Genomic DNA, 121,896 nt, shown 5'->3' with positions numbered 1-121,896 from the left:
GTTCTACAGTCAGCTTGTTCAAACTCTTGGACACAGGCCCCATTGTCAGCAGTATTTGAGGTATATCCAACAACATTCGAGCTGTAGGATCCCAGTCATACCGTCAGCATGATCCATCTGTAGAACCCAAGTTCTACCAAAGATCTCCAGTCGGCCTGATCTACGTATATGATCCATACGACTCCACAGCATCCAGCTACTTCGTAATACTAGTTTCCTTCCTACACTGGTTCAACATCTTGGTCTATCTCAACATAAATCTAAGGTGGCTTCACATTCAACACCTGAGCCTGTCCCAACATAGTGTTGTGTGGCATCACATTCAACACCTGAGCCTGTCCCAGCATAGCATTGTGTGGCATCACATTCAACACCTGAGCCTGTCCCAACATAGGGTTGTGCTGCATCAGTTCAACACCAAAGCCAGTCTTAACATAGTTCTTGGGTGGCACTTTCCTGTGTCTTTAAGAACATCCATCAACGGTTACAACAGCACCTGTAACATGACGTTACCTCTAGAATGAGTGCATGTGTCGATTCCCACCATACATGAGTCACTGAACAGAACAGGTGGCCTGCTTCAGGTCTAATGCCATGGTGCAGCCTGCTGTAGTCATGTCCGAGTGACAGTGCCAACTACGACATTCAACTGGTCGATCTCAGTCTTTGTGACACATGAATCTTTTAAATGAAGCACAAACATCAAAATGCACTATATGCATTGAGCATGAAAACACAACACAAGAAGATGGTTAAGAGTAACTTTATGTTGTTAACTATTACAAGTAACAATAAATGTAAATACCGAGTGAGGCAGCAAAATGCACATTTATCATAGTAATAACAATATTAAAAACTACAGTGTTAGCTGATCCCTAAGAGTAATACAAACTAAAACCTATATAAAACTAAGAGTGACATTCAATAATAAAATTCATCAAATAAGGGATGTGACAAGCTTGTCAACTAGTCCCTATCTTTTCCCTGTTGAAACCTGAAACAACTGCCCGTGCACACCCTGAAGTAGTAACATGAGGTAGACTCCGAAAGAATTACTACACGTCAGCTGAATACAGACAACAGTTTTATCTTTCTTAATGTATCCACACATAAGGATGCATACCTTGAATTTAGTATATATACAATCACTCTAATCAACATTATTTGTACTTAAAGGGCACCAACATTGAAAGCACATACAGTGATTACATGATGGTGCACATTGTTAAAGCATATCAATGTGTGAGAGAGTTAACTTCCTCCACTGGATGAAACAGCAGTACAGTTAACAACCTTCACCATAAGCTTGGTACAAGTTGAATGCCCTTTAGGTGCAGAATGTTAAATATGTCAAAAACACGAAGTTCTGATTAAATTTTCCGATTAAATCCTAATTTTCTTTTGAGCTCAACAATATAGCATAAAACATTCATTTCTGCCAACACAATTAATACCAGATCCAGTTTTTATGCCTTACAATTATAATTTCTTCACTTCAAATATTTCTTATCCTAATGTTCCTTGCAAAGCATATGTAGAACCTCATGTTTTTGAGGACAAAATAATAGTGAAGCACACAAAACTACAAGGTGTACAAGATAAGCTTGATTTGCTGTCAATATCTGCAAAAACAATAAATACCAAAATAAAAACACTGACCAAACACTGGTGACTTCAAGTCAATCATATCATCCCTGAATTGTTTCATAAATATAGAATTAAAGTCAGCAGTGTTAAGACATAGGAGAGCTTTCAATGAGGCCAAATTTCTATAGAAGCCAAACATGGTCCCCATCACAAGGTGAGACGTAAAGACAGCAAATCAAGCAGTCACAAATATAGTAAATAAGAAGAAACAACAAATCATAAGGAGAGGCAGAAATGCTGCATAAGCTGCCTAACATCTATGGCACCCGTTTCATAATACGTCAAATAATAAACAAGAGATCAGGCTGGTTCTCTCCCCTTGATTCTATGCTGCCACTTAGTTGGATGAATGATGTTGCACTTAACATTAAAATAAAAAGTCACTAACGGGTATAAATTATATTATTTGGAGCAAAACAATGACAGTGTAACCTGTATTCTTTGCATGATAGTTCTTGCAAGACACTTAATCTGATTCCAGAAACATGCAATAAACTTGAAATCATTACACTGGTATGGTGTGGAGATGTGCTCATCACTTCAACCAGGTGGCAGCACTAGGATCAAACAGAACCTCCCCCGAGTGAATGGACTCACTTCACTATATGAACACTACTACAAAAGGAAGGATGGAAGCTGACTGCACAGCATCAGAGTGATGTGGGCAAGACCAGGATAGGACACTGAAGTAGGAGCTGTAGCTGAAGCGTTGCCTACACAGGATCTTTTTTATTGAAGGGCAGGTCGAGGATTTGATACTCGACTAGCACCTCTAACTGAAGGGTTGCCTACACAGAAACTTTACAGGGTATGAAGGGGTAGGTCGAGGATTTGATACTGGACCTGCAGCTCCAGCTGAAGTGTTGCCTACACAGGATCTTTATAGGGTTGGGGGTGGGGACCTGGGAGTGTGCTGGTGGGCAGGGCAGGGCAAAATGAAGTGCTGGAGAACATGTAAATCGGTAACATGGAGGCACTGCTGGAATGAGGCAGCCATCAGGCAAAGGGTGTAGGCAGGGTAGATGGATGGATGGCAACTAGAGATGATGGGGTCAAAGTAAAAATGAGGTGCAGGGTTTTGATTTACACTGCTGAGTGGTAGGACAGGGTGAGAGATGACTTGGCGATATTGTCTTGAAAGACATGGCATGCACAATTGTTGGTATGGGAGAATGCTGGTTTACATTGATGAATGACATTTGTATTGAGTGTCAACTCCTTCAGCTCTGGCCCTGACTTGTCACAACTAGTCTGATGCTGGCTTAATGCATCCATCAATACGAGAAATTGAAAGTAAAAACATCCGAGCTGAAACGCCACACGACCAGTTGGTGCATGATACTTATTCACATAAACAACCCTCCAATATAGTCATACAAGCTATGGAAGATGGCCAACAGCACCCGTATGGGTTCCAGCTCGTCAGAAAGTTCAAGACCACAAAATCAAATAAATGACTTAATGCCAAGTACCCGTTTTAAATTGAACATTGAACATGACATGACAATGTGAGTTGCTTTTCAACTGAATCTGATGGAAAAAAATCTTTTTTCAAGAGAAGCTAGGAATGGAGGGAGGGAAGTTGGCGGGTATGGAGGCTTTCAAACCGACAGTTCGATTTATTTGATTTTATGGTTTATGAGTGTATTATGTAGCCAAAATGGTACTCCTGAGATGCAACATTGAACACGCACATACATGGAGAAATCCACAGAAAAACAAGATTCAAAACCAGATTTCCTCAAGCATTCCTTTAAATGCAATCTTGAATGGTAAGTTGCTGCTGAGCATGAACGTGAGCAAGGTCAGATTTCTGAACAAGTAACCAAACGATAGCGCTCACAAAAAGTAATCAAAAGTGAAAGGCATATATTATGAAGGAAAATAAGGTTTCCAGACATTCATATTGCAATATTTTCAATAAACATTCTGATACTAAAAAGACTTCAGTAGGCTTTTCTTAGCACTTAATAATTGTGGCTATTTGCTTGAGGAAAACAGTTCTTGTATGGATTTGAAATAAAAGAGAAATATTGTTGACATTTTAAACATGGAAAAGGCTTAACAAGGAACAATTAAACAATGCAATTTTTCAAAAGAGTTGAAAATACATTGAATCGCAACAAGAAACGTAGTATACTGAGCAAATGTTGTGCGATATCATAGGCAAGAGAATCTGTAAGACAAACACACTTACACAACTACATTTGTAAATGTACCAATATCTAGCATATACATGTACTCAAATATGGCAACGACAGTGTCAACTCCCAAACACCCACAAATCCAAATGGACTCTTCCTCATTAGTGCATAGTCCTAACATAATGGGAGAATTCACTGGTACATTCAGGGGTGAGGTTATTACTGTACAAGCTATATATACTATATATAGTACCAGTATGCATGTATACCACTACAATACACGGATTCAAGTCAAGAGTTCTGATTAAACAAAGCATGTTGTCCCTTCTTCTTCCCGACACTGGTCACAGGTCACAGGTCATATTCAGGCACCAATCCTTCGCCAATAGTGGTGGTCTTTCACCGGTCAATGGTTATGTTTTCATAAAATTCAAATTCCACCCTTGAAAAACACCCATGACACCAAGATATTTTCATAAGTCACCGGGTCCAACTGACCATTTAGAAAATACTTCACTATTCAAAAGCCAATAGCAGTACAAATCAAAGCCTGTGGTTATAGCAGTCTTGTCATCCAACCAGGCAGAACTCGGAAACAATGACCGCTGTCTTCACTGATGGGACAATATGCTGAATGAGCTATACAAACATTATGTGAACACAGAAAGCACTACTGGATTGCACAGGCATGACAGCCTACAGAAGCCTCTATATAGAAAGCATGACAATTCACGATCTACATCTACAACTGATATCTAATGAAGCAGACAGGCTTGGCTAACATCACTCACAAGCATGTTATCATTCATGACTCTTACAAACATAACTAGCTTCAAGTCTTAATTTGTTTTCAGAAAATTCAAAAATGTACAATTTTAGTTCTGAATCTCTTATGAACAGTTAAGTTTTGGAGTAACTATTTTTCTGAATGCCTCTTGCTATTCAGAGATCAACATTAACTCTCCACATTTAGAGTCCTAGTGATACTAGACTTAAAAGGATTTCTGTTTTTTTAGAACCTCTAACAGGAATATGACACATGGTAGAATAAATAGAGACAGGCATATCTGGTCATCCAGCCTGGATAAGATTGATAACACTTGTCAAATTAATCCCTTAACAAAAATCAGCCCCATAATAAATTTCAATTTTGATATATTGAAAAATTGTTAATGTCTGAAAATAAACAATAACTGAGTATTGAACATTAAAAAAACACCCACCAATCATTCTTCTTCAACTCCACCAGCCCAATGAAAGTCGAAACTCCAAAAGCTTGCAAGAAATTATCAACTTAAGACAAAAATAATACTGATGTTAACAAAAAAAACAAAGCAACTTCAAATTTGAAGATGACATGAATATGATTAACTTTCACAAATAATAGATCTTTTCCCCCCATTATATTGTACAGATCATGTGATATTGAGCTGATAACATCTTTAAAGATTTCTGTTTTTATATATCTCTTCAAGACCTGCAGGCAGGGCTCCTCTAATAGCCAGTTTGGCTTCAAGAGATGGTAATAAGGTCTTTTGTCAGTCATCACTGTCTAAATATGCAAGAAGGAAAAATTCAGACTTGAAATCATCTTATCACTCAAATGAAACTGAATCACAATCGCGGACTAGGTTCCCTGTTAAATGGGCTACTGGTTTTGTTTTTTATCAGGGCTTCCGTCATATTTGGCTTTTGCAAGTGGTTGATCTATAAAACAAGAACTAAAAATCAATTGGCCACATTACAAAATGAGTCTGGTTCAGTTGAAGAGACACATTCACCCAGTCACCCTCACTCACTCAAAATCAATCAAACAAAAAAAACACAAAATAAACAGGTCAAGAGACTTCTTCAAATTACCTGGGGTAATCATAAAGTAATATTTTAAAAAACAGTAAAATATCTTGATTAACAAATCTGCTGTTTCACAAACACCAAAACAAACTCAATGGAACCAACATCAAGCTATGTTCCCAAATAGCAAATTTGCCTTTTCTTAAAACCTTGTTGTACCCCAATTATCAAATAACAAAAAAATATAACCACAGGTGCTATAATACAACCTAAATCACCTTGAAACGGAAAGGATCATTCTATTTATTTGAATGAGCATGTTTCCTAAGCCATCAACTGGGATTATCAGGTCGGTCAAAATGAACACAAAGTAAACAAGTTGAACAAAAGTATGTTTTTTAACTCAAGTTCTGTAACAAATTAACTGAAGAGGGCCTGCCCTATAAATGACCTCTCATTCACCGGTTTTCATTCACAAACATTTGGCCATGCTCCAATCACGCCCTGAATTCATTAGACAGCGAGAATAGCCACTGTTCCACATAACGCGTTCTGAGAACACAAACTGTGAGTTGAGTGACTCCGAGGCTGGTTACAATGTGATTATGGATGACATATACACAATGGTCATGAATGATCTTGTTATCATAGATACAGACTTCTTCTGTTAAACAACACACCTGTATGTCCAGTTGTTCTTTATCTACTTCCCATTCTGTACTATCACCATTTCAGTCAAAAAATTGCTTCAAGTATGCAGGATAAAATTAAAAACATAAATTAACTTCACATATACCATTATAAAAGTATATTGATTCAGGTACCCTGGGCTAAGCAAATATTCCTTCAGGCCTAAATATATAATCAACTTGCTGTGACGACGTATTCTAGTGAACAGTCTCCATTTAAAGAAGGCTTGCTGATTGCTCTATTGTCACGTAAAAACGACATGAGACTCTTGACATTCTGTTGAAAGCGCTACTTTGGAAAAAAGTTTGATTTCGAAAGAAAAAACATTAAATCCAAATTGACTGGGAACGAAGTTCAATAGATTTTAAATCTAATTCATTACTCGTGAGTAATTGAGTTTAAAGGGTGATGAATACATGGTGATTCTGCTGAACAGTATCATATCCAACTGAACATTGGTGCACTTTGTTCCCCAGAACAAGCCTGATCATGTAGCACTATTGATGCCCTAGGGATGTATAACACAAACAATGTTCCTACAACTATGACACATGATAATAATTTGGAAAATGTGATGAAGCGAACTAGACAATACAAAAACAAATAGCTGTACAAATGCATATTTTTCAAGACTTGAACCGCTGAGCTACTTGAAGTATCACATATGTAAATGCACAAGCTCTCCTCTGTGATACAAACATAGTTATCTCCCCTGGTAAGACAAGGATAACCTCCCCTTCCTTCAAGTCTCTGTACACCAGACATTGTCCCTTTCCTAACAGTGTTTGTCTCACAGGGAACAGAAATAGGTAATATCTAGTAAAAGCCATAAATATCCATAAACTTTGCCTTCTAGGAAGCAGAAAGGGTTAAACACATAGCCTTGCTATTAGATCAATGTACACAGTTGAAATATCATTGTAAATACAGGTAAGGTAAAATACATGAACATCTATAATATGGAACACACAGTACCATGTACAAGAGAGGTATTTCTATATAGTTATATGTGTAAATCAATCCTGATTTTTGTTAACCTGAGAGATGCCCCCATGGGCTATACATTTGATTTGATTATAGATCTACACTCATGCAAAAATTATACTTTTCAAAATTCAAAAAAAGAAAATCAAATGGTTTTTAAGTCCAGAAAATTATTATCCAGTTCAAGAACTAAATTTTTTAAATCCAATTTACTTGACAGTAAGTTTTATTTGATAAACTTTAGAGGAGATAATTGCATTAAAGTGTAGTCTATGTGAGCAGAGGACAGTCTGTCCCTGGCAGAGCATAGAAGCACGCTGTATTTAACCCCTATTGGAACAATGGGATCGTAAACAACAGACTTGGCTAATAAAATATATCTACTAGGACAAGGGCCTACATACCCACTGTCGCCATAACAACATCATCAGAACAATGTAGGCCTAGTCTTTGGTATACATGCAATATAGACCTTAGGACTCATATGCATAAGGCGTTAAACGTCAAAGAGAAGCAAATATTAAAGAAAATCGTTGTTAATTCCAGTGAGGCTGATTAGAAACTTGGATTTAATACCTACATCCACTGCATGTTGAGCAGTTTAACGAAATCAGTTACAATTGTAGTATGGCAATTAGGTAGATTTGACCGGCCTATGAACCTAACTTAACATTTCAGTAACAATGTGTACAACGAAGGAAATGGTCAAACAGTACAATGGTAAATAAAAATTGGAGAATCCTCCAAAATCTTATGCTATTTGCATCACGGTATCATTGAGCAAGATAGCACAAAATACAAAGTTTCAACCCTACAGCACAAAACAGTTCATGTATACACATTGAGATGGACACATGTGTTCAAATATTTTTTTGGGTGTTTCCACAAAATTCAAGTTGAAATGTCAAACAAAAGGTAAGGCAAAAGGCATATATTACAGCACTATGCATGATGTAAATACTAAAATGCTGGTCAATCAGTAGAGATGTTTCCATGGTAACCCCAGTTTATAGTGATAACTGTTTCTCCTTAACACTAGGGCAGGAAAGTGGCAGTAAATTAATCAAATGGGCATATTTTCAGATGGATTGAATTTGATAATAGTTTCTAAATTCAAAAACAAAAGACAGTGGTACTGATTAGTTAGAATTGCCTTCATTTTCCTTACTACGAATACACTCTACTATAAATAGTTACCATGGAGACATGCTATACTGAAATACAAACAAATAGCAAGTATTCACAGCATTTTTCTTCAATACTAAAAGCACATATGCTCTAGAACAAGATACAATATACTAGATTCATATACAGCCATAAACAAAGGAAAGAAAATACCTGAAATCCATTTGAAATTTACTGAGGTAGGTCAAGTTTCTTTCGTCCAAGTGTTGGAGAAAGGTTGGGATATGTACATACACCTTAATCTACATCCACAGAAAGATAGAACACCGAGGAACACGGATACACTGAGATCAAACAGTGCTACCACTTCCCACTCGGGGATAGTCCCAACTCAAGATATTGAAATATCTAATTGTCTACTATGCTTTTTTTTATTAATAGGACACACTTACAACATCCAACATGAAACGGGACATTGCTACTTTTCATGAAATTCATCAAAAGAAGTCAAACACCTTCCATGGTAATTGGTGTGGAAATTGAGGTAGTTAAGAACAAACTTCAAATCAATTGACAGATAAACTTACTCTAGTGTATAGTAAAGAATTTAAATAAAGAATTGTTTCTACACATGTGTATAACATCATGACATCAAAGTTTTAAAAGTTAACAATAAACATCAACATCAATTTAAAAGTAAGTCTACATACTCATTTGAAAAAATTCTTGATATTAATGTTTCTACTCTCTAATAGATCTGGAGTAAGTATGTCAGAAGATTAGCTTGTCTTCCTTACAATAATAAAAAAAAAGCAGAAAATTTCACAAAATTTAAAAAAGTATTTCGTTTTCAGCAAATTTTTGATTAAAAAGCATTTGAAGACAAAACCACATAATACTCTTTAAGTTAAACACACTAAATTTCCTATTATTGTAGACAATCATAATGTCATTATGAAATCATCTCAATTAATGTTGTTGAAAATATGATACAAAATACTCTCATAAAGCTATGTTGTGATTCTCCCTGAATTGCTGGCAGCCCTGCACCTTTGTAGGAATAACGGTTCATGATCCTGAGCTCAATAATGAATGTCATGTTCCTGAGAACTTCTCAAATAAGAAAAGGAAAAAAAAGAAGACATTAAAAATAAGTTATATTAATATATTACCTATAAATTTGAGGTATCATAGTTTTCGTAACAATCCAATACACTTATCATGTTTAAAGTACTGCAGCTCACATGCAACTTCATGGTCCAAATGAAGAAATCTGAAGCAATTCATAATTTAGGTGACACAACTTTCAAATGTGATGTTGATTTCGGTCAAATTGTGACATATTCTCCAAAACATGGAAACAAAATTATAGGTTCCATTTAAAATTCAAATAGACATTTGAAGTAATAAAAGATAGTATATCCTTAGTTCCCTCTAGATGTCAGGCAAAGTGCAGTCAGTGTAACTGTTTTATGAAGAAAATAATATTTGTATATTCAAAAAAGTGCCATTAGTCTCATTTTTTAAAATCTTCTAATAACATTATTCATCAAACCTGTATGAAGTTTTTAGCACATGTCATAAAAGTTCTAACACACCATGAAGAAGAGCAGTGCTTTGTGGGTAATGACGAGAGATGCCTGCACATGCTCACTCGATCACATCAGGTGAGCCAAGTACCCTCGACAACATGTTAGACTGACGGCAGGTTGTTCTACACAATTCTTGATGTTAAAAGAAACTTATTTTACACAGATATTCTATAATTTTAGTTTACTTTTCATTACATCCTTTCACAGAATGAAAATATTTGATGTTTCTCGACTTAAGAAATTTTGAATGGTTTATAAATAAAATATGTCTCTTGCTGTTTACTTAAAACATGCGCTATTTTTTTGACTGGACTGTTAATTGAAGTAAATACTTTCATTATATTTTGCAGTTTCTTTTTGGAATTTAACAGTAGAAGAATCAGTAAATCAAGTTAAACAAACTGCCTGGCCTTTTATAATTTCGGGGTCAAATTCCTGTAACTACCATTTCCTGCCTTTTATAATGACATATGCCTGTACCTAGACTCCCTGCCTGACACTCGTCTGTCTGTCTGTCAGGGATTGCCTTGTATGACAAGTACGTGTATTATTAGTCAGCAGAAATTCAAGAGATCATGAGGAAATATACTTAGATATGATAAGTAGTTTTCAGAATAGCTGTTCTTCATCCACACAAACACAGATGTAGCCTGAATTCCATACACTGAGATTGTGTTATGCATGCATGGAAACGTCCCTGATCTGTATGGGCTAGTAATCCCTGTCCAGAGAGGGAAATTTGTATAGCATGATGAGTAGGATCATCAGCTTAGAGAAATAATGGAACGGTAAGGAATTATCAACAATTGAGAACATTTAGTTCAGACTGAATGACAATATTCAGAAAATTGTTTCTTCAGATGGATCATCTGTTGATATATTAGCACCAAATTGGGATTCATTTTATGAAATACTTTGCAATTTAGCAATGTTTAAAATTTATAATAATTTTTAATAAAATGAAACCTCTATATTCATCAACATAGCTCTTTTAAAGTAAATGTACATATTTCTATGTAAATCTATTAAACAGATTAAGATTGTTGAACCATCCGAAAAAACATTTTCTTCCATACCGTTCCAACTTAAAAAGTCTCAATGATTTTTCTTAACATATTCATACAAATTTACCACATGATTAATCTTGCTTATGACATAGCATTCAGTTGACAATCTGAAACATGGCTGCATAAGACACAGGCGAAATTGTCAACTGTGACATTTCAGATAGTTTACATTTTTTTTAATGTAATGAATGTACAACCATACCATATAAGAACATATTTTGTAAACAGAAACAAAATAATACAGAATAATTGTGAAAAAATTGGAATTTGAAAGTTTCTGCAGTTCATATAAAATATTCAATTTGTTGAATAACAAGATGCAATAAACGAAAGAAAATATGTGGTGTTTATATTTTTAACAAACTAAAACAGCTGACTTATTAAAAGCTTTGTAGCTTTGTACAGAGGTAGAACACTTCAACCTGGATCCCCTAAAGAATGAGCATATCAACTTCTGGTAGAGTAATGAGTACCCGTACTTCATTCATGATTCAATTTTTTAAATAACAAACTTCCTTAAACATCTTTGAGGTAGCTTCAAATGCAGGAAAATCGTTACCACTGAGGTACTGACTGTTGATGACAGGGTCAAGGAATATTGGGAATATCTTAGTAATGTACGTCCCTGGCATAAAGGCAGAGAATGTAAACCAAAGCACAAAACAAAAAGGATTTGTCCTTAAAACAAAAAACTGACAAGACACATGAAAGAAGGGGAACGCGAAAACTTCCATCATTTACGAATCTCAACCCAAAAGCTCTGTGTCATGTATTCTGTCACCGGTAGTTGCTAGTACAACTAACTTTAAAGACAACCGTCCGAGATATTTCTTACTTCTCTGTAAACAAGACACCGGAACCACAAAATTCATGAAATCTCACTCCATAGTCAACACAAATTTCTAATGGCACACCAAAACATGTACAAAAGGGTCACCTCCCCTGCATTTTATCACTGTAATCTTGCAACCAAACACCTATGTTTTGCATTTTTGGTCACAACTCCTTATCAATACAAGTTCAACCAATACATGATTGTCTCCCTTGAACAAGGAACTCTTCAATGAATAGAATTCAAAGTAATTAGACATGGCAAGTTTTTGTTACTATGACTAGCATAACAAAACGGACAGAAGGAATAAATCTAATATGAAAGTTTGAAGAAAATTTTGTATAATAAATGCACCATATTTTCCTTTCCATCCTGCAAACAAAATTATGCCTGTCATAGGTTACTAGCCGTGCTCTGTGATTTAGCTCCCTTGCACGCTCAAAGTAAGACTTTCCTGCTTTTATGTCCCGTCTTGCAAGACCAACCTGTGAAAGTAACAAAATAACAAAATCAATAATACCCCTGAAGTCTTTCAATGGGATTACAAGACAGCAATGGCAGACATTTTGAAAACAACAATCATGTAATTTGTTTAAAGATGTTGCAGAATTAGTATAGGTAAATTAAAAGTTGTGAGCACCAGGGATGCAACAATTCAATGAACATTTAATGCACACCAGGTGAGCTGAAATGGGGTAAAACATCTCGTTCAAGATTATTGCACTTTTATTGTGTGTGTGTCGGGGGTGGGTGTCCTCATTGCATCACAATTCTTTGTGCCACTAAATGTGCGCAACCACATGGGTGCCATAATGTCCGCTATGCACGAAATCATGAAAGTTATACATTTATTAATAATGCCATATGAATTGAAAAGGAACTGAAAAATAAAAATTCTGAAAGGACTCGCTGTGAGTGAGTGAGTGAGTGAGTGAGTGAGTGAGTGAGTGGTTTTACGCTGCTTTTAGCAATAGTCCAGCAATATCTCAACAGGGGACACCGGAAGTAGGCTTCATGCACTGTGCCCATTTGGGGAACAGAACCTGTGTCTTTAGCGTAACGGGCAAATGCTTCAACCACTAGGCTACCCCAAATGATGTTCATCTATATATATTACCTAATTCATAATACATTACAGTGGGTGTGACGGGTTAACACTGCTTCCAGCAATATCACCACGATATGGGCATGACGAGCGAACACCTTAACCACTAGGCTACCCCAAGTGATGTTCATCTATATATATTACCTAATTCATAATACATTACAGTGGGTGTGACGGATTAAAACTGCTTCAAGCAATATCACCACGATATGGGCATCACACATTGTGGCCATATGGGGAATTGGTTCAATATCTTTGAGTTTCTGACTGATGGGCTACCTAACCATAACAAGTACCTGGGCAGGATCGTGTCAATAGAGCATAATCCTTCCTGTAGCTGACAATCAGCTCAAGTTTCCAAGTATTTTATTGGTGATAATCCCAATGAATACTTCATCATCTCTCGTCATCATGAAGACATCAATAGAGTGAATGTGTAGGTTACATTGATCAGCAGCTGCTGTCAGTGTCAAATGGCAGTGGCATGAAAAAATTTAATGTAAACTTTCTACAAGGAGTATCAAGCTTACGTATCCAGAAAGGTCAATGCTCATATTAACATTTCACAATTTTCACCTACACAAAAGATTTGCAAAATAGCAAATGATGTTATCGAAGAAACATGGAATGATACACATAGGGATTAATTTGATCACTCCCAGTTTCATCCCTTGTGATCAATTTTGAAAAAAACCATGGCTGATTCAGTTATCGTTTTGCATTAAAGTTCAAGCTTGTAAAACAACAGTTTTGTCGGCAGTATGACCCCAAACCAGAGAAGGAAATCAAACAGTTTTTTTTTGGCCAACCATTAAATAATTATGGTTGGACAGATATGTCGATTTGGGAGGCTACTAAAATAAAGCCGTAAAAAATATTTTTTTCAGTCAGCTATTTTAGGAAGGTTGCAGGTTTAACAAGGCCTTGACCATATTCTACAAATCCTCATTTATCCCTATGATGATCTGCATCAAATTTCAATTCCCTACAGTCAATTCTTTTTTGACTTATCCTGTTAGTTTCAATCGCATTAACCAGCACTAATACTACTAATTTCTTTCTTCAAGGAGACATCTTACCTTCTTATTGTCTTGATGTCATGTAATTCATAACGAAATCCTCCAAGGAGTGTTAATGACTACACCCTGTTCCTTCATATGTGAGGCTCTCACAAGGAAGTAATTAATGCAAATGGCAGATAATTTAGTAATTTTATCTTGATCCAGCTTAAAGGAATAACATACACAAAAGCTTCCTCATATTCTTGTTTAACATCTTAAGCGATAGTTTGGTTTTTGGTTTTATTCATACTTGAATGCAATATAGTATCAAAATAAAATCTTCAGGACAGTGAAAAATACCATTTTTATAGGAGTTAGTATTACAAACTATTTATTCCAAAACGTGGCCTGTATGACTGTGTCCTTGTCTGGTCCATTATTACAGGTGAGGGTTTTGAGTGAGTGAGTGTGTTTTGTTTTATGCCGCTTTGAACAGTATTTCAGTTGCATCACAGTGAGTCAGGTTAATGTTTGGAGGAAAACATAATGCATATTTTTAGATGCTTAACCATTAACACAGGTATGGTGCTGACAAACAAAGAATGTAACTCAGGATTCTCCTATGTCTAGGGGATGCAACTCTGAAGAAAATTGTGGCAACTTTGATGACCAGACTGTTCTCAGGCCGCCTTGACATTGTTACAGCTTTTCCAGAACATTCATTCATTCACTTGTGCACTCACTCAGTCACTACTTTATGTCTATGATAGCGATGAATGACAGTAAAAGAACTATCATTTTATCCTGAAGACACCTGGTGTCGTCCCCGCTTTGATAACACCTTTAGAAACCTGGAATATTGCTAAAAGCAGCATGTAACTACACTGACTCACCATGGTAACGGCTTGTTGACAAAGAATCAAAAACATATTGAGAAATGAAGAAAGAAGTGTCATCCAACGACACTCAGCCCAAGGGTGAGGAGACTTCCAAAGTTTAAGTACTTACCCCATTTTGCAGAGGGCTTCTCACGAGGTGAGGTAACTCTCCTTGAAGGGCTGATAGTTGGGGATGGTGTTTGGGTACTTGACGTGCCACACGATGTGGAACATGAACTCAATCCGGTCCTGGCAACGCTTCTGGCAGGACGGGCAGCAGAAGGGATGCTCTTCATAAGGGGAGTGCAGACTCTGATGTAGATGGTACATTGTGAAGTCGTAGAAGAATATGTTGCAGTGCTCACAGTGGTGGATCCCTGAGTCGGCCATCGGACTCGCTGAGGTAGTTGTCACATCCCGCTTCCCGTCACTTTCCGACTCCACACTGGGAGTCTTTGGTGGTGGCATGTGTTCTCCGTTACTGGCCTTGAACTCTGCATCATCCAGATCCGATTCGTGGGTCTCGCTGCTGTTCTTGCTCCCCATGCTGAGGTCCATTACCTTGTCACAGGAAGACGTCTTGTCTTCCTGTGACTGACTGCTCTCGGAGGTTGTGATGTGGCCATGGGCTTGAGGTAGATTGTGTTGGTTAGCCACATAGCCATGAGGTGACAGGTTGCCGTTTCCATAGTGGTAGGGAGAATAACCATTTTCGCTTGCTCTGCGAGCTTGCAGAACCGAGGGAGAATAGCAATTCTTACTGTATTCCTCTTTCCCGTATGTCATTGGAGGCGCAGACGAAGCCATAAGTAGGGGAGGCGACTGTATCATACCTGCAGAGCCAGCAGACAGAGGCGTGTAGCTGGATGGTAGGGGGCTTTGAAGGCTGTCCGAGGTGTGAGGGGAGGTTGTGGACAGGGAGCGCTTCTCCAGGCCATTCCGTGTTTCCGGATCTGTCTCGCTTGGAGTCGAGGGAGGTGTTACTTGCTCCAACTTGATTGGGCTCACAGAGGTAGTTTCCTTGGGGTTGTGATTAGGGACTGAGGTAGACATTGTTTCATGCGGTTTCTGTATCATCGCTTGTGGATGAGGGTGAGGATGGAAGGAGTTTACATGAGATGCAGCAGCCGCATTCTGCATGAAGCTCTCGTATGTCAGTGCTTGCTGTAAAAGCGCCCTCTGTTGGAGAGCAAAAGCTTGGTAGGCAGCAAGGTTAACATGACTGTTTGGTCTGCCAGCGCTTTTATACCCGTAAAGCTTGCCACGCATGTGGACATTGCGCTCATGGCGACGCAAATCATTTGACTGTGTGAAGCAACGATGGCAGATTTTGCATTTGTATGGCCGTTCACCCGTATGAACTCGTTCATGCACCTTGAGATTGGAGGACCACAGAAAGGACTTGCCGCATGTGGAACACACGTAGGGTCTGTCAGCTCGGTGAAGTTGTTCGTGTTTCCTCAAGGTGGCGATCTCTCGGAAAGAACGCTGACAGACTTCACACCGATGTGGCCTTGGGCCGGAACTAGGAGGTAGTTTGATAGGAGTGAAGCCATTCCTTTCAGTGGTCTCTTCCATGGCTGCAAAGAGAAAAAAATAATCTTAAACTAAATTGTACACTCAGAAATGTTCATTGCTTGCTTTTCATCCACAGCTCAAATCAATATTTGACTGGGGCCACTTGCACGAATGGGGACAAGACACCTGTATCAACCAGTTAATAACATGGACACAACTTATAACTCCTCTGCGCATCTGAAGAATACTGGTTTGTACAATCAAACATCTATTCAACATTCTCAAGTCTCAGATTCATCCCTTTATGCAAATTTGTCGAAGATGAGTGAGTGAGTGAGTGAGTTTGGTTTTACGCTGCTTTTAGAAATATTCCAGCAATATCACGGCGGGGGACACAAGAAATGGGCTTAACACACTGTACCCATGTCGGGAATCGAACCCGGGTCTTCGGTGTGACGAGCAAACGCTTTAACCACTAGGCTACCCGACCGCCCCTGTCGAAGATGACAGTTTATGGGCGGAAAACAAAAGGATAAAGTCATGGACGACCCAGGCTATGAGCTCACATGAACCGTCAGTCCTGGAGAGACCACTAATCTACAAGCAAACATTCACCATGGCTGAAGTGTTCCATCATCATGATTAATGATGGGATGGACAGAACCTGTTCCATATCCTACTCCCAAGGCATCCAGGACCTAACTGAACAACAGCGACATCCTGACACAAGCTTAAACAACAAATCAAATAAAGTTGTCTCCCCACTGCTTATACGAAGATCTGACATTCAGCGGGCCATGACGAAGAGATGGGGAGATGCAGACCCCAGTGCACTGACAAACCTTCAAACTTGGTTGTAAGAACTAAACAACCATAGCTGAACTAAACACTTGTATGGCCAACATGCCTTTGTGTCAGGTACATTTTAGGTCGTGTGGGTTCATACATGTGTTTCAAGCATCAAGGAACATACAAACACACCAAGGATCCTCTGTCGTCTCTCGCTCATACTCCCTCCCTGCATGAATCAAGTTCGGTCATGCATTGGGCTAAGCAAACTTTATTATAAAATGCAGCTTTTTGGGGTGGAGGGCTCAATCTAATACAAGCATTCATGGATATGCATTACAGCTCAGTTAATGTTGGTTTCTTATTAGCCATCCCACTACTGTGAATAAAAGAATGATACACTTGAGAGCTGCCCCCTTTTCTGCAGTGATTTACCGAGTTTCAGTTCTCAGTGATACTTTGTGGCACATAATGACTATCTTGTTGTGAGGTTATGTTTCATACAAAACGGTTCATGTAAAGGATGGGGTAGGATAAAGGCCCTTTCTGGCCCACAGGATCTGCATTATTTAAGAAATATGCAAAACATTTGGGAACTGGAACACATCAGATGTGTTCAGACGAATGAGAACATGACTTCATTTCAACACATGCATGTTTGGGGCTCACAACAATGCACATGTTAAGCTAAGATGTGTAGATAGGCCTTAGAGGCTTCCATAGACTAACATCTAGTCTCTGAAATGAATATATCTTACAGAAAAAAAACCAGATGTGAAATTATCATAATAGAATTATAAAAAAAAGGAGACCAGAGACTATCTTCATTTCCTGATACTGCAGTAATCTAGACTTGCCAAACATTATAGACTTGCATGGGCTGTATTGGATATATTTGTATCAGAGTCTGTATGACAGACTAAGGTTTTCAGGGTTTATTGACATTTGAACATGGAGTCGTTGACCCAAAATGATTTTCTGAACAGATGCATATTTTAGCCATTATTATGTACTTGAATAAGCCAGAATTCAAACCCTTTTGAGAATAAGAAAACATATGGTTTGATGTCAACCATTTGATGTCGACCATTTGGCTTGATGTCAACCTTAGTTCGCGCTACCGCTAAACAAAGATCTTGAGAACATCCCATAATGGGTCACGTCCGACCCACCTTGCGCGAACTTTGACCGACCAATGGAATGACTGACAAGAAGTGGACAATTGCCAATCAGAAGGCAGCTTTCTAGTGCTTTACGTCACTAATTTCTAATTGGCGACTATGCTTTAAAACATATTTTGACAAATTCTCGATTAAAAATTTGAAACCTGAACAAAAGAACATTCTGGAATGGCTAATATATGGTCTAGATTATATGGATTCAGTCATTAAGCCCGTAACTATCCTTCGGACCACCCCGTGTTAAAGTTTCCGAGGTTGCATGAAATGAAATCACATACTGACTGTCACTTTCATGATCTGGTAAGCAACGCTCTGATCAGTCAGACCATCGTCAGATGACGTCGTTCTGACGTGACCCCTAAATGGACGTCCACAGAAATTTGTTTAGCGGTAGCGAGAACTAATTTTAATGAGATTGATGCATAATTTTTATTCCATTATAACAAAAAAAACAGTACTGTAACAAATGACAATTCTAGTGGGCCATAAATATACTTATCATACCACTTCTTTAAACATGTTCATGGCTTCAGAGAACGAACATGTCAGAATGTATTATTGTGACGTTTTGCATAATACGAAACTCAAGGGTATTTTTAAGAACATGGTACAAAACTGATTTGTCACATGAACAGGGAAAAAATAAACCCACGTACAACAGCTGTATTCACACGTGTGTCTATTCCACAATAAATGTTATCCAAATGGTACATTGCAAGTTAATTTAGCTACACCTGTCTACATGTTTCTCGCAATGAGAGCTCAAGAAAATATCTTCGATCTATAATTTAATTACAGCTGAAACCAGCTGGAAAAAAAGGAAAGCAAATTTCCTCCATTAGCACAGGAGAAACATGACCATGCGCTGGTATACAAAATGTTCCCAATCCATATCATGAATATTTAACACTACTGCTTTGTGCTTGTCATCAGAAAGTGTGAAAATCCACGGCAACTGCTGTTGTTAAAGGTCAAAACAGTAAACTCCAAAGTAGGGGTGAAAACTGGCCACAATCACTTGTTTAATGTACGTTTCATTCACTGTTATACTGAGTGAGTGAGTGAGTGAGTACAGGCCTCAAAGTTAAAATTTTTAACAAGTAGCCATACGGCTACAAGTAGTTTTTTCCAGGTAGCCAGTGGTAAAATCAAGAAGTCAAGCCAATATTGTAGGTAGCCAAAAGCATTTGAAATTGTCTTTTATCAAATAACTATTACATGTACAAGTCATAGCACTAGTCTTGGAATTGCATATCAGTGGAGACTGTACTTGAGTTTTGTTATTTGTGACTCGAACAATGATGCAATTTATGTTACTGGATAACATAGGTATATCCTTGCTTATCCAAAAATACTAATTGCCATAATAATTAATTAATCAATTGCATTGTTGACTTTAGGAGGAATGATTTGCGAGTGCAATTAGTAGCAGACATGTTTATTTTTGTGTCTACATATGTGTAGCAAGTAGTAGTCTGTCTTACAGACCCTGATACATATATATCAACTATAGCCCATGCAAGTCTATAATGTTTGGCAAGTCTAGATTACTGCAGTATCTGAAAATGAAGAGAATCACTGGGCTCCCTTTTTATTAGATTTTTATTAAGATAACTGAACAACTGTTTTTTTCTGTATGATATGTTCATTTCAGAGACTATATGTTAGTCAAAGCAAGTAGAAGTAAGTTGCCACAAGATATTTTTCAAGGTGGTCATTTGGCTACCTCTGAATTTTAGACAGTAGACAAATTGAAATTTCCGTCGCATTGGCGACCATTTTAGCCATAACTTGTGGCCTGGAGTATGGTTTAACACCCCTTCAGCATTATTCCAACAACATCACGGCAGGGAACACACCCACTGTTATAAAAAGTGTTAGGGAAAAATCCACTAACAGTATTGTGATGATGATAAGATCCCATCTGGAATATCCACATAAGAAGTGTTTGTAAACCATACTGCTTGTCTGTAGGGAAACTGTATATGTGTAGAGCTATTAACGTATTCAAGCATTATGCATTGTTACAGCATGCATAATGTATTTAGGCATGTATTGACAAAAACACTGCATCAATGACAAAACACAATTGACTACATATATAGTGTGAATGTAGTTATGAAAACAATTTCCTACACTATAGTCAATTAGTCATCGGCTCAATCAACTCAATTTTACATATTTCTGGAGTCATTAATTAGTGAGGGATTTATCTAAGGTCCTAAACCAAGTGCCCTTGGGCCCTTGGCAAGCAAATCATTATTTGGTTCCAAATTGGGACTTCTGGAAAGTTCTTACTTTTATAAATTTACCAATTTTAACATTCTATATTTACATGAATTGGGATAGTTTTCATTCCAATTTGGGAACTTTTACTGACATCTGCTCCAGGCTTGAGGACAAATATTGGTCTTTGAGCTGTTTTAGGTAAACCCATTAGCATGTAGGATGCTAAGAATTCTGTTCAATGACTAGCTTAATGCAGTAATCAGTAAATACTGAACTGAATTTAAGTGGCAATGCAGGTTTTACCAATTTACATAATATCTATATATCTACACATTTGTGAAAAAAGTTCGTAGTACAAAGCAAGAACAAAATGGTTTAGGCTACATCATTTCTCCTGATTTTCGCATCTCTCCATCATTGTTCATTCATGTTATTTTTAATTGTAGCATTTCATACCGTAAACATGATAATGTGAAAAGTCTTTAGAGCTTGTCTTCGGATTTAAGACCTGTACCCTATCCACACTGAATTCAATATTTTTAAGTAAACACTATCATAAGTGTTGTGCCTCTCTCCTCTGAATCGTTTCCAATGAAACCTTGTTGGTACCATTGACATGATGGACACAAATCACAGATGTGTACACAGATGTGTTTCTTTCGTAGGAATCAAGTGGTTAAAGCTAAAAGATATTTGATAGTGGGTTTGTTTTTGAAAACTTCTTTTTCCAATTACCTGTCAGTGATGCATTTAATTACCACCAAAGTCAAATGTCGATCTTGTACCAGGTTTATAGAGGAAACTGATCTGGTTGATATGATGAGGTGCTATTTTCAAGTTAGTTATACAAATGTACATACTTCAAAGATTGACTTAGTATGAAGCAAGGCTAATGTTAACCCCCTACAGCCTCAGCTGTACATCCTGATAATACTGTCAGTGGGAATAGAAACTTTCAGATGTAAATGAAGTCATTACAAAGATTAAGGGATTCAACTGTGATTTTAGACTTCTATATTCGCCATATTAAGCAGTATGCTCCAATAAGCACCCCCAACCAAACTTCTAGACCAGTCAGAAAGCAATTTACCGTATATCGCTGTGTATAAGGCGACCCCACGTATAAGACGACCCCCCTGTACACGCCTTAAAAATCAACCCAAAATCCTATACTCCGTGTATAAGACGACCTGTAATGAAACACATGACAAGTCTGACTGATATACCGGTAGAAGATTTAACGTGCTCTTGCCGACTGTAGCGTATTTCGCACACGGACATCACAAATTAGTTAGTTACTTTGGAGATTTAATGTGCGCTTTCCGACTGATGCGTATTTCGCACACATCACAAGTGCGCACACAAACCTTATATATGCAATAAAAATATGTTTATCTTGCGTTGTTTTTTTTCTACAATGATAGGTCGCGTGTGTAACTCCGGCACACGTCGCCATTTTGTGTTTACACGGTACGACACCAAATTGGTGCCCGTAAAATAAAATTCATTTATGAAGTAATAACATATAAGAGACAATGGTGAGTAATTTAATCGCCAATTAACTATGTTGTAACTAACTAGGCTTATGTTTGCTTCACATTCAGCGTGTTTATTCCACAATCACTTGTACACACCGTCTCCAACACTTGTTAATACAACTGTAAAAACAGCGGGAATTGATTTCAGCTTCACCGGTTATCACATGTTAGGTCACATGTGCAATATGCAAATGATTACCGGTACTTCCGGCTCTCTACTCACGGATGTTGATTGTTTTACCGCGTCAGCTGGTTTGACAATCTGCATCGAGGAGAGGGTCATTTCAACTTTATTTGAAGAAATTATTAAACTTTATTCAAGGAAAAGAGATACAAATCATGTTTATGTATGGAAATAGTTATTTGAACAGTTATTTAGGACGAAATGCGAAGTTTTATTGTCAAATGCTGGGCTGGCTATCGGACGCCAGTTGACATCGCCAGTGGAAAAAAATGTGAGATCTTCGACTCCGTGTATAAGACGACCCCCCTTCTTAGCCCCCTCATTTTAGGTACGAAAAACTCGCCTTATACACAGCGATATACGGTAAATCAGCGCCACCTCCTGAGATTGAACATTTACATGACCATTTGTATTTTCTTGTGTGTGACACAGTTGTTTTCAGAAAACAGCTACATGTAATGGCCTTATAGCCAATAATTAAACTGAAATAAAATATAAAATGTCAATGCCAGAAAATAACCAGTTTCGATTATCTATCAAAACAGATTCCATTAGCTGTTAAAGGTAAAATAGCAGTGAAAATTATATGTATGGATCACTGAAAATCAGTGATGACAGCAGGTGTTTCTGCACTTCCGCTCAAGCCTTCATTGTGTATGGTTTAATTAGCAAGTGCCCAGGGAACTTAATACAGTAAAACAGCCATTTTATTATTATTGACTGTGTGTGGAGCTTATAGGTACACGTAAGTGATTCATAATGGAAGTGAAATTACAAAGTCAGCACAACTGCAAGAGAGGACGAAAATACCCCTGACCATCCCCTTGGCAACAAACCACTTGCCTTAAGGAAAGAAATGAAATTAAGTAAGAGAAAGAAGTCAATTTAGCAAGAAGACCATTCTTAAAAAACTTTTATTAACACTTTATCTTTCTTGACAACGACAACATATGACATTGGAATAAACAAAACTATTAATCTATTCCATGTTTTGTCATAAGTCGACCAAGCAGTCATTCATACAATAAAAACAAAACTTCATATTCTCTATATTCTTTAGGATTATCTTTTTTACACCTGTTTACCATGTAGAAAACATAAAAATGTTGAAAAATATTTCAGAACTTAAAGCTATACTGTCCTTTTTTTTACTTCTTTGTTTATTGACAAACCACAAAATGAATTTGGAAACATCTGCAACTTAGGGTCATTGGAACCCATCCAATCTCACACGTTGAAACTAATACTCCTCAGTCTCCTGGAAGAGAAACAAGGTTTATTCACAAGAAGCAAGCTAAACATTTTTCTATCATGGCTCTACTGGTGTTAGCCCACACACTGGTGTATCCTATAAATCAAACAGACTATCTACCAAACAACTGCTCCTAGCCCTCACCAATAATCCCAGACAAGGAAAAGTGAGTAGAGGCAAAATGACCTTGAGATAGGTCATGACCTGAGCTGACCCGACACTGCCTGACCTGTCTGGCCATACCAGGACTGGCCAACAGGGTATCATTATAAATAGTCTGGAGAGTAGACAATACAGTCAGGCCAACATCGGAAGGCATGTAGCTGGTGGCTTGGATAGGCCGTGAGGTCATGCCCTCTAGGTCCAGCTGTAAGCATAATGCTACCACTGAGCTGTATGGAGGAAGGTACATGTAGGCCAGTGGTGCATGGGGGACCCTATCAATTATTCACTGTCCAGCTGTCTCACTGGGGAGAATATTGTCCCCGCTCTGATGAACACAGCTAGATATACAATCTACAGAATGAGGTCAAGTATATAATGAGTCAAGCAGGGCAAGTATTCCTGCCTGCAGCATGTGGTGGAAAGCGGTCAGGGAATAAAGAAGCGTGGCTGGGCAGGTGTGAGGAGCCAGTGTCCGGGACAGAGTGTCACGCCCCGAAACAAAAGCTGGTCACCGTGGTCTGCCCTGTGCTGCCATATCTTTGTCTTTTGAGGACTAAGGTTACCTAGCCCTAGGGAGACGCTGATGTTTATAGGATATTTTTTCGCACTTACAGGCGTCCTCCATTTCTTTGTTGGGCAATGATATTATTGACACTATTGTAGCTGGGGCTGTTCCCAGATCAAAATGTCACAAAGCCTCACTTACAAACATGGTGGTGTTTATACTAGGTCAAGTCAACATCGCATCCCCACTAATCTAATACATGGTGAAAACTGGGGCACTCAAGATTTGACTTTCATTTTCAAAGAAAAAACCCACTACATTTGTAATTCCTTAAAATCACAGGATCAATGATAATTTATTGAAACACCATTCCCACAATACATTGAAAAGTAGAATCTTCAAAATGGATTCAAATCAGTCTGCATCAAATCCCCAAATTTCAGGTTTTAACAAATATATTTCCCAGTAGCCAATAAGACAAGTGCTACAAAAAATCCTCATCCCACCAAAATTTGCTAAACAGTTACAAACATGTTTTCACACTCTTATTATCAAGGATAGAATTAAAGGGCACTCACAAAGGTGTGTAGGTGTAACCATTTTGATTTAAGTATTCCAACAAAGATTCTGATGGTAGTAATTTTACAATAAGCTTGACAAAAAGTAATTCAGAATTTCACACCATTCTTTTCATTGAGATTGACAATACCCCCATTCTGTGAATCATGCAGTGTATTTAGTAAGTTCATGTATTCATTTTCCACGTGCTTGTCGATTTCTAGTGTTTTTTTGTTTCTTATTTAACGCCCCACTCAGCAATATTCAAGCTTTATAACGGCAGTCTGTAAATAATCGATTCTGGACCAAACAATCCAGTGATTGACATCATGAGCATCGATCCATGAGATTCGATGAGATGCATCAACCAAGTCAGCGAGGCTGACCACCCGATCCCTTTAGTCGCCTCTTACTACAAGCATAGTCGCCTTTTATGGCAAGCATGGGTTGCTGATGACCTATTCTACCCCGGGTCAGATTATTTGTGCATGAGTGCACTGATCACGGACTTAAAATCATAATCATCTTCACAAATCATTTCTTTCAAAAGATTATTTCTATGTGTGTTCTTTAGGCTCTGGCAACTCATTCTAACCCTTCCTTTACAGTTTTAACAATACCATTCACACTCTTATACAAGATATTTCAACCCCACACATCACGTATCTATTTGTGATTTTATTCATTCCAAAAGCATGTCTGACCTCAATGGATTACCTGTGTGGATCAATGGTTACTGACATTTCCCTAGTGAACCAGCACTCAACCACTGCATGTGGCTTTAGCTAGCTCTTTCTGCACTCGTCTCATCAAAATACATTCTCTATTTCAAAAGATTATTTACAATAAAAATTAAACACATTTTACGTTATCAATGCATATACTACTTCAAAGAAGTTGAGGACTTTCATATTACCATAGTTAATCTGTCATAACATGACAGATTACTATCATAAAATGAAACTATCGGGCAGTAGTACTTAACATCTTTTGAGTACCATTGATTCTATACAGTAAGCATGGTCTCTATCTTTGAATATATACCACTCAAAAGAAGTTAAGGACCACCCGCTTCCTCACATTACGATAGTTAATCTGTAATGGCATGACAGATTAACTAACATAATACTGAAGAATCCTTAACTTCTTTTGAGCAGGGGTCAATTTAATTGCTGGCCTATCGGCCCATGGCCAGTTAAAATTGCAAAGGGCTTACTGAAACGTAAAGTTGATGGCCTGTCTGGTTAGTCAAAATTTCACCCCTTCTCCATGTATATTTAATATTTTTAATTGGATCATCTCGGTAGAATGACATCTGGCCGCCATTTAGTAATGTTGCATACAACAACTTCTTTATTTGCTCCTATAACGGCACGAAATGAGGCAAATGGAAGCCAAGATTTAATCTCAGAGTGCAGAAAAAAATGTTAAGGAGTGAGGAGTTCTAAAAGGCTACGTGACCTTAGGTTCGGCCCCTTTGCAGCCTCCGCCATTTAGTAGCAGGCCAGTCAGTTTGGAGAAGGGATCATAACTTTTCATAAACATTTCATGTCTTGACAATGTTATCTTAATCTGCCTGTGCACGTGTTGAGGGAGGACAATTCCCATCAGAACTGAATGTGTGCATAATATATGAGGTGCACATCCAAATGCATCCCTGCAGTCACTACATGCATGACATGCAGGTGATACAGGACTGCCACCTCTGACTGAGTTCATTGTACAGTGTGACTACAGATTCGAACAGAGACTCGGAGCAAGTAAATACATAACATCAACAATGCCAGAGAGTCTTGGTCATCCGCCGAAACAGATTCCACTGCCACTGGGCTCAAAAGGCAAAACAGAGATGAAAACTATATGAATGGATCACTGAAACCCAGTGATGACATCCGGTGTTCACGATAAGGGCAAGTGTGTCCTGGAAGAAGCACTCACCACCCCCACAATTCACAAAATATGCAATATATTCGCCATTTCTCGTACATAAGGGTTCTCAATTCTGTTAGTTGCATGTTCAAGATGAATTAATATCTTGTATCACTTATAAACACACAAACATGCTTCATTTTCAAGAAAACTTTCGGAAAAGAAAAGACCACTTGCCCTTTGAAAGGTCCAACGAACAACATCATTCCTAAATAAACCCATCCAATTCACAAAGCCTATCTCAGAAACATTGAAAAACACCTTACCTCAAAATAGGTGTTAAACCAACCTAACAATATAAATCCATAAACACTAACTCGATTAACTGTCAGAAAAAGCTGCTGTTTTTCCTTAATTATCATATCACTGTTAACTTCTGTTGTGTACCGCTTGAACAGCCTATCCACTGACATGACAGCACTACTTCAGAGATAAACCACTATACACCAAATGATAAATGGTTTCACAGTAACTGTCATACCAACATACCATTCTACTGCACATTACACCAAACAGTATCTGTCAATATCCACCGAGAGCTATCAAACACTGCGTGAATATATAACGTATACACCGCCTGTAACAAGGAACGACACTCACAGGCTGTATTCCATGTCTACTGACCCATGATGTTTCCCTCAGCACTCATTTTACAAATTTCATCCTAAAATCTCAAAAACAAACATTATCCACAAATTCTCACCTTAAACGATTTCAAAGCTTCATCTGTGTGGACAAACAAAGATGCTCAGTTGAGAGGGAGGCATAGTACATACGAACATGGATTGTAATGTGCCCTCATAACCTTCTCGGTCACAGCCTCAACATAAAAACCGGAATCTTTTTGTTTGTCAGCATGTTGCAAGCACGTAATAACAATGCATGATTGCTCTTGCATGGGCCCAGATTAAAACATCCATTTTGCTGTGGACGGCTGTACAGCTAAGCTGGGGCTGCCTTCAGAATCAGCTGAAAGCAACTAAGCTTGGTTGGATAGATTGAAATGCTTTTACCAAAAAAAAAAGAAAGGATTTAGCAAGTCACTTGCTGATTGGTTGCGAATGTTACATAAAACGTATTGTCGTTTTGAAGAATCATCCCTTATCTGTAAAGAGTGTTACAAAAAACAATGGTGACAGATGTGTTGAAAGAGCCACTGGAGATCACTGGACTTCACTTCAAGCAGCACTGTATTTCATAAGAACCAATTCTTCGGGAATGAATTAAACATGAGAAGACACTGGATGTGTAATGGAAAGGCGGTAACCCAAACACAACTTGTTGAAATTTTCATAAAGTCATTTGAAACCAATCTGGTACATCCATTTGACACTTTAAAAGAACATGATTGAATATCACAGCTATGATTCATATGGCATGTCATTAATCATATCATGTAAATCTATGTCTTCCTGGACCAATCAATGTTTGCGCATCCTGTTCAATTTTAAAAGTGGAAATCTGGATGCCATTTATAAAAGTCATACACTGAAATTTGGTGTGAGCGATTTTAAGCCCTGTTCAAATTAAAAAACAACAACCCAGAATCAGAAAAAAATACCAGTCATGTCAGCATCTTAAAGCAACCATAAGTTGGGGCAAATATGATTCCTCTTGGGAACGGTTAGATTCCTTAATTCATCACTGGACACAAATGGTTTCTTACAACTCATCAATCATCAAAAATACTTTGTGTATTTTCTTGAGTGAGTAACACAGTGTTCCAACTCACAGAGTGTCAGCTTCATGTGGGAGGGAAGCTTGGAGTAATGTTGAAGTATGGGAGTTATGATCGCCTTAGCGATCATTTTTTGGAACAAGGCTCTAGGCCCTGGGCCCCATTCCACAAAGCCATCTTGGCGCTAAGGTGATCATAACTATCATACTTTAACACTGGCCAACGATAATCGTTTCACTAAGATCGCTTGTTAAAAACCTGAAAACTTCATGGCTTGGCCTACAAAATTTTGCCCAAACTGGGATTCAAACTGACAACAAACAAGCCCAACAATCTCAAAGGAACCAACTCTATTGTGACGTTTCTCAAACACTGCGAGAGGTTGTGAATATCAATGCAAATTCAAACATACAAAACTGATATTGCCATCGTACAAGGCCGTAACTGTGAAGGTTCCACCATGATGCTATTGGGATATTGCGTCGTATCATTACCATTACTGTGTATTATCTCTAGTACAATGTACAATGTGTCTATTTTGTGTTCTATGCCTGGACCATAGTGGGAGGACAAGAACATTAAATTTATCTTAATTAATTTTAAAAAAATCTTTATGAAGCTGCAAGAGTCAAACCATAGACATGATTAATATGTGCATACTTGTCATACACAACACTAAACAATTATGAAACTACCTTAAGCTGTCTTATACACAGCAATTTCATGGTCTAAACCTATTACAAAAATTTAGATCTCAACGAAGACTTTTTTAATTAAATGTTTGACTGTAGCTTGCCATGCGGAGATGCCAATCAAGTTTTTATCAGTAGATGAACAGTGTACCACGTTTGCCTAGCATGTTAACCCAGCCACAGCTGTGGGACTTGATGAATGTGCCGCAAAGGCACATCACTCCTCGGAACTAAAAAAATGTTTAATCTTCCCATCCACAGATGTGCTAACAAGCTAAGAAACCAGCTCTCAAGTTGACAAAGACCCTATATTAAATTAAACAGAGTTTCACACCTTACATTTCTTTCTCTAGTAACAAAACACTTTTCATGTCTACTGAACGATTGATTTTGTCCAAGAGTAAAGTCTATCACAAAGTACCGTAGTAACAAATCGTAAGAAAAGGGTCCACAACTATCAAAGTTCAGTCAAAGCTTGGGAGAAGCCTACTGTTGCAAACAACATACAGTAAAAGGTTTTGCGAACTTGTGTATGATATTGATAGTTGTATGGAAACAATACAAAATCAATAGAGCCCACGGCAGTTGCAGCATATGCTGCTAAGACCACTTCCATGTTCTCTCGTCAGCATGGAGCCATGACACATTATGAATGACTGGTCAATATGTGCGCTCTGAAAGTCCTACTTTCTCATTGGACTTCGCTTGACAGCAAGACACAAAATGAAACCATTTTCTCTGCTTTTCTGCAGATTAATAAACGATTTTTTCCCCACCCTTAGCAAGCCTGTCATATTACAAGCAAAATTCACTGAAGAGATTTTCTGCGACACTGATCATATTTACACGCCAGATACAGTTTTAGCGATTCTGTCATATTACACGCAAAATTTACAGAAGAGTTTTTCTGTGGCACTGATCATGATATTTAGACCACTGATAGTTTTAGCGATTTTGTCATATTACCATGATTACACATAAACTTCAAGAGATTTTCCCTGACACTGATAATGATATTTAGTAGGCCTTGGACGATACACCAACTGTGATATCCAATACATATTATGATACATTGCTCCTGATCCGATACATCACGATACTTGCATGTGCACTTATCTATGGTTTGAAAGCCATCTTTTTCATAGACAGGATGGCCAAATACCTGGCACACTGACGATTTACAGATGGCAGTGTCAAGAATTGTGAAATGAATGAAAATATGTACATTTTCACTACTAATTAGTGCTTGTTGTAGCAGTTATTAAAGCATCTGGGTATCGTCCCACTACTAATATTTAGAGGCCTGTTTTAGCGATTCTGTCATATTACACGTAAAATTGAGAAGAGATTTTCTGTGAAACAAATCATAATCTAGATGCCAGATACAGGAAAACTGGTCTGTAATTTTATTTATGCCAACCTGACTTTCATTATGAGGAAAGATATGACTGGGTAATGAGGGAATTTGAACTGAATAAAGTTTGCCATCCTGTGAATAACAACACATTTGCTTGAAATATCCTATTACCATAAAGTAAAAAGTAGAAAATTCTGTGAATATAAAAAACCACCTTTGATGCCAAAAATGGACAGTATCATCTTTCAAAGTGTTTGTTATAAGCAGTTGGATCAGCCATTCATCTCATTTACTATCTCCTCTTCGTGACAATACAACCAGTACAACAGCACACACAATTACCACATATCTACAGATTTACACCTCAGTCATGAAACACTACAAAACTTCAAAATACAACGTTCAAATGAAAAACATTAAACCAACAACCTATCAAATACATTCATGAAGCATTGACCTTTACAGGTAAGACGTTATGTAAATGTGTGTTGAACAAATACGTCATGATGAGTGAGATAAGACTATCTACCTTGTCAATGGGCCACTGTAACTAACTGTCGTCAGAGAACCATTCTACCCACACATGCCCAGGCTGTCCGGCCTCCTTCCTACATTCGACCTCCTTCCTATATTCACCCCGTAACCGAGATATTCCTGATTGTTCATAGATCACCACTGTATCACCGGTCACATGACATGCCCAAGCTGTTCAACATGTTGGTGTTCCGGTGCTATCTGTTTGAGTCAATAAACCTGCAGTCAATGTATTCTTCCTCGCATGACAACGCAACATGCAGCATTATTGATATTTTACCCGTTGCCTCGCAGTTCAGTGGCCTCACTGCGGCTGGAAATCTCAACAAATGATGGAAATATTAATCTTTAGGATAGACGTTTAATTTGTTCTCGTTTCTAAACAAAGAGGATATGATATTCTGTTTAACGTCATTCACTCAAACTTGAACAACCGCTTTCTGACAAGGTCATAGCCGGATATTGATATATATTCTATTTCCAATACGGATTAGGATATCGTGTATTGAAATTGTTTAATACAAGATAAAAATTGTCAATGTGTGTATCAGTCTGCGGCATGTTCATTTCAACAAGTTTGCAAAGACTGCACACACAACATCTACTGCCCGGCTAGGGTAATGTGAGAATTACAAATAATCACTCACACAGTGACATTTTATATTCAGCGCACGTTGAATATGCAGGTACGTTTTATTATGTCAATAATTCACCTGGCTATTGATAAACATGGCCGTGAAAGTAGGTCATCATGTATGAAGCATGATCAGGTTAGCTTGGCGTGACATGCCTATTGCCTTCATCTACCGACAGGGCCAGTTGTGTGTCAATGAAAGAGATATAAGACTGTACATGTCGCTGAGGACAACACTGGAAACATCTGAATACAGCCGATATAAGTCTTTTTTTAAACTTAAGTCATTAAATCATTCTTGTGATATTCTTACTGTTCATAAAAATATAACATAAATTAATTTTTTCCCCTCAGATGAAATGAAAAGAAAAAATTATCCCAACACAAAACATTTCCCCATACTGTTTTGCATCAGTGGACACCGATGAAATAAAACTGATTTTCTACATCTGTAGATAAAAGGGAACTATATTCAAGAACTAATAACATATTTAAATGTTTTTAGTTTACTGGTAATTAATTAAACTGAAATAAGTCCTCAGTGAATAGGTCATAATATCCTACCATTTGTGCACTCTCTATTCCACACATTCCATTGAGAGCATACAGGTGACACAGCTCCGAAGCGCTTGAATGATGCTTCAACAATAACCTGGAACTCCTCCTCCCCGTCACGTGTGCCGACTCTGCATGGCCATCCCAACAGCGTAAACTCAGTATAAACGTCACAAAAGCTGGAACGCATCAAATCTCACAAAACCTTCTCTCTGTCTGTATGCAACAAACACCTCTTGTTCACATGTTCTCGGTCAACTTGCTCATTATCAATCATTAGCATTCACACTGTCGGTCGATATTCCATTTTGTAAACAATACCCTTTTCCAAAACTACCAAGCCCATTATGCATTATTTGAAATCGATATGAGTTAGATGTCAGTGGCTTGGTGTTGTACCTAAAAGGCTGAACGATATGCTAGAATGGACAATAAGGCTACAGCATTTGATTCTCATTTTCAAGCTCTGGCTTAATTTCTGGAACAAGCATTGTCAACACGATTCCACATTTGCTACAGCTAGTGTTTATTTTGGTTAACGAGATAACTGGCTTGAAATACACCGCATTTTGTAAAGAAAAACAAATCCAGGTCAATACGAAAACCGCTCATCTGTGAAACTGTATATTTCGAAGCAGGAGGTCAGACATGAATAGTTTTAAAATGTATCTTCAGTGAATTAATAATTCATGTTTTTCATGTTATTTTCCTTACAGCAAACACACCTTAGGTTTCCACCTAATATGGTCACGACACAACGGTAATTGTGTGACGCTGCAAGACGCTGAGCACACATGAAGCGGCTGTCATGTGCATTCATGAATGTGCCTGACGTAGGCCAGCAATGGTACCTGGATCCCTACATTTCAGTCTGTTAGTCCAATTGGTTTTCCCCAGTGCATAGTGTAGAGAAGATTAAACATTAGTATGAAATGTTGAAACAGAGAGGGTATTTGTTTTTTCTACCTCAATGTGTGCCATGACATGCATAATTCATTGTGTTCAATACAAGTTTCTACATGACTGCTTTACAACAGCTGTTACAGCAACATAGGGGATGGATTTTTTAATGAGTTCGCACTGTATTGAATACATACCTAATGCATTTCCCACAATCATTACCTGATAAAACGAATATCTGATAACGAATGGGGGCATGGACTACAGATAACATACATGTGTGCCAGCTTCAGTCCATCTGTCGTCCATCCTTGTCAGTATTGCCTACCCTGTCCTACACAGGTCACAGACAAGGAACATTCTGGTGAAATCCACAATTATCGTTGATAAAACCAAGGACCACAATCAGGTTAAATTTAGGATTAAAACCCAAAATAATTTCATACGACAATTGAATAAAAACTGAATAAGCCTGCTTTCTAACAATGACTGCCAAGCCTTAAGGCTTCTACATTAGGCAAATATCACATGTTTCTGGTGATAGTGAAAACGTGGATCAGCAATTAGATGAATTATGATCATAACAGTTAGCCTCTCCGTCCTTTAGTGCATGCTCCTGTTTATCCTTCCACCCTTCAAATCACCCATGGTTTGTCTTTCCATCTGTGACCATCCATATTTACCCACAAAAGTGAGTGAAATGTCTGTGTTCTCGTGTATCTAACCCTTCATCCACCAGTTCATTTGCCCGACTTCTTGTCTCTTCAAATTGTCTGTGGCATCGGTCTGTCCAGCCCCCAGTCCACGTGACTGGCCGGCCGTCCATGTGTGAGGGTGTCCACCTTACCGTGTACCTACCATGCCTACAGTCAGTGTTACTTGACACAAGGATGAAGACATTCCACATATCAACACACATGTCCAGGTCAAAAGGTGTACTGTCTACCTCATATGGTTCCCAACTAACATATGTTTGTTTCTTGTTCAACACCCCACTCAACAATATTCCAGCGGTATGTAAACAATTGAGTCAGGACCAGACAATCTCGTGTTTGATGTCATGAGCATCGATCTCGCCATTGGAACATGATACGTGCATCAACCAAGTCAGAGAGCCAGACCACCCGATCTTACAACAAGCATGGGTTGTTAAAGATCAATTCTAACCCGGATCTTCACGGGTTACATAAAAAAATAGGGAAGATCTACAACGTAAGAATGTACCATTGAAATATACAACAATGCAATATTCTGACATAATTTCATATGAATTGTATCAAAACAGTTTCATTTCTGTTTCCACTCATAGACCTACAGGATCTCTAAAAGACCAAATTTGGAACATGCCTCCAGCAACTGAAATCACAAAACATCAGAACGATATATTCTGATGTGAAATACTTCAACCACTGGCACCCAATCGCCAATATATCGGTCATGCTGGTGATGAGTGGTCAGGTGATTAGTATTCTGTTAATCACTGACCTTATTTCTGTGCAAGGCGGGCAACTGACCTGATTTCCACAGACAGATCAGTTCAAAGACAGCATCCCGGAGGGAGACAAATCAATAGCACAAATTGATATACAAACTGACCACTGGCGCATGTAGCGGTTGCCACAGCAACGGCCAGGTTGGACGTCTGACCCAACTGAGTACGCAGACTGACCAATGTCGGTCACTGTTCGCACCATGCAATGATCAGCAAATTTTCATGCCAAATGTTTCACAAAAACTAGGTCCATCTCATCCGTTTTCAATATTTGTTAAACACGAAACAACTTGTTGAATCGATTACTAGTACCTAAAGGATTAATCAATTACTGTGATCCAAATGCAACATCATGGTGATCATAATAACTATACTGTAGTGCCAGTACTCCTATTTCCACAAGGGGTGGCCGGGTAGCCTAGTGGTTAAAGCGTTCGCTCGTCACACGAACACCCAGGTTTCGATTCCCGACATGGGTACAATGTGTGAAGCCCATTTCTGGTGTCCCCCGCCGTGATATTGCTGGAATATTGCTAAAAGCGGCGTAAAAGCAAACTCACTCACTCACTATTTTCCCCATCGTCATATTTCACCTTGAATCAGGTCATAGATATCCTGCTGCGTCCAACCAGTATGCCATCCAGTGTACCAACAAGTCTGACAACCAATACACAAACTGATACGTCAACCGATAGCTCAACCGACATTTCAACCGATGACAGGATACTAGCACAAGAAACCTGAACTAGTAAACTCATGGTCATTAATTGGGCTCTCTTCAACACAAAGATTATGTCTGGAACAACAGGTCTCCCTACAACACAATACACAACATTGTCTTAGGTATAACATACCTCCCTACAACACAACAAACAACACTGTCTTTGGTTCCACCAAACCATGCGTGTTGGTGCAAGAGAATCAAAGCAGATCGAACATTCATGTATGATGACAAAAACAGATCTTAGAAGTCAAACAGCCATCTTGCTTGTCTCATTCTGTCCTGTTAGAGAATCTACCACTTTCAAGTGTTAAGTAACTAATGTAAGGATTCGTAAAAAGGGTCTTCCAACTGCAGTTTTTAAATGACCTCTGTCCCACTGCGTAACCATAAACAAGAATTGGGGGCACAAGGGAGCCTTTCTATCACCTTGCTTTTAACCATCTGGATCAGCATCATTCATGATATTTGAAAGTATGACCAAGCACCTGTTTATCTTGCCGTGACAGTGCTTCCACCACCACCTTACCTCCTCCATCATTATCGGACACAGGTCACGGTTCATTTCCTCCTCGCAGATTTCTATCCAGAATAGAGCCCTGACTGAATATTTATATTGAGATTAATACTGAATGCTTTCTTTCAACATTGTGATGTCAGAAGAATAAAACCCTCAACTCCTCAAACATGGAAACATCCATGCTTTTCTCATCGGCTTCATAAAGAACTGAAACTAAATTTTCATTTTCTTATTTACTAAACTGAACTGACTTTTCTCAAAGACAGGCAAATTGTTTTTGACTGAAAGTTTTTAAGAAATTTGAAGAAGTATTGAAAATTTGGACTTTGATATGAAAAATATCTGCAAAATATGCATGAAGGCATATAAAAGATAAATAACAGTCACAAAACGCGAAAGGATCTATTAAACCCTGAACTCATAATGTTCACTCTCCATACAGTTTGACATCAAATAATATAAAAAGAGTCCAAATAAATACAAAGTTGTGTTTCCAATTACACTCAATTTCAAATAAACTGGGTTTTATGTGATGCACAAATGTGTGTTCAGTACACACTAATGTAGAGAATTGACACAGAAAAATAATGCCGAGGGATACACAATAATACATAATGTAGCTACAGTATATCGACCAACAATGGTCATCTGTCATGACATCCATTAGTCATGACCACTGTCCACCTGATCATTGATTAATTTCCGACTCTAAAATTATTATCAAAACATGCAGTATACTACATCATTTCATGACTTCACAGGACACTCCTACTGCCTGCAGGGACCCTTACAAGTAATTATTGGGGGTCACCTGGACCCCTACTTCTGTAAGTCATGGTAAAACCCTGAAATAGGGTAGGAATGAAAGATCATTTTGGATCACATCTTATATATGCTAAAATAACAACGCTTGAGTAAATTCCATTTAAAAACAAATGAACTTTACCAAAAAAAAATATTTCATTAATATCAAAAACAAAAACTTCATCAAATCAAAATAAAAAGGTACAGAGAGCATTGTGGCAGGAAGTGGCCAACAGAAAGTGACAGGTCTCAAAGCAATATGGTCAAAAATGATTTTATCAGCACACAAGTGAAAACTAAAACTTCTCCGTGAGTTATAAGCAAGGGAACAACCTTCAATCAATGTAATTCCCAGTGTGACAGCCAGAAAACAGATGAAATGCTCAATCAAACAAACACCCAAACTTATGCAACCTTCATCTGAAGTCAAACAACTCACGGGAATTCAGTGTAAATCGAGACACGCTGCTTTTTTTATAAAAAGCGAGGAGTAGAGTGTACTTTACCAACTGCAAATCAACTACATAGAAATCAATGTTTGCTCCAATCATAATTGCTTCATTACCGCAATGCTTCATCTCGGTCAATACATGCAGCAATGCTGTCAGGAGGCAGGAGAAAAGAATTGCCAACTAGCCCGGAGAATTGAACGAAGGGCCATTTTTGTTAATCATTTATCTTAGTGAAATTTCACTTTGACTGACTCTAATCATTCCCGGAACGGAATTTTAAGTGTCACCTTAAGGGCATTGAATGCAACAAGTTTACGAAGTCACAGAAGAAACAGAGAAAGTAATAAACTGCTTGCCTTCATTCCAAAATGATTTTTTAAACTACAATTTCAGGATTTCATCATTTTAGACACTGTAAATTTGAAACTGGAACATTAATTGAATGAGTAGCTGATTTTTTCCCTTATAATCCTGAACAAATTTAGACAAGTGACATCTGCTGTTTACTGGATGAAGGCTGAGAAACATTTCCTGAAATGACTACCATTTACTTCCAACAATAATAATATACAAACCCATCATATTTTTAGAAGCAACATCACCCTAAATCATAAGAAAAAGAAAGAACAGGATTTGAATTATCAGAACTGTCACAGATTCATTAGTCAACAAACTTAAAAAAAACAATTCCAGCAGCATTAGAGAAAAGCCCGCCCAACCTGTCACAGAGCCAAATCAAGATGTGATTTGGTTGAAAACAAGCTTATTTTCCAAATGCAACATAAAATGTAGCTTCTTTTCAGTCAACATGTACCGTATTTTCTTGAGTATAGTGCGCACTTTTTTTCATAGAAATTCATTCTTACATTATTAATCTGATATAGAGTTAGTTTTTATGTAATTACATCTTAACCCATTATCATGTTCTTGCTTTCTGACTCTTGACATATAAGCCTAGAAAATCTGAGAAAGAAAACAAATAACCTTATTCTTTAGAAAACAATGAAAATAAATTGAGAAGTGTTCTATAATGATACCTCGGGAAGATTTTATGCCTGCGATACCAACTCTATTCATATGACTGTTTTTTTGCAGAACGTGAAGCTAAAATCCCTTTGACATGCCTAAGATGCTATCATAGTAATGTTATCATAAAGACATTGAGTCACTACAGTTTGAAATTACCTCCTGAAATATGTTAACATCGATTTCAAACATATCAGAAGAAAAATACACAAATCATGTAACAAATCTTACTAATTACTCAACAAAAGAAATAGATCAATAAACTCACCAACGGTCTTGAAGTTGTCCTAATCACACAAAAACTGGACACAAGACTGAAGCGAAGTGGGGACTTCCTCCAACCAAAGATATCCAACGTGACGCCAATATGACAACACGACCAGAAAGCCAGAACCTTCCAATGACAATGATTCCATATACAATCATCAATGCCAATAATCCTATATTTGACACCACCCCAAAACTATCCGAAAATTACACATACCCACGATAGGTTACTCCAGAACCAATTTTTATTTCAACACGAGCTCAAGTCCACACGTCAAATTACAGAGCAGGCCTATTTATCCAATAGCGTTGTTCGTTGAGGACACCCTGCAACACCCTAAGACCCGGGTGAGAACTAGAAGGTTTAAGGAGTTCGAGGGCTGATAATACCCTGACCAAGGGGACTTATACCCACCTGTCGGAGCCAAAACAATTTGAAAATTGATACCTCTTTCGATGCGTAAATCATACGACATCAATGAATAAAGAGTTGTTTTCGCATGACATCTGACCTGTGGCTTTGTCCACCACTCACCCTACTATCTTCTAAGAGATGACCACTTAACCTCTTTTTCCTCCAAACCAATAAAAAGTTGTCAAAACACCTTTATGAAAATTTCAAACTGAATATGGAATTTTGGAAATCCATCAACCATGGAAACCACATTCCCTTTGTCCATTGATATAGAGAATCTCACCCAAGTGTCTTTTGATATCAAATATATCAACACAAGTTGATAAAAGTGTTGATATATTTAATATCAAAAGACATGGAGCTGAGATTTTAATTATCATCCAACATAATTCTTCCAACTTTTTCAGTTTCTGGACAGTAATAAGCAGTGTCTTAGTGTAAAAAGTACTGCTGACAGCTTTAGTAGCGAGCCATTAGTGATGTCATTTGATTGTGACGTCATGGTAACCAATGACTTCACAATGGCCTGCAAAGCATTGTGATGCAATTTTATTGCAGAGATATCTACAATGTAGATATTGCTCCTGTGGGAGCAAATTTTGGATGACAAACAGAGCTCCAGATAAGCTGCGTATCTGCGTGAAATACGCATCAGAAATGCAGAAATACGCAGTAAAATATAATCCAAGCGTATCAAATACGCAACGAACATTACAGATACGCTACAAAAATAAAACTTGTGCGTATCATCAAAATATTGTGAAGTAACCCTGCGTATTCGATTAGCAAATCAGCAACTTATTTTGAATTATAAACGGGCATTCCGTCAACCTTGCCAAACTCCATGATGACAGTTACATCATGATCATTTGCCATCACACTTTCTTGTGGAAGTATCGTGGTATTTTTGAGCCCTATAAAGCTCTCGAACCCACACGACACCAGTTTGCAGGGACTAGATGAACAGTGTTTTTAAATATTTAACTTAAATACCCACATCTGTAAAAACTAGTGGGTAACAGAAATTTGAATACGCAGATTGAATTACTGATACCCAATGATTTTAAAATGCATGGGTAAAATACCCACAACACCAAAAGCTTATCTGGAGCTCTGACAAATCAGCTTGTACACCAACATGTGCAAATGAGAAGGGAACTCAGCAGAACATATTTCTACAGATGATGTAATAAGGCCCCTTCCTTCCCATTTCCTCTAAATCACTACATTTGGTCCAGAGCTTATTTCTTCTGATAATTCTAATGCTAGAATGCTAGAATCACTCTGAATTAGCCATAAATTGTTCTGAATCAATATTATCAAGGTACAGATACACTTTATCAATCTGCCATTTCAGGAAAATTAAACATTTAAAATTCAGCCACGGCTCTTCTTGAAAAAAATGGTAGAAAAAAAGGTAATCAAAATATCTGAGTGCAATAAACACTATGAAAAAAAATCCAGTTTCAATTTATCTTTCAACAATAACATTTTTAAAAATGACTCAATCCAATTTAGAAGCAGGCCTGCCTTGTTTCACAAACATCTATTCAAAAACATGTTTCGATAGAATTGACAAACAAATCAATAATGTCTGGAGAATTTGTGAACTTGGAGAAAAAAATTAGCGAAGATTTATTACAAGGAAAAAATACATTTATGAATATTTCAAAGTCGACAGACTCCAATTCTCTCCAAATGCCTTTCCCATTGCTTTGATCAACAGTGTTCTAAAGCACATCTAAAACCTCAAACAAGATTGATTCAATAATTTTGGTACTAAATGTGTAATCTATCAAAAAAAACATTAATGGATCAATATTTTTATCATAATCTACGATGATGAATGCCAGGGGCTCCATGCCAGTTGAAGCCACAGGCAAAAAAAATATGATCTCTAGAAACTTTGAAACCATGTGTGACATTTGTTTTTCCTTTTTTATTGCCAGTCTCTGGGCAGTTTCAACTACCAAGATAGCGACATAGTACTTCTGTCTCATCTTCAAAGATCTTGTTTTATGTCACCCTGTTTAAAAATATTTCTTGTGTTACAAGTGTTAAACATATCATATTCCTTTGGTAATAGTAAGCCAGAGAAAATAACACATGAGAGCTATAAAGAATAAAAAAACATCATATATGATGTATAGATACAAAAGAAATGAACTTTCGATTGGATGTTGAAAAACAGCAAATTTTTAAGCCAATGTAGTCTACAGAGATTCTGAGGCCATTATATGAATATTATTTTTCATCATCAAACAAAAACTGCAGGGTGACTGGTGTATACATCAAAATACTGATCTGCTGCTTACGAGTTAACAAAGGATTCCACATAGGGAAAATACTCAGAAACCACATAAAGGTTGCACGGAGGCAATGATTGGAAATAACGCTGGGATAAAAACTGTGCTGTAAAAACGCTCACGTCAATGACAGTAGAAATGGCATTCTATCAACTGTTTTTTTAATGCTTGGTTGAAATATATCTAAAAATAAAACAAATGGTTACCATGGTTATTAGCACACATATACCACTCAAAAGAAGTTAAAGAACACCCAAGTTTTCCTATATGACTATAGGCAATCTGTCATGGCTGATGGGTATTGCAACACAGCCTTCCAAATTTTGAGTTTTCCTAACTCGTTTTGAGTAGTATACATCCCAATTCACTCCCCAAAAAACAACACAAAATAAATTGTGATCATATTCCCCACTCCCCAGTGTTTTATCCGTGGTACACAACCTTACAAAAAGGATTCCACATGAGATTCTCCTTCCAAATGAGTGTTAATTACGTAAAGTAGGTGGCACCAATTCTTTCTTTGCAATTACATGCGAACAATAGTTTTTAAGCATTGCCTCCACCAGAGGTCTGTTGGCTGCTTCTTAATTGTACTAACTCAAGCAGCATCAAATCAACACCAGTGGGTCAGTCAACGCCACAGTAATGATTAGCATCCCTGAGTGGAACTTGCCGTCACCTATTGATTTGATAATATCTCTACAAATAACGAATTCCAAAGATATAAATCAAACCTCTATTGGACTCCTGTCAAAGAAACTCGAAAACTCTGTAGCCACTGAATGGTGTTTATTTTTGGGTAATGAAGAATTTATTCATCCAAAGTTGTGTTAATGAATTCTAGCCAATGAGTCCCCAAAGGAAACTTGCATGATGAAGTGGGCACTGGAACTGACCTGGATTCAAATTTGTTCTAGGGATTGCTTCAAATAAATCAAAACTGAAATGAAAGCATTGCTCAAGGAATTTGATATGGCACACACGTTCCCAATTGTTTTTTCTTTAAATTAAGTTTAGTTACTGGACTGAGTATTTACACAAACATCGATCAAAAAGATCCTGAGCACATCATTGTATGATTTCTTTGCATAACGAAAGGTTTGCCTTTATCAGCCTTGGAACAGTATATCATCATATCAGCTTAAGGTTATACTGGGAAACAGTTAGCATATAGTCTTCTTCAACAGCTAGAACTTCCTTTCCGCTTTGATTAGTGTCACCAGCGACTATAATCACTTGACAATGCATCCTGCTAAGCATCCAATCCTGTTGAACATTCTCATCCTGACATCACTCACGCTCAGCCCATGGAGGCTGTTGAGATCAGTTGATCAAAAACACTTTCTGAAATGAACTCCCCCTGCATGTAAAACAATATGCACAGGTGAACAGGAAATACAGTGTAAAGGTAAATCACCTTGTCCTCTGATGTTTGGTTGGAAATATTACAATTTTGACCAAGTTTTCTATAACTAAAATACTGAGAGGAGGGTGTGTGTGCACTCTACTGAAGAAAAATATGTACGGTAAACAATTTGTCATCACAAATCTTGGAAGTAACTGGTTGGGTAGACTAACATTTAGTCTCTGAAATCTTATATTACACAATATCCTTCTTGACTCTAAAAATAAAAAAATTCCCTATGCTGATTTGTGGAATAGAGCTAGCTTGAGCTGGCTAGACTTGCTTTTGTATGCATTTCTAGATTATTATTTTTTCATTAAATAAATATATTCCACGGTCATGGTGCAGGACTACTGGTTGGGTTAACCATGACACTGATATATTTTTGAAATTTTATCTACTTCACTCTCAAAACAGCTAACAGTAAACCTAAGTGTCATCATTGCCTGGTTATGACAACCCTTGGAAGATCTACATATTTGGGTAGTTTCCTGTAACGTGTAATCAATTCAAAGCATGCTCATCTAGAATTTCCCTTTCCTGACCTCCTGACATCAAAGAAGCCTTTCAGTGATGATATGGCTATGCTAAATGGAACCCACCTCACCTCACCTATAAACCATGGCCAATACATGCAAACCACTTCATAAACATCACAGGCAGTACTTGAGAATACTTATGAGAAAAAATAAGGTCGCGTCCAACATACATTCCCTGTTCATTTACCTTGCATGAGGAACTATTTACTGTGTTGGGGGCAAAGTTCCAACTATCAGTATCAACTGATCAACTGGAACTGAAGCTATAAAACCTATTGACAGGAGCAGCATGGATTGCAAGAAAGAAGTAGTATTTCTTATAGAGATGTTCCGTATCTATTGACTTTCACGACAACTCCTGAAATCTTTCATCCAAAGAACAAAACCTTCTTCCAGCAACGGCTTAGTTTTTCCCACGTTGATAAATCCTTCAATCTAATTAAACCAGGCAGATGGGATTTTTTCCTTTTAATCACAGAAACATTTTTCAACAAACTGAAATTAAACAAACCATTAAGCAGTGAATTATTTCAGTGTAAAGTAAACGAAGCTGAAATACTGACACATTCATCTGACTTAACAACGCAATTACCACATGACATTCATACAGAGACTGCCTTGAATGAATTATTAATGTGCCTGTAGGCAAAGCATAATATGCCAGTGATCATTGTGCTATGACCAGAATATCGTTGAACTAAATTTAGAATCACCTTGAGAGAGAAGGGGCAGTGAGCAAGTGAAAAAACACAAGGTCTCAGCTGACCTACATTGCTCTCTCGCTTGAAAAAGCCAGTTTGTATTATGCTGTGTATCCAGCCACAGAATCGACAGAATAGACGCTACTGAATATACCAGCACATGTAAAGCTGTTGTCAGGCATGGCATTAGCCACCTTTAAGCTCAACTGGGCTGTGTGTGTATGAAGGGTTAGGAATCTCAACAGCAAATATTTTATCTTATCTGGGCGCAAGGCAGTTTGCCCTGGCAGGGCAGATTACCAGTACATGATGTTGCCTTATGTAGCTAAATGGGGGTTGCATGTTGCTGGCGAGAGTTAGCCTGACATGTAGGTCATGCCTGTAGCTACTACAAAACCTCCCTGGGTCACAGATATAGTCTATTCCACATTCCTCGGACATCCTGCATGGGGGAAAAAAAATGTGGCCGACTTTCTGTCATTTATCAGCTAAGGAAATGTGAAGCTTTTTTCAGGGTTCACTCAAAAATGTTGTTATTTTTCGCGAAAGGTAATGGATTCAAGCAGGGGGCAAGTTTGAATGAATCTGTCAGGTGAAGTGGAAAGTTGGTGCGGAAACTGATCAACTTGAACATGGATGCACTAGGCAAGGGTGGTGTCACAAAAATGTCTCAAATATTCATGTGAGCAGGTGACTCACAGTGTTACCATCTAGCACAACATTTCTAGATTTCTATTTTTTCGGATTTTAAAATCTACTAGCTGTAACATGATACAGTGGGCATGAATTATTAGCACAAGAAAGGAACCCCCACACAGAACCCTAAGTGGTTTGTGCAAACAACTCACAGATCCTTTCACCATACAAGGCTTCATCTTCCCAAAAAAGATATATACTACTCAAAAGAAGTTAAAGAACAGCCATTTTTTTTATATGACTATAGTTAATCTGTCATGGCTGGTTGGTTTGCAACACACAGCCTTCCAATTGTGGGTTTTCCTTAACTTGTTTTGAGTAGTATACTTACAAACCAAAAAATTGAAATGTACAGAGAGAAATCGTTAATTATATTTAACATGAAACACAAGCAATATATGGAAATACAATAATATATGCAAAACCCTAAAACCCTAATATAAACTACTAAAAAGACCATAGTTAATCTGTCATTCTTGTGAACAAATCTAGAGTTCTTTATTCTTTTGAGTAGTATATATACTGTTGCCCAAAAACATCCGATGGTAATTTGATACTAGGAACAGGTAAATAAAAGCTACATTTATTTCAAAACCTTCTTGTTAGTAACGCTGTTATAATAACACCTTAATTCCCGAACCTTTTGAGTAAAACTACTTTCTATCGTGGTATCAAACTTACATCCTGATTTGGTTGCCATTTACTTTCAGTCTGAATCCATTGTAAAAATATACAGCAAAAAAGCATAGAGGCATATAAATATTGATAAATAAATAAATATACTTGCTCTCCCCTACACTGTACAATAACTGTCAATAGTATCAATACCTCAGTGAGTCACTGACAGATATATATGTTACATCCCTCCAGGGTGTGAACTATCTCATCATATAGAAATAAATTACAGCAACAGCTTTTTAACAAGTCCTGACAAACACAGAAAACAGGAGTCCTCTTATCAATAACAATTTGCTTGTTCATCCTTAGAACCTTCTCTAAGCTTGGTTGACTATGTAGGTTAGGTAGAGTTTTTATGCCTAGTGAGCCTGGGGCAGATGTATTTTTCTAGTTGGCCAATCACTGACAGCAGTGGATAAACACCAGGCCATAAATGTGTAAAATATGTCACTTTATCACAGATAACTGCTGCATCAAGCTGAAATTAATTGCTCTTTGTCACAGTCTCAATTGATAAAACATAAAAACGATTTTAACAAACAGATGTTGCTTCTGATTACAATGTTTCTTGTGCCAAGTTTGAAATATCTCAATTACATAAATGATATTATTTTCCTTATAAGCTCTACACAGATAAGACATTCTTTAATAAAGTCTGCACTGTCAAGCCTACATAATAAGACAACAAAGTTTCCAATTTGAAAATTTAATAATCTTTCCGTTTCACAGACGGTTGTGAATATTACATTAATATAGGTTATACCTCACTTATTATAATACACAGAAGCAATTCGATATGATATGTCAAAGCTCCAGATCAACTGTGACCATCACAGTGCCTATATTATCACCACAGTAACCTTGCTATATTTACTAGTTGAAACCAGATAAACATTTAATAAATAATTCAATAAAAGTTCAGACAAGATATGGCAAATTTTAATTCTAAAAGTGCATGCCCACAATTAATAATCCACACACGTATATTTGTACATGAAATGAAAATTGATTTTAAGTCACCATGCACCATTAATACCTACCAGATAGAGTGACTGGAAATCTACCCTGACTCTTATAAACCCTGTATTCTGAATGGTTGCCAGTAGTAAGTCTGCATTGAATCTACGTCAGATAATGATTTTGCTGTTGATCACATCGCTACAAAAGAAACTATTAATATAAAAGTTGTAAATAAGCAAAATATTATTTTCATAAGCAATGATCCACACAATCTAGAGATCGATGTCATAAGCAATGATCCACACAATCTAGAGATCGATGTCATAAGCAACGATGCACACAATCTAGAGATCGATGTCATAAGCAATGATGCACACAATCTAGAGATCGATGTCATAAGCAATGATGCACACAATCTAGAGATCGATGTCATAAGCAATGATGCACACAATCTAGAGATCGATGTCATAAGCAATGATCCACACAATCTAGAGATCGATGTCATAAGCAACGATGCACACAATCTAGAGATTGATGTCATAAGCAACGATGCACACAATCTAGAGATCGATGTCATAAGCAACGATGCACACAATCTAGAGATTGATGTCATAAGCAACAATCCACACAATCTAGAGATCGATGTCATAAGCAATGATGCACACAATCTAGAGATCGATGTCATAAGCAATGATGCACACAATCTAGAGATCGATGTCATAAGCAACGATGCACACAATCTAGAGATTGATGTCATAAGCAATGATCTACACAATCTAGAGATCGATGTCATAAGCAACGATCCACACAATCCGGGTGTGACACATGCAGGGTACGATTTCATTGTTTTACCACCTGCCCCAGCTGCAACCAAGTAAATTAATCAGGTTGCACCACCAAAATTTGGCTGCACCAGTTTATCATAAAATGAAAACAACTGTACTTTCAGTTAGTTTGTATTTCAATAAATTCAAAGAGAAAATAAACTTGAAAATGTGCTCCAGTATATAATTTTGGGGTAATCTGTATATGGCTTATCACATCATGACATACAGTAAACAAGCTTAAAAAGAAGTTTCAATCTGTCTGATTGTAATCTCATGAGTGACTGTTCTAGTGGTAATTGTGAAAAATTAGTTCTGCAAGTTCATTGCATTCAGATCTGTGTATTTCACTAGGGTGTACAGGGGTATACAGATTCTGAAAGATTTGCAGCCAGTTCTACAAGAATACAGTTTTCCAGAGAGGAGGAAAAGGGGGGGGGGGGGGACTCGGGTTTTCCATGTTAGACGATAAATGTTTTAGTCAGTGTATCAAGGCATACAAATAAAGCAAAAACAAATCATTAATAATTCTAAGACATCTCTACTAGTGTCAATGATTCCAACTACGTGATAAGCATCTGTTTATGAATAACTAGCAAATACAGGGCTCCATTTAGCTATATTAAAAAAAACATCAGTGCAACCTATTATTGGAAAATGCAATCTAATATTTATGTCAACATGCACAAAGAAAAAATCAAATTTGTGTCTGGCTAAACCCTACTTATACACTAAACAACAATCTTTGAAGACACTCATACCTCTAAGGTATATTTAACATACTTCATCACTTATCTCCGTATTATGTGTGATTTGTCACGCTTTCGTGGTTTTCACATCAATCTGTGTTTACTTCATGTCTATGTGTGCATGTTACTATCATGTTTCACAGCAATATCAACTGCCTCCGTGGTCTAGTGGTGGAGCCTCTGCCCGGAGAGTGAAAGGTCCGGGGTTCGATCCCCGGCCACGTCATATCTAAAGACGTTAAAAGATGGTAGTTGTTGTTACCCTGCCTGGGGCTCGGCATTAAGGGACTAAAAAAAGGACTGGTCCGCTAGGAGTTAGTATACTGTGTCTGAGTGGGATATTCATGTTAAACTGCGGCATGGTATCTCAGTGGGATAGCACTAGAAAATCGGGCAGAGGAGTACAAGCAGCCACACACACACACACATGCATGTCGCTATATAAGTGCAATAATCTTGAACACGACATTAAACCCCATTCCACCTCACATCACAGCAATATGTCATTAATTAGTGTGACACAGGCAGCAGACCAGCCTATGTTTCAACTTTGATAAATAAATGGGACCAGGGTGCAACCTGGTTTTGTTTGGTGCAACTGGGTTTTCATGTCAACATGCACCTTGTGCAAGTTAAATCAACTTCCTTCGATGGAGCCCTCAAATGGTGATACCAGATGTTCACGAAAAGGTGAACATATCTTGACCCATTGAATTGCATCGGACATTATTTAGTTCACTGATGTGCCAAATATGGCAATGTCCTCCTTTGGTCTACTATAAAACATTTTGAAGACTTTACCGAGGCCTTGAACGTGGTAACCATGATAAACAACTCCTAAGCAAGAGTCACATGATGCTCTTTGAAATTTTCATAGAAAGTGCATGCTCAATTGTACTCTCAAAACAAAACCTTTTCAGAACACCCAGCGAACAATATTTTATTTTTTTAAATCCTGAACACACACTTATTTTTCCAGCACTTCAGTAACAGGTTATTTAGACATGTATGCATCCCAGCAGAAGCCAAGCACACGGTGGCTGATGAAAAAGCCTATTTCTTGCTGTTTTCCCCAACAAAAACATCCATTGCTATCTGACAATCTGTGCACTGAGCCCACACACCCAATCAATGTGCCTTGTCAATGTGCAATCAGGTAACAGATGTCACAGGTGACAGCAACAGGGCAGGTACAACCAGGTTAACACTGACAGTTTTCCAGGATGTATGCAGGTGACCTACCCTGATTGTGCAAGGCACTCCCTACTTCACAGCCAAGGACCTCTCACTGTGACAGCAAAACACCTACAGTATGACACTTCTGTACCAGGCTGGCTAATGTACATATACCATCCCTGGTTTACTAAGACTGTAATAATATACTTCGAAGATGCGATACATATCTCGACAGTAAGGTTGTGATGTTCTACATCATACAATAAATAAAAATTTGACTGTCCATATGTTGTTGGTTGTTTAACGTCGCACTCAGCAATATTCCAGCTATATGACAGCGGTCTGTAAATAATCTTGTCTGGACCAGACAATCCAGTGATTGATATCATGAGCATCGATCCACGTAATTGGGATCGATGACTTGCATCATGCATCTACCAAGTCAGTGAGCCTGACCGTCTGATTCCATTAGTCGCCTCTTACGACAAGCATAGTCGCCTTTTTCGGTAAGCATGGTTTGCTGAAGACCAATTCTACCCCGGATCTTAACGTGTGGAGAATACATAGAGGATACTGGCATAAACCAGAGACCATATAATAGATAAAATCTCTGCATGTACAAAGTGTATCGATGATCTTTCGTCTCGCAAGGACGGCTTCCATGGTCTACTGGTAGAGCGTCTTCCCGGACAGTAGAAGGTCGGAGGTTCGATACCCACGAGTCCTGTCCATATGTGCCAAGTCCAAATATTATTAAAACATATTCCAAAGTTTCTTTTTACCCAGAAAGGCCCATATTGCTTCAAAATAAAAGTTAACCCCAACCAACTATACACTGACAAAATTTTATTACATTTTGAAAAGAAAAAATGTTTCATTACGGCTTCTAAGAAAAATTGGCATGTCACCATTGGTGAGAACAAACAAGATAAGATTCAGTTTCATCAGTCCAGATGTTTATGATGGGCGATGCACGCCAGATGCTGACAAACAAGATACGTTCAATCAACTTTCAGTTGAGGTAATAATAACAATGAACATTATTCTCAAACCACATCAGCTCATAAAATTCAATGTATGATCTGCCTGTACATATTGCGGTGATACAGGAGGGCCGGTTGTTTCAACTGAATTGATTGGCAGGGATAGAGCAAGGGATTGGTTGCCACTGTATGGTATACAATGACATACGAAGCGCTCTGGGAAATTAACTACACTTAAAAAACAAGTCCCAGGAGCGCCTAGCAACTGAAACTGCAGGTCTGGATGAATAGCCCATTTTTTTTCCCACAAAAAAAACAGGTCCTTAATGATGTGATTAACTCTGGTGGTAGCACTATGACAGGTCATCTTCAAGAAATTCAGCAACGGCTTTTTTTGTTTTTGTTCTTCTTTCCAAACACCTTCAAGGGATATCGCGTGGTCTTCATTACAGTCAATATTAACTTTTCCACTCTAACAACTGAGGATAAAAAATGTATTCTTAATACCTGGCAACTAAAACTAACTATGCCATCGTTGAGTTATTAGAATCTGCAGTCTGGTATTAGCCAAATCTACTTTCTTCATCAAAATGCTGGTTGAAAATAAGGGCAGAATGACAAACACATAATAATAAAAAAATCGCTTTCCTATACATAATGAAAACACACCCCAAAAGCAGTACTAATGACGATGTTGCAGTTTGTTGATGGTGGTGGTGTTGATGTTGTGACCAGTCTTTCCATCAGGCTTATTAGCGGGTAACAGCAAGAAGCAAGAAAGAGGATCTTGAAATGTTGCATGTACATGTGACCAAGTGAGTTTAATGCACTATGGAGGAAGCTGTTTGTTTTACAACCCCAAGCCTGGATATGGTGGTGACAGACCAAGCACAATAAATCTGGCAAGAGAAGGATACAAACCCACGATCATGGGATTCCGGATTCCGGCAAAATAGTCGTCTTTTGTCAAATGTGTGGTCTTTAGTAAATTTTGAGTAGCCATGCTACTGTATATATACTTTCAGCTTGCAGACTAGTAGGTGGTATTGGCTGGCAATTTGATTGGTTGTTGATTTCAAGCTCAAGAGATTCTCAAGAGAACTTCTATGCCAAGATGGTGATAAGAGAGACTGGGACGGTGATGTCATTTCCAAAAGAAAGCTTTGGTGGTTAATGGGTCCTGGGAAGTGATCACATTAGAATGGAAATAAAATCGAAATGGATAATCGAAGATGCCTAGTTGTTCATTCCTTCCACACTCAGTAACAGTTTAATTCTTCACATAGAAATAGCAGTTTGTAGCCAGGGTGTCAGATTAATAGAAACAAACTTACTTTCATAATTCTTTGCCAATCGTAATGGCTCCTGGTACCGGAGTGAGTGAGTGGGGTTTTAACATCACTTTGAGCAGTATTCCAGTTATATCATGGAGTGTCAACTTGACGTGGGAGGAAAGCCCATAGGGATGCTGGTCTTAGACGTGAAACCCACGCTCCGCACAGAGCAAATTACAGTACCTTAAGACGCCCCCGCCAGAATTCACTCAGAAATCATATTTGTTTACCCACAAGGCCTCATGTTGTTCCTTGTGCCTTGTATGTGGAGGGATGACATATAAGGAACAAGTATAATCAGCAAACTTACAAGTGTCTTATAAATCTGTTTACAAGGAAGAAGGAAAACATCCTACATTACAATGGTTTCTTATCTAGCCCGGGTGAGATGACATTCACACTTCAGTGTCTGGGGGCACGCCTAAACACCTTGTTGAGTGCCCATGCTAAAGTATTACCTCTCTCAGTCTTTTGGTTTCTGAAGATAGAGCTTGTACATTTTCCACAACTGAAAAACACACTACGGTTTTCACTTGCATGATTGATTGTTTGTTGTTTAATGCCACACTCATCAATATTCCAGTTATATGACCGCGGTCTGTAAAATAATCGAGTCTGGACCAGACAATCAAGTGATTGACATCATGAGCATCGATCAACGCAATTGGGATCGATGACATGTATCAACCAAGTCAGCAAGCCTGACCACCCGATCCCGTTAGTCGCCATTTACGACAAGCATAGTCGCCTTTTACGGCAAGCATGGGTTGCTGAAGATCTATTCTACCCTGGCATCTTTCACGTGCTTGCCATGAACAAATGAAAGGCATATTACAATTCAACACATTCATTATGTTTCAGATCGCAGGGTCTTGCGGCTAAAAAATTCTCAAATGTTCATTGTGTGTATCATTTTCTGCTATCAAGAGTTGAGAATTACACTGTCAGTCTCATGTCAAAAGACTATTTAAGATGTCCACAACCCAAATGAAACGTCAGAACACAAAATCTTGATCACAGTCACCATAGATCCCCACAGGCCAGGCCATGAATAATGAAGGACAGACCACCACATATCTCTGCAGGTCAGGCCGAGAAGGTTCCAACATGAACAATGTTAGATCCCTGCAGGCCAGGCCGAGGTTTCATCATGAACAACGTTAGATCCCTGCAGGCCAGACCGAGAAGGTTCCAACATGGACAATGTTAGATCCCTGCAGGTCAGGCCGAGGTTCCATCATGAACAATGTTAGATCCCTGCAGGCCAGGCCGAGGTTTCATCATGAACAACGTTAGATCCCTGCAGGTCAGGCCGAGAAGGTTCCAACATGAACAATGTTAGATCCCTGCAGGCCAGGCCGAGGTTCCATCATGAACAATGTTAGATCCCTGCAGGCCAGACCGAGAAGGTTCCAACATGGACAATGTTAGTTCCCTGCAGGTCAGGTTGAGAAGGTTCCAACATGGACAATGTTAGATCCCTGCAGGTCAGGCCGAGAAGGTTCCAACATGGACAATGTTAGATCCCTGCAGGTCAGGCCGAGAAGGTTCCAACATGGACAATGTTAGATCCCTGCAGGTCAGGCAACATGGACCCACATACATCCCCTGAGGCCAGGCCAGGGCCCACTTGCACAAAGCAATCTTAGTGCTAAGATGATCGTAACTCCCATACTTTAACATAGGCTTACAATAGTCTTAGCGCTAAGGTCGCTTTGTGCAAGTGGGCCCAGGTCGTGAAGTTCCAGTGTGGATTGTCATGGCTTCAACATGAAGTGCTGCTTTTTGTCATAACACAGCAAAGTCATTCCGGCATGAGGATAAACCTGTTTCCCTGGCCTAACCAGTCTCCTATCACCGGACAACTACAGTACAGACCAGTTAGAAACATGGCTGCAGCAGTTGAAGACAGCTGGAGAAGAATGTTAACATGATCAATCTCAATCTTTGTTTCCTGGCTAAATTCTTGTTTGAAATGTCGATATTACTATTTATGAAAACTTAAAATCACTTTTTGTGTTAAGGGAAGTATGACAGTACTCTAGAGAGTTGACTGAAGTGGCATGAAGGATGTATGTGGATGACTCAAGATGAGATTAATAGAGGGTAAATACAACTGACATCCAGAGTGCTGTAGTCAGTGATACCATCCTGCTTGTTGCCCTCAATGCACCCACAGGTGGATGAGAGAGAGGATATACAATACCGAGACTTGTGTTCAACTACTTTGTAGCCGCAATGACTTGGCAGCTGACCAATGCTTTCAGGGCATTATGACACATTGTCAAGTCATGACAACTTTTTAATGGTTTCATGGAATGTGGCACATTTTCAGTTATCATGATCATGGCAACTGACCATTGTCTTCAGGGAATGGTGAAAACTGAGACATGTCATGACAACTGGGGTGTGGTGAACACAGAGTCATGACAACTGGGGTATGGTGAACACAGAGACATGTCATGACAACTGGGGTATGGTGAACACAGAGACATGTCATGACAACTGGGGTATGGTGAACACAGAGACATGTCATGACAACTGGGGTATGGTGAACAGATCCAAAGTTGAGTTTGTCAGCTGATCAGTGCTTTAATTGTCCACACCAAGTGGACACGTCATGACAGCTTATCAAGACTGCCAGGTCACAATGTCACAATGACATGGCCATCTCGTCCAGAATCCAAACATAATCACATTTTGTACACAAAATATTAAACCAGAGCACCATCAACAAACCGACACCCTTATTAACTTGTACAAAACTTGAGTGGCAAGAATCAAACTTTCAGCTCTTACCTTCAGTCACTTATATACTGTAAATCTTGAAATTAATGCATCTCCAAATTAATGCAGCTACTGACCCTTAGCAAAAAATGTGACTCAAAATCAATGCGACTCCCCCCACCCCATCCCCAGTGTTATAATACATATCCTTATCTTAATGCAATCAAACAGCACATAGCACTGAGTAAAGCACTTTCATAATAACAAGAGTGTTTTCCTAAAAACAACACATAGGATATATGTTTATTCTGTTGACTGGCATTAAGGCAGTTCATAGGCAAAAAAAATAATGGAACCAACAACAGTTCATTGATTGGAGTGGTCAATGATGCCTAGTTTGACACGAGTGGGTAGAACTCTTGACCCGAGCAGCGATAAATAACTCACCGGATGCCCATTGTGCAATTCCTATTCTTCAAATGACATTGTTATATATTTGTTACAACTGCTGCTCAATAAACTGTGTTTGTGTATATATTCAAGGTGGTATTTCCGCTATCCAAAGTGTGCAGGGGGGCCGTCTTATTGATGATATTCATTTTGGAGACATAAATGCGAACAAAGACCACTCACATTTTTCGCATTTAATTCACGCTCACGTTAATTTCAAGAATTAAAACTCTTATCAGTACAGTGAACATGTGGATGACAAAGTTGGATATTTGACTGATCATACAAACCCTACTTTAGTTAATTGCCATTGCAGCCCTTTTAGTTTTTCAAACTAAAAACCATACCTCAGTTTATGCCTTCAAGGTGTGGTAATGAAATAATCATATGTGATTTCAAGTGAGAAACACGAACATTTTTGTCAAAACAATCTTCTTCACCTACTTGATAGCAAAGTGATGAACTCATAATGAGGTTGGGAGATTGCCTCCCTTCCCTAGCTGTTCTCTGGCTTGTCATAACAATGTATTTCTTGGTCGACTATTTCCATCTTCCCGAGGCAAGAGAGTTAACTGACTTAAAAAGTCCAGTTTCCACCCTTGCCGAAATAGGCTGGAATTCCTTAGCTCATCCTAGCGCCACCAGTGGCTGTGGCGGGTTATGACCCTTCTAAGTGTCTCCTATGGACAAATCAGATTCCACCACTCGTATCACCTGCATTTGCTTCAAACAAAACAGCGCCAAGTCTAGACAATCTGATGGATAATCAAGATCTATTTTGTGATAAAACGGGTCTTACATCCCGAAGTGCATCAAATCATGTGAGCACCTTGATTAAAAACATGAAAAGATTTGGAAAATACCTGTTGACGAGTTGGTGGTGCACATGCTTTGCAAATCTTGCAATCGACCAAAATCTGCATGACAGTTTACAAACCGGATTTCGATTTTGAATGGACTATGTTTGGTTGGTTTGGTTTGTTGTTTTACGCCGCAATCAGCAATATTCCAGCAATATATCGGCGGTCTGTAAATAATCATGTCTGGACCAGACAATCCAGTGATTAATATCATGAGCATTGATCCCCATAATTGGGATTGATGACATGCACCAACCAAGTCAGCGAGCCTGACCACCCGACTTGTAAGTCCAGCCAAAATATAACTCCATAATACCAGCCTAGTTCGGCAAGGGTTGAATCTGGACTTTTACAGTCATTTAACTCTCTTGCCTCGGGAAGATGACTATTTCAAGAGCTACATAATCCTTAGTGATGGAAGTTGGTCTTTCCCTGGGGTATGTGTGAAGGCAGTAGTGGAACACCACACCTGGCAGACCTGGACAGGGAGAAAATAACTCATTCGGTAGCGTAGTGGTTAAGGCTTTCGCTCATCATGCTGAAGGCCCATGTTCTATTCCCTAGTTGGGTACAATGTGTGAAGCCCATTTCCTGTGTCCCCTGCTGTGATATTGCTGGAATATTGCAAAATATCGAGGAGGGGACACCAGAAATGGGAACCACACATTGTACCCATGTCGGGAATCGAACCCAGGTCCTAGGCGTGTCGAGCAAATGCTTTAACCACTAGGCTACCCCACCGCCCCTATTAGTGAGAAAGAGTTGGGTTTAACTCTGCTTTGAACAGTATTTCAGTTGTATCATGGTATTGTCAACTTAATGCGGGAAGAAAGCAAGAAGTGGTGCAGGCTTAGGCATTTAACTCTTTGATGAGAGCCACAAACACTAGTAAGATTCTGACAATGACAAGACGCTAATCCTATCAAAAATATTCTGGGATTCAGGAATATTTATAGAGCAACATCATTTCCGGAACTACACTAAACAAGTGGACTAATTTGGATCCATGGAGCAAATAAAAACACAGGAATCATGGTCATGAGTGAGCATCTTAAACTAGATGTTCAGGAGTACATAAGAAAAATCCAACTTTATAGATAACAAGTTCTGGTTTATGTATTGCATTAATAATGTTTCGAAGTAGGCTCTTACACTGTTCTCAAGAAGGAGTGACAATGAAATGTCACTAATGTATTTAACCAGTTCTCCATAAAGTTGTACATTTTCTCATCTTTATCAAGATAATAATTACCGTACCTCACCCAGACTTCTTGTACATCTAAAGTGGTTAACAAACCCTGCCTATCTCCATATTCGCTGCACCCAGACACTGTACACACAACATACAGATGAGCTGGGAAATTACCTGTGGTTGCTATAGTCACCAAATAGCTAAACTCCATAAAGTTAATGGCTGTACCATGTCCATTAATCACTCTAAAATGAAAATCCATAAATAGCCAGCAGGTTCTAGCTGTGCTCATTATAATGATTATAGGCTAATGATTTATTTCATTCACAATTTATATGTCATAAAAGCGAGTATCTACAAGGCTAAAAAAAACATAATAGTCTTGGTTCTAAGGCACCACCCACATCGTCATAAAGTCTGCTGCATGTTTTGTTTTTATTTCCATTTTCAAAAAAATATCAAAACCTAATACTTTAACACAATGCACACCAAAAATTTAATATGGAAACATAAACGAAACGTGAAATGAGCTTTATGATGATGTGGACAGTGCCTAAGAACCAAGACTATTATTTTTTCAGTGTAACAAATATTTTCAGAAAGCAGGTGTTATCTTTGAAGCTTTCAATGACATTGCTAAAAGAAATTAACCATTTTAAATAGCCCAACAATGTTAGTTAAGTATTTAAATATCAAATAATGTTCAAAACATGACCAGTTTTTCCCATTCATAACCAGTAGTAATACTAACATATTCCACACAATGTTAAACAATTGGTCATTCTGTATATATGAATGGAGAAGTAATATAAATGTAAAACAGTGTGTTTCAAAACATTCATTGTATGTTAATGTTGTTTATTACACATAAACAACTATGTAAGTCAAATTTGAATACAGAGCACTGTAATTTACAAAAACATTTTTGTGACATGTAGTTGAACAACTAATTCATGAGGAAAAGTTGGTCGTCCTTGTTCAAATTCATTTTATTCAGTTCCTTCTTGAACATTTGATGGGAGGGATATTTATATATTGTATTAGACATAAAAAGCGTAATAAATAAGTCGTCTGAACATTGATCAATCCGAAGGGTGCTAATTGGGACTGTTCACTAGCCAATATATTAGCAAATACTGCCATGGGTGCTTATTAGAGCAGGGCGCTTATTACATCGAATATGGTAGGCTCTGCCTGTCTATCGAATCCCCATTCACTGTACCAAGTTGAAATAAATATTGTTTAAAAAAACAACAAAAAGAACAGTTTGAGAGAAGTAATCTATCGATGAAACAGGCCTTGTTGATATGCTTTGAGATGAAACTTTTTCACACGATTGTCAGAAATATACTGACAAAGACTCATGGAACAAAGAACAATATAACAATCTTCATAACTGTCAAAATGTCAGGATTGTTTTTAACTGTTTATCCCAAACACACTGCACCTATCACTAAAGAGAGTAAACATCCGTCTCGGTTTAGAATAGAAAATCTCAAATAACGTTTGCACTTCAAAATTAAAATGTCAATAGATAGTATCACCACGTAATGCTCACAAATCACATTAATTACCATAATGGTTTTTTTAACTACGATAACCACATTTTACTTTTCATGCAAATCGCACCAGCTGTACGACCGCTTTCCGAAACCGACTATAACGAGTAAACAGTTCGGTGGATGAGCGCTCATTGCAATGGCCACATGCAAAGGGGAAGAGCCCAAAGAAAAAAACCGACCGAAATAAACAAAACCCTCTATGTCAGCTGTTTGACAAACCATAGCCTATGACAGCGGTATCTATCACCCCTGAATATGAATAACCAATTATACAACCTGTTCCAGTACCATGTGATATAAGAACTTAGTAACTGGATGTTTTGACAATGTAAGCTGGCCAGCCTAGTGGCCCACATGCTAGACCACCTGCCTTCAGCTTTCCCGGAAAATTTCGCATTGACATCGGTCGTGGAAAAAAGCCGACATTTCGGACACTATATACGAACTAATTGCTAAGTTTAAGCGAATGGGTGTTACTGTAACTTACCTTGGACGGCGCTTGTTCCCAACAAGATGCGAGCATCCGAAATTAAGACATTTGGTGTGCCAATGGAGACTTCATGCTTTCACACCTTCCTCAATCGAAGAGTTACAGTGACCTAGTTACGCGCACGAGCTCATGACCTAAATCCGTGCACAACCGATGAATATACCCAACTGCCTACATCAGCAAATATTCAAAGATTATTGGCTGGTTTGGGCTAAGATTCCGGGGTCTTGAGAAAATGGCTGGGATTGGTCGCTTGTGTGCGTTATGATAATTGAAGATATGAGAGCGGGGCGGTAGGTTTAGGCAACTGAGCATAATCTAAACAAGTGTATACGGTCACCGGCGATCGAAACACGAGCGCAATTTGCTCGTAAGATCAAAAGATAAGCCGATGCTCGGTCCGCGGGCGTTTGAGGGACATTATTAAAAGCAGCAATGGAGGGCTCTTAACAAGCGGTGATGTGTCCTCAGATACCCTGTTTAAAGGGATCCGCCTGGATAATTTTTATTGATCGAATTTGTAGTGAATTGTTGTTAATTCTATGAGGATTGAAAAGTTGGCTTTTTAAAAAGAAATCCTTAATTATATGTATTTTGCGTCATACATGTCAAGCATAACGTTCAAACTTCATGTCGATTTCAATTACTAAATGATGCTTATTAAGTCTCGTATTCAACAGAAAGCAACTAAGGCTACATCACATTGTTTATGCAAGCATGAATGTACATGCGTTAACTCGGAAAAATATGGTAATTAAGCGAGTTCAAACAAATACTTAACCTCACTGTTTTCGAAGAGCTAACGTCAATACTGGCATTAATAAAAGAATTAAAAACATTGTTAACACAATATGCAGCTTAATTTTGCACTGACAGAAAATTACACCTAACAACGAAAAACATGACATATACAAACTGAAAATATTAACATGCTTTTATCTTGATTCTTGATACCATTTGAACACACAGTTAAAACATGTATGGAAACGTATGCAAGTTTATGACAAGCCGATGATGTACGCACCCGTTGCCGTCGTCTGTATGTGTCGCTGCATGCCCTCACTGCTGCCGCGCATGTCTATAACATGATATACACAGGTTATAGATATATATGAGAACCAACCCCCTTCATCATCAACAGGTGTTACATGCAGACAACGGCGTGGTGTGGGGGCTCTGAACACGTGACTGCGTGTCACCTGCACGGGACACTTTGACTAACAGCATAAGTAATGGAACTACACATAGGGTCATATTATTACCATTACTTCTAAAATATATGTATGTACAATTCATTCTGAGGGCGTGTTTTGTAAATTTTCATTTTCAAATTGCAATTATATTTTCGGGACATTGAAAAATACATTCTATCTGATATTTCTGCTGCCAAATGATTTACTTATTTTATCATGTCTATGTCAAAAATGAGCCAGTTTCTAATAAACGGAAATTGGTAACCTGGTAGGACTCAAGGCAATCTTATATTAATACGCTGTTGTTGGAACGATATAGGTATCAGGAGCGTAGCTAAAATTAAATACAAGTGTAGGCAGCAAATTGAATACCGTGATATCCCCCCCCCCCCCCCCCCCCCCGAAACATTTTTAGATTGCAGGATATGAAATTTACTTCTATTTATCGACAAATCTTGTAACAAATTTAAATGTAAATTAAATATTAAATAAAACATAATTAATCATTATTGCAGTTAGAAAATAGTTTAATATAATTTAATAATTTTACAAACAACAATAGCTGTTTTCTGCATCTGTCTCATTCGTGATAATTCAGGTGGAATTCATAAGGAGTAACTTTTATGTATTATTATAGGTAAGTTTGGTGCCTAATTATTTGTCTCGATGGAAGATATGATGAGAGAGAGTCACAGACGAGTTTCCTGCTTGGGAAAGTCACGTCTTGACGAGTCTTCATTCGAGACTCATATCAAGGTCATTTCATGATATGACAATACTCCATTGTCTATCGTCATCTCAAATGAAGTCATCACTTTTTAAAACCCGTAAAGTCTCCGATGACTCTCAATGCTCCTAGGAATGTCTCTGTGCACACAAAGGGGCGAGCATTCTCATTGGTGCACTGATATCCACCCACAAAAACATATATTTAAAAAAAAAATGATTTTTTTTCTCGGAAAATGTAAGTGTATGCACGTACTTGTTGCACCTGTTTGCACCTGTAGGCAGCTGCACCCTGGGCTTAACCATTAGGGATGTCGGTTTTAATATATGTCAATTTTCTCTAAAATATACAATCATACTTTCCATCTATTCAGTCTTTAGCTATAAAGGATGGACTATTTTTCATTGAGTTTGGTTTCGGAACCTCCATACACACTTATCAAGGACCCGATTTATCTGAACTTATATTACTGCATAAATCTCGCCCTCTCAACGATAACACTATAAGCACAACGTACTTCACCATCATATAAACTGTCTCTACTGTTAGTACGCGCAGCAACCTATACGTTTTTATTTGTGACGGTATTTTATCAGGGGCCCAGTCTCATGGTAATGCTCGTGCTGTGTATTGTCCAGTTAAGGGCTTTGGGCTATGTTGCATTATGTAATGCAATGTATACGTGAAGATACCACAGGGAAACATCATCCCATAGACTTTGTGCGTCCTTTGTGTTCCGTGAGCTGTTGATCACTTCATTGCTAATCTATCTGCGACGCAGGGTTTACAAAGTTTTATATTGGGATTGTGAAAGTGTCAATACTTTGAAGGATCTTCCATTTATTCGATGGAGACTTCACAAGGGAATGTCCTTCCGCATTATGAGAACTTGGTCTGTCAATAACCTTCCTAATGCTACCTGTCGGCAGTCAGTGTGACCAGCCAACGAACTGTTAAGCACCAGCGTCATGTAAGTCTCCCCTGTCTGAAAGCAGAATGATATTGAATCGCATAAATCGCATAAAACTGAATTATAGACAGTCACATGGACCCTCTGTTTCCAGGAGGAGGGTGTGTGTGTGGGGGGGGGGGGGGGGGGGGGGGGGGGGGTGTTATAGAAAACATTTTATTTGAATCAAGTTGATAAGTTGGGGACAAGTGATACTTTTACAAATATTTGCACCCCCCTGTCAAAAAAGTTAACTACGGCCTTGGTCGACGCAGTCATTATACACACAAAGAGCAACATCTGGACATAATCTTTTGTTTTCAAAGAAGTACTGAAATTTGTTTGTGTGCTCTGATTACCCCAGTAACTAAGATATTCTAAACTACCTGCATGCACTTTATGCACGAATTGCACGTCACGAGAGATGGCAAGGGAGACAACAGCTGTGCAAGACAAGATATTGAACTTTCCACATCACTCGAACTTCTTACGTTAATCATGTTAATATAGTGTTAAAATAACAGTCACTCGTATGTTCCTTCCAGTCGACAAGTATTATGTTCCTTCCAGTCGGCAAGTATTTCATTTAGACTCAAGGTTTTTACCATTCTAATGTTCAATGAGTTTCAATAAATTCTATAAAAATGTTGTAAAATGTTATCTTTTACACGGTATGTATGGTACAAAAGCTATTATTGGGGCTATTACATGAACTTTTTCACATATAAAAAAAAACCGTGTATACAAACCCATAGCATTTTTGTATTTTTATTAATTCAATGGATATAATTTTTTATTATTTTTTCATCGATTTTTTCATTTTTCATTTAATTTAATAACATTAGTGGTAGTGCCGAGAGATAATTATAATCGTTTAGTGGAAACTTGAATTACATTGAGGCTACACTGACTTACGCACAAACGCGTTTCACGCGCTTCACTGAACTAGATATAATATATCAATAGCATTGTTCTTTAATGGGACTGACAAATTTAGAAAGGTAAGATTCAGAAACAGACTCTGCTTAACCCTATCCTGTTTTAAATATTGAAAACTATATCGTATCTGTTTTACCATGAAGTGTGCACATTCATGGCTTCTATTTCCCCAGATGTCTACAATTAAAACGACTATGGCGACAGATTCCTTTTTTGGACAGTATTAGACAAAACCTGTTTAAACAGACACATCAAACAGTTACTTGTTGTCCAGGGTTGAGTGTAGACCCAAGAAGCTGTAAGATGTAGTGTGCCTAGCTATTTACTGTATGGGTTATCGACGTGTGTTATGGCTGATCTCTGCATCTGTACGCATGGAAGTGTTCAATGGAGCATGCGGTACACGTTATGTACGGTGCCGCATGCTCAATGATAAAATACAATAGGATGGACTTTCATATTTAATAGGAAACAAACACTGTCGATTGTCGTGTAGTATTCCAGCTCTAGACACCTTCACGGCTTCTAAGTGCAAGCAGGGTCGGCTTTACCGTAGCAACCTATTATTGACCCACACTCGTTGTCTGTGATGGATACGTCATGGGGTGTATTTTCAAAGGCGGTCGTTGATTGATACTAAACATTTACCTAACCCCCAATTACCGGGCATCCCAGGCAAATAAACATAATGTTTGTATCTTGAAGCAGTTATATATCCCCGCCACACAAACCCAATCCCTAATTCACAATGCAGTTATATATCCCCACCACACAAACCCCGTGCCTATACCATAAGGCAGTTATATATCCCCGCCACACAAACCCCGTCCCTATATCATACAGCAGTTATATATCCCCGCCACACAAGCCCCGTGCCTATATCATAAAGCAGTTATATATCCCCGCCACACAAACACCGTGTCTATATCATAAAGCAGTTATACACCCCCAACACACTAACATCATGTCTATATAATAAAGCAGTTATAAACCTCAACACACAAACTCCATGCCTATATCATAAAGCAGTTATACACCCTCAACACACAAACTCCATGCCTATATAATAAAGCAGTTATAAACCCTCAACACAAACCCGTCCCTATATCACAAACAGTTATATATCCCCGTCTAACAAACACAATCCCTTTATCATAAAGCAGTTATATATCCCCGCCACACAAACCCCGTCCCTATATCACAAAGCAGTTATATATCCCCGCCAAACAAACCCGTCCCTATACCAAAAAAGCAGTTATATATCCCCACCACACAAACCCCGTCACTATATCATAAAGCAGTTATATATCCCCGCCACATAAACCCCGTCCCTATATCATAAAGCAGTTATATATCCCCGCCACAAAAACCCAATCCCTATATCATAAAGCAGTTATATATCCCCGCCACACAAACCCGTCTCTATATCATAAAGCAGTTATACACAACACACAAACTCCATGCCTATATCACAAAGCAATAATACACCTCAACATACAAAATCCGTGTCTATATCATAAAGCAGTTTATAAACCCTCAACACATAAACTCAATGTCCATATCATAAAGCAGTTATACATCCCCAACACACAAACTCCATGTCCATATCATAAAGCAGTTATAAACCCTCAACACACAAACTCCATGTCCATACCATAAAGCAGTTATAAACCCTCAACACACAAACTCCATGTCCATATCATAAAGCAGTTATACCTCCCCAACACACAAACTCCATGTCCATATCATAAAGCAGTTATAAACCCTCAACACACAAACTTCATGCCATATCACACGAACCCAGAACACAAACCTTCAGCCTACACCTGGCCTATTAGACCAAGTGGCAATCTCCAGCTAGCTAGCACATTAAGGGAGATAGGTACACCGGCTGATAGCAAGATGTATTTGGTACCATTGCTCAGCTGGGAATCTCTAGTTTTCCAAAACCACTTTCGCCCAACTTTAAAGTGTCAGGCAAGATGTCTTTTTGGGGCGTTTCCATGGTAACCATTCTATTTTACAAAGGACACTTCTCCTGCATACACATGTTTAGATCTTCACTATGAATATTTATTAAATTTAATATTATAAATGTCTGTGATGCTCCTAGTACTGCTCCTTCGATCCACATTAAAAAAAGGTCAAAATAAAAGGTCAAGGTCATAGCAATCGGATGTATTGCTATTCTTGATCGAAATTCCATGTTTTACCTTGTATCTTGTTTCGTAACTGCTGAGTACATTTTATGAATCACAAGAAACTTCAAAGAATGTAATTTCTGAAAACAAAAACATAATTTCAGGACGGCAAATGTTAGGAAACATGTCATTTGGGGCGTTTCCATGGTTACCACGCATTTTCAATTTTAGCACAGCCATCCATTACATCATGCCATTCTCTAATTAACTGTTGCTTTTCAAGGATGTTTATTAGAGTTCATGTTATCCTACGCAATCTTCAAAGTGACCGCCGCCGTGGTCTAGTGGTAGAGCGTCCGCGCGGAGACCCGAAGGTGCGGGGTTCGATCCCCGGCCGCGTCATACCAAAAGACGTTAAAAGATGGTACTTGTTGTTATCCTGCCTGGCGCTAGGCATTAAAGGGCTAAAACAAGGACTGGTCGGAGTCATTATTCTGTGTATGAGGGTGGTATTCATGATAAAACTGCGGCATGGTATCTCAGTGAGCTAGCACTAAAAATCGGCATCAGTCCGTACAAGCAGACACACACACACACGTTCATGCACGTCGCTATATAAGTGCAATAATCTTGGACGCGACGTTAAACCCCATTTCACCTCATCTCACGTCTTCAAAGTCAAAGGTCAAGGTAATGTTCATCAGTTTTGCAGCTAATCTGGACTGAATACGTTTCACACTAATTTTGGTACATCAACAGAAACATAAGACCAGCATCGTCGTTTTAGAGCCGAGAGTCTTCTACACAATTCAATGTTGCTCAGATGACAGGTGTCGTATGATATGATCTTGGAGGCGTTCCCACGGTAACCAGGACTGTCAAGGACTTTCAAATAGGTAAAAAAAATCGAAGATAACATTAAAGGTGTACTTTATTTATATGCTTTAGTTACTGACTGTATAACGTATTGTATAACATCTTGCTCCGTGGCCTAGTGGTAGGGGGTCAGGGGTTCGATCCCCAGCCGCGTCATACCAAAAGACGTCTTCTTGTTATCCTGCCTGGCGCTAGGCATCAAAGGGCTTAAACAAGGACTGGTCGGAGTCATTATTCTGTGTATGAGGGTGGTATTCATGATAAAACTGCGGCATCGTGTCTCAGTGAGCTAGCACTAAAAATCGGCAACCCCCCCCCCCCCCCCACACACACACACACACGTACATGCACGTCGCTATATAAATGCAATAATTCTTGGAGGCGACGTTAAACCCCATTTCACTTCATGCTAGATCTCCGATGGACCTGTTCTAAATAAGACATCAGATACCACTGCTCTATTGAGTCTCTACAGACTGCAATATATGCCTACACCGCATGTCCATATTGTCTATACAGACAACACCCGTGCCTAGTCTATAACCCTACACTATCTATATTCAGCATCTCTTTCCCCTCCATCCCCGCATCCCCTCTACCATCCTGCCATGGAACAAGACCTGCGTATCCATGTATTTTATCCAACACTGACTGTTATACCACCTCAATTACACATGTGCAACGACAAGATTCCCTCTGTTGTGTGAGACATCCGAATAAATCAAACTCCTATATAATTAATGAGTGAGTGAGTATGGTTTTACGCCGCTTTTAGCAATATTCCAGCGGGGGACACCCGGGTCTTCGGTGTGACGGGCGAACGCTTTAACCACTAGGCTATCCGACCGCCCCCTAGATAATTAAAACAGTTACCACCGGACACAATGGCAAATACTATAACCAATCATATGACATCTTATGATGCAAGAAGTGTTGGAGTTATGAAACTACAATAAACTACGGTTAAAACGAATCCAAAGGGACGGCTAATTTTAATTCGTTGTAACCGTAGTTTGTTATAAGCACATATACAGCATATATACAGCAAAAGGCCGTGACCAAAACAAAATTCGTTATATCCGTCAGTTCGTTATAAGCGTGTTCGTTATAACCGTAGTTTACGGTACAGCAATTATGGATCGTATATCGCATTTAATTTGTTCCAACGCGATTTTGTCTGACAGACGAGTGTCATATTTAATAAGGATATGCACATTTTATTTGACTTAAAGTATCAAGGTTTTGCTGAATTATTTAACGTTATGTAAAAAAAGAGAAAAAGAGAAAAGTCATTTACTTGACATAATATATTACAAGATCAGTTTCAGTCATCAGATATGCTGATGTTGTGATGAGTTGTGATCAGTAGTATACTGTGTACTGGGATGTGCAACAGCGGTATTCCTATGAGCTAGCCTTTTGGGCCAATCAACGCAATGTACATCGTTTGAAGTAAGGGTGCTCAAACACGAAACAATGATATATGTCTTAGGTCAGGATGAATGCCATTGATCATGGATGGTACGCGTGATTGTGTAAACCCTGAGCAAACGCACACTGATCCTCCGATATTAATTCTCTAGATATGACCTGTTTATTGGTATGTTGCACAACCCGTGTCAGTATTTGCAGATGGGTTGTATTTGTGGTTAATCCAGAGCGTTAAAGACCCCGTTTCACAAGCGATCTTAGTTGTAGCTTACGTTGAAGAACGAAAATGACGGAGCAAGAAGAAGCGCCCCCTTCCCGTCCGATCCAAGGTCTGATGACACAAACTGGATTGTCAGAACGGTTGTCATAACGCCCAAATCTCATTAAAATCAAATCTAACATCTCGTTACCGTTAAACAAACACATGAGGACATCTCATTACGAGTCACGCCAGACCGACTTTTCGCGAAGTTTGACTCACCCATGGAATGACTGACAAGAAGCCGACATTAGTGGAAACGTAAATGTGCTACACGGCACCAGTTTCAAACAGGCGACTACGCTTCGAAACATATTTTGACAAATTCCCGATTAAAAAAATTGAAAACTGAATAAAACAAAGAACATTCTGGAATGGCCGATATGGTATGGATTCAGTCGTAAAGCCCGTTACTTTCCTTCGGAATACTCCGTGCTAAATATTTCGAGGTTACATGTTAAGAAAACACATTCCGACTGTCACTTCTGGTAAGCAACGCTCTTATTGGTCGGATAAAAGGTCGTTCTACGAGACCAGTAATGCGATGTCCTCAGATCTTTGTTTAGAGGCTGAGAGAACTAAGATCATCTGATTTTAATGAGATTGCGTAACGTGTTTTCGTACCTCGACGATGTTGTTCACAATATCAATCATTGGCGTGCGGAGTTAACAACAAACTAAAAAATGCAAAGTAACCATTCAACAAAGTTTAGATATAATTCGACCGCTTATCAACATCAACTGAATTTATTTATGTTTATTTTATTTCTTCTCTGCCTCAAAGTGAGTACCCGAGTATCATGGGTACTATATGCGAAGCCCATTGCTGGTATGGCTCAAAGATGGCTGGAATATTGCTTCAATCAGCGCAAAACCTCACTCACTCGCGTTCGAAATTGTTTTGACCTCATTTTATGGATGCTTCATTTGTGTAATTAGGTTAAATCTCTTTATCCGATGTCACGTATTTAACAATAATTCTAAACAACATCTCTCATTGTACATATGTGAATAATTCGTGTACATCTGTATGTACTGCTACACTATGGTTACACTATGAAAACAAAGGACAGCTGCACAGAGTTAAAACTTCGTCACAAGATTCATGCATGCATGCATATTCTTTGTTTGATTGTTGTTTAACCCCGCATTCAGCAATATTCCAGATATATGACAGCGGTCTGTAAATAATCGAGTCAGTACCAGACAATCCAGTGATTGACATCATGAGCATCAATCCACGTAATTGCGATCGATGACATGCATGAACCAAGTCAGCAGGCTGACCACCCAACACCGTTAGTCGCCTCTTACTATAAGCAAGGGTTGCTGAAGACCTAATCTAGCCCAAATCTTAAGGACTTGACGTCCGGGTTATTAACATTGATTTCGACTGCAGGATTTACAGAGCAGCTGTACCGTCAACTGGGCGTGGACGGATATATTACAAATCTTTTTATGTTTTTAATCATGGTGCTCAAATGATTATACGCTTCGCAAGTTAAGACAATATAGATTTTGATTATCGATCAGATTGTCTTGACTGGTCGCCGCCATTTTGTTTGATATGATAGGTGGAATCAGATTGGTCAATAGGCACATAACTCGCAACAGACACTGGTGGCGCTACGGTCGAACCACGAAATTCCAGCCCAGGTCGGCAAGTGTGGAAATCGGACTTTTATAGGCCGTTTATCCCTCGACTCGACTCGACTGATGAATGTCATTGTAGTTTTGTTTTAATTTGTCAATATTGGTTGCTGATAACTGAAACTTACTCACTATGCTGTGAAAAACATGTCTAAACAATCATATCGACTCAAATAACAAAATGATAAATAAAAAAACATAGCCATTTGAGATGCTGCTTTGCATAGCTGTTTATACTGATTGTGAACTGGTTTTACAGATTGTTAGAATAAAATATATTTTAAGAAACAAACAATATTTAAATGTCCATGCCATCTATGAGGTACCCTGTGCAGACCTTGCGAAATCTTCATGTATAAAAATGTCATGCTTGTTTGACACAAGCTTTGCCAAGGCGTCTGCGACCTTGGCCTACACAGATTTCCCAGATACAGAGTTGATGTAACTACGTGAGACCCCTTTGTCACAGAGTTGATGTAACTACGTGAGACCCCTTTGTCACTGTCTCCACGATGGCAGATTTGTTTACTGGTTGTATGTGTAAACCAGCCATCACAGAAGCGCAGGTAGACTCATGCAATATAGGTACTACATAGCGCCAGTAGACACATGGGATATAGGTACTACACGGCGCCGGTAGACTCATGCAATATAGGTACTACATAGCGCCGGTAGACTCATGCAATATAGGTACTACATAGCGCCAGTAGACACATGGAATATAGGTACTACATAGCGCCGGTAGACTCATGCAATATAGGTACTACATAGCGCCAGTAGACACATGGAATATAGGTACTACATAGCGCCGGTAGACTCATGGAATATAGGTACTACACGGCGCCAGTAGACTCATGGAATATAGGTACTACACAGCGCCGGTAGACTCATGGAATATAGGTACTACATAGCGCAGGTAGACTCATGGAATATAGGTACTACACGGCGCCAGTAGACTCATGGAATATAGGTACTACACAGCGCCGGTAGACACATGGAATATAGGTACTACATAGCGCCGGTAGATACATGGAATATAGGTACTACACAGCGCCGGTAGACTCATGGAATATAGGTACTACACAGCGCCGGTAGACTCATGGAATATAGGTACTACACAGCGCCGGTAGACTCATGGAATATAGGTACTACACAGCGCCGGTAGACACATGGAATATAGGTACTACACAGCGCCGGTAGACTCATGGAATATAGGTACTATACATCGCCGATAGACTCATGGAATATAGGTACTACACGGCGCCGGTAGACACATGGAATATAGGTACTACACAGCGCCGGTAGACTCATGGAATATAGGTACTACACGGCGCCGGTAGACACATGGAATATAGGTACTACACAGCGCCGGTAGACTCATGGAATATAGGTACTACATAGCGCAGGTAGACTCATGGAATATAGGTACTACATAGCGCCGGTAGACTCATGGAATATAGGTACTACACAGCGCCAGTAGACACATGGAATATAGGTACTACACAGCGCCAATAGACCAATGAATGGCGGACTATAGGTAATAGAAAGGGCCAATAGACCAATGAATGGCGGAATATAGGTACTACACAGCGCCAATAGACCAATGAATGGCGGTATATAGGTAATAGAAAAGGCCAATAGACCAATGAATGGCGGAATATAGTTACTAGAAAGGGCCAATAGACCAATGAATGGCGGAATATAGGTACTAGAAAGGGCCAATAGACCAATGAATGGCGGACTATAGGTAATAGAAAGGGCCAATAGACCAATGAATGGCGGTATATAGGTAATAGAAAAGGCCAATAGACCAATGAATGGCGGAATATAGTTACTAGAAAGGGCCAATAGACCAATGAATGGCGGAATATAGGTACTAGAAAGGGCCAATAGACCAATGAATGGCGGACTATAGGTAATAGAAAGGGCCAATAGACCAATGAATGGCGGTATATAGGTAATAGAAAAGGCCAATAGACCAATGAATGGCGGAATATAGGTACTAGAAAGGGCCAATAGACCAATGAATGGCGGAATATAGGTACTAGAAAGGGCCAATAGACCAATGAATGGCGGAATATAGGTACTAGAAAGGGCCAATAGACCAATGAATGGCGGAATATAGGTACTAGGAAGGGCCAATAGACCAATGAATGACGGAATATAGGTACTAGAAAGGGCCAATAGACCAATGAATGACGGAATATAGGTACTAGAAAGGGCTAATAGACCAATGAATGGCGGAATATAGGTACTAGAAAGAGCCAATAGACCAATGAATGACGGAATATAGGTACTAGAAAGAGCCAATAGACCAATGAATGACGGAATATAGGTACTACACAGCGCTAATAAACCAATGAATGACGGAATATAGGTACTAGAGAGGGCCAATAGACCAATGAATGGCGGAATATAGGTACTAGGAAGGGCCAATAGACCAATGAATGACGGAATATAGGTACTAGAAAGGGCCAATAGACAAATGAATGGCGGAATATAGTTACTAGAAAGGGCCAATAGACCAATTAATGGCGGAATATGGGTACTAGGAAGCGCCAGTAGACCAACGAATGACGAAATATGGGATCACACAGCGTCAGTAGACCAATGAATGGCCGACTATTTATAATTGTTCCAGGAAAAATTTAAGAGCTAGTTTGTCCTCAGTTTTGTGTTTAAAGGTCAGTCGGTCAGTACATGTTAACCCGATCCGCGGCGAGCTCGAGTCATGCAAATACGTGATGTTTTACGTCGCGGTCAATAAGCTACCATTTCCATCGCGGCACCTGACACAACACAACAACAAAGTAGCTGAGGGCATGGTCGACGGTGTATGTCGTCGAGATAGACAGATAGACAGATACACAGCACCCGTAAACCATGAATGTCGGAATGACGGCATGGTCGACGGTGCATGTCGTCAAGATAGACAGATAGACAGATACACAACACCAGTAGACCATGAATGACGGAATGACGGCATGGTCGACGGTGCATGTCGTCCAGATAGGATGACACCCAACACGCCTGGTCATACAACACACACACCTGTTGACCTCCTGTTTGCTTACGTCAAACTCCTGCCACGGAGTACACGCAGGGTCCATGTTGACGACGTTGCGGAGACTGACCACTCTGATCCCGAAATGGAAAAGGAAGCTGAAGGAAAGCCCTAGAACTGACCACATCCATTGTACTGCTGTGTAAAACGGATGGCCGTATAATACTTCTTTCCTTTGACTGACCATCAACCACCATCCAAGAAGCCAGTACCTAAAACCATCTCAGCGCTAAGACGATCGTTACTTTGTACATGTGGGTGGCACGTGATCCAATGTCAGGTCACAAATCAGGCAATGGTGACCGCGTTCGGCCGCTTGACTGCTGGGAGTATCTAGGACATCGGTCCTGCTTCACACTAAAGCAGCTGTTCGCCGAGCAGTGAATGGGTACCCGGTAGGAGGAGTTGGGAATATGTGTGTTTAGCGCCTCATACGCAGCTTGGGTTGTATGGTCCCCGGGGAGCTGAGAATGATATTTGACTGAGCCGTGTCGATGCTGGTGACTCTTGGCGTACAAAGCATGACCATCTACACTTGATGCCGTCCACATGTGGTCCAGGACCATCCTCCAAACCTACAGCAGCTAGTCGGGTCACCAGGAGGCAACATGCAACCCTGCCATCTTCTGTCAATTTGCAATCATTTGATTACTTTGTGGTGCAACTGAACCGTGTGCAAATGTCATCGGTGGTATCGAGAACCAACATGGCACTCGAAATCTGCTTGGCGCGAGCTTTGTAAGTTTGGTAATCAACAGTGTCACAATCTGGTGTTCGGCAGTCTGTCAATCATTTGTCTTACAGGGACGCTCGCCACAACTCTCCGTGAGCAAGCAAAGGATGTATCTAAAGAAAGGTTCCATTTCCAAAATCGGTTTTCGTCTGTATTCGCTGTAGGAGATACAAGTTGTGAACGTAGTTCGTTATACCACGTGCAGTGAAGTATAATTTGCATATCGTAAAGGTATGAAGTCGGCGTGCTAGCCTCTCTGTTCCACGCTCTGTGGTCCACACTCAGTTGCCGTCCACGTTTAACCCCTCAACCCCCAATATTCACCTCTCAACCCTCCATGTTCACCTCTCAACCCTCCATATTCACCACTCAACCCTCCATATTCACCACTCAACCCTCCATGTTCACCTCTCAACCGTCCATGTTCACCTCTCAACCGTCCATGTTCACCTCTCAACCCTCCATGTTCACCTCTCAACCCCCAATATTCACCTCTCAACCCTCCATATTCACCACTCAACCCTCCATATTCACCACTCAACCCTCCATGTTCACCACTCAACTGTCCATGTTCACCACTCAACCCTCCATGTTCACCTCTCAACCCTCCATGTTCACCTCTCAACCCTCCATATTCACCACTCAACCCTCCATATTCACCACTCAACCCTCCATGTTCACCGCTCAACCCTCCATGTTCACCGCTCAACCCTCCATGTTCACCACTCGACCCTCCATGTTCACCGCTCAACCCTCCATGTTCACCGCTCAACCGTCCATGTTCACCCCTCAACCCTCCATATTCACTATTCAACCCTCCATGTTCACCACTCAACCCTCCATGTTCACCACTCGACACTCCATGTTCACCGCTCAACCGTCCATGTTCACCCCTCAACCCTCCATATTCACTATTCAACCCTCCTTGTTCACCACTCGACCCTCCATATTCACCACTCAACCCTCCATATTCACCGCTCAACCCTCCATGTTCACCACTCGACCCTCCATATTCACCACTCAACCTTCCATATTCAACACTCAACCCTCTATGGTCACCAATCAACCCTCCATATTCACCACTCAACCCTCCATATTCACCACTCACCTCTCTAACGTCACCATTCAACCCTTCATTTTCACCACTCAAACCTCCATGTTTACAACTCAACCCTCCATGTTCACCGCTCAACCCTACATGTTCACCTCTCAAAACTCTATATACACCACTCAACCCGCCATGTTCACCCCTCAACCCTCCATATTCACCTCTCAAAACTCCATATACACCACTCAACCCTCCATGTTCACCCCCCAACCCTCCATATTTACCACTCAACCCTCCATATACACCACTCAACCCTCCATGTTCACCCCTCAACCCTCCATATTCACCACTCAACCCTCCATGTTCACCACTCAACCCTCCATATTCACCGCTCAACCCTCCATGTTCACCACTCAACCCTCCATATTCACCACTCAACCCTCCATATTCACCACTCACCTCTCTAACGTCACCATTCAACCCTTCATTTTCACCACTCAAACCTCCATGTTTACAACTCAACCCTCCATGTTCACCGCTCAACCCTACATGTTCACCTCTCAAAACTCCATATACACCACTCAACCCGCCATGTTCACCCCTCAACCCTCCATATTCACCTCTCAAAACTCCATATACACCACTCAACCCTCCATGTTCACCTCTCAACCCTCCATATTCACCATTCAACCCTCCATATACACCACTCAACCCGCCATGTTCACCCCTCAACCCTCCATATTCACCTCTCAAAACTCCATATACACCACTCAACCCTCCATGTTCACCCCCCAACCCTCCATATTTACCACTCAACCCTCCATATACACCACTCAACCCTCCATGTTCACCCCTCAACCCTCCATATTCACCACTAAACCCTCCATGTTCACCACTCACCCCTCCATATTCACCGCAACCCTCCATGTTCACCACTCAACCCTCCATATTCACAATTCAATCCTCCATATTCACCACTCAACCCACTCAACCCACTCAACCCTCCACATTCACCGCTGGGGGCTTATCATCTGCCAAATGTAACGCTGCCTTTCAGAACTATTCAACACCGAAGTCGTCCACGACTTACTGGCTAGCACAACAGAACAATGTCATCCGATGATTGGAAGCAGGAGAATTTAATGTACCCCAGAGCATCATGTCAGACTTTGGTATCCGTACCAAGAGCATGTCATGTCTCATGGCCGACCCACTTCAGGCCGACCCCATGTTCCAACGGCTGCTTCATACGGATACATCTTACGTGTACACCAACATTCTCCACAACAACAGCAATTCCAAGATTCCAGGATATCCGACCAGAGAGTGTTGAACCGCCTTAGTGTGGTAGACTTAAGAGCCAGATTGTCTGTTTTGACAACATCATCATCGTCAGTGGGGCCAATCATGCAGTATATGGCCTGAAGAGATATGCTGTATCGAGCTGATTGAAGAACTGTCGCTGTCTCCACGCGGGAGGTCGACGTTTGGTGGCTGCAGCGTAATGATGTGGGCGGTAATCTCCCACACAGGTAGACTACACCTGTTGCAAGTGCAAGAAGCCTAACTGCCTAACGTTAGCATGATGAAATAAGACAGTATGCAGAGTTCTTATGACATTGACCTTTGACGTTTTCCGTTTAATGTCTTCATATTGGACACGTTTCCACAATAGTCCTATAATATCATCATTCACCAAGTGTTCAAATGAAAACTAAACCAAAATCGGGTTATGCATTTCCTTTTAGGTTCTACTACACCAAATCAGAACCAGTTTGGACAGTGCGGTTTTCGTAGGAAGCCTTCAGTGCAGATCGAGAGATATCTGCAGGCTGTGATTGGAGGACATTCTGTAAGAATTTTATGTCTTTCAAATGTACATCCATCCAGGAATTAAAACTGACCATGTTTTTCTATACTTAATACTGTCTTTTTCAACATGATGACTTATGCTGAATGTGATCACAGCTATTTTCAAGTAGGTGACATTTGGTGCGAAACTACGGGTGTTGTGTTTAGCTTCCTGTACTCGGAAAAGGAGCTGGCAAAGCTAGTCATTTTTTATGATTTTATTGCTGCTCTAAGGCCAAACTGTGCACACACATACAGTTAATAGCTGTTGAAAGCTTTGTAAATTTTTTTAAAAATACAACGTTACTATAGAAGTCTATGGGAAAACATTTGGTTGTGTGTAACCTTTAGGAGTATATTATTTCTGTTAGATATTGTTAGCCGCAAGGATTATGACTGAAAAAATGAGTAGTATCGTAATGAGATTTTCATTGCATTGCTCGTTTTTATAGAACGGGATTATTCTGGTTTCACGCGCTTTACATCCGGAATAAGTTCCATGTTTGCTTTGTTGGTGTTGATACACGATGGTCAGTAAACAGGTTAGATCCAGCGGATATCTGCGTGTATGGGACCAAAAGAAATGACGGCCTGAGATGCATTTAAACAGTTTATTAAATACTGTGAATCGAGTCCATTAGGAATGATCACTTTTTGGCGTAGTCGTTATTCAGGGGGATTTTCAGGAACGCAGCTACGCCCCTGTTAGACACAGATTTTCAGTTTTTAGAATATTATTTAATAATAATAACAATTATCCCAGAAATTTTATAAAATTCCCGATAGTATATTCTGGTCCGATAAACACTGAAAGTTGTTTGTTTGTTGTCTAACGCCGCACTCAGCAATATTCCAGCTATATGACGGCGGTCTATTAAATAATCACGCCCGGACCAGACAATCCAGTAATATACATCATGAGCATCGATGCATCGCAATTAGGATACGATGACATCCCGTTAGTCGGTTTTTACGGCAAGCATGGGTTGCTGAAGGCCTATTCTAACCCGGATCTTCACGGGTCTGCTGAAACGGAATTGTCCAGGAGCAGGGATTAGACGGAGAGGAAGAAGCTGAAAGATTATGCGGAAAAAGGTGCCCTCTTAACTAGAAGTTCAATTAATGTAGCTTGGAAAAGGATTTCAAACATATATATACATACTAAGTTCCAAAAGAAACGCAAATCTCATGTTGCAACTTCAGTAATATCAAATAACAGATATGTAATTGCACAATGAAAGACACGGAAGAAACGTACGAGTCGTTGTTTTTGGATTCAAACGGACATTGAACATCCAGACGCTCCATATCCATGACACATACTTTCCAGAACGCGTGTTTCTACGTACGTGCTGAGAACTTCATGCACGCTTTTAATGTGGAACATGGACTGTTGGTTGTTGAAGGTATCCATAAAAGCGAACAACAAACGTGCGTCAGTTCTTTGATTTACACGGGATGGACCATGTCCGGATTAGACATACTAATCGTCATCGAGTGTTGGGCATGATAGAAGCTGGTGTGACGGCAACACGAGTAGCGAGAGATCTACAGGTTTTCACCCCACTAAGATCTACCGCCTTATTGACAGTTGGTAGGATTGCCCAATGAGCGGACGCCCACGTGTAACGTCGCTACGTCAAGATAGGGTTATCGCCCCTTGCGTCAACGCCACCTACCAGCGTCATCTACTGCCAGACAGACAGTTGGAACCCACCACAGACCTGCACACATGATGCAGTGCCGACATTCATACTGTATGTTGGCGTTTCTTTTGGAATTGATATAAACATTGATATCAGATGTTAAATGAGGTGAGTTAACCAATGAGAAGTAATTGAAACAAATTCAAAAATATTAAAGTAGCTATGGGATAAATATGCAAGATTCCTCTTGTCGCTCTTAAAACGAGAATTTTGTCTATCAATTATACCCAAAAACAATCTGGATCGTTTCATCATCGGCCGATGGATTTCTGCGAAAGGCGAAAACATATTTTGTGCTATAAATATTAAATCGAACACTAACGTGTAAGCCCACATGGCAGTTTCGGCACAAAACAGTTGGAGCTAAACTGACGGGCAAAAGAAAATGTACCACTTTAGGGAGGAATTTGTGGACAGGAGAGAACACAGTCATCTAAGACGCCGCAATTCGCTGTGCAGAGTTGCGTCCCTTGGGCACGCCAGAAACCTATGATTGTGGGTTCGAATCCCGGTTCGCCCTGATTATGTTTCTAGGTTTGCCAGCACCATACCCGTGCTTGAAGGTTTCACCGAAGTGGTAAACGTCTGAGACCTGCATCACTTCGGACTTTGCTCCCACATTAAGCTGACACTCCGTGATATAACTGGAACACTGTTAAAAGCGGCATTATACCAAACTTTTGGGTAACATTTGGTACACACAAACCTGCTTTGAAATTTAACTTAGATTCAGAGTAAACCACATATAAATTGTAAACCTACCCATGCAGCGGTAACAAAGTAAATGAGCATGCAAGAAATATGGAGGAAAAAATGTGAGAGATGTGTAATCTAACTGATGAGCGATAATTAACACGGGTGCGTCAGAGCGTAATGGTACGGCGGACGCCATGTATTATGTTACGAGAGCCCGCATTTCCTTGATAGGGAAAAGTTAGCTCTCCTTACGCAGCATCCGCGTCGCATGAAGATAATACTATACTAGGAAAACACATTACTCAATTAGTTAGGTTGAACAACGTGGCAATAAATAGTCTCCACATGTCCGTTTAGTAAAATACCTGATCAAATGAGAATAAAGACTTTGTGCATTATGAGGGTAAATATGACACCCGGAGACGAGCTGCTCATGATCTGAGCCTAACGAGGTCTCATATAGTTTCACTTTGGGACTGCCTACTTGGTTTCTTCGTGTATTTATCCAGAAAGGAGTAGTATTTCATTCCGCTATTTTCGAACTATACCGTATTTTATGTTTGGCTGTCAGCTTTGAATTGATAGTATCCTGATGTCCATGGGTATATTACGCATAAGTGACGAGACTGTTGTAAAGGGTGATTACGTAATGACGAATATTTTCGCAGGGCCAACGCAGAGATGAGTGCGAAGTGACGAATATTTTCACAGCGCCAGCGCATAGATGAGTGCGTAGAGACGAATATTTTCACAGTGACACGCACAGATAAGTGCGTAGTGACGAGACTGCTGTAAGGGGTGACTACGTAATGACGAATATATTCGCAGGGCTAACGCAGAGATGAATGTGTAGTGACGAATATTTACACAGTGACACGCACAGATAAGTGCGTGGTGACAGATATTCTCACAGGGCCAGCGCAGAGATGATAGACTATCATCTAGTCTCTGAAATGAACATATCGTACATAAAAAAACAGTTGTTCAGTTATCTTAATAAAAATATAATAAAAAGGAGCCCAGTGACTCTCTTCATTTTCAGAAGATACTGCAGTGATCTAGACTTGCCAAACATTATAGACTTGCATGGGCTGTATTTGATATATATTTGTATCAGGGTCTGTAAGACTACAGAGATGAATGCGTAGTGACGAATAACTTAACAGGGTCAGCGCAGAGATAATTGCGTAGTGACAAATGTAACCAACGATGAGTGGATTATTGCTTATTAAGGAATTGCACCTCCAGCGATGATACGAGTGCAAGCAAAGTTGTGCTTTGAGATGTCTCTTTCCTGACGAATTACTTGGCAAGAAGATAAATGGAATTTATGGCTTAAACGACAACATGCTAACGACTGCATTTATTGTCAAATAGTTGAGCGGGAGGTGACAACTGTGTTTGCCGGTTCCTGGTATGGCCACAGGCTGACAACAGCCTCTGCTGGTCTGAAGAAATGGCGCTGAATGGATTAAACAGCGCCCATTTTAGTGCCTCGTTCTTGTGTTACGACCCCCGCCTCGCTGGAGTACACAAGACTCACGGCGTCGAGTAGCTTGTTTCACGACAGAGTGAGCTGCTCACGACGTCGAGGAGAACCCGACACCGCCACGACCTAGACAACGTGGTCTTCGAGACGTGGTGGCAAGTATCATACCATCAATAGAGCTGTCCATCACGGCAGAACAGTCAGACTGTGGGCAAACTTATTTATTACTCATTATCAAGAACGTCAACTCCTGGCATTTCCAGCACACGAAGATCCATCTTGGGTGATATGTCTTGTCATGGGATCCGCACCTGACATTTGGTGTCTGTGACACACGGGGTATAGGGTACAATGTCCAGATGCTGTGTGTAGACATGTCAGTCGGCCATACTAGTAGATGGTCAGGTTGTGGGTTGAAGACCGTCCAATTATTAGGGATAGCTTATCTCGGTGTGGCAGATGATATAGGTATGGACGATACATAACAGAGATGAAGCCTGCTAGAATCGCGAGATGGAGGTGGCCTATCCAGGTGTGGTTGGAAGATAATGTAGGCGTGGTAGGTACATAACACAGCTCTGACAGGTAGATAATGGAGATGTGTAAGTGGACAATCAAGGTGTGTAAATAGACAGTCCAGTTGGTTCTGGACAGTCACGGTGTGTAGGTAGACAATCAAGGTGTGTAAGTAGACAATCAAGATGTGTAAGTAGACAATCAAGATGTGTAAGTAGACAATCAAGATGTGTAAGTAGACAATCATGGTGTGTAAGTAGACAATAAAGGTGTGTAAGTAGACAATCCCGGTGTGTATGTAGACAATCAAGGAGTGTAAATAGACAATCCCGGTGTGTAAGTAGACTATCCAGGTGTGTATGTAGACAATCAAAGTGTGTAAGTTGACACTCACGATGTGTAAGTAGAAAATCAAGGTGTGCAAGTAGTCACGGTGTGTAAGTAGACAAAGAGACATGTAGACATGAGCGTTCGTACTGACAAGCCTATATATTCTGTTTCTGATGTACCCCGCCGTGATATTGCTGGACAAGTGATAAAGCACTATTTTGTCTATTTCCTGCAGGCATGATTATCCCACTTCAGATTTACCACAATTTGTCTGTTTTGAGAGAAATAGTATTTCAATTTGGGTAATGGTGAGCACGGATGGTGCTGATAAACCTAGAAACGAACTAGCACATATCTACAATGCCCACTTTCATACCTACATGGGAAGTATCTCTATACATCGGCGTGGGGCAAACCCTTTTGCCCTCTCATCGCTATTTCATGCTCGTCATATCGGAAAACAAATTCCGTACCATAAACCATCAATGCACTTTATCAGCCTCCACAGGCGATCACCACTGGCCGGCAATAACAAAATGCATTAACACAAAATGGAGAAAGTTATTGTTCATCTTAATCAAATGGTTTAGACAGAGAAGAATCACCGCGGCACTGAGTGTTAGTTATAATGACTGTTGTATTAGTGACTTATGTATAAACCATGAGGTGTTTATGGCAGTTATACACAAAGCCGATCTTCCACTAAACCCACACACATGAAGGACATAATGAAGGTGAGCCTCTGGAACCATGCTATAAACAAATATACCATCATGGGTGGTTCATAATAATTGCATTTCATTATCAGTTAAACAGACATCGAGATATATTTTCTGAACAACACCATGAACTCGTCTGTTTAAATCAAGGTATCTCGGATTTCATTAAGCGTTGTTGAGAAGCTAGACTCTCAGATCCGCACACCATTTATCTGGATTTCCCTTCAGTTCTAAACATTGACAAGGTTCTGAATTATTTATCTTATTCTCAATTCCACCTTGCCCACAGTGTCCACTGTTTACCATTAATTCTTCTTCCTCCCATTCTGGCATAACTCGTCTCCAGTGGAACCAAAGACAGCCTAATGTCCAACCATCACGCGCCCCCGATATGCGTGTATGCTAATTCCTGTCGCTGTCTTCCAATCATGCAAACTAAATATTGATTGGTCAAGCAAATTCAATCAGTGACCAGCGGCTACATCTGTAAAAGCCGGAATCAATACCAAATAAGTATGTGTCCAGCTCATGAATATTAATGAGGTTGGAGTGAGCCTTCATAGCGGTCAGTCGTCATGGAGAATTACAAATGTCCAGACAAAGTCGATCGAAGTGTGGCTATTTGTGGCCGTAATATTTCAAGTCTTGTCTTGGACATGGACTTCATTACTATCGTACGTTAGAAAAACCTTCTCAGACTTTCGGCGGTAAATAACGATAGCCGTTGTAAAATAAGCCAGATCTGAGGGAATTCGAGACAGTTCTACTCTTTGAAGCTTTTGAGCAAGAAGATATTAGTATTAATGACCAGACGACCAACGACAAGGTTTCCTGCCTTGGCTTTGTCCGTCAATTTGACCACTGCGTCGGGAGAATTCCATGACCAGTGCGCCGTTGTCCTCCTAGTTCTTCCCTGAATACTTATAATGGTGGTTTTAATGAAAGGGAAATAAAACAGCGAGCGATGGGAGTTAGACAGCCTTGTCACATAATGTTGTGTTCAGCTGATGGCTCGTTTTCATAAAGCTCTATATCAAACAGTAGGTATCGTTTGTGATCTTCGCTCGATGAACTGTACCTTTTGACGACGGCAGTTTATTCAGTAATGCTTGTGCTCAACCACGAGACATACATTAATCACATGGCCATTGTGCACAACGTCATCAACAACGTCTTCCCGTCCGCTCTGTTAGCGGTGGACGGAATGTCATTGACTATTGGCATATGTTGAGGGGCTAAATGAATATTGTTTGAAGGGCAGAACCTATCGGAATTTAATATTGAGAGACGTTTCAGTGATAGTGTCCTTTTTAATGGTAGTCTTGTTTGCGTCACTGACCACACGTATTGATTGGATATTGAGGAGAGGTTTGGTTTTGTGAGGGATAAGTTGTAAAGTTGTCTGATCCTGTTAGGTAACGAAAGGTCAAAATAATTCGTAAGCATGCTTACAGCGCGAACATAACTACCGCGATCAACAGGACGGCGGTTTTTGTTTTCATTCTCAGCTCCCTGGGGAGTAGGAAAAGGGTTGTGTGAAGGTGCCAGAGAGTGATAGAAGAGGTGTAAACGACTGTTCAAACCACGTGATAAGTTAAATATTATTCTTTGACATCGCTACTTCATTTTATCGATAGTGAAAAACATTTATCTAGTAAATACTAGATCGGCCTTAATACAGTCAGAACAGGATAACTTTACATGGATATCAGGCGATATTCAGAGTTGTTTCCCCTAACAACATTCCTGGCAAAACAGCAACATCTTCATTGCTGGCGGTATATGTAAAGGAAGCCAGTATGCCACTGCAATGTTTTTTTACAATAGGACGCTACCACTGCAAAAATCTGTGTAACTACTATCCCAATACCATTTCTCGAGTCACTCGTCTAGGGACGGACCATTTGACATTATTGGTATTCCTGGGATTTTATGGGGAAAATAATTGTCCACGAAAATTCTTGAAAAAAATAATAATTTGCTTCATACTGTTGAAACACAGAAAGAAATTGGCTTCCAAAAAAATACTTTGTTGCAAGGTGTCTTTCAAAAAATAATTCAGGCTCGTAGATTTAAATATCTAAAAAATGTCTGGTTTTGGAGCTGAAGCTGAAATAAGATCTAATCTCGATACAAAATCTTTTACGCGTTTTTTTCCTTACTTTTATTAAAAGGGGGGACGGGGGGGGGGGGGGGAGGGGGGGGGGGTATAAACATCTTCTCTGACATATATCATCTCAATGCCCGTGGGAGCTGTTGTTAACGTGATCCTATTAAAAGTCATGTGCTATAAGCTGTTCACTTCTACAAATATAACTAAACAACAAGCGTACAGGATATAAAGATTAAGAATACAGACTGCATATGCTAGCTGTTGCGGTCATGATATACACGAAGCCAATAACGTGCAAGGTAACACCAACAGCTTTGTAACTCGATAATGGTAGGCTTGTTCAGTTCCTACATAAACATTGATATCAACTGTCATCAATTAAGCATATTTGAGAAACATAACACGACTCTGCAAAAGAAACAAGATGGCTGATGGCTGATTGATTTGTATCCCGAGTTAGTAAGGGAGTGGCGTCCTCCTATGTGAGTGAGAGAGACGTGTGAGTGAGTGTGAGTGAGTGAGGGGTGTTCCCCTGTGTGAGTGAAGGAGAGATGCAAGTAAGGGGGGGGGGGGGGGGGGGGTTACCCGTGTGAATGAGGGGGAGGTGTGAGTGAGGGAAAGGTGTGAGTGAGGGGGGGAGTGTGAGTGAGGGAGAGGTGTGAGGGAGGGAGAGTTGTGAATGAGGGGGGGGGGGGGTGTTACCTGTGTGAGTGAGGGAGAGGTGTTACCCGTGTGAGTGAGGGAGAGGTGTTACCCGTGTGAGTGAGGGAGAGGTGTTACCCGTGTGAGGGAGAGGTGTTACCCGTGTGAGTGAGGGACAGGTGTGATTAAGGGAGAGGTGTTATCCGTGTGAGTGAGGGAGAGGTGTTACCCGTGTGAGTGAGGGAGAGGTGTTACCCGTGTGAGAGAGGGAAAGGTGTTACCCGCGCGCGTGAGGGAGGGAGAGGTGTGAGGGAGGGAGAGGTGTTGTTTCTAAGTCGACGCCCCTTCTCAAGGAGGCGAGGAATAGGCAAAATTCGACATTATCTCAACACGTTTATGTTGTTCATTGGCATTAATTTCGTCTTGCCCTGTTCGTAACAACGACGTAATGGGTTAATCTAGATGCAAATCATTTCGCATTTTGTCTATGATAAGTTTCCACCAGACTGATCAAAGACGGATAATGCAAAAATTCAAATTCGATTTATTTTGTCACCTCATCATTGCAAGACAATATGTGAAATCATATATCAGCCACAGACCACATCATCGCCCCGTCCGTGCATCGGGTAATAACGTGATTAACATGCAGAGCAAAAATAATTAGAAACAGTTATAGTTATAATAAATGGGTGAACTAACCGAACGTATGTTGACCCAATGTACTAGGTCACATCCTGACACAAATACACAAGCTTCTTTGTTTCTGTTGTATTCAACACTGTTATTCCCGAACTCGACTGGACTAATGTTCGACGTATCCAACATTCGACACAACCATCGGGGTGATGTTCCACAGTCCATCATCCAATTGAAAGGTGAATGAGTGAGTGAGTATGGTTTTACGCCGCTTTAAGCAATATTCCAGCAATATCACGGCGGGGGACACCAGAAATGGGCTTCACACATTGTACCCCTGTCGGGAATCGAACCCGGGTCCTCGGCATGACGGGTAAGGAGACTATAACAAACCTTGACCGTATTGGTGCCAGAGAATCGCCCATGTGAACGGATTTTCGAGTTATCGAGTCATAAATGAGACGTCTTGCTCACGATTTTAGCATTCTCCAAGCTATCGCACAGCGGACGTCACCAAGAATTGGTTTCACTCATTGTACCCATGTTGGGAATCGAACCTGGGTTAGGCAAACTTTAAGCAAACTGCCACTCATCATCCTCTACGACTGTGTGTGTGTGTTTGTTTGTTTGTATGGTCTGTGCATGGTGTGTGTGCTTGTATGGTGTGTGTGTATGTATGTGTGTGTGCGTGCGTACGTGCGTGCGTGCGTGCGTACACCACCAAACAATGTTACCTATCATGATAACATGTTGATGGGTTGTTAAAGTCAAGTTAACATATTTCGCGGGCATCAATTTTTTTTATAAGTTGGTATTGGCAAAATGAACCTCTACTGCCAAGTTCCGCTATTCCCCAAGACATAGTGAAGACACACTTTATAATAACCATAACTTCCGCTGAAATAGTTCTTTACAAACAACCTGTTTCTGGTCTGGTAATTCTAAACAAACATTCTCCTCTAATACAACTACCTGCCAAACCTGAATTAACTTCTCTTAAAATATATAGTTTCTAATCGGGGGAGTCGAACCCAAATACCGCATGGCATGCAATAGAATAAGTTGTTTTTTATATTTGTAAATTGATCATAAACTGAAATGTGGAATAGCATCTGAACGATTTCATAAAAAGTACTTATTGTATTTTATTTGATGAAAAAATACACGAACACTCATTGTTGTCATGAGAAACACCTGTTGCACGTGCGACATTGACTTAGTTCACATTCATGCAATGCAGCCAATATTTGTTTTTGCTTGATATCTGAAATATTTCCTCAACTTCTTCGGACGTATTTCACAGTAATTTGTCAGTATCTAAGCTAGATAAAACACTCCTCGATTTTCTTGGTATTGTAAGACCCTCGGAATGAAAGTTTCAGGAAATTAAGACCGAAGGCGAAGAATAGCCCCAGAGTCGTGTTTTTAATCTGTACATATAGTTTAGTTTCATGGTCGCAAGCCTCAAAGGGGGGAAGTGTTCTTGGTGGTATAAGTGGCCAATTACTGTCAACATGTAAAGATTAAATCCATCTAAGCGACGTTTTTGGAGTGCTCATCCACATACTTTTAAAAGAATGTAATAAGAGAGCTGCCTGTACACACTGGGCTCCAGTCATAGCCGTCCACGCTGTCTCGCCCACCATGCTGCTCCCGCGTAATGATCACGTGACCTACGTCCAGTATTACTTACAATGTAAGCAACAATACAACAAGCGTTCATACCAGGGACCCATCAACACGTGCCTATCACACCCCACCGATCTAGCCCAAATAAACAGTCCCCTCGTTAGCATGGGAAATCCTGCTTAAGGGACCGGTCATTTTAAACAGGTTGGTTGTGTCAGATGATTTTGATGTACTAATGCGCTAAAACATCATTACAAAACCCTCCCATAGCCACTAGAAATATATGTTGGGTGTTGTACATGGGTTATATCACTGTTGTATGAAGTATAAGGGTTGAATCGTTGTTGTATAAAGTATATGTGCTATATCACTGTTGTATGAAGTATATGGGTTATATCACTGTTGTGTGAAGTATATGGGTTATATCACTGTTGTATGAAGAACATGTGTTATATCATTGTTGTGTGAAGTATATGTGTTATATCACTGTTGTATGAAGTATATCGGTTACATCAATGCTGTGTGAAGTATATGGGTTATATCACTGTTGTATGAAGTACATGTGTTATATCACTGTTGTATGAAGTATATGTGTTATATCACTGTTGTGTGAAGTATATGTGTTATATCACTGATGTGTGAAGTATATGTGTTATATCACTGTTGTGTGAAGTATATGTGTTATATCACTGTTGTGTGAAGTATATGGGTTATATCACTGCTGTGTGAAGTATATGTGTTATATCACTGTTGTGTGAAGTATATGTGTTATATCACTGTTGTGTGAAGTATATGGGTTATATCAATGCTGTGTGAAGTATATGTGTTATATCACTGTTGTTTGAAGTATATGTGTTATATCACTGTTGTTTGAAGTATATGTGCTATATTACTGTTGTATGAAGTATATGGGTTATATCACTGTTGTGTGAAGTATATGGGTTATATCACTGTTGTATGAAGTACATGGGTTGTATCACTGTTGTATGAAGTACATGGGTTGTATCACTGTTGTATGAAGTACATGGGTTATATCACTGTTGTATGAAGTACATGGGTTATATCACTGTTGTGTGAAGTATATGGGTTATATCACTGTTGTATGAAGTATATGTGCTATATCACTGTTGTATGAAGTATATGTGTTATATCACTGTTGTATGAAGTACATGGGTTATATCACTGTTGTATGAAGTACATGGGTTATATCACTGTTGTGTGAAGTACATGGGTTGTATAACTGTTGTATGAAGTACATGGGTTATATCACTGTTGTATGAAGTATATGGGTTATATCACTGTTGTATGAAGTATATGGGTTATATCACTGTTGTATGAAGTATATGTGTTATATCACTGTTGTATGAAGTACATGGGTTGTATCACTGTTGTATGAAGTACATGGGTTATATCACTGTTGTATGAAGTACATGGGTTGTATCACTGTTGTATGAAGTACATGGGTTGTATCACTGTTGTATGAAGTATATGTGTTATATCACTGTTGTGTGAAGTACATGGGTTGTATCACTGTTGTATGAAGTACATGGGTTGTATCACTGTTGTATGAAGTACATGGGTTATATCACTGTTGTATGAAGTACATGGGTTGTATCACTGTTGTATGAAGTACATGGGTTATATCACTGCTGTGTGAAGTACATGGGTTGTATCACTGTTGTATGAAGTACATGGGTTGTATCACTGTTGTATGAAGTACATGGGTTATATCACTGTTGTATGAAGTACATGGGTTGTATCACTGTTGTATGAAGTACATGGGTTATATCACTGTTGTATGAAGTACATGGGTTATATCACTGTTGTATGAAGTACATGGGTTATATCACTGTTGTATGAAGTACATGGGTTATATCACTGTTGTATGAAGTACATGGGTTATATCACTGTTGTATGAAGTATATGGGTTATATCACTGTTGTATGAAGTACATGGGTTATATCACTGTTGTATGAAGAGCATGGGTTGTATCACTGTTGTATGAAGTATATGGGTTATATCACTGTTGTGTGAAGTACATGGGTTGTATCACTGTTGTATGAAGTACATGGGTTGTATCACTGTTGTATGAAGTACATGGGTTATATCACTGTTGTATGAAGTACATGGGTTGTATCACTGTTGTATGAAGTACATGGGTTATATCACTGCTGTGTGAAGTACATGGGTTGTATCACTGTTGTATGAAGTATATGGGTTATATCACTGTTGTGTGAAGTATATGGGTTATATCACTGTTGTATGAAGTACATGTGTTATATCACTGTTGTGTGAAGTATATGTGTTATATCACTGTTGTATGAAGTATATCGGTTACATCAATGCTGTGTGAAGTATATGGGTTATATCACTGTTGTATGAAGTACATGTGTTATATCACTGTTGTATGAAGTATATGTGTTATATCACTGTTGTGTGAAGTATATGTGTTATATCACTGATGTGTGAAGTATATGTGTTATATCACTGTTGTGTGAAGTATATGTGTTATATCACTGTTGTGTGAAGTATATGGGTTATATCACTGCTGTGTGAAGTACATGGGTTGTATCACTGTTGTATGAAGTATATGGGTTATATCACTGTTGTGTGAAGTATATGGGTTATATCACTGTTGTATGAAGTACATGGGTTGTATCACTGTTGTATGAAGTACATGGGTTGTATCACTGTTGTATGAAGTACATGGGTTATATCACTGTTGTATGAAGTACATGGGTTATATCACTGTTGTGTGAAGTATATGGGTTATATCACTGTTGTATGAAGTATATGTGCTATATCACTGTTGTATGAAGTATATGTGTTATATCACTGTTGTATGAAGTACATGGGTTATATCACTGTTGTATGAAGTACATGGGTTATATCACTGTTGTGTGAAGTACATGGGTTGTATCACTGTTGTATGAAGTACATGGGTTATATCACTGTTGTATGAAGTATATGGGTTATATCACTGTTGTATGAAGTATATGGGTTATATCACTGTTGTATGAAGTATATGTGTTATATCACTGTTGTATGAAGTACATGGGTTGTATCACTGTTGTATGAAGTACATGGGTTATATCACTGTTGTATGAAGTACATGGGTTGTATCACTGTTGTATGAAGTACATGGGTTGTATCACTGTTGTATGAAGTATATGGGTTATATCACTGTTGTGTGAAGTACATGGGTTGTATCACTGTTGTATGAAGTACATGGGTTGTATCACTGTTGTATGAAGTACATGGGTTATATCACTGTTGTATGAAGTACATGGGTTGTATCACTGTTGTATGAAGTACATGGGTTATATCACTGCTGTGTGAAGTACATGGGTTGTATCACTGTTGTATGAAGTACATGGGTTGTATCACTGTTGTATGAAGTACATGGGTTATATCACTGTTGTATGAAGTACATGGGTTGTATCACTGTTGTATGAAGTACATGGGTTATATCACTGTTGTATGAAGTACATGGGTTATATCACTGTTGTATGAAGTACATGGGTTATATCACTGTTGTATGAAGTACATGGGTTATATCACTGTTGTATGAAGTACATGGGTTATATCACTGTTGTATGAAGTATATGGGTTATATCACTGTTGTATGAAGTACATGGGTTATATCACTGTTGTATGAAGAGCATGGGTTGTATCACTGTTGTATGAAGTATATGGGTTATATCACTGTTGTGTGAAGTACATGGGTTGTATCACTGTTGTATGAAGTACATGGGTTGTATCACTGTTGTATGAAGTACATGGGTTATATCACTGTTGTATGAAGTACATGGGTTGTATCACTGTTGTATGAAGTACATGGGTTATATCACTGCTGTGTGAAGTACATGGGTTGTATCACTGTTGTATGAAGTACATGGGTTATATCACTGTTGTATGAAGTACATGGGTTATATCACTGTTGTATGAAGTACATGGGTTGTATCACTGTTGTATGAAGTATATGGGTTATATCACTGTTGTATGAAGTACATGGGTTGTATCACTGTTGTATGAAGTACATGGGTTGTATCACTGTTGTATGAAGTACATGGGTTATATCACTGTTGTATGAAGTACATGGGTTGTATCACTGTTGTATGAAGTACATGGGTTGTATCACTGTTGTATGAAGTACATGGGTTATATCACTGTTGTATGAAGTACATGGGTTATATCACTGTTGTATGAAGTACATGGGTTATATCACTGTTGTATGAAGTACATGGGTTATATCCCTTTTGTATGAAGTACATGGGTACACTGTTGTGTGAAGTATATGTGCAATATCACTGCTGTATGAAGTACATGGGTTGTATCACTGTTGTATGAAGTACATGGGTTGTATCACTGTTGTATGAAGTACATGGGTTATATCACTGTTGTATGAAGTACATGGGTTATATCACTGTTGTATGAAGTACATGGGTTGTATCACTGTTGTATGAAGTATATGGGTTATATCACTGTTGTGTGAAGTACATGGGTTGTATCACTGTTGTATGAAGTACATGGGTTGTATCACTGTTGTATGAAGTATATGTGTTATATCACTGTTGTATGAAGTACATGGGTTGTATCACTGTTGTATGAAGTATATGGGTTATATCACTGTTGTATGAAGTACATGGGTTGTATCACTGTTGTATGAAGTACATGGGTTGTATCACTGTTGTGTGAAGTACATGGGTTATATCACTGTTGTATGAAGTATATGTGCTATATCACTGTTGTATGAAGTATATGGGTTATATCACTGTTGTATGAAGTACATGGGTTATATCACTGTTGTGTGAAGTATATGTGTTATATCACTGTTGTGTGAAGTATATGTGCTATATCACTGCTGTATGAAGTATATGGGTTATATCACTGCTGTGTGAAGTATATGGGTTATATCACTGTTGTATGAAGTACATGGGTTGTATCACTGTTGTATGAAGTACATGGGTTATATCACTGTTGTATGAAGTATATGGGTTGTATCACTGTTGTATGAAGTACATGGGTTATATCACTGTTGTGTGAAGTACATGGGTTGTATCACTGTTGTATGAAGTACGTGGGTTGTATCACTGTTGTATGAAGTACATGGGTTATATCACTGTTGTATGAAGTACATGGGTTGTATCACTGTTGTATGAAGTACATGGGTTATATCACTGCTGTGTGAAGTACATGGGTTGTATCACTGTTGTATGAAGTACATGGGTTATATCACTGTTGTATGAAGTACATGGGTTGTATCACTGTTGTATGAAGTACATGGGTTATATCACTGTTGTATGAAGTACATGGGTTATATCACTGTTGTATGAAGTACATGGGTTGTATCACTGTTGTATGAAGTACATGGGTTATATCACTGTTGTGTGAAGTATATGTCTTGTATCATTGTTGTTTGCAGTATATGGGTTATATCACTGTTGTGTGAAGTATATGGGTTATATCACTGTTGTGTTAAGTATATGGGTTATATCACTGTTGTGTTAAGTATATGGGTTATATCCCTTTTGTATGAAGTACATGGGTTATATCACTGCTGTATGCAGTGTATGTGTTATATCACTATTGTATGAAGTATATGGGTTATATCACTGTTGTATGAACTATATGGGTTATATCATTGTTGTACGAACCACACCACACCACAACACAACACACCACACCACACCACACCACACCACAACACAACACAACACAACACAACACACCACACCAGAGACCTGACTCCCAAAACTCCGCACACCGCTCACTCTGACTGACGGCTGATGATTCTAGCTGATTACACCACACAACGTCCATACTATACAGCTCAATATAACATATTGTAAATGTATGGATGCCGATATGTAGAGTAACGCTCTTCACTTTGCAACATGCTGTGAACAGAAATATTTCTAGGCGGACAAAAATCAATTCTCAACATGTCGGATCTGGTTTTCCGGTCAATCAATTTCTGTATGCAGTAATACCTCCAAAAACGTCCAGGGAAATTGATTCTCTTTCATGTCTGCTTTTGTCTCTCTATCCGCTGAGAGTAGAAATGCGTCTTTGAAAAACAGTTCAAAGAGTAATAATAATCCGAAGCATGCATGGCAATCGACATGTTTTAGAGAGGCTACTATCTTATCAATTTCTGTGGGCTTTGACCAAAATTAGCATTCACAGTGAGCGTGTAGATTTCAATGGAACTGGCATGTTAGGTCTGACTCCATTTAGTAGGGCCCGAAAAGAGGGCAAGATAATTGGGGCAAAATGGGCCCTTGGAGTATTTTCTTGATATGATTCAGCTCGGTGGTCGTAAATGTAACGGTACCGTTGGGAATAACCGGTTCCTCCGCCCCAACATACGCGCCACTAACACATTCCTCGTAGTTGCTCTGGGCTCCAATAAAGTTTTAACTGAAGAAATTGGATTTGCCCCATTTAGCTAATATGTTCATAACGACGTGCACCAAGGGTTGTCCAGTTGCTCTGTCATCAGACATTTCAAAATTGCAAAATTCCAAGACTAAACTCAACAATTACTGTCCCTTGATGCAGGTCTAAGCCTTGTTGCCAAAATGTCTGCGAATAACTACAGGCTTCATCTCATGAAAGCATATTGCCCCCGTAAATGTACGACTTGACGCTGTGAGGGCTATGATAATATTTCTTCATTCACAAAACAAGTATTTTTCGTTTCAAGTGTAAATATTTTCCCTACGCCCAGGCGCTCCATGTTCCTCTGGGGTTGTCATTTAGAAAAAGGGAAAGATTTTACCTTATATGCCAGTTCTTAGATATATTACATTGGGTTTTGATTTCAGCAAGGAACTGGGTCAGTTTTACAACTGGATCACATGAAGGAGGGCATGTCATGCTAATTCTTTTATCTGGGGGTAATGCTCTTCCACCTGGGGACGTGACCTCTGGGTTGCTCGCTCTTCACTCCGTGTCATTGACGCGCTACACAAAGGGCTGTGAGGGACAGGGCAGGTGAAATGATTTCCCTTTATTGTGAATGTGGCAGCTTTGGATAATACACGTACCCTTTATTCGGCCATTCATGTCGTTGTTATAACCGGTCCTTCGGAAGCATTCATTGATAATGGAAAGCATAAATATTCTGAAGCTGACATTTCCTAATGACACCGGTACAAGAACGTTCTTCACCTTTTTGTTCACTGGAACTGGAAAAGGCAAGAACAAACAGCTGTTAGATGTAGGAACAATTTCATAAGCGACCCATCATTTATTCCACATATTTCTTTAGGTTTTAGACACAGGAACATTAAGCCAAGGAACCTTTCACGCCGAAGGACGTTTTGCGGAAAACAGTTTTCTTAAAAATAGGTGCAGAAGATCCATCTATTTGGTAAAAAAAATAATGCTGATAATTTTTATGAACGAAAACGGGAGTTCTAAAATATTGAAAAAGGATGTAAATCGTTAGGTTTTTTCCGTTTTAGCCTGTTTTTTCATACGTCGCCCTTTGTCAATAATTATCCGTTGTCATCAATATTAGAGAGTATACATCGCCCGTATGCGTCACGTACGACAACATCAGAGATTTGACACTATATGTACATATCAAATTCCATCGATTGTCAAAAAGAGGCTATATGTCATATGTATGTGTAAACATCCATCAACGCTATCACTCTACATACCATGCGTATATTTAAACATTCATCAGTTATCAGTAACAGAAGATTCTATATATAATACGTATATATGTAAGATCATGCTTAGTACACAGTAAATAATAATTGGTTTAGAGACGTTTAATTTGAAAGGCTCGTCTTGAATCCCGTAACGTCTGAGCATGATCAAAATGGCTTTTGTCCCTGTGATTCAACGTTGAACATAATAGTGCATGGGCGAAGTGTTCATCTTCCAACATGACTGACGGTGGCTTTATTTGACTGCTGATCAATACACCTAGAGCAAATTAGACGTACGTATGATAGCTGTATGATAGCACAGGTATGTGCTGATATTTCAGGAAGATCGTGTTAATTTAATATTTATTTGAATATTGTTCCTAACAGAACTAATATAACTTTATTGCCATAAATGATGAGATGCATTCACTCTAATTTCTGTATTAACGAGAAAATGGCAAGATTTCATTTGATCGTGATATTCTGATATCTTGCAAGGGACTTGTCTTAAGGACGGGGCTCTTGGTCTGTACATTCTTCATACCAAACATGGGTTGCTATGAAAGATGGATGAGAGTGTCTCAAAAATTATTTTATATATATATCTTCGGTTTGTCCATTTTATAAAAGAGAATATAACAAGCGCATGTTTTAGATTGATTTCTGAGGGACAAATATTGTCCTTTAATATGTTTGTTTTGCTGTAGACGAAATATAAAATCCAGATGAAGGACGTAGGAGTATGATGCCGAGAGAAAAAAAATTTCACTGTCCAGCTACCACCAACAACAAAATCACAACTTATTAAATTAAATTATGATTTATTACTTGATTAAATTATATAATGTTTGGTTTGATTTTGGGTTTGTTTGGATGTTTTTTAAAGTATTTATTTTCGACTCTCGACCTGTCATCATAAACAATGATATATAAATAGGTGATAAATGAAGGGGCTTATCTTATTGGGAATTATCCTTGTTGTGTTTTATACATTGTGGTTTTTACAAGTGGATGGAAGGGTAGACTGTTAAGGGTTTAAATGTCCGTGTTTTAGTAAACTAAACATAGACCTTTTTTGTTTTTATATGGGTAGATTACCCACCACCGTCCATACTGTGCGGAAAACAACGGTTCCTTCACGAGGGCGTCCACTAAGGTACTCACCACTGGGGCATTGGTATGTGTTAGAGACAGAATATTGTTTCTTCTTCTTCTTCTCCTACTTCTTCTTCTTCTAGGAGCGGTGGGGTAGCCTAGTGGTTAAAGTATTCGCTCGTCACGCCCAAGACCCGGGTTCGATTTCCGACATAGGTACAATGTGAGAAGCCCATTTTTAGTGTCCCCCGCCATGATATTGCTAAAAGCGGCGTCAAACCACACTCACTCACTCACTCACTCTTCTGCAAATATACTCTTCTTTTCTCTGGTAGTATTTTCTGGGACTGTTTTATGAATTCGGTCTCTGGTGCCCCAAGCTGTATGTATATTATTGAGGGACTATCTTCTGACACACGCACAGAGCCAGCAAAATGGGTATAAGTCACTCGGAACCTGTATTGTTCAAATTCCAATCCAAATATATCATGTATACACAGACGCCATCGAAGGGGATTACATGTACAATAAACAGGCTCGTCTCAAACGTAACTCAGTGTCACTTGGTTAACTGACTTCTCACGAATCAAAGGATTACCACCAGCGGAAGTGTATTGTCCGGATAAGTGAGACAATTTTGTGTGCATTTCAGTGTTTTGCGTATGAAAATGACCGTCCATATATACGGGTAAATTTATAAATTATTTCGTTTTGAATGAAAATCGTCCGGGAACCGAGATTTCCGGATATCTGAAGTCCGTATATACGAGGCACGACTGTATCTGTCAAACTGTTTTTTGAGCGTATGGAGTTTTAAACGTAAAAACCTATTTGCACAGTTTGCGTACATCCACTGCCCGGATGTACTAAGTGCGCACACTGGGTTTACCTTTATACTTCCTAAAACGCAAAAAAATACTGAAGTCAATTCTTGAAGCTATTTTTATATATAAACGCTACCGATGAGTTATAGTATTGCTGCCACCAGGTTATTGATAACGGCATACCAACAATGTGGAATGTAATAACTCCATGAAATTCATGATGTCTTCAGGGAGTTGCCGTTTTATCTTCTATAGGGCCTGTGAATTTTTTAATAAGAAAATCCGAATAAAAAGAATATTTTGCTCTCTTTAGGATAAAATGAATAGATTGCCAGATGAAAGCAAGGATGCCTAATGCATTATGGGTGCAAAAAGATGCTCGTCACTTTTGGCTGGTGAAATGAATTGCATGTGTTTGAAGTAATTCGCGAAAATCGACGATGTCCGATGGAGCCCCTCTTGGGTTGCACACACCACTTTCGCCCCTTTCGGAAAGTCGGAAAGCGCACGTTAAATCTCCAAAGTAAGTAAGTAAGTAGTGAGTGAGTTGGGTTTAACGCCGCTTTTAACAGTATTCCAGTTATATCACGGCGTGTCAGCTTAATGTGGGAGGAAAGCCCGAAGTGATGCAGGTCTCAGACGTTTACCACTTCGGTGAAACCCACGAGCACGGGTATGGTGCTGACAAACCTAGAAACATAATTGTGGCGAACCGGGATTCGAACCCACAATCATAGGTTTCTGGCGTGCCCAAGGGACGCAACTCTGCACAGCGAATCGCGGCGCCTTAGACGACTGGGCCACCCGTGCCCCCAAGTAAGTAAGTAAGTAAGTAAGTAAGTAAGTAAGTAGGTCAGTCAGTCAGTCAGTCAGTCAGTCAGTCAGTAAGTAAGTAAGTAAGTAAGTAAGTAAGTAAGTAAGTAAGTAAGTAAGTAAGTAAGTAAGTCAGTCAGTCAGTCAGTCAGTCAGTCAGTCAGTCAGTCAGTAAGTCAGTCAGTCAGTCAGTCAGTCAGTCAGTCAGTCAGTAAGTCAGTCAGTAAGTCAGTCAGTCAGTCAGTCAGTCAGTCAGTCAGTCAGTCAGTCAGTCAGTCAGTCAGTCAGTAAGTAAGTAAGTATCTGTCAAACTGTTAATGAGTGTCCAAGAACAGAGAGATCTTGATAACTGCGCACTAGAGTATATAAAGTCCCTTAGTCCAAATCAATAATCAAGAATATTCATTTCATATTAGTTACCAGTTTTCACACCATGGTATCTGGGACTCCCAGATGCCACCGTTATATTAGCATCAGCTGATGACTATATATCAGTTGTTGTGATGTATGAACAAATAAATAAGTTGTGGCATTCTGTGGCATTTGTTTGGCTAACCAAGCAATATTGTGTTCATGTCTGTGGAGTTATTATTGATGACGTATGTATTTACAAGAATTGAGTTCAATATGTTTTTTTGAGCGTATGGAGTTTTAAACGTAAAAACCTATTTGCACAGTTTGCGTACATCCACTGCCCGGATGTACTAAGTGCGCACACTGGGTTTACCTTTATACTTCCTAAAACGCAAAAAAATACTGAAGTCAATTCTTGAAGCTATTTTTATATATAAACGCTACCGATGAGTTATAGTATTGCTGCCACCAGGTTATTGATAACGGCATACCAACAATGTGGAATGTAATAACTCCATGAAATTCATGATGTCTTCAGGGAGTTGCCGTTTTATCTTCTATAGGGCCTGTGAATTTTTTAATAAGAAAATCCGAATAAAAAGAATATTTTGCTCTCTTTAGGATAAAATGAATAGATTGCCAGATGAAAGCAAGGATGCCTAATGCATTATGGGTGCAAAAAGATGCTCGTCACTTTTGGCTGGTGAAATGAATTGCATGTGTTTGAAGTAATTCGCGAAAATCGACGATGTCCGATGGAGCCCCTCTTGGGTTGCACACACCACTTTCGCCCCTTTCGGAAAGTCGGAAAGCGCACGTTAAATCTCCAAAGTAAGTAAGTAAGTAGTGAGTGAGTTGGGTTTAACGCCGCTTTTAACAGTATTCCAGTTATATCACGGCGTGTCAGCTTAATGTGGGAGGAAAGCCCGAAGTGATGCAGGTCTCAGACGTTTACCACTTCGGTGAAACCCACGAGCACGGGTATGGTGCTGACAAACCTAGAAACATAATTGTGGCGAACCGGGATTCGAACCCACAATCATAGGTTTCTGGCGTGCCCAAGGGACGCAACTCTGCACAGCGAATCGCGGCGCCTTAGACGACTGGGCCACCCGTGCCCCCAAGTAAGTAAGTAAGTAAGTAAGTAAGTAGGTCAGTCAGTCAGTAAGTAAGTAAGTAAGTAAGTAAGTAAGTAAGTAAGTCAGTCAGTCAGTCAGTCAGTCAGTCAGTCAGTCAGTCAGTCAGTCAGTCAGTCAGTCAGTCAGTCAGTAAGTCAGTCAGTCAGTCAGTCAGTCAGTCAGTCAGTCAGTCAGTCAGTCAGTCAGTCAGTCAGTCAGTCAGTCAGTCAGTAAGTCAGTCAGTCAGTCAGTCAGTCAGTCAGTCAGTCAGTCAGTCAGTCAGTCAGTCAGTCAGTCAGTCAGTCAGTCAGTCAGTCAGTCAGTCAGTAAGTAAGTAAGTAAGTATCTGTCAAACTGTTAATGAGTGTCCAAGAACAGAGAGATCTTGATAACTGCGCACTAGAGTATATAAAGTCCCTTAGTCCAAATCAATAATCAAGAATATTCATTTCATATTAGTTACCAGTTTTCACACCATGGTATCTGGGACTCCCAGATGCCACCGTTATATTAGCATCAGCTGATGACTATATATCAGTTGTTGTGATGTATGAACAAATAAATAAGTTGTGGCATTCTGTGGCATTTGTTTGGCTAACCAAGCAATATTGTGTTCATGTCTGTGGAGTTATTATTGATGACGTATGTATTTACAAGAATTGAGTTCAATATGTTTTTTTGAGCGTATGGAGTTTTAAACGTAAAAACCTATTTGCACAGTTTGCGTACATCCACTGCCCGGATGTACTAAGTGCGCACACTGGGTTTACCTTTATACTTCCTAAAACGCAAAAAAATACTGAAGTCAATTCTTGAAGCTATTTTTATATATAAACGCTACCGATGAGTTATAGTATTGCTGCCACCAGGTTATTGATAACGGCATACCAACAATGTGGAATGTAATAACTCCATGAAATTCATGATGTCTTCAGGGAGATGCCGTTATATCTTCTATAGGGCCTGTGAATTTTTTAATAAGAAAATCCGAATAAAAAGAATATTTTGCTCTCTTTAGGATAAAATGAATAGATTGCCAGATGAAAGCAAGGATGCCTAATGCATTATGGGTGCAAAAAGATGCTCGTCACTTTTGGCTGGTGAATTGAATTGCATGTGTTTGAGGTAATTCGCGAAAATCGACGATGTCCGATGGAGCCTTGTGATGTTCAATAGCCCAAGGGGCATAACTCCGCACAAACCGCCGCGCAATAAAATATAGCTTGATTTAGTTCATAACAAACTTAACCGTTTTGTTTTAGATTAAATTTAATCCTCTTATACCCTAAAAATCTTTAAAAAGAATAATATATCACAATAACTGAAATGAACATGTTGACATTATAAGGATTCTACTATTGTACATCTCCTATGCAAAAATGTATTGCTATATTCATACTGGTAACACCATACTCTCTAGGTAGCCACAGTTACAAAATAATCTGAATATATGTGTTCGTGTCAATGGAATAGGTCTAGCCTAAGTTCATATGATATTAAATGACTTTTCCGTTAAATAACATTTAACAATTATAAAAGAAGAACCGTCCACAAAACAATGGCCATACGATACAGACCATGGCGACTTAGGATATATACGACGCGTAAAGATCCGGGGTAGAATCGGTCATCAGCAACCCATTCTTGTCGTAAAAGGCGACTGTGCTTGTCGAAAGAGGCGACCAACGGGATCGAGTGGACAGGCTCGCTGACTTGGTTGACGCATGTCATCGTATCCTAATTGCGTTGATCGACCCTTATGATGTCAATCACTGGATTGTCTAGTGCAATTCAATTATTTACAGACCGCAGTCATATAGCTGGAATATTGCTGAGTGCGGCGTTAAACAACAAACAAACAAACAAACAAACAAACAAATAAACAAACAATAGGCTATATAGGAAACCATCATAACAAGGCGCAGCAGTTATAACATGACCACAGCACGCATTCCACGAATATGTTAAACTGTGGGCAAGAACTGAGGAACTGACGCATAATTGATCTTCTTTCAGATACAAAATTTACTTTTCTCCCCTGTCAATAACTCGATATTCTCCTGAACACGTTGTTTTTAAAATACTAGCCGAAGAAATGATTTCCCTAAAGAACCCTTTCACTCCAGTTTGAATTTCAACTTTTTCAGCCCAACTATTTGAAGTAAACAGCGGCGCTTTTAGAAAACAACATGACAGAAGTCCGTCCGGAAATGCTCTTTCACGTTACATTGACATAAAAGATGACGTCTGTTCACATACACAAACGTCCAATCATTGTATGGCATAGAAGCTGGACTCCTGCGCTGAAGAAGTGAGGACTGCTTCAGGTTGTCAGGGGAACGAGGGCTGCAGAAAGCCGTACATCAGTCATACACTTCGTCATTTGTAGTTGTTTTGTTATAAAGAAATAATGTTCAAAGTTTGAGTCCAAATATATTGTTTGTTTGAATCACAACGTTGCAAAACGCACAAAGACATAGAGAGAAATTGCTGTGTCCTTTTGCGTGTGGGAGACGCACAGGGTGTTGCGGTGTTATAGAGTGTTATAGAAAAAGATGTATTACTCAAACATATTCTTTGTATTCTTAACAGTATGTCGGTTGTTGATCCTAAATAAATAAAAGTGACAAAAACCTTTCCATATTCATAAGAAATCTCTTTAATAAGAGTCGATTTTACGATTCCGACTATATCATGTTTATGAATCACTATCAAATAGTGATGACACCAGGTGTTGGCATACACGAAGAGGTAAGTTGGCCGTCACGTGTTATAACATTACTCTGTAGCTAGCAATTCATGATTTAGGTTTATTCCTATGACGAGATTGCAATATAAATGTTTCTATTTTACAGTGTGTATCTAAGCCACACTCATTATGAAGCACTACACAGATTCAACGGGTTTGTGGAGCAGAAAATATTTTACGATCTGAATATATCAAATCACAATGATATGCTTCTGAGTGGACTGTTACTTTACAGTTGCATACTCCCCAGGAAGGTGAGAACTATTTAAGATGCGCACAAATTATTTTGAGCAGGTGCGTCTGGTTGGGAGAGGGGGTTGGGTACTTCGGCTTTAGAACTAGCATGTTGTTATCAACGGTAATGCTCTTATTTTACCGATCGTCTATATTTTGCTGGATTTGAAGAATGTAAAAAGGCAAATTGAAAAATCACAATGCCATAAACTCTGTTGTTTTGAAACAAATGAGTATGACGCATCAAAAAAGGAAGCCTTACTGATAGGTCAAAGTAGAGCTGTTGACATCGAATTGCCCCTCCAGACAAACAGTCACTCTAACCCACACCCACACCCACACATACACACACACACACACACACACACACGCACGCACACACACACGCACACACATACATACATACACACACACAGACGCAGGCACGCACAAGGAGCACCTATCTAGAAGGCATACAAGGTGCACATGGAGCACCTATCTAGAAGGCATACAAGGTTCACATGGAGCACCTATCTAGAAGGCATACAAGGTGCACGTGGAACACCTATCTGGAAGGCATACAAGGTTCACATGGAGCACCTGTCTAGAAGGCATACAAGGTGCACGTGGAACACCTATCTAGAAGGCATACAAGGTTCACATGGAGCACCTATCTAGAAGGCATACAAGGTGCACATGGAATACGTATCTAGAAGGCATACAAGGTGCACAAGGAGCACATATCTGGAAGACATACAAGGTGCACAAGGAGCACCTATTTAGAAGGCATACAAGGTGCACAAGGAGCACCTATATAGAAGACGTACAAGGTGCACGTGGATCACCTATCTGGAAGGCATACAAGGTTCACATGGAGCACCTATCTAGAAGGCATACAAGGTTCACATGGAGCACCTATCTAGAAGGCATACAAGGTTCACATGGAGCACCTATCTCGACAAGCATGTACGGATATGTTAGAGTAAGAAGGAAAACGGGGCATCATGTTTAGTTTTGGTGCAGACGTGATAAGATTGCGTTTTGGTATTTTCAAAAAGGTACGACCGTACCCTGAAAGAAATTAAGTAAGAAAAGGCGGCCTAAAACACAAATTTGTCATTTTAATTTGTGAAAATGTACAAAAAGGAGTTCTAGGTTGGGTATGGAAATATAAGTGACAAAACCTTTTCAGTGATCATAAGTATTCTCCATTGTACGATTCCGACTATATGATAAGCATGTAAAGCACCATTAAATAGTGGTGATAACAGACAGTCGTGAAACTGTTAGCGTATCCTGCCTCACAGATGGCACCCGACACAAACACATGCAAAGGTAAGTCAATTGTAAAACAGCAAAATAGATCACGGGAATTGCATCGGACGTTATATTGGAAATGCCCTCCACTTGTATACCATAACACGTTTTTAGCTCTTTGCTGAGGCCTGAATGCTGATTCCCTGATCGGAAAACTTTTGAGCAAGAGTCGTATGAAATCTTCGTACATAGAACGTGCTTGATTGTACCGCAATAGTAGACACCAAAGGCTGGGGTTGATTGAATACACGACCATAAAGGGACAGGTTCCTAGTTGACAGGTGAATAATAGATTACCCCATAATCTGAAGATTCCAACTCCATCATTAGCATACGTTTCTGAATCAGTATCAAATAGTGATGATACCAAGTTTTAGCGAAACAATCAGCGTATCCTGCCCCCACCGATAACACCCGTCATAAACACAGGTAACACCCGTCATAGACACAGGTAACACCCGTCATAAACACAGGTAACACCCGTCATATACACAGGTCACACCCGTCATACACACAGGCCACACCCGTCATACACACAGGTAACACCCGTCATAAACACAGGTAACACCCGTCATAAACACAGGTAACATCCGTCATAAACACAGGTAACATCCGTCATAAACACAGGTAACATCCGTCATAAACACAGGTCACACCCGTCATACACACAGGTCACACCCGTCATACACACAGGTAACACCCGTCATAAACACAGGTAACACCCGTCATAAACACAGGTAACATCCGTCATAGACACAGGTAACATCCGTCATACACACAGGTAACATCCGTCATACACACAGGTAACACGCGTCATAAACACAGGTAACATTCGTCATAAACACAGGTCACACCCGTCATAAACGCAGGTCACACCCGTCATACACACAGGTAACACCCGTCATACACACAGGTCACACCCGTCATACACACAGGTAACACCCGTCATACACACAGGTAACACCCGTCATAAACACAGGAAACATCCGTCATACACACAGGTAACACCCGTCATACACACAGGTAACATCCGTCATAAACACAGGTAACACCCGTCATAAACACAGGGAACACCCGTCATAAACACAGGTCACACACGTCATGAACAAAGGTAACACCCATCATAAACACAGGTAACACCCGTCATAAACACAGGTAACATCCGTCATACACACAGGTAACACCCGTCATAAACGCAGGTCACACTCGTCATACACACAGGTAACATCCGTCATAAACACAGGTAACACCCGTCATACACACAGGTAACATCCGTCATACACACAGGTCTCACCCGTCATAAACACAGGTAACACCCGTCATAAACACAGGTAACACCCGTCATAAACACAGGTAACATCCGTCATACACACAGGTAACACCCGTCATACACACAGGTAACATCCGTCATAAACACAGGTAACACCCGTCATAAACACAGGTAACACCCGTCATAAACACAGGTCACACACGTCATAAACACAGGTAACACCGTCATACCCACAGGTAACACCCATCATAAACACAGGTAACATCCGTCATAAACACAGGTCACACCCGTCATAAACACAGGTAACACCCGTCATAAACACAGGTCACACCCGTCATAAACACAGGTAACACCGTCATACCCACAGGTAACACCCATCATAAACACAGGTAACATCCGTCATAAACACAGGTCACACCCGTCATAAACACAGGTAACACCCGTCATAAACACAGGTAACACCCGTCATTAACACAGGTAACACCCGTCATAAACACAGGTAACACCCGTCATTAACACAGGTAACACCCGTCATTAACACAGGTAACACCCGTCATACACACAGGCAAAGGTTGTGACCTAACAATATCTCGGGAACATATTTTGGTTAATAAAATGTCAAAAAAGGGAATTGCAGCGGACATATTTTTTATTAGTGATGCGTCAAACTTTTAAACGTAATACAAATGTCCACCATCAACAGTTTACTGACAAAATGTCGCTGAATGTTGCAACCTTGATCAAACAAGCTCGACTACTTCTTGAGAGGGGAAAAACGTTTGTCTCAAAGTTCACCTCACTGGCGTATTAATCGATACCAGACAGGTTACAAGCTATTCCGGTCTTCTAGAAGATCACGTTACAGGTATGACATAGAATCATGGTAAAACTTCAACTTTTCTTGATGTTTAAGAAGCTCAAATCTATTAATTCTAAGATCAGCAAAAACCTCATGTGCACATTGAATACCTTTCTACTGCCGTACATCTGTCCTGTTTCTGCACCCCGTGCTGCTGCTGGCCGCCGACACGTCTTAGCCGCTCTGACAGACAGTCAACAGGCGTACAACAAAGGACAGACGAAGGGACAATGGCGTTGTAATTGAGTGAGTGAGTGAGTTGGGTTTTACGCCGCTTTTAACAGTATTCCCGTTATATCACGGCGTGTCAGCTTAATGTGGAAGGAAATCCCGAAGTGATGCAGGTCTCAGACGTTTACCACTTCGATGACACCCACGAGCACGGGTATTGTGCTGATAGCCTAGAAACATAATCGGGGAGAACCTGGATTCGAATCTACAATCATAGGGTTCTGACGTGCCAAAGGGACGCAACTCTGCACAGCGAATCGCGGCGCATTAGACGACTGGGCCACCCCTGCCCTCAATGTGTTGTTATCTATGGCAAGCCGTTTTCACATTTATTACGGAATTACAGATATCTTCAATTGTTTTAAAGATATCGGTATTTTATTTAAAGATATCAATAATGTTTTTTAAGATATAAAAATATAATTAAAGATATCTTAAATTCATTTCTAATATCCATAATACAATTACTGATATCTTAAAATGTTACGGTGATATCAACAAATTAGTTTGTGATATCTCTAAATGTAGTTAAGACATCATTAAACATTATCATCCTACAGTACATAAATATATTAGAAATAAATTCAAGATATCTTAAATTCTATTCAAGATGTCTTGAAATAAGTTATACATATCCACAAATGCATTACAGATATCTTAAATTCAATTAGAGATATCTTTAATTCAATTCAAGATATCATAAATTCTGACCTTTACTGATATCAAACATCCAATTAAAGATATCATTAATAATTTGATGATATCTTTATATCAATTATTGATATCAGTTATCTAATTCAAGTAACATTATTAATGTAACATCTTTAATAACGGCAACAATTAAAGATATCAATAGTTAATTATTGATATCTGTATTTAGTTTCAAGATATCAGGAATTGAACTATTGACATCATAACAAAACATGACATTTTGATATCTTTAAATCATATTTTGATATCAATGATCGAATTTAAGATATCAGCATTTTTTTTCAAGATATCAGTAATACGCTTCACCATATCCTTAATTCATTTCGTGATATCTTAAATTTTATTGCAGATATCTACAATTATCTGCATTAAAGATATCTTCAATTCCATTCAAGATATCTTCAATTCAATTCAAGATATCTTCAAAACAATTGAAGATATTTGTAATTCCGTACTAAATGTGAAAACGGCTTGCCATAGTAATCCTAGATTAGAGGCATGTGGATGTGATTACCGACCCGGTACCAAGGGAGATAATTCATAAGGGCACTACTAGTCGGGTGGTCAGGCTCGCTGACTTGGTTGATAAATGTCATTGATCCCAACTGCGTGGATCGATGCTGATGATGTAAATTGTCTGGTCAAGACACGATTATTTGCAGACTGCCGTCATACAGCTGGAATATTGCTGAGTGCGGCGTTAAACAACTGACAAACAAACAAAACCATATACTCAGGCCAACAGAAGGATATACTCATACCTACTGTTGTATATATTTCTGCTGGGATTGACAAAATCAGTACAAGGAAAACATAAGCTTCAATCGTTCAGTAACGGTCAGCGAGTTACCTCCACGTATTTACCCACCTGAGCTGGAAATATACGGGACCAGTGAGAACGCCTCGTCTGTTTCATATTATTTAGATGAATGCATAAAGATTCAGCGTGATAATAAACTCGCCACAAGATTGTATGACAAAATGGATGGCTTCAACTTTCCAATAATCCCTTCGTGTCGAGTAATATTCCAGCTCCAGCCTTTGGCGTCAAATGTTTTTAGATATAGTAGACATGTAGAGGACATTTCCATATTTGAAATCAGCGACAAAAATTATTTCTGCAATTCCCTATTTTGACTTGTATCATCATCATCATCATCATCATTGCATTTATTGTATTCAGGCCATAGGCCCATATACATACAATAATATTATATATATACAATTTTGTACATGTACAAGTATAAACATGCAGACTTATATGCACAGAGATGTGCACGTGTACAATGTTGTGAAAAATAAATCGCATCACAACACAACAAGAAGAGATTAAAGCATTTGATTAATAAAGGCAAATAACCTCAAGAATAATTAAACATCATTTGTACAAAGACGGTTGCGAAGTCGTTAACCATAATTAATGTAGATAGTATTCTTTTGTTGCTCGTTAGATATTTCATCAAAACGGAGGAGCTTGATTAGTGTATTGATGCTTTGGGGTAAACCTTGGAAATATTTTGTATCACATGTTCCCGATTTTTTCAGGTGAACAATTGACTTGCCTTTGCATGCGTTTGTGGTGGATGCCGGGTGTGGGTAAGATACGCTCACCTTTTTGGAACATCTGTATCATCACTATTTGATAGTGATTCATAAACACATGCTTATGAAAATAATCGTACTGCAATGTGACTGTACTTCTACCAAATGACTGCAATGCCTATTGCTATCGATTCACCTTTAAAAGCAGAAGGCAATTTTGATCTTATAATTTGGTAGGATTATAGTGGCGTTGTTTATGTGTAAACATGCCCATCGTGTAGACCAAATACCCTGATACCCGACAATCTGGGATTAAATGATTGAGCATAAACAGAAAAATGACAGATGTTAAAGTCGGTTTATAAAATAAATATCGCTATTTGGGCAAGTCCTTTTGCACTTAAACCACGTGCACTAATTTGGATCCGCCAAGCCAACCTACTTATAAAGTCTCGCCGCAAATAGCTGCTAGATTCCTGATGCGGCGTTATACAATATTCACTCAACCACTCGCTACAATGATAGATCAGTCCCCAGACTCAGTGTCATACTTCAAACTCAAGTGATAGATAGTCCCTTCTTTTCAATAGAATATATGAGATGCCATAAAATTCACCGTTTTGTTAAATCAGAATGTATGTGTGTTTATTTAGTCAGATATAATCCAATCAAGATCACCACTTTTAAAATCAGCACATTTATATAAACCAAAGCCATTACGTTGATTTTTTTCATCTTTAAATATCTGTCATCGATGAATGTCATAATGGTGTGATCTCTACAAGTGACATTTCGCAGACTGATTTCGTGGAAGAAAAACACTTGAAACTTTCTGGAAATGTTTGTTCGTGTTTATTGATTTTGCTATACGATGTCATTAACACAGCGAAGGTTGTCCTTCAACAATCAAAAATTAAAATGTAAAAAAAAATAGAAACACCATACAAAATAATTCTTTTGAATTGAAAACATCTGACAAATATAAAGAACAACATGGAAATGTCAAAAGTTTCTACCTGTAATTGTATTAAAAAGATTCCCAGTTCAATCGTCTTTAAAACATTAAATGCCCGTTGAAGGCTTCGTTACATTGGTTTGACGATCGATTGAAAAGTCAGCCTACAGTTAAAGAACAATGAGTCGATGACTATTAGTAGATCTGAACAGTAGTTATCTACTCTGTAATGATATTATCTATTGGAGTAGAAGTAATTAGACAGTCATTAAGGGACGAGCTTGTCATGCCCTGGCAACTGTTTACAAAGCGCGATGTTCTCAGGAAGCAATGGACACTAAGGGAGAAGATGTCTCACTTTTGCCCTTTACTCAACTGATGTGTGTTTAATCAATGTCAAACACGACATAATTTGGAGAAAAACATGTCTGAGTTTTAATTCAGTTGTTTTGTTTCGTTAATGTCCAGTCGTCCAGTCTCCGCATGTTCAGACTTCAAACCCCCGACCACCCCGAGAGCTGCCGAGCCTCCATGTTTGGCCATGTAATCTTTGGGGTGCGTGTATCAAGGTAGATGATGTATTCGCCCTAGGATAAAGTACACGCTGAAGGGTACAAACGTCTGGGTTCAGTACACGCTAAAGGGGATCATCACTGGGGTGAAACACATGCTGAAGGGTACTAACGACTGGGTTCAGTACACGCTAAAGGGTATCATCCTGGGGTGAAACACATGCTGAAGGGTACTAACGACTGGGTACAGTACACGCTAGAGGGGATCATCACTGGGGTGAAACACATGCTGAAGGGTACTAACGACTGGGTTCAGTACACGCTAAAGGGTATCATCCTGGGGTGAAACACATGCTGAAGGGTACTAACGACTGGGTTCAGTACACGCTAAAGGGTATCATCCTGGGGTGAAACACATGCTGAAGGGTACTAACGCCTGGGTAACACCAGTCATACACACAGGCATAGGTTGTGACCTAACAATATCTCGGGAACATATTTTGGTTAATAATACTAACGACTGGGTTCAGTACACGCTAAAGGGTATCATCCTGGGGTGAAACACATGCTGAAGGGTACTAACGTCTCGGTACAGTACACGCTAGAGGGGATCATCCTGGGGTGAAACACACGCTGAAGGGTACTAACGTCTGGGTACAGTACACGCTAAAGGGGATCATCACGGGGTGAAACACATGCTGAAGGGTACTAACGCCTGGATACAGTACACTCTAGAGGGGATCATCCTGGGGTGAAACACATGCTGAAGGGTACTAACGACTGGGTACAGTACACGCTAGAGGGGATCATCCTGGGGTGAAACACATGCTGAAGGGTACTAACGACTGGGTACAGTACACGCTAGAGGGGATCATCCTGGGGTGAAACACATGCTGAAGGGTACTAACGCCTGGATACAGTACACGCTAGAGGGGATCATCCTGGGGTTAAACAAATGCTGAAGGGTACTAACGTCTGGGTACAGTACACGCTAGAGGGGATCATCCTGGGGTGAAACACATGCTGAAGGGTACTAACGCCTGGATACAGTACACGCTAAAGGGGATCATCCTGGAGTGAAACATATGCTGAAGGGTACTAACGTCTGGGTATAGTACACTCTAGAGGGGATCATCCTGGGGTGAAACACATGCTGAAGGGTACAAACGACTGGGTTCAGTACACTCTAGAGGGGATCATCCTGGGGTGAAACACATGCTGAAGGGTACTAACGACTGGGTACAGTACACGCTAAAGAGGATCATCCTGGGGTGAAACACATGCTGAAGGGTACTAACGTCTGGGTACAGTACACGCTAAAGAGGATCATCCTGGGGTGAAACACATGCTGAATGGTACAAACGTCTGGGTACAGTACACTCCAGAGGGGATCATCCTGGGGTTAAACAAATGCTGAAGGGTACTAACGCCTGGATACAGTACACTCTAGAGGGGATCATCCTGGGGTGAAACACATGCTGAAGGGTACTGTTGGGTACTCTCCCCGGAATACAATACATGATGTAGGGTACTCTCCCCGGAATACAATATATGATGTTGGGTACTCGCGCCGGAATACAATATTTGATGTTGGTACATGCCCCGGAATAAAATACATGATGTTGGGTACTCTCCCCGGAATAAAATACATGATGTTGGGTACTTGCCTCGAGATACAATAAATGATGTAGGGTACTCTCCCCGGAATACAATACATGATGTAGGGTACTCTCCCCGGAATACAATACATGATGTAGGGTACTCTCCTCGGAATACAATACATGATGTTGGGTACATGCCTCGAAATACAATAGATGATGTAGGGTTCTCTCCCAGGAATACAATAAATGATCTTAGGTACTCGCCCCGGAATACAATAGATGATGTTGGGTACTCGCCCCGGAATACAATACATGATGTAGGATACTCGCCTCGAAATACAATACATGATGCTGGGTACTCGCCCTGGAATACAATAGATGATGATGGGTACTCGCCCTTGGGTACAACACACTTTGAAGCGTACCGCCCTGATGTACATTAAACGCCTCATGACGCTCGCCCCGGGATACTTTCTTGGTATGTTATATACACTGTGGGTCAGTCACTCCTGGGTACAATCGACACTGAGTGTGTGCTGAGTTTTAATTCAAAAATCGCCATAGCTAATCAGGGGTGAGAAAACAACAAACTATCTTAGAAATGCCATCAATACCGTTGTTATAGCTTGTTCATGTATCTTTCTGGTGCCGTTTTCCCTTTGAAAAAAGAACTAGTAGCGACTGAAGTGAGAAAACTGAGGATGTGTTTACTTTTCTGTGGTTGTAGATGTTACAACCGCACCAGAAGACGTAATGGATTATCTCTGTCCCCAGATAAACAACGCCAGGAAGTATACCCTAGTTAGTTGGCGTTGGATTCTAAAGTCGACCACCGGAGAAGAAAAACAACTGTTTTCTCTCAATCGTTCTCTGCCACAGTTACATTTAAGTAGGAGGACTTTCTAGGGGCCTTCCCTGCTTTCAGCGCACTGACGCAGGTTTGTGCCCCCTTCTAGAATGTTCAATCCTATCACTTCCATAGAGACCGATAGCAACTCCGTGGTTGTGTGACGGGGTCTCGCTCATCCGCACAACAGGGGCACACAGAAACAAACACGTCCAGACCCACTCACATACACCCCCATACATATATTATACTACTCAAAAGAAGTGCAGGCAATAGCATGACAGATTAACTATAGTAATATGAACGTCCTTAACTTCTTCTGAGTAGTATAGTATATGTAGAGAGAGATGTATGTTGATTATTGTATGGCTATAGTATAACTGTGAGTTTATCCCGGAGTCCATGACCTAATGTGGTGACGTGGTGTGTGTCTCATGACTTAATATAGTGTAGTGGCGTGTGTCTCATGACTTAATATAGTGTAGTGTGTGTCTCATGAATTAATATAGTGTAGTGTGTGTCTCATGACTTAATATAGTGTAGTGTGTGTCTCATGACTTAATATAGTGTTGTAGTGTGTCTCATGACTTATTATAGTGTTGTTGGGTGTGTCTCATGACCTACTATAGTGCTGTAGGGTGTGTGTCTTATATAGTGTTGTAGTGTGTTTCTCATGACCTAATATAGTGGAGTGTGTGTCTCATGACTTAATATAGTGTTGTAGTGTGTGTCTAGTGACCTAATATAGTGTTGTAGAGTGTGTGTCTCATGACCAAATATAGTGTTGTAGTGTGTGTCTCATGACCTAATATAGTGTTGTAGTGTGTGTCTCATGACCTAATATAGTGTTGTAGGGTGTGTGTCTCATGACCTACTATAGTGTTGTAGGCGTGTGTCTCATGACCTAATTTAGTGTTGTCGTGTGTCTCTCATGACCTAATATAGTGTTGAAGTGTGTGTCTCGTGACCTACTATAGTGTTGTAAAGTGTGTGTTTCATGACCTAATGTAGTGTTGTAGTGTGTGTCTCGTGACCTACTATAGTGTTGTAAAGTGTGTGTCTCATGACCTAATATAGTGTTTTCCGTTTGTTGTTCATCGACATGCAACATATACCTATAGCTAGTCAATTACATACCGCCGATATCTCGAAGAAAAACAAACCGAATATAACTGTCTAGCGAGGTAAGCCAATATTTTCTTAACAACTGACCAGCAGTGGGGAGTTTTGTTTTGCGACCAAAAAAAAGATTATTTGGTTGTGTTTTATATCGCTTTGGGAATAAATCGTCATCGTTTGCACTCGTTCGTTTAAATAATGTCATCTTTTTGTGTGATGTAAATATGAAGCAGGAGCTCTTGTCTTTTGTTAACGTTCTTGGGAGATAAATCGAAACGTTGCAATAACAGATTCCCACATTATTCGTATGTTTCATCATGCCATTAAGAATAGGGCTTTAGTTTTTCCCAAGCAATGATTTCCCTAGCGGAAAAGGAGCAATCTCATTAAACAAGAGTCTTGAGCGCTGGTTCAAATTCAGGTTTTGTTACAAAACTTTAATCAGCTTTAACGTGCCATACAGATCTTAAAATTGAATTTTATAGTTTTGGAATCAGTTTCTGTATGTTAAGCTACTGAAATACTGTACATAATTGTTTCTTTGACCTGTTACAAAGGTCATCAACCAAATACATTGCAGCGGCGAACAGAGGACGCATTGTCATACTGGGGATGGTGTACATCTTGTGTCAACTGGGACACGTTTGGATGACGATATCGCTGTATTGCTGTTATTGTTTCATTATATCACGGCCAGAGGAACAATAGAGTCAAAACACCAGTGCAATCCCTACTTGAACACAACACGAGAGAGAAACGATCTACTGGACTAAAGGAGTTAAAATGCCTGAAACAAGATATCCAAAGAAATGTTATAACATGTCATTACTCTCTTCTAATCAACGAGGACACACTAAAGGGCATCTCCTGTTAAGCATCAACTTTATTCATGTGGTTATGTTAATATATGGGCAGAATAGGACACGTATATACCACATCATTTCATAGATGCTTTTACTCAGACCCTGAAAGATATGTATATTCAAAATTGGCTTTTTTCCTTATCAGTATCCAAGAAACTATCAAGTTATTCCCTCTTTAAAAGCAGTTTCTGTCTGGAGCAATACTTATTAGATGTGACACTAAAACATTTCGAATTGCACCTGCAAGATTCAGATGTGCTTCATACGAACTCTTTATCGAGACGGGAAGGTATATGGGATCGTGAGAGAACACAGAATTTGTCAGTTTTGTGATTTAAACACTGTAGAAAGTCAATACCATATCTTACTATTTTGTCCGTTGTATGCTGAACTCAGCAAACAGTTCATTGATAAATATTATACCCGTTATCCGAGTTTACAGAAATTTGTTAGATATTCGTTAATGTCAAGTAAGAATTTTGTAATAACGAACAAACTGTCAATGTACATATTGGATGCTATGAACCTAAGAAGTTCCAAATATGTTACCTTATATATGTATATACACCCATTACAATATAGCATGTACTATAGGCCTATGGCCTCTCAGTATTATGAATAAACACGCAATATATACTGAATCGCAAAAGAAACGTCACCCCAAGTAACATTGCATGAAAAGTTATCATTTATATATCTGGGTAATTTTTGTGAAAGTTTCTCAAATTTAACATTACCTTGTCCGGAAAAATGAAATTTGATGATAAAAAAACAAAGCAGATGACAATAAAACCGATCGCCCAAACGCATCACGGCAACGGCCATAGTAACCCGATCACGTGAGTTCCGTGCAAATTGAAATGCACATGCGTTCCCCAATTTCTTGCCCTATAAAAATCCACCCAGATCGGATAACATTCATTCGTTATTGAATTGCTTTCACATGCCAAGATTGACAATAAATCAACGACACCAAGCCCTTGTACGATTGCAAGCTGGACAAACCGCCCGGCAAGTGCATTTCAATTCCACGTAAGGACCATATACAGGCTCCAGCAATGGTACCAGACTACTTACATTACAGATGACCGACCACGGCCACCACCCGACGTCAGAATCGTCAGATTGTGCGATAGCATCTTCAAGGTCGCTTTGTTCTGCTAAGGAAACTGCTCGACCATGGGGACACACCAGCGACACATTAGTGCGGACGCCGTGCGTCGACGATTGACGAGCAAACACCTCCACTGTCACGGGCCACACCGAGGATCCATTCTGACATCTGTCTTCAGTGGGCAACACAGCACCAGCATTGGCACCACCAGCAGTGGAGAAGAGTCCTCTTCTCAGACGAGAGCCGTTACTGTATCTCAACAGCAGATGACAGAGGGAGAGAGTCTGGCGACGCCGTTGGGAACGTTATTCGGATGCTTGTGTTGTAGAGAGAGCATCATGGTCGGCCCTGTGGTCATCCAGAACATCGGCTTTTTTTATTGGGGTGTGTGGGTTAATTAGGGGTTTGGTTTTGGGGTTGGTTTTTGTTGTTGTTTTTTTGTTCTTCTTTATGGTTTGGTTTCGGTTTTGGGGTTTGTTTGTTGTTGTTTTGTTGTTATTTGTTTGTTTTGTTTTGTTTTGTTGATGTTCCTATATGAACACCATTTCATCCATGTTGTTCAATAATAGGAAAGTGTTGCAGAACGTGGACTCACCATACTGCTACCAACCTGTTAGTCATATAATCACAGGTCGCGTCTCTATTATTGACAATAACAACCTTCGTCAGTTATTCAAATATGGTCCAAAATACCATGAGGAGCCTCCTACCAATTGGGATCACAACTTTAAAATCGGTATGGACGCTGTCGAAGCATATGCCAGTAAATTGGTCAAAGGAGAAGAAGAACGCCCTGAATGTCTTTCAGAGTTTGACGTTGTGATCGGTAGAATGAACTGAAAAAGAGGCTGCCCTGGTATAAGTGACATATCAACTAATGCCACGTATAAGGTCAGTATTTTAACTGAGACAAAAATCTGCTAAAACCATGCATCAGTTCTTTTGTCTTGACTCTAACACCTGAAGACATGTCTGTCCATTCCTCTTTTCTATTGGATTCCAAAGCTTAAAACACCCGTACAAAGAGACATATATTGCTGGGTCCAGCAAATGTACCAAATATAATCAAGTAAGACTTTCTTTATATTCACAGAACGCATTTGAGACAAGTGGAATTAATACCATGTGGATTGTAAAACACTCGGAGAATCTGCTCAGGTTCAATTCTGTCAGAACATTTCATTTTTCAACTTTGTACACCACGTGACAAGCTTAAGAAAATCTTCGTTCCTTGATCCGTGAGGCTTTGGTTACAAAATACGTGGTTACATAGATGTAGTTACATATCTATCTTCAGAGGTTCAGGTCGATTTGTCAAAAATGAAAGCAAATGCCATCTGAAAAACACTATGCGAGAAGTTTAGGGTAAGGCATTTAGGCAATAAGTAAGCATTCTATGGGCACCAATTGTGCTCCCCTTCTTGCTGATCTGTTTCATTTCATATATGAATCAGAATTTCTGCTCGGATAGGCAAAGTCAAAACAAGGTAATTTGGCCAAGAAGTTTAACAAAAGCTTCAGGTATATGGATGATCTGATATCGTTCAATAACCATCAAATAGCCCTTCAACAGAGTGACATAACGCTCTCTACAAGACGTTATAACAAGAGGGATGAGTACAGCTTTCCCTTTATGTTGATTAATATTCCTGCACCTCCAGCCCTTGGTGTTTACATTTCACAACTTTTGAGGTACCACCGAGCATGCTCTTTCTACCAAGATTTCAAAGTGTTTGATCAAGGTTACTTCATTCATATCATCAGTAAAGCTTCCAAAAGGTTTTACGGTAGATATGTGGAGGACATTTCCAAATTTGACGCATCGCTGACAATGTCCGATGCAAATCCCTATTAGCATTTGCACCCCTATCTTCCCGTGTTTTTTCAGGTGAAGAATTGACTTGCCTTTGCATGTGTTTGTGAGGGTGCCACCAGTGGGGCAGGATACGCTCACCTTTTCTCTAACACCTGGTATCACCACTACAATCTACTCTGCTTTTGGTAGAGATATCTTAGGAATATGGAAACGGTTAAACGCTTTTACCCTGATGGTTTGTTTTGATGTTTAATGTGTTGTTGTTGTTGTTGTTGTTGTTATTGTTGTTGTTGTTGATTCTTTGGTTTAGGGGGGGGTAGGGGTTTGATGGGTGTGTGGCGTGAATTGTTCATGAATATAAACTAGAAGGTAGATCTTTACCAGCCGTGGGTCTTAATGTAGGTTCATGTAGTTGGCATCGGTAAAATTCTCATTTTTAAATTCACATATTCAAAAATTCAGTTCTATGTAAAATTCATGTAAAAAATTAAGTTACCCTTATATGAAACAACCAATAGGCTTAGACAAGCTGCAAGATGGTTGATGCAGCAATATTTAATCCCCCACGAACTGTAGTTAAAAGACATTATAAAGTCAGTGAATAACTCTTTCATCGGCGAGGCTTGTTTGTGTGTGTACATTGGTTTTACGTATATGTTTGATTCGGTTACGAACGTTAGCTCTAATACACACCAAAAATAACGGTTTATAGGGAATACAAGGAGATAGCACTACACATCCAGAGGCAGCACCATGGAGCATCCATAAACGCGGTATAAGTTCAATGCTCAATACTGGACTATTTAGGAGATAAACATACTGTGTTTTAAATGTAGAGTTAAGTAATTGGGATACGATGACATGCATCAACCCAGTCAGCGAGCCTGACCACCCGATCTTGATAGTCGGCTCGTAAAGACGACAAGCATAGTCGCCTTTTACTGCAAGCATGGGTTGCTGAAGACCTATTCTAACCCGGATCCTCACGGGTGACATGTTTTATTGAGAAGCTAATAATTGGACGAAAACAAATAAGATAATATCATGGTGATGATATATCAAGGTGATATAGTAAACATGTATTAAACACACAAAGAATCACGCATATCGATGATGAACTCAATGGTGCCATTGTCAATATTGGTCAGGAGCATGGTGATGCTTCAAGAACACGAACTTGTCAAAGAACTCGGGGGAAAACAAATAATGAATTTTGATCAAAGTTTATGAAGAGTACAATTACAAGATAACATTTGAATCAAATTGTTTTTTGGAGTCAGGAATTATTTTGTCCCCAGGTGAATTTTAAAATGAAATAAAAACTTGTCACTAAAATAATTGCATATTTTGAAAGAATTACACAGAAGATAATCAGCAAAAATGCCATTCCCAGATCAAGTATTCGGCCCCTGGGGCCCTTAAGATGTGGAATTAGTGTAACATGCACGCCTTATAGTCCCCATGGGATAGCATTCCGATGATGTCATTTGCTTTTTATTCCGGACATGTTCTAGGTCGAAAAGCTTATTCGTTAAAAAACAATGGTTATGCATGTTGATGTGTACATAAACACAGTATGAGTATAATTACTCCTTACTAAGACAGCGCTACACTTAGTGCGGACAGTTTCAGCAACAAGTGATGATTTTCGGAACATTGAACATTTAACACTTTGGACATGAGGTGAGGTAAGGTGAGGTGAGGTGAGGTGAAATGGGGTGTAACGTTTAACGCTCGGCATTAAGGGGATAAATCAAAGCAAACCGGATCGAAGTCAGTATACTGTGTCTGAGTGAGGTATTCTTTCTACAATGCAGCATGGTGTCACAGTTGGGTAGCACAACAATGGGCTTTAGTCTGGACAAATACAAGTGTGTGCATATACACAACCCCGCGCGGAAGCGAGCGCACACACACGCACACACAAGACACTAATACACACACACGCGCACGCGCGCGCGCGCACACACACATACACGCACGCACGCACGCACACACACACACACACACACACACACACGTAGCTATTTAAATGCAATAACCTTTAACGCAACCTCACTTCACCTAAACCCGGCGCGTCTCCATATCAGCGTTTGAACTAGAACTGCACTTCTTGTTGCTCACAGAACTGTTCTTTCACAAAACCCAGGAAAGTAGCTGATATACGCTGACTGTGTGATATAATGATATATTATATAGATTATCTCAATATGTGATTAAATACGATATGAATATTTGAAAACGTATTCTTTAAAACCAGTTTCACCGGAAGTTGTTATAGGATTTGCTTCTTCATATCCCGCTTTTAGAATGATGAACCAGCAGCAAGGATGCTAAATATGCAAGTTTTGATTGATAAAGTCTTTAATAGGAATAGAAGTTGGAAGTACATGAAGACACGGAACCTTTTATGGAGAGCATGTTGGAGATGAAATAGCAAGACGTAGCCCTGAAATGTCTTCACAAACAATAAAGAAGTGAGTGAGTGAGTGAGTGAGTGAGTGAGTGAGTTGGGTTTAAACGCCGCTTTTAACAGTATTCCAGTTATATCGCGGCGTGACAGTTTAATGTGTGAGGAAAGCCCCAAGTGATGCAGGTCTCAGACGTTTATCACTTCGGTGAAACCCAAGGGCACGGGTATGGTGCTGACAAACCTAGAAACATAATCGGGGCGAACCGGGATTTGAACCCACAATCATCGGTTTCTGGCGTGCCCAAAGGACGCAACTCTGCACAGCGAGTCGCGGCGCCTTAGACGACTGGACCACCCGGGCCCCCAATAAGAAGGTGTTATCCATAAACGTTTCATCTCTTCGTGTGAGCAAAGGTAGATAAATTCGCAGTGTTGTAGTGTGCAGCACTTGACTTCTCTGCATTCAAATACTTGGTAGCACGTGGGAAACTTGGCCATGATTCTCTGGAAGTTCAGCCGTATAAGATTTAAGGAAATGTGTATTGAGTTTGATGCAGTCAAGGTTTAGTAATCTTGACAATTATTCAAAATTAAATTTTGTAGAAGTGTTAAATTTCATAGTTTTTAATTATCATAATTCACGTGTTAGTGTAAGCTTATATCGTGTTAGATTGTGGAAATGTTGTTGCTCAGATCATGGTGTAATGATTGAATTTGGTAGAAGGTTAAATAGTAAAAGATAAGCCGGTTTATGTCTGTCTAAATTGGATTCCGAATTCCGTTTTTGCCCAGAATGTTCTTTTTATGACGATTTAAGGAACAACCAAAGCATTATCATATCGTTCAATCCATCCGTTTACATCTCAGAATATGCATGTTATCAATGCTCTTGCCAAGCTTGTAATTTTAGCTTATAATAAGACGTTCATCTCATAAAAGCGACAAAACCCCTTACCATATTCATAGGAAATCTCTGCCAAAATCAGAGTCGATTGTGCGATTCAGATTGTAACATAAGCATGTGATTATAAATCACTATCAAATTACTACTCAGCGAGGGGGCACGGGTGGCCCAGTTGTCTAAGGCGCCGCGATTCGCTGTGCAGAGTTGCGTCCCTTGGAGACGCCAGAAACCTATGATTGTGTATTCGAACCCCGGTTCGCCCCGATTATGTTTCTAGGTTTGTCAGCACCATACCCGTGCTCGTGGGTTTCACCGACGTGGTAAACGTCTGAGACCTGCATCACTTCGGCCTTTCCTCCCACACCGTTGAATAATACAATCTACGTTGTAGAGCGGTACAGGTATTTGTCCAGCTACCAGAGTATTATCGCAGTAGTTGTAGCGACGTTGTAGAGCGACACAGGTATTTGTCCAGCTACCAGAGTATTGTCGCAGTAGTTGTAGCTACGTTGTAGAGCGACACAGGTATTTGTCCAGCTACCACGCGGTACAGGTATTTGTCCAGCTACCAGAATATTATCGCAGTAGTTGTAGCGACGTTGTAGAGCGACACAGGTATTTGTCCAGCTACCACGCGGTACAGGTATTTGTCCAGCTACCAGAATATTATCGCAGTAGTTGTAGCTACGTTGTAGAGCGGTACAGGTATTTGTCCAGCTACCAGAATATTATCGCAGTAGTTGTAGCGACGTTGTGGAGCGGTACAGGTATTTGTCCAGCTACCACGCGGTACAGGTATTTGTCCAGCTACCAGAGTATTATCGCAGTAGTTGTAGCGACGTTGTAGAGCGGTACAGGTATTTGTCCAGCTACCACGCGGTACAGGTATTTGTCCAGCTACCACGCGGTACAGGTATTTGTCCAGCTACCAGAGTATTGTCGCAGTAGTTGTAGCTACGTTGTAGAGCGGTACAGGTATTTGTCCAGCTACCACGCGGTACAGGTATTTGTCCAGCTACCAGAGTATTGTCGCAGTAGTTTTAGGTACGTTGTAGAGCGCTACAGGTATTTGTCCAGCTACCACGCGGTACAGGTATTTGTCCAGCTACCACGCGGTACAGGTATTTGTCCAGCTATAATTATACCAGAGTATTGTCGCAGTAGTTGTAGCTACGTTGTAGAGCGACACAGGTATTTGTCCAGCTACCAGAGTATTGTCGCAGTAGTTGTAGCTACGTTGTAGAGCGGTACAGGTATTTGTCCAGCTACCAGAGTATTGTCGCAGTAGTTGTAGCTACGTTGTAGAGCGGTACAGGTATTTGTCCAGCTACCACGCGGTACAGGTATTTATCCAGCTACCAGAGTATTGTCGCAGTAGTTGTAGCTACGTTGTAGAGCGGTACAGGTATTTGTCCAGCTACCACGCGGTACAGGTATTTGTCCAGCTACCAGAGTATTATCGCAGTAGTTGTAGCTACGTTGTAGAGCGGTACAGGTATTTGTCCAGCTACCACGCGGTACAGGTTTTTGTCCAGCTACCACGCGGTACAGGTATTTGTCCAGCTACCAGAGTATTATCGCAGTAGTTGTAGCGACGTTGTAGAGCGGTACAGGTATTTGTCCAGCTACCGGAGTATTGTCGCAGTAGTTTTAGGTACGTTGTAGAGCGCTACAGGTATTTGTCCAGCTACCACGCGGTACAGGTATTTGTCCAGCTATAATTATACCAGAGTATTGTCGCAGTAGTTGTAGCTACGTTGTAGAGCGGTACAGGTATTTGTCCAGCTACCAGAGTATTGTCGCAGTAGTTGTAGCTACGTTGTAGAGCGGGACAGGTATTTGTCCAGCTACCACGCGGTACAGGTATTTGTCCAGCTACCACGCGGTACAGGTATTTGTCCAGCTACCAGAGTATTATCGCAGTAGTTGTAGCTACGTTGTAGAGCGCTACAGGTATTTGTCCAGCTATAATTATACCAGAGTATTGTTGCAGTAGTTGTAGCGACGTTGTAGAGCGGGACAGGTATTCATGATAACCGTACAGTGTTTCGAACTATTGTATTACTAACAATCCCCGCGATATTCTTGGGCTACATTGAACATTAATGTTACTTCAGAAGCGTTGCGATATGATAATCTAATGTCTGATTAACGAGAATAGAAACAAATTATTGGTCACCAGAATAGGGGTTGAGACATGTTAAATACTACTTTACTGCTTGGTTTATTCCAGAACACTGTACCAGCATAGGAAGTGGAAAGTAATTTACATTGGATATTGGCTGTAATCGGGAACATCTGTTACTGAAGACGGAGGGAACCAATACTGTGTCACTAGAGAAGACGGCACCGCCTTCCTTTTTTTGCTTTAAAATAATATTCATTTGTTGGGTAGGGTCATTATAAAATGGTGATGTGATTTCTGAAGACTATAATGCCCTCGTTTGAGTATGAATATTATATGGGGTTGTCATAACTTTTTTTCATTTATCTTTGCACTCACTCAATAATGTGCCGATTATAATTACCGTTTTATATCTTATGTTGTGAATTATATGTATTGGAATATTCGCGTCATCTTTTTATTAACTAAAATGTATTTTATCAGCAGTATATTTATTTCTTACACTTTTTATTTGTATTTTCACGATTAGGTGTTCGTTACGTCATAGATTCAAATACATATTTATTTAATCACATTTATGGTGAAAAATTTCCAAAAAGAAAATCGTTTATATCCCTTTGACCGATTGACAATGAGAAATTTAAAAAAATGTTTGGGTGTCTTTCAGATTTCCTCAAGAAACACTTCTCTCGTTCTTTGCGATAAGCATTAACGTTCAATCTGAAAAATGTTACTTGACAGAAAGGTTCTTACTTGCCTCGATAGTTTTTTTATACTATACTATACTACTTTTTACTAAATTTTGAACAACAGGCCAAAGCATAAACAACCGAGTAAACATACTATATTAGGTTTTTGGACCTGTTATTGTGATCTTCGTTCAGATTTAATATATACAAAATGAAATCATATTTCCTTTCAAAATTACAATCAAACAGCTTTTATTGAGAACTTCCAATAAACACCAACAAAACGTGTAAAACAATAAATCAAGCATTTTTATGTAACAATTGAAATTGTGTATGTATAAATCAAAACTGACCGAATGACGTTATAACAAATGAAATCTTTAAAAAAATGAATAAATACCATATTCGTTTTTCATGGATGCAAATAATACGTCATACAATTACAACTG

General features: G+C 39.5%; 2 protein-coding genes across 6 annotated transcripts; one reads left to right on the top strand and one right to left on the bottom strand.

Moving 5' to 3' along the window:
• Positions 1 to 757: 757 nt before the first annotated feature.
• On the bottom strand, positions 758 to 58,477 carry LOC139474837 (zinc finger protein 91-like). 5 transcript variants are annotated; one of them, XM_071257996.1, is made up of 3 exons: positions 58,384 to 58,477; positions 14,990 to 16,439; positions 758 to 12,360 (listed from the first exon to the last, which is right to left on the bottom strand). In XM_071257996.1, exon 2 carries the CDS (start codon positions 16,435 to 16,437, stop codon positions 15,010 to 15,012), a length of 1,428 nt encoding a protein of 475 aa, XP_071114097.1. In that variant the 5' UTR covers positions 16,438 to 16,439; positions 58,384 to 58,477; the 3' UTR covers positions 758 to 12,360; positions 14,990 to 15,009. The 5 variants fall into 5 exon arrangements, with proteins under 5 accessions (XP_071114097.1, XP_071114113.1, XP_071114105.1 ...); XM_071258012.1 differs by lacking the exon at positions 58,384 to 58,477 and adding an exon at positions 32,167 to 32,218; XM_071258004.1 differs by lacking the exon at positions 58,384 to 58,477 and adding an exon at positions 30,964 to 31,125.
• Positions 58,478 to 72,685: 14,208 nt separating this feature from the next.
• On the top strand, positions 72,686 to 74,440 carry LOC139454904 (uncharacterized). Its single transcript, XM_071236514.1, has one exon. It carries the CDS (start codon positions 72,686 to 72,688, stop codon positions 74,438 to 74,440), a length of 1,755 nt encoding a protein of 584 aa, XP_071092615.1.
• Positions 74,441 to 121,896: the final 47,456 nt, after the last annotated feature.

The sequence above is a fragment of the Haliotis cracherodii genome, unplaced genomic scaffold (genome assembly GCF_022045235.1).
Source record: "Haliotis cracherodii isolate W230 unplaced genomic scaffold, xgHalCrac1.p SCAF_1, whole genome shotgun sequence".
NCBI classification, from domain to species: domain Eukaryota; kingdom Metazoa; phylum Mollusca; class Gastropoda; order Lepetellida; family Haliotidae; genus Haliotis; species Haliotis cracherodii.
The sequence above is the reverse complement of the archived record's forward strand: the minus strand, read 5'-3'. Positions and strand labels throughout refer to the sequence as shown.

Coding starts and splice junctions, on each gene's coding strand:
- LOC139474837 (XM_071257988.1), bottom strand. CDS start 17,050: ATGGAACAGGTTCTGTCCATCCCATCATTAATCATGATGATGGAACAC. Junction 16,440..16,992: donor GATGGAACACTTCAGCCATG/GTGAATGTTTGC, acceptor TTCTCTTTGCAG/CCATGGAAGAGACCACTGAA.
- LOC139454904 (XM_071236514.1), top strand. CDS start 72,686: ATGTTCACCTCTCAACCCTCCATATTCACCACTCAACCCTCCATATTC.